This window comes from Chaetodon trifascialis, chromosome 4 (assembly GCF_039877785.1).
Source record: "Chaetodon trifascialis isolate fChaTrf1 chromosome 4, fChaTrf1.hap1, whole genome shotgun sequence".
Classification (NCBI taxonomy): Eukaryota; Metazoa; Chordata; class Actinopteri; order Chaetodontiformes; family Chaetodontidae; genus Chaetodon; species Chaetodon trifascialis.
In genome coordinates, this window is record NC_092059.1 from 17,749,273 (window position 1) to 17,862,671 (window position 113,399).

Sequence of the window (113,399 nt, forward strand, 5' to 3'; positions counted from 1 at the left end):
TGTGTTCAGCCTTTAAAACAAATAGTGCATGAAGGAATCCATGATATTATTTTTCAGGAGTCCCAATGACCATCCAGTATCTTTTCCTTGTCGTTGGGTTTTCCATTATTGCAAACATGTTTTTCATGTAGGAAGTTTGATTTTCCTTTGGACCATTGGCTGAGAGATGTTTTTTCCCAAAACACAGCAGCTATGTTTGGCATTGGGAAAGCAAAAGATAACATATTTTTTAGTTACATATGCCAAGTAAACATAGCTTTCCAACTATTTTCCTTGAAAAACAAATGAAATGAAGTCCTTTATACTTATTAATGTGTTAATGTCAGTGACAGACAACACACTGGTGTAAAACTGGGAATGCAGGATATGGACTTCAGTCATGGTCAGTTATACAGACAATCTTATATTTTTCTGTAACAGCTGAGCATCCGCTAGAGAAAACCATGAGATGTGGTTGAAAGCTCCTGGAAAATGTTATTGGACCTTATGTTAACATTTTTTAAACTCTTTCTAACATCAAGACTGTCCTTTCACTCTCTACAGAGTGATTCATCAGCTCATTAGATGATCTTTGGTGCCAGTTCTGTTGCCAAGGGGACCAGGGTGAAACTACAACACTGAGGTGGTGCATTGAGGTTTGATGCCATGGTGAGTATTGACTGGTGCATGTCTTGTTTACATTTTCAATCTAGTGAAATGATCATTATTTTTTTCTTTAATCTCGGAATGATGATGGTGGTCTAGTTATTAAACTTCAGGACTTAATGGAAATGTCTGACTGCTTACTCCTGTTTTTCTGCCCTCAGCCAAGATGCTTGTTGCATATCTGCACATCAAAATTAGGAGAAGTTCAATCTGAAACTAATCTGATTTCAACGCTTCCTCTGGTTTTGGAGTTGGATTCATTTTCCATGGCAGATTTACCAATTTCACTTTCCATTCCATTTTTTTAAAAAATGGATATCAAATCAATGTCCATTTCTAATCACAGTGTTTTCATTTCCCTTTTTAATGTTCCATGACCCGATTGACTGGAAGAGTTTAACAAATATCACCACTGTCTCTTTTAAGTGGATTTGTTCTCCATGAATGAGGTGAAAATCCTCTGTCCCAGTTTGGTGAGTACGTCTCATAATGGAAGCTCAGTTTGTCTGGAGTTTGCACATTTTAGCAAGACTTTACCTCCTATAACATTCAACACTCATTCTGTTTCACTCAATAATCATTCATAATGCAGTTTTGTGACTAGTGTGTATAATTTGACTGCACTTTTATGCAGGCGTATAACTATTGTATACTTCAAACACACTTCAAGCCACACTAATGTACATTAGACATCCTGTTTCCTCCTGGTGTTTCCTTAGGTTAATTTCCTCAGTACATAACATAACAAGCATGTGAGCATTGCAGGTGAATTGTCCTTTTAATGTGACAAACTAATGTGACAAGTTCGTGTTTGGTCTCCTCCTCTTTCATGTGATGTTTGCGCTCTGGCCATACACAGATACAGCAGTCAGTGAATTAATTTATTAAGATGAAGATTTAATAATGAATTAATATCCAAAAATATTTGGGGCCTAATATTTTGGAGCAATGGACCTTGTTTCCCTGATTACCAAACAGTACTGGCTTGCAAAGGGTTACAAAGACGGGGTATGTGCGTCACAGGTAGACACAGGCCCCATCTATCACTGCAAAGCTTGGTGTGGGAGGATCACATGATGGACCCTGTGATGTCAGATCTGTGGCGGAAATGGAGGTGGGGTTTGGGGGGTAAACCAACAGAGGAGAGATATTTTTGTCTGAGTATCATTGTAGAGACAGTGGGGGTGCCGAGCCTGTAGTCGAGAAAGAAAGGGCAGACGGCAGCTGGAAAAGGATGCAACACACACACAACACATTCATTCATTCTCCTTTCCCTTTAATTCATAACACACCGACACAGAATGTGAGCGACATACATTTACAAAGAGTTAAACAAGACACCTTTTTCATTCCTGACACTGACGTTTTGCTCCCTCTCATAATGACTGTGCAAATGAGTTTGATGTTGACATATAATTAAAATTAGGTCAAATCATTTCCCTATAATTGTGCAAGCACATACACAAGCATGTAGAAAAGACTTTGTCGCAGGGGTGAGTTTGAGTATCAGTATCGTGGACATTTTGATACTGGTTTTTAAATCATGAAAACTCTGGTTGATCAATCAGTATTAGATCCCATTGTTACCAACATCACACAGCTGCTGCAGTTTATGAAGAATGAAACTACACATTTTGACAGCTGCTTTTCAAGCCTACACAAAGTGAGACTTTGATACTTAAAGAAGCAGATTTTTGTTGGGGGATCACTTGAGAGTTGCATTATTGTTGTAATTCAGTTACACCAAGAGAACAAGGAGAAATCCTGCACTCTGTCATTGGCTTCATTAGACAGACTTTTCAGTCATGGGCCACTGCTAGCTATCAAATTCATAATGTATCCCAACAGTGTTTTTTTACTTGACGCACAATACAGAAGAAAAAATAACTAATGATCATTTCATTTTGCATTAATTACTTTTCATATACACCTGTATAGTACAGCAGATGTGCATTAGGCAACACTTAGAGTGAAAAGTGACCCAGACAGATATTCTAAAATCATTTGTGTGCATGATGTATGACAAAATGCAAATTCAAAATGTCAAAATCCAGTTCTGATTTCATGTTAAGAATACATAACTACACAAAATATGAAGGAAATTTAATGCATCGCGGCAGTAATAAAAAATTGAGATTGAGGTGATTCACACAAGTTCTGAGTACTGCTGAGTAAGTTTTCCAGCTACGACACTCTTAGTAAATAACCTTTAAGTGCATCATCATGTAATAGTGTGTCATATGTCGGCTCAATGTTTTAAATTCTTCAAAGACGAGTCAACATGAGCTGAGGTGTTAACTCGCATGATGCTTGCAGCAGTCATTTTTTATCAGTGACTGTGGGTCAATGCTGCAAGCCAAGGCAGAGCGGCGTGAGCTGTCAGGAATGCTGAGGATTGGCTTCCGCTGTGCCAGGGCCCAGCAGAGATCAGGGACATGTTGTATTATATTGAGCAACATGTGGTTGATGTGTGGTTTGTGCTTCAGGCAGAAGGGTCCTTTCAAGGCATTGAGAGAAATAGCATCCATCTTCTGCTGTGAGACAGAAACTTTAACGGTTGGCTTACTTTCACGCTCGCATCTATGAATTTCTCGTGAATCTTCTGTGGAGGCTGAAAGTTAATGAAGCTCAGCACACAAGTAAAGTGTTATATTGCTCTGCTGGGAACTGATCTGGCGAGCGCACATGGATGTAATTAAATATTGTGTGAGGTATTCTTTCAAAGTAGTTAACTCGATAAATGTCTGGTCTTGATCCGAGCCAACAATGTTACAGTGGCAGAACGGCAGGTATGTGATTTTGTGTGGGCATGTGTGCTCAAAAATAAAACAGATGTCAAACAGAACCTTATCTTAGATCTCATTTCCTTTTGCAGCACTTACGTTTCTTTCACATATGAACATTCAGGGTTTAGAGGAGTGTATTGTTTTATCTGCAGCTGTGGAGCCGTGACCTTGAACCTGGACACTTTTGGTTGTAACGTCGATGGTCGAGGTACCAAAGCTTCCACCACTGTTGTGGTCATTATGAATTATTATGTATTAAATGTTGTATGTATTTTTACAACAAGATTAATGTTATCATGTTATTTGAACCAATATCAGTTCTTCCAACAAGGGAGCCATAAGTAACATTCAATCACCATAAATATGTGGATATCTTAATTTAGGTGAAAATACAAATCACATCATGAAACACCTATTGTTAAATATAAAAGGGCTCAGTGTGCATGCATGGAGGGAGGGGTGTGTTGTGTCCTCACAGTATGTTTAGCACTACACAATTAGTGGTTAAATAAAGTAAATAACAATCCTGACAAGTACGGGTATACATGTATTTGCATGAGTCCTACTAACCTACTCCACTGAGCCGAATGACGTAGTTTCAAAGTGTAGGTGAAGTTCCACACATGTAGGCTGTAGGAACCCTAAGCACGAAGTGACAGTGTGTGTATGAGGACACGTGTGTGTGTGTGTGTGTGTGTGTGTGTTTGTGTGTGTGCAAACAGTTTACACACACTGACAATTTCACACACTTAACCACAAAACCTCATCTGGGCCTACACCTTTTCATGGCGAAACATGTGCTGTTGTAGAAACATAGACAAAGCATCTGATACTCGATTCATATCGTTTCCAGATCATGGTGCTGTTACAGCAGTGCATGTTTTTCTTGGACCATCGTGCCCTAGTATATGTGTGTGTGTGTGTGTGTGTGTGTGTGTGTGTGTATATATATATATATATAGAGAGAGAGAGAGAGAGAGACATATTTATAGTCTCTCTCTCTCTCTCTCTCTCTCTCTCTCTTTATATATATATATATATTTTTATTTATTTATTCATAGTCTTTATGACACATTCAAAAATGATTAGAATTTCATGTTTATGTATTTTAAACATTTTTCTCCTAGAGCACTCTTACAGTTGCACAGAATCAATACTATTTCATATTATTTTCCCAGCGTAAAACAATACTGATGGTAGTGACCTAAGTGTTGAGCAATGAGCCTTATTTACTTTAAATGGTGGTTTCCATCCATTTTCCAAGCAGACTGTGAAACAGAAAAATGCAAATTAGATTTTGTGGAAAAAAAAAAATGTCTTGCTGTCTGTCTGTCTTTAATTACACCCCTGAGGCTGAGTGATTTTATATTAAATGTTACCACAAATACATACTTTCAATTTTAAGAGTAGACAGGGTTGAACAGCTGCTGGTTCAGCCGTTAAGACATATATCTGGAATGTGTTAAAAGCTAATTAAAAGGGCCGCTGCTGGGCGGAACAATGGCTCAGTGGTTGATACTGCCACCCCAGAGCAAGAGAAGTGGGCTTGAATATCGCTTTTTGTCATTTCTCTGTTTTCTTTCTCCACATGTAGGGTGATGTATGGGTTTCCTCTGCATGCCCAGGTTTCCTCCCACAGTATAGAGTCAGATGACAGCAAGACTCTAAATTGCTTATAGGCTGGCATGTATGGATAACATGCAGATGTATGGTATGCTGTATCACATGTAATGTAGGATATTATACGCCAAAGGGAATGTGAAATGTTCAGTATTGTTTTCTGTGTAGATATCAGAGTCTTACTCATCAGTGCAGTGTGTACACGCTAAAGGCATTATCCACTGTCCTGCAGTATACAGTGATGTGCCCCAGGGATTAATGCTATTGAAGTCATTTCACTGGATCCATTCTTTGCACTCATTGTGTTGGATCTCTGAATATTGCAGGTTAAAATAAGACTTTATCTTCTTCAAGCACTATATAAAGTAATCAAACACCTTCACCAGCAGTAACAGAGTACATCAATGCATCAATAGTCCAATAGTTTAACAAAGATTATTCTGCAATAGTGCTATTAGTGTTCATACTTTAAAGATACTTTGAAGCTAATACTTTTCCTTTAAAAAAAAATGCAGGACTTGTGGGATTGCAATTTTTACATAAATAAAAGATATCAATACTTATTCCAGCACTGCTGCAGTTCATCAACAATGAGCTTCTTATAGTTTTATGGTGTCAGTAATTGCTTTCAGTCTGTGTCCTGTTGAAAGGGGGAAGAGTCATCTCTCAGGAATTAGTCGGAGCCATGCATGGATTTGGCTGGATGTTCATGGTCACACTCACATTCAGTCGTCTTTTATCTTAGTTCTAATTTAGCCCCTAATATCACAAAGTAACTTATATTCTGCGATACCAAAAATCAAGTTATTGATATTTTTCACATTATGGTATTTCAGGAACTGCCGGTCTGTGTCTCATGTCCAAGCAGCATTGCTTGTTTCCGTCACTGTATGCCTGTGAAACTAAAGCAGAGAGAATGGAAGGAATATAGGAGCCATAGGAACCTTACTTTGTCCAATGAAGATCCAGGAAATTTTAACCTCCCCATCTATGATTCCCTGGCATCACCCATGTGTTGCTCATTTCAAAGTACTGCTCACAAAAGCTTGACAGACCTTGTGATAAGGTGGCCTGGATGTGACCTTTATCATGGTAAATTCCTTATCTCGCCTTTTTTACCATATTCAATGCAACCACACAGCTGACTGAACATTAACCAGCATTTGTCAACATGAGTTTGGTTGTAGACTTTGTCTCTAACATCTGTTGAAGAGAATTACTCATCAAGATCAACATGTTACTGTTATCGGGATAATAAAAAATTAAAAGTGAAGTATGATATGATATGATATGATATGATATGATATGATATGATATGATATATAGGCCTGTATCAGATAACACAGTGAATTTTTGTCCACTTTGGAAAGAAGGCAAAGCATCAACACACTTATCAACATTGTAAACACACATTATATGGCCAAAGATAAGTCTGCAGATGCTTTGATTGATGCTTTGACCCAATCGCTTTGTACATTTTTATTGCTCCACTTTTTTTTTTTTTGCTTCCTTATGGGAGTTCTGCCTCCCACAGATAACACTATTTCCTGGTTTCAAAATGACCAGTCAGAAACCTGTGGGCGATGTCATGCTGACTTCCTTCACTGTTGTCTGTCCCTGGCTAAAATGCCCCTCAAGAAACACAGTGAACCTCAGTTCTGGCATTGCTGCACCTTTGGTGACTGTGACCACTGACCCCAGACCTCCCTGTGGAGGCTGAGTATGTGTGTGGAATCTGCCTTTGTTGATTAAAACAGTATCACAGATAAAACAGTTCAGATACTTAAACAACATTTTTCAAAACCTTCGCAAGTGCTGTCATCTCAATTCAAGGGGTAAAAATGTGCCTTGGAAGGAACAGCGTTTCTGTGAGATGAATGAAGAGAGAGAGAGAGAGAGAGATGCAGAGCGTGGGGGGAGATGTTTTCCTGGCAGGCTGGGATTAGATGCGGTTCCATAAATATGTTGGGCAGCTTGGTATACTTTGTGCCCAGTGGTAAAAATAGGCCTTCCTCCCAAGGGAAGTGATGACGTCTGCAGCTTGCCTGCATCATCAGCCGCAAGTCGGTTTCATCCTCATGCTGAAAGAGGCAGAGAGACAAAGTGTAGGGGGAGCATCAGTGATCGCCATGGCAACACATGCAGAGTGACGCAGGTAAAAGCAGTTGAAAGGAAGAGAGGTAGTGATTGGCTGGAGACTGTGGTGTTGTGTGGCTGTGTATGGAAGAGATGTGTGGGTGGTAAAGAAGAGGAGGAGAACTCAATAGCCCAGCACTGAGATTAGCACCCACACCCCCAACACACACACACACACACACACACACACACACACACACACACACACACACACACACACACACACACACACACACACACACACACACACACACACAGTCCAAGCCTTTTAGCATGGTTGACAATTCAGCCTAGCAATGAGATGATATGATTTAGCATGCTCCTTGAGCACTGACTTCAGAGGCGGTGGAAAATAGTGTTATTTTCCTCCCTCACAAATGCCATCTTGGTTATTATGCATGCATGCATGCATTTTGGGAGGAAAATATTCCCCACATTCCCCCCACATGAACTCAACATATCCTGCTGTTTCATTTCAGTGCCATTAAAATGGACCTTTTGGCAATTCAGTTGCTTTTGCAAAGCGTTCGTCTTGAATTTAATTAAATTTTAAAGGTTATTCTGCCCTCTAGTCTTCTTCTTTACTGCAGTTCTTCTTCCAGTTGTCATGTTCTATCTCTCCCAATCCCCTTTCCCAATGTTATCTTTTTTTTTCCTCTAAATTAACTGTACATATCCAGATTGGGTTTTTCAGCTATGATACAACACATCTAAACTACAGATTGAGTGAAGTTGTTTCATCTGGTCATTGTTGGCATACAGTGAAAATGTCATCCTGCAATCTGGTATAAATACATTTCAGATTTGTTCAACACTTGTCGTCAACAGCAGCGTGTCAACAGCACAGCTGCAGTGCTGCATCATTGTCTACACTGGTTGTGCTCAGCAACAGTACAGCACATGGGCAATGTGAGCATTCACAGTCCAATGCACAATCAATGTAGTTATGTGCATAAATCTAAGGAAATATAAGACAGCGTATTAGTGCCACTGTTGGGGATAAAAATTAAGTTGTTATATTCTGAGAAAAATGAGTAGTCTTGAACAAGTCGAGTACAGTTTTATAAGAAAAATTCAAAATCTGCAGTCAGTGAAAATGTGTATTATGTCATCTGCATGTGGGTATATGTGTGTCCTCATGTGTCCTGATAGTAGAGAATAAGATACAAACCAAAGAGGGACCCACTCATCAAAACATGGAGATGGAGTCTTAATGAAGACAATATGGGGGAGTAGGATGACAAAAAACATTCTTAACTTAGTCAACCGGAAAGCAAAAGATTGGCAACAATATTATCAGTCCAAACAAGTGGTCACTGGGGCTGTGAGGGCAGACGAGGCAGACTAATGGTTGGCTAACTGTGGATGTTTGGATGATGGCTGAGGCAGAAAAGCTCTCTAGTGACGCCTGCTGGACAGGTTGGAAATGGCAGGGTCTGGAATGACAGCACAGATTGAAGCCAAGGAAATGCCACTGAAGCAGTGTTTGGGGCTGGGGGCAGAAGATTAAGGGAGGAGGGTGGGTCAGCAGCACCCAGGATAAAATCATCCACGTCCAAAGAAGATCTATGGTTCACTTGTGTTTGGCCACACATTAGTGGGCCACTAGCCTGATGTCACAGGAGAGAAACAAGAAGTCATAACACTCTGAAATCACATTGAACAAAATGATCAAACAGCTGAAGGGATTGTGTGGAATGACTGCAGAGTTCATTTAATGTCTTCACTTTATCTGATTTATGTTTGTTTGTTCGGTCTGGTCTCATTTGAGGCTTAAGACTCATATCATGGCCTTAGTCTGTGACATCACCCGTGCGTGACTACAGGGAGGTTTGAAGGCCTGGACATGGATGTACTCCTCTAGCTTCAGAAGATACACCATCAGGAAATGTGAAGCAAGACAACTCTTTAAGCCTTTCAAGTCTTACAATGTTAATAATGAAACAACTTTTTTTTTAAGTGTCAATAATAATGTGTGTTGCAAGGTTCATAGTTCTACATCTGCAACCAGTAAACATTCTTATGCATGTTTGGGAGTAAAGGATTAATTACTAAATTTTGAAATGTTTATATCTGCATGAACTAATCAATAAATGATTTATGGATATTATGGTCAGTTTGTCTGTTCAGCTTTTCATAACTGTCTCAATCTTGTTCTTTTTACTGAGTGAGGAATGAGATTCTGATCATCCAGTTCAACCTTTCATCAGGTTTACTGGTTTATGTCATCGAACAATGTGTATGATTGATGCCACCAAAATAATTATTCATCTAATGTTGGTCCCATTCATATGAACTCCTTTATGTGAGCAAAGAACTGGTGATACTTTCATGAACTCTTCCATGAGATTTAACATTTGTCCTTATTAGACAGCATAGCGACCACAAGCACCTTTTCCCACTCATCCCAGTTGTGCTTTTTTGGCAACATAAAAGGAGCAAATCCTGGACATGAATCAATGATTATAATCTCTATGTAATTGAAGGGACACACTTAGTGCAGCAGCATTTGATTTCAGGTCTTTTTGACAAAGAGAGCAGCAGCATCTTTAGACAGGTGAACTGTTCAAAACAAACCTTTTAACAAAAGATGTTTTATTCTTGTGTAAATAAATTACAACACTGTCTTTTGTTACAAAAATAAAATGAAACCCAACCAGCAAGACAGACTAGGACTTATTCATGTCAGACTTAAAACGAGAAGCTTTTTTTTTTTTTTTCCCCTTGCTGGAAATCGTAATGATCATAATGTGTCATCTTACAAATGTACCAAAAGTGTTAGTTTTCAGAGCTGAATCCTCATCCCCCGACTTTACAGCTGTGATCAGCTGACAAAACGAAAAGGTTGCAAACCACAGAAAGTCACAGACATCACAAAAATAAAGAGCAAGTTCAAAAATATTCATGCAACAGAAGTTGGGGCAGGGCAGTCTCTTTATCATGAAAACTACCAGAGAAAGAGGGCAAACAAAAAGCTCATTCCAGTGTGATGATACACATTATAAACTGATACTAAAGACGAAATCTGTCAGCTGTGACTGATACACTGGTTTATAGTCATAATTACAAAAAGCAACCTACAAATGCTAAAAAAAACAAAATTCAGTGCAAAAGCACAGCTTCTCTTAACGTCTGTCAGTGTGATGGTCAGTCTTGACAAACATCAGCAGAAGAAAATACCAGAGAGTTAATTTTATCTTCATGTACTAGAGGAGTAATTGCTCTGAGTATGTGCTGTAGGTGATACGTTGTCTGTCAGTGCTGGTTCTTCATTCCCTGTGGTTTGCCCAGTTTCTTATCCTGTTGCTGCGTCTGCTGCGTCTGCTGCTGCTGTTGGCCCCGACCAGGGCCGGTCATTCCTCTGCCGCGGCCGCCAAACAGACCTGCAGCGAGAAATAACAAGAGAGCAGGAGGTGTATAAAAGGTATTATCACTTACAGTTTGCCACATTTTGTGAAATAAATAAATATAAAAAATATATAGTAAATAAATATTTTTATGACTTATAAATTACTCATACATTTATATGATATATAGATATTATATACAGTATATACATATTATTTTGCTTGTTACTGATGTGCCACTATTCTACTTTCCAACGACAAGAAGGTACAAATTTTCTTCTGACGGTTTCTTTGTGATGCATATACAAAGAAATGCAACAAAGCCAGCCTGTTAAACTAAGCCACCTTGTGCGCATTCAAAATACCCGCAGGAAATGAAACCTTGCTTAGTGACATTTTCAAAGCTTGACCTCTGCCTGCACTGTAACTTTTTCTTAGAACGGACGTTCCGAGACAAGCAAGTAAATTACATCAGGACTAAGCAATAGCCAATGTTTGGAGGTTGCGGTAGGAAAACATTTTTTTTAACATTTTCTTGAGGATTTTATTGGCTAAATATGTCTTTCACACAATCTTATCTAGTATAAAACTATTCTTCAATTTGACAGCCTCAAAATATGGAAGTAGAAAAGACGACAGACACCCACTGAGTGGAGATGCAGTCCAATGGGAAGTCCATCACTACTGTGATATAAAATAGCTCACATCTCCGACATCTCAGAAATGAAGAAAAATATCTTGTATCTCTGTCTTTATCTCTCTATGATTTGTTCTGAAACCTTTAAATGAGGATTCCTGGGTTAATTACATAGAAGATAATTCTTCAACTGCAGTTACAAATCTCCAGAGTTACATGGTTTACACCTTACATTGATGACAGAAATATAGGCATTTTAACATTTTATTTGGAAATGTTGTGTGCAAAAGCCTCAATGTTCCAAAGAGTATGTGGACTTTATCAGCAGAGAACTTAGAAAATGACCAACATTTGCCAGCATTCATGTTAAGACAGCAGTCTACAGTCCATCTGATCAGCAGGGAGTGTTTCAGCTCACCTCGCCCCGGTCCTCCTCTTCCTTTGCCCTGCTGCTTGTTCTGCTGAGTGCCTCCACGCCCACGGCCCTTTGACACCACCTCCTCCTTCACCATGTCGATGATCTCGTCTGGGATTCGCAGATACTTGATGGTGCTTCCTCTGATGTAGCACTCAGGCATCCTCCAGAACTTATCTCCATCCTGTTAGAAGGGACGGGGAGGGGCGTCAAAATTATGAGGTTCTTACAAATACAAATACTCACACATTAACACACCATTTAAAAACCAGACCAAGTTCTCAACTAACTGCTGGATTATTAAGTAATCAATGAACAGAGGTGTAAGTGATCACCGTTGCAAATCCAATGCAAAGGGACGCTATTTTTCAAATGTTTTGAACAGGAATACCTCTGGTCTGGACTTCAACATTTTGCAGACTCTGATTAATTAAGACAGCACATTAAAATTAGGTTTAAGTCAGAATAAAAATAATTGTTAGTTGCAGCCATAGCAGCATGTTCGCTAGTAAAGTGTTCAACTGTATTAAACGATGACACGGGAAATTAAGCACCGAGTGGCTGTATAAAACTAAGGAAAGTAAGTAGGTCAAAAAAGAAAAAACCAAAAAGTTCTGGACAAAAAAAAAGAAAGGAACACGCACGCACGCACGCACGCACGCACGCACGCACACACGCACACACGCACACACGCACACACGCACACACACACACACACACACACACACACACACACACACACACACACACACACACAATCTTAAACATGTGTGCTATGCAGAGATTGTTAAAAGCCTCTGTGCTTATTGGCCAGTCTTTTCTTGTTACATGTTACATTTTCAGAGTGATTCATCTTATCTACCAGCAGACTCTGCAGACAATACTGACACATATGACAGCTGAAGCCATGTGCTCGCACTGGGTTGTAGAGATGTCTACTTTTCCTTTCTCACTGCTGGAAGCACCGTATGTAAAGTATTAGTGACTGCAGAGAAATGAGAGCGCAGCTTAGCTTTACCCTTGAGGTGCAGATGACTTCTCTCAAGTTGATGTTCATCCAGTTGTCACAGCTGACCAAGTGGCCGTTGTATGTCTCTCCATTCTTCAGCTCCACCAGCTGAGGAGAGAAAGAGCACAACAAACAACCGACTGCTTTAGTGGACTGATGACACAACGCAAGATGGAAGGCTGAAAATAGAGCATACGTTTTCTCACAGTGTAACCCCCCCCAAAATCAAGACACTGCAATTACAGGCAACACAGATTGCAAGTGACAAAACAACCAGAAACAAAAACAAGATGATCAAGGTTGGATGTAGTTTATCCAAATATATTGGACTAATTTAACCTGAAAATAAAATAGCCAGTAGGAAACAGCAACCGCAGCACCACATAGACCATGATACAACAGACAGTACAGTGAAATGACAAAGGAAGCAGACCAAACCTGAGTCACTGCTTACAGGTCGTTCTTAAACTCCAAATTTATTGGGTGACAGACTAAAAACAGTACAAATATTTACATGTACTACTCACAGACTAAGTTATTTGCATTACAGAGTTTGACTGCTTTTAGTCTGTAAGCAATTTTACAAAATCATTTTCTGATCCGTCATCCTGAAATACACTTTACTAACAACACTGAACGGTTTAACAGCTGAAGTATCATTTTTTCATTAACCATTTAATGTACATATAATAGACATTAAAACACATCAAGTAGCTGCTCATCTACAGTGCTACTAATAACACAAGCTCTTTGGCAGCAGAAATGATCTCCTCACCATAGGATGGTTCTGGGCAGTCTTCAACAGAGATAGTGGAAGCTGTAAAATAAAGGAAAAACAGGTCACGCGTAGGAATTCACCTGCCATCAACATTATTTGGTTAAATTGGTAATCTTGACTGCCAGGACTGCGTGTGAGGAACGAAGTTATTAACATCCAATTGTCAGCTTCATAACTCCTATAGCAACGTTATGTATGTTCAAATATTTGAATTTCTTTTAGGTTTCTAGGTTTCTCCTTTGTAACGCTACTCATAGCGCCACGCTAACTATCCCTACTTGCCGCTATGCAAGGCAACGACAAGCTCCCAGTTTGAAGATAAATACAATACACACGATACTTGTATCACCACTTAAACACGACAGACAAGTTTTCTGTAGCTGCATGTTAGGCCTGCGTGCATTTCAAAATAACACTATGCGGCAAAGATGTTTAGTTTAGCGAAAACAGCTAACGCTAACTTAACTTAGCTAGCATAGCGAGCATCATTGTGACCAACACTACAGTGCGGCTAACGCACTTAGCAGGCGTGCTACCGAAAATCTAAGACAGCTGTCAGCGTTATCTCTGAACACTACAGTAAAATACGTACCATTGTGACAGTATCTCTTCTTGATATTGTGTCACACTTTCCGTCTTGACCCTTCACTGACACGATTCTTCTTCTTCTTCTTCTTCTTCTTCTTCTTCTTCTTCTTCTTCGTTGCGACGACTAATTATGGCTGCTTTCTAAGATGCTGCCATCTACAGTCAACAACACTCATTGTGAAACATTTCTATATAATATCCATCAATAAATACAATATAAATAAAAAAGGGAATACAGTATTTAATAAGGAAATAGATTATTACCACAATAAACAAAAACAATTTAATAAAGCAGAAAAAACTTGTACTGTCCTGTCATTTTTTCCCAATTGGCCATTTATTTTTTCCCAATTGGCCATTTATTTTTTAATTCATTTTTGGCGAAATTTAGATGTAGTTATCTATTTGAATATTTTTTATTTATTGTGCACTATACGTATTTAATCATTCGCTTATTATGTCGATTTTGAGGCCTCATGACAAATCAGCGCCTTTGCTGACGTAATCACGTCACGCCTCGGTGGAGCGTGCTGCGAGGAGGACCGGTTTTATCTGTGTCTGGCAGAAGGAGCCGTCAGCTGCGGAGTGTCCTGACTGACTTCACGGTCCTGGTTCAGAACTAAAGACCGGATAAAACAAACAAAAAAAAACAAAACAACGGGCCCTCAGTATTAGGACGGGAGATGGATAACAGTAAACGGACTGTGGTCGTTACAGGTTTGTCTTCTTTCTCCGACTATTGTTGTCGTTTCTTGTCGAGAGACTCAACAGCAGGGTGAAGTGTAGGAAAAGTTGTAGGGATGACAGCTGCTCTCACGTTAATGGCGTCGGGCTGTTAACTGCCTCTCACCGCCGCAGTCGCAGACAGCTGGAGGAAACGATTTGCTTGTAGTCATAATAATAACAACAACATGTAAGTCGTATGAAGTTATTCCTGATAGAATTTTAGGCTACTGACAAGCGAGGTGAAATGATCTTATTGTTGTCGTTTCCTGTCTGTCTTGAAAGGCCACACCGAACACTGTACGGTAAAGTAAGGTTATTTAAGCAAAAATAAATATCCAACATCACTCACTAGAAATATGATGTCTGCAGATTTTGCAGTCATGCTGTTCTCAATGATAAAGATGTGGTCTGCAATCATAGATGCAATAGACATTAGGTTATGGTTATTGTTATGTATTATTAATTATATAGTTGATATGTGTTGCAGACATAATAAACGGCACACAGAGCAACAGTAAATGACAGAGAACATGCCTCTCACATCTATGAAATTGGTATTTTGTAGGATGTGTGTAGAGTGATCTAGTCTGGGCTCTTGTGGTAACAGTGAAAACAGTTTCAACTTTTATTGTGAGTGTCACAACCTCTCTCCAGACATGGACCAGTCATTTCACAGAGCAAAGTAGCATGATAATCAATAACCAACCAGTGATTGTGTTCCAGTGTCGATATCATATTACAATTGCAGTGTTGAACCTTTAAATGTGTGGAGGTTAGCAGAAGCAGTGACTTGGTGTTTCCAGACACAAAGGGGTGCAGGAGCTCCCAGTCCCAGCTGATAGATGTGGAGATTGCCTGGGAACAGCGGCTTCACAATAGCGGCTGGCTGGCAGCTGCTGGCCCCTCACTCTGCTCCTTTTCAGCAGCCTGTCAGACAGACTGATCCCCCCTCCACCCAATCCCCAGGGACTCACTGACCCTTGGAAGGATGGTGGAAGGGGATCAGTTATAGATCCTTACATAAACAAGCCTGAGTGAATATCCATGGGCTGCTGTTGGGATGCATGGACAGATTTTTAGTGCCAGATTGATTTTACTTTGGTAATTCAAGGAGCCTGCTGCTTCTGAAGACCGAAAACCCAAAACAATCAGTTTGAACTGCAAGTCAAATGACACGGTAAGCGCTCATGTTCAAGCCAGAACACAAAGCAGGCCTTATTCATGCTTTATTACAACAGAAAGATCTCTAAAATCAAACATAGCCTTTTGGAAATTAAACTACAATCACATATGTGCTTCTGCAAATGCATTTACATTTGCTTTTTACATTTTTTTATTCAGAGAGTAATCCCACCAGAGGTAACATTGCATTCTGTCCATATTGGAAGAATAAACACAACATGGTTTCATCACTTCTGTTTGTGAAAATACAATGTTTAGCCACTCTATGAAGAAACCGAACAGACTCCATAAATGCTGACATAATGTAACGTTATATAGCAACCAAAATAACATGTATGTTTTGCAGGTTTTGGGCCATTTGGAGAGCACACGGTCAACGCTAGCTGGGTAGCAGTACAGGTGTGTTTTACCCCTCTACTGATGTTTTAATGCCCATATTCATTTCCTGTACCGGTGGTGTTAACATAAATCAAACAGAAACCAGCATGAGGATCTTAGATTAAGATAAGGCTGTTATAATTGATATGTTTTAATTAGATAAAATTTCAATTTCTTCAGTAAATATTTTCTGTCAACAAACAATTTCTAGCTCATGTTGACACTGTTCTTGTGGCGGTCACATGATGCTCTGATAGTTGCCGGCCAGCTTCCCACTGTGCAGTGGTGAGGCTGTCTGGGGACGCTGCATGTGGGGGATGACGCTGGTTGTCAGGGTGTCTAGACGGACTTGATAGGGATATTAAAAGCAAACAAAAGGTCGCTTTGTGGCGGGGTCACAGACGTGGTCAAGCAAGCCTCTTTTCAATACAAGTGGGGGTCAGTGTCCAGGGATATTTGTCCTGCAGGGAGACTGGGGGAGGTGTTGGTCCACTGGCAGCGACTCTGACACAGATTTGTCTTACTTACAATATGTATGATTGGATCTTTTGTTTCATGTTTTTTTTGTACTTGTTTTATTTATGAAGACGGTTGAATATTGCAGTCAAACTTCGTCATTTTAAAATAATGTATTTTTTGCTCTAGCACCCTAAAACTGACAAAGCCTTAGAGAATGTTTTGCCCAAAGATTTGCTGTCAGTGGGCGGTTAATATGACTTTACTCAACGTAAACCTGTAAGATGCTGTTTAAAGCACAAAAAAATCCAGAACGTGGACTCTTTGAGTTGAGATTATTGTCGCATACTGTATGGGTCTGTTTTCTTCAGCTAACTTGTTTTTGAGTACAGTGCTGCAGTCATTGTACCGCCTCTCTCCAGGATATCTTAAAAATATTTTGGGCTAAACCTTTTTTCTGATTTAGAAATGGTTGATTTTGGAGCTTGTCAGTGACGCGTGCTTGCCTATCAGACTCGCCTTAATTTCAGCTTAACAAACTGTATTCAGTGAGATTTTAGTTCCCACTGAGACCTCAGGCTCAAGCTGTGCTAGCCTTCATTAGTGTAACATGCTCAAGATAAAAGCATCTAGCAAATGGCAAATGCTATTTTAAAATGCAAATAAGGGTTTTAGCTTTAATGTTTTTGTTTGTCCTGACAGGAACTGAAGAAGCTCGGACTGGGCAGTGAAGTGGACTTGCATGTGTCCGAGGTTCCTGTAGAGTATCAGACGGTCCAGAGTTTGGTTCCTTCATTATGGAAGCAGTATCGTCCACTGGTAAGGGGAGAACATGGTGTATTTATCCATATTATTCTGCTTTTTTACAGAAACTCTTGTCTGCCTTAGTTTCAGGTTAGGCCTATTTGTACTGCTGCAGGTTTCAGTGTAAGTTCTAACTGGATCTGATATACAATGCTCTACCAAGCATTGCCACCCAAACAAAACATAATTCATACCCAAGAAATTATATGCGCATGTAACGAAAACACAAAAATAGCGCATGTCAGCGGTACCGCATCTGATGATTTCACCACTATACGCAAACCACAAAAGCCCGGTATCATATGAGAGCACAGAGTCTGATGATGACGAGGATGTCTGCCTCCTCACTGTGCGACGAAAACTCGGCGAGCTAACAGCCAAAGAGTAGCAGAAAAAAACTTCGCTTAATCATAAAGTATGTCTTACCTTTGCTGTTTTGTGGTCAAAAGTTGTTTTTCAGCCTGAAAAAAACACTGCTAATGTCTCCTCCTATGACTCTGTGTTAGTTTGAGATCAATCACGAAGGTCCTGCTTGTTTAAATAAAAAGGAGGGGGTTTCTAGAGTGGAGGGAGCGCTCTTCATGCAATAACCTATCTCTGGGGTTACTTTTTTCTGGATCGTCATTGGTGTTTCTATGGTGAATGTGGGCGGGTCGCTGAGCTATTGACCGGCGTAACCACGCAGTTAGTTTCACCGCTCCGTCTCATGAATGAGCAGAGGGCTCACAGAGGACTCTGCTGAGCAGCCCGAAGTGTTATTTCACTGTTTTATTTGCAGAACAATAGCAAGCAGAAAAAAGGCTGAAAAAGTGAGGAAGAGGAGTTTCTCCGTGTGCTTGGACGAGATAACGGTACTCTGCCCAGACGCGCCCATATGAGTGCCTGGACATACCTGTGTTAAAACATCTGTAAAACTGCTCAGGTTCATTTTTTAGCATGTAATTTTAGCACAGTCACCTTTTTCTCAAGTAAAAATTCAACCAGATACATTGAATGGAGTGGACTTCATTTTTGTTATGACGATGCTACAACTGTGTTAGGCCCTATAGACCTATATGTGCAGCATTTTTTTTTTTTTAATGACGGTAATGAAACTGATACCGTTGCTATTTTTAGATACCGCTGGATACCTTATTACCGGATTACCACCCAACCCTAGTACAGTTATACAAGTATGCAACTGATAACTGGCTTGAGTGCGCCTCTGGCACAAGCTCACAAGTGTTAAATATAAATGTCACAGTTCATTTTTAGACACCTCCGTTGAAACATGCACAGAAGCCAGAGAGAGCTGCTTGAGATGTGATTCTGACTTGTGCTTTTATTGTTTCCTCTCTTTGCCAGCTGGTAGTTCATGTTGGAGTGTCAGGTATGGCCACCACTGTCACGTTGGAAAAGTGTGGCAGAAATCACGGCTACAAGGGCTTGGACAACAGCAGCTTCTGTCCTGATTCGCAGTGTTGCATTGTGGGAGGCCCGGACTGTATTGACTCAGTTATTGACATGGAATCAGTCTGTAAGAGAGTGATGGGCTCGGGGCTGGGGGTAGCTGTGTCCGTCTCCAAGGATGCCGGAAGGTAATTACTTTCTTTTTCTTTTTCAGTCACCTTTCCCCTCTGGATCACATGCTTCAACTCCTCATGGACTGACACATGAAAACACATTCACATCACTCTGTTAAACATGTGAATCAGCTATATACAGTGTTTAATCTCTGCATGGAGGGATGCATTTAGTTTGAATGGATGACAGACAAAGTATGTAAAGTATGGAGTAGCATTTAGGTAGCATTTACTATGTGTTAATAGGAAGTCAGATCTCTTTAATCTTTGTAAATTTGAACAGAAGAGACAAGGTAGCAAACTGCCTTGTTTCAACGGTGACGGTGGCTACTCTCACATCATGCAGTGCTCCTCCTTGTTAACGATGCTTGACTAGAAACAGGTGACTCCGCGCATGCATCCACGAAGTCTTCAGTACACTCACATCTTGCATCTGCTGACGTGGTTCGGCACTTCTGAGAGTTTGTTGAAGTGATGAGCTCTTGCAAGCGCACTGCCTTTTCTCAGAGGGCCTGTTTGGCATGACTGTGTGTGTATCGCATTCAGGCCCTTCATTCGTTTGATGCTCTCTTTCCTGACAGATATCTCTGTGATTTCACCTACTACACATCTCTGTACCTGAGCCACGGTCGCTCTGCCTTCATCCACGTGCCTCCTCTTGGAAAGCCTTACAGCGGGGAAGACCTTGGGCGCGCGCTGCAGGCCATCGTCCGGGAGATGCTGGAGCTTCTGGACCAGGCCGAGGAGAAAATCCACTGCCAGCAGCACTTCCACTAAGTGACCTCCAGATGCCAACCAGCCTCTCCAGCCTTCACCACACAAAAGAAAATTGCACTTAACCACAAGTAGCCAAACTTCTTTTTTTTTAATTGTTGTCCTTACTTGGACAAATGAAAACTTTGGTATATTGGATCTTTTCAGTGTTTTTTTCTCTTGTCTTAGGTTTTTGCTTGATGTTTTGCTCGGCCTGATTCAGTTATGTTTTAATGTGAGAAGGTAAAATTAGGGTCTCTAGACGACCCTCCGTCACGCTGTAATATCCGTTTTTGTCCCACTTCCAAGGAACATAAAACATTGTGAATTTGCAGTTTGTGATACTGTCTGTGAAAAACTTTGTGTTCACTAAGAAAACACAGAAGCAAAGTGCAGCTCATATTTGTTCATATGCAGAGGGTCTGTAACGTGGCGTATTACAGCCTTGAACTCCACATGTGACTTCTATTCATGCACCTTATAGAGTTAGGGTTATTGAAGTGGTTATAGAAGTCGCATTTGGGGAAACTGTGAAAGTACTCTACAATTTTTTTTTTTTTCATTTCACTCTGTCACAGCATGTTTCAGTCAGTGGGTATTTGCACCTCAGTGTCTATAACTGATTGATTTACATGATACATTAAGGTTTAAGTAGAAATGTTTCTTAGTTAACTGTGTTTGCTGGTTTCTATTTCCTTTTAACTGTTCTGACTGTGCTGTTTCACACCTGATGTCGTATTGTTTCTTGAGTCCTTTTTCTTTATAAGAAGTTGTAAATTTGCCTTCTTTTACAAAGGTTATTTAAATCAGGGAACGGGTTGGTTCCAGCTCATATTCCCCCAGTTTGTCGGCCCAGTTCTGACAGAAAACCCCCAAATCCACCCCACTGAGATCTGGCCCCAGGCTGTGCAATGTTATTTTACAGATCTCAAGTCCACTGATTTAGTTTTAGGTCTGTTAGAATTCTATTATCGCTGCACAATTCTTTGAGAAAATATTGAATGATGCAGTTATTACGTCAGTTAGATTGCATTAAACTGAGTTTCATGTCGTGAATCATAATTGTATATCCGTTGATATTATTCTTAAATAACTGAACAAATAGAGCTTTCTCCCTTGTTCATTTAATATAATGAGTTACTCACTGTATTGTGGCAAGAAACTGACACTGCACAGGATTTCTGGATAGTTATTTCTTTTTATTACATTTTTATTACTGATTTTAGGCAGTAGTGTGTAAATATGGCTATTGGAACCTAACTTCACAAACTTTTTTAAATCTTAGACTGTGACCAAATTGCAGAATCTCAAGTTCTTTTCCTGCAGCCCTTGTTGTTACTTCTTGATTAAAGCTTTCCGTTGTTCCCTTCATTGAATCAGATATAGCTGCTTATTTTATCTGAGGATTTGATTTGATGAAGTTGGACTCTCAGTTCAGTCAGAGTTGGGCCTGGACTTTTATTTCTGTAGCACTTTCTCTTTTTTTTTAAATTTTTACTTAATCTGGAATATGGACAGCATTTTTAGCTATGTGAATGCTTGCATTTTGTATTTTTATTTTCAGTCACTTTAACATGAAATATGTAGCTTTCCAGAAATGCAAATATACATTTTGATCCCCCTGTAGTTATAATTATGTATGAGGTATGTTTTATAGGTAAGTAATGTTTTTTATAGGTAAGTAATGCTTTGGTTTGTTCTGACCTGTTAAAACAAACTACAGCAGGTTGTGTCACTGTGTTTGTGATGGTGCCACTCCCATGAGTGAATGTTCTGTTTTATGGCTTTTTTCTATTGGATTGTCTTCCCTTTCAGTGTGTACACCAGCGTTTCCCTGCTTCCGTGCTGCCTAGCGCAGCTTCAGCTTTAATCAGTTTTGGAAGAAATGTTTAACATTGACTGATCTATATTCTGTTTCAGCACCCTTTGTGTCAGAAGCACAACCATTTGTTTGTGGGAAACACGGTTTATAGATTTAATCTGTCATAGCTAGTCTTAGGAAACTAACTGAGCACTGTGCTTGGCGTTGCAGGAGTAGTGGTCTCATGGCCTTTTCATTCATTTTTTTTTCCACCTGAGTCAAACAACTTGAATTTGAGTAAATGTCCATTATATTTAGCAGTGTATGTCATTTTGGTTGCTTCTCAGTACCATGGTCTGTACCACAGAGTAGCATCCCGGAGCACTGAGGTGAACAGACAACTTCTCGGAAACCTAAATATTGCCTTAGTATTTGTCATTTGACTAGCATCTCAGTTGTGTGGTTTTAAAATCTCTCGTGGAATATGTTGAAATGATGGCCATGTTTTAGTTTGTAGGTGCTGATATTTTATCGTGTGGCTTTGTGAGTGCTGAGAAGTGAAAGGGTCATGGAGGAGCTGCCCCTAAAATGTCTGCTCATAAAAGTGAAAAGCCTCAAGTTTACATATGAGGTGACCTCTGACCCTGACTCTTTCCTGTGCCTTGCTGTTGTTTATGTATGTTTATGAAAAAGCCTTAAAAATGCTCAACGGGTCAGTTCAAAGATGTATTACTGATGCTGTCCAGTCAGATGTGTGGCTACCTCAACAGTACTTTTTTATCTCAGTGTGCTCTGTTGTACAATAACAGTATGGTTCTGTGATTTATTGTGAATTTAGGGAGAATCTTCTGAGGTCTTCTGCTTCTGACATTAACAAAGCACTGTTACAACAAGTAATCTTGGCTTTGTAAAAGGAAAGGCTTTGAAATAAAGAGAATTAAAGGATTACAGGTCGCATCTTCGTATTTATTATTACAACTCTGTTTTTTTTTTTTCCACTTCTTGCTAGTTATACCTATGAAAAGCATGTAATTGAACCGTCAGACACAATTGTGCTAATGTAAAGTTGGTTGCCTGCATAAAACGCCTATCAAAGATCATACATGTTACTATGAAGAACCACTGTGTCGTAAATAATTGTTCTAAAATTCGCACTCATGGTTAAGCACACAGAACGTGTCCCAACTCCATGCATGAACAGTATGTACTCATCTGCCTTCAAGTTACCATTAAGTACAGTGCACACAGCAGACTGCATATGCCACTTCTGTGTTTGAATAGTATTTAGCTTTTGGTGTTCATTTTTGTCAGTGTGTGGTAGTTTAATTTGAAAACAGCCTCTTCATGAATATATATCTTGTAACATAATGTAAAGCTCTTAAACCTAGATGACACAGGATCCCCACAGAGTCTTGAGATTAAGTTATAAAGCAGGCCCTGCCTTAGTTGATACTTTAGTGGCACAAAGTCATTAATTAATTTGTCGTTAATTACATTACCAAAAACCCAGTGACACCCACTTTTGTGCCCCGAGGCCCATTTTGCCTGGTTGTAATCCAGCTTTATGATAAGTACATTCAGAAAACATGGCTGGATTTACTTAAGTGTGAATGGACACACATACAAGCTTGGTAATAGCAATATTGTTATTCTTAAAATTCAGCTCACGTGAATGCTTTAGAAACACACAATTTGTATCTCGACCCTAAAAATACCTCATGAAGGTGCACAGGCTAATAGGCTATAGAGCATCTTTATTGTAGGGATTAAAATATTTGGTCTAAATAAATATCTGTTTTCAAGGTGGGGAATATCTGCAACAGTCTGTCAGCGTTATTTTCCTATTTCCCCTGCAGCGATCACGCTTCTGTTTTGATACCCAGAAATAAGATCAGAGTGGGAGCTCTTTCCATTGATTAGCTTTCTCTGCTATACGGCCTGCGTGTGCGGACGTCACACGTTGAGCAGCGCATGGAAGTTCGTCATCGTCGCTTTTGGACCTGCTGGAGCTTTAGAGGTTCTGGTCGGTTCCATTTTTGTTTGGGTTCAAATTGAGACCCTCGGCGTTGGCCTCCGAATCAGTTGTCGATAAACGAGTATCGTGAGGATTTTGTTCATCTTTAGACTAACACCGGAAACCGCTCAGTAAAGCGAAAGTTGAGAGTCGAGATGAGTGTGGAGGCGTACGGGCCGAGCTCCCAGACCCTCACCTTCCTGGACACCGAGGAAGCGGAGTTGCTCGGAGCGGACACACAGGGCTCCGAATACGACTTCACCGACTTTACCCTTCCCAGCCAGACGCAAACTCAAGGCCAGACCCAGAGCCAGCTGGACAACCAGGTCTGATGCTCTCAATTTTACAGGAACGCACAATAAAGCGCGGTTTACAGTCGTTAGCAGCAGTTAGCAAGCTGACCCAGCGTTGCGTGCTAGCCCGCTATTATTGGATCTAGCCTATCCTAGCTTTAGGTTAGCTAGCTGTTAGCTCACTGCTAGCTAGCCAGCCAGCCCATTAACTAAACTCTCAAAGTGATATTAGTTGTCTTAGAACGTTTGTTTTGAACTGTTTGAAACAAACCAGACTCATGTATCTAACTTCAGTGATCAAATGTAAGAGTCAAGACCATTGACAGTCTGCCAACTTCCATTTAACTGGCTTTTCCGCGCTGTGTCCCCTAGCCGTTAGCTGCTAATCGTTAGCATCCAGTTTGTTTGGTAAAGCTTGTGTTGTACTGCAGGTAAATGGTCCTGATGAAGGTCTTCACAACGGTGGAGTGGATGACTCCGTGGCTAAAGCCAGTCAGCTGTTGGCCGAGCTCAACTTTGAGGAGGATGAAGAAGACACATACTACACCAAAGACCTGCCCGTGCACGCGTGCAGGTACACTGACAGGAGCTACACCATATCAGGCTGTCAGTTCACTGTTGATCACGGAGGATGTAATTACAGTACATTTGTGGGATTTTATTTATTTAGTTATTTATTTGTGTATGGTGATTACACAGTGTTCTATTAATAATGCTTATGTTTGTGTCATCCATGCTGTTGCCTACCCTATACAGGGCAAAAGTCATTAATAATTATTATCTTAAATATCAGTTTTTCCAACTTTCTTCCAACTTTTCCGATAAGTGCAATATACTGTTAGTTTACTAGTTGTACACCTTCAAAATTTACGCATATCCCTATGGAAACACAACACACCAGTGCACTGTTGGAAGCACAATACTTGTGCAGATTCTATTTATCTTAAGTCACTGAACATCCAAAACTTGAATTACTGCTGGGAAAATATCAGTATTTTGCAACTGACCTTTAGTAATTTAGCTAGAAGTAAGAGTCCTGCATGTATTGAGAGAGCACGGTCCCATGAAATTTCAGTTTTCTGTTGAATTGCGCAAAATTATATATATTACAGGTGAGATACAATTTGCTAACCCCTCTGACACTTAATATCGTGTGTGTGCGCTTCCTCTGTAATTCAGCTGGTTGCCAGTTTAGCATGGCATGAAAATGTCCTGTAGTCTGAATACTGCAGTAATTCAGATGCTGTTTTTGATACCTCATTGTTTTCCAGCTACTGTGGTATCCATGATCCAGCGTGTGTGGTGTACTGCAATACCAGCAAGAAATGGTTCTGTAATGGACGTGGCAACACATCTGGCAGGTGTGTAGTCTACACATCTTCACCTTATTACCTCACATAGAAGCCTCAGAACATAACTCCACTTCAGTAGACCAATAAACGCCAACACCCCACTTAAAACTTTATATAATAATCAAAACAACAAACACTGCACTAAATATGGGTTATTCTGCTATTAATTTTTCAAAATGTTTTTGCCAGTTATCATCCACATCTCAATCAGCCAGACTTTTGTCACACAGATGATGATGAATGTGTGTGAAGAGAGATCTGTATGTAGTACATATAGACCTTTTCATCTGAGATGCATTGGTACGAGACAGTGTGCATCCAAGTTTATGCCTGTCAGCTGTTGACATTAAAAAGCAATGCAACAGGAAATATACATTTGTTTGAAACTGAAGTTGTCTGTAATGTCTGTCCTGTTTTGTACTCTGAGTCAATAATATTGACTCAATATAATATAATATTGACTATGTGTTATTGTGCAATTAATGAATAGATTTTTGCAGCAGTGCTACCTGGAAAAATGTGATGGAGATCAAAATGTTTATGATCATTTTTTCAATTCTTGGACTCCTGTTCTCTGACTTCCAGTCACATTGTGAACCACTTGGTGAGAGCCAAATGCAAAGAGGTGACACTGCATAAAGATGGGCCACTGGGCGAGACGGTGCTGGAGTGTTACAACTGTGGCTGTCGCAATGTCTTCCTCCTGGGCTTTATCCCGGCCAAGGCAGATTCTGTGGTGGTGCTACTTTGCAGGTAAGTGCCAGCAGGGCAGCACCTTGAACATAGGCAGACTAGTGCCTAGGAATCCAGTATGCTCTGTTGAGAGAGTCCTTGGGGACTGCATGGGACATCTGCAAGCTCAGTGATTATAAGATACTCTGAAACACAGCTGAAAGCCAAATATGCAAAGACTTGCATACAGGAAGTTTGTCTTGAGGTTTGTTTCTTATCAGTTGTTCAGTTCTCAGCCTTTTATGGCAGATGACTTGTCATACATCCTGAGGCTCAGGAAACTGATGTAGAGTCTCTGAAATGTCTGAAAAGTTATCCAGATCAAAGTTTGTGGCAACAAAACAAAAATTTCCCTCATTATCAATAGACAATCAAAACTTTGACAGGTTTATGAAGGCAGGTAAATGAATGTAACCTGAATAATCATTTATATTTAATACTAAATATTGAATATGTTTTCATGGTGGAGCGTGAATATTATTTGACTTAATACAGATAGTGATCCTTATCTGTAGGAGAACTTTGTTATACAAAAGAGATGCATGTGGATGCAGCTGGACATTTTGGAATTGAAAAGCAACATATCCACACTCTCTGATGTACAAACTATGTAAAGGGGACGCTGTTTCTAAATTTGTTCAAACACGTCTTTGGCATGTTTGTACTACAATTTCTCATTACCTTTGGCCGACATATTCACCACTATATCTGTGATAAACCAGTCAGAAGCGGAGAAGTTTGCTCTAATAAATATCAGATTCACTCCTTTCATTGTACAGCCTGGTATATTCTCCTAAACGGGACTTTTTCTGTCACACGGAAGTCAGCTATTTAGTCAGCAGGTGTTGCTTAGGGAAAACCCTGCTCATTTCCCCAGTGATCTCTGCTTTGGCATTTATTTTAACCATTTTTATGGTCGCATGTACATACAGCAAGAAGTACTGTGAGAAATAAACTTAAGGCAGGAACATAAAAAAACAATTTTACATTCTCTGCAATAGTTTGTTTACTGTGGAAGTCTACACATAGGCTAAGTGTCTGTCTGTCTGAACCTCGTATCTTCATGCAGGCAGCCCTGTGCTAGCCAGAGTAGCCTGAAGGACATCAACTGGGACAGCTCGCAGTGGCAGCCACTGATCCAGGACCGCTGCTTTCTGTCCTGGCTGGTGAAGATCCCATCAGAACAGGAGCAGCTTCGGGCCCGTCAGATCACCGCCCAGCAGATCAACAAGTTGGAGGAGCTCTGGAAGGTATGCAGTTGACAGGCTGGGAGGCTTTTTCTTCAGGCTTACATGTTTATACCAATTTTGTGACCAGAAAGTTGTAACCTTTAAGTGACAAGCACAGGCTGAAGATTTACAAATGACATCTGCTTACAGGGATTGGTATCCACCTGTGGCCGAACAGTTTTTTAAAAAGCATCTGTCACTATTTGTGCAAATAAGGAATAAGAGTTTTTGATATGATGTGTGATGCACTTTGTATTGACCGTTGCTTTGACATTGCTTCCTCTCAGGACAACCCCAGCGCCACCTTGGAAGACCTGGAGAAACCAGGAGTGGATGAGGAGCCCCAGCATGTGCTGCTGCGCTATGAGGATGCCTACCAGTACCAAAATATCTTTGGCCCTTTGGTCAAACTGGAGGCTGACTATGACAAGAAGCTCAAGGAGTCCCAGGTACCTGAACTTCACCACTAAGATGGAAATTTTGTGACTCAGAAACTTGAATGTCCGTGGTCATTTATTTGTAGATCAGTTTTCATGTGATGTAAAAACTTGCTGGGAGACCCAGTAATGCATTATATAGTTTCATATGATGTACATTGATGATTTTATTGTTATCCTTCAATCCCACTGCACATGGCCTTGGTGCTCATCCCCTCCTGCCACTGTGATTCAGACCACATTGAGACATGTTTTTGGCGCGAGGCATCTTGCCTTTGTTTTGTACTTTTTTAAATGGCATCTTAAGGGTTACAGGACTAATGTCACAGTGACGTGACCTTATACAGTATCTTTTATTGGTTGATTTTATGTTTATATGTTTTTTTTTTTCTATTTTCCTTTTGCAGACACAAGACAATATAACAGTCAGGTGGGACCTGGGGCTGAATAAAAAGCGGATTGCCTATTTCACGCTGCCCAAGACGGATTCAGGTGGTAATTCTCTGAGCTTGACTTCCTCCCAGTGGTTCTGTGGTGCAGATAGAACCCCTCCCCACCCCCCTTCAGTTCTCAGAATTGCACGCAACCTCCCCCAACCCTGCATCTTTTGGTGGCATGTGTGCTTGGTGTTGTTTTTGCCTTGTTTTAGTAGTGGGGTTATGTGCCATTCTGTACGTGCACGGTACTGTATCATGTGGTTTATGAATAAAATCCATCCTCTTTAGTTTACTAGTGGGTTGTTTTTAGCATAGAAATGGTTCTAACTCATGTTCTGATATCAATCCCAGATATGCGGCTGATGCAAGGTGACGAGATCTGTTTGCGGTACAAGGGAGATCTGGCCCCCCTGTGGAAAGGCATCGGCCATGTCATCAAAGTCCCTGACAGTATCCTTCACATTGTTTGCAGTTGCATATGCGTCATTCATTGCGTTACAGTGTCTCCAAGTCTGGCTGATTACACTGGCTTAGACAATGTAGGCCCACCCACTGCTTTCTACTAGAAAAAATTTGAGGATAATGCCGGATTTCCTTAACCGCCTGTGTTTAAAGACTATGGGGATGAAATTGCCATTGAGTTGCGGAGCAGTGTTGGAGCACCTGTGGAAATCCCCCACAACTTCCAGGTGGACTTTGTGTGGAAGTCCACTTCCTTTGACAGGTAGGCTGAAATTGTACACCCCTTCATTCTGAAAGTGATGGGAACATTTAATTTTACTGCGTTTAAGTCTCCATATTACCCAGCAGTGCACAGAACTAAATGTGCAGTGTTTGCAGGAGGTCATTTTGTGTATAACTACCATGTTTGGCATTTGTAAAGTAAAGATTTTGGTATGAAGTCACTGAATACAAATGATACATAAAATCGATAATGACTCTTATGTGTATATGTATACGTATATGTGATGCTGCAGGATGCAGAGCGCCCTGAAGACGTTTGCAGTGGACGAGACCTCCGTGTCTGGCTACATTTACCACAAACTGCTGGGCCACGAGGTCGAGGATGTCACCATTAAGTGCCAGCTGCCAAAGCGCTTCACTGCCCAGGGCCTGCCCGACCTCAATCACTCACAGGTCAGACCTCACTGTGATTCTTCTTATTGTTTTGTCATTCATTTCCCTCTTTCCCCTTAAAGAAATGGATGTCACTGCAGGACTTTTTCCTTATTAGTTGAGTCGTCTCATGTACTGTGATTTATCACCATGTACGTCAGGTGTTTTTAATAGATTTGAAAAACAAGGGATGCGTGTGAATTCCTTTAAGTAAGGCAAGCCGTTATTTAAGTGAGCCAAACATGTTATTTGTTTTGCTTTTAATGTGGGATTTGGATCTCACATTTTTATTATAGCAATTGGTTTCAAAAACGATTTGATGTGTGTATTTGCTACAGTTTACCCCAGCTGATTCCTGTTTCTTTGTTATTTTCATGTGCAGGTGTACGCTGTGAAGACTGTGCTGCAGAGGCCTCTCAGTCTGATCCAGGGTCCTCCTGGCACTGGGAAGACTGTCACTTCTGCCACTATTGTCTATCATCTTTCCCGACAAGGCAATGGGTAAGACTTTTCTTGTTAGCGTACATAAAAGAAAACTGCAATGTGTGTTATAAATTTTGTTTCTCCAGCAGCTGTATTTTTCATAATTGTTCCTGTCCTAACTCTCTCTCTGGTGTGTATGTGTGCACATTTGCAGGCCAGTTCTGGTGTGTGCTCCCAGTAACATTGCCGTAGATCAGTTGACTGAGAAGATTGACAAGACTGGACTGAAAGTGGTGAGGCTGTGTGCCAAGAGCCGAGAGGCCATCGAGTCACCAGTATCCTTCCTGGCTCTGCACAACCAGATCAGCAACATGGACAGGTCAGTGGCATGTAGGGAAATTTATTCTGCGCTCAAAAGTAATTGATACTTGATTGCTGCTTTGTGCACACGCCCATTTAAGTAATTGGCCACCCACCAGTGGTTTGGTACTTTGTTATTTTTCACACCTCCATATTCTTCCTCTTCTGTCCCTCAAATTTGACCAAGTTCTCTCACTCTTACTCACTCTCCTCTCAACATTCCTGGCACGTTTGTAGTACGTTGTTGAAGTGACAGGAGGCCAGGTGCAGTGCAGAATGAAATCTGAGGTCAAGCATAACAAATGTTTATGCAAACAAGGGCAACCAAACTTGTAAAATGGGTGACAGCACTCCCTGTTGGCTGGAGTATTAAGTAGCTGAGAATATTGAGTCCTGGTTTCTGTTTGGATCTGAATGTGAAGTCTTGCAAACACAAGCAAATTTCTCGTAATGTGAGGAGGCTGCCACCACTTGATGAATGTACTTCAGAGTCTCTAGATCAGATGTTTTCGAGAGCCATGGGGCAAAGATTCTGCGTGAGATGAGAGGGGCAGGTGCATACTGGTGGGACTATAACTAACTAGTACCTGTTCTCTGTAGTCACCCTGATATGTCTTTGTCTCCAAAGCATGCCAGAGCTTCAGAAACTGCAGCAGCTGAAGGATGAGACTGGTGAGCTGTCGTCTGCTGATGAGAAACGTTACAGGGCTTTGAAACGCACTGCTGAGAGGGAGCTGCTCATGGTGAGGAGAAGTTTCAGAGTGAAAAACAAAAATAGCTCAAGGTTGATACCCAAGAGTTTTTACAGTAAATGATTTACATACTGAGCGTTGTGATAACCAGGAAGCTTGTTGCTTATCTACTCCCTTTTTTCAATGTGAGAATTGTAAATTATCTTCCTATCTTTATCTATTATTTTTTGTCCAGAATGCTGATGTTATATGTTGTACCTGCGTTGGGGCTGGTGATCCTCGTCTGGCCAAGATGCAGTTCCGTTCCATCCTGATTGATGAGAGCACCCAGGCCACTGAGCCAGAGTGTATGGTGCCTGTGGTGCTGGGAGCCAAACAGGTACACATACATACATACATACATACATACATACATACATTCAGCTAAATAGCAACTATCTCCAGCCCTGCAGCTGGGAATATACTATGTAATAAAACAATGTTGCCCAGCACTAATGTGAGCCCCCAAAAAGGTTTGATTTTGTCTCATTATTTTGAGCAGTGAGTGAAAATTTTTTTTACACTGAAAGAACTTGAATACTTACTATTGAAATCAGTCCACTGATGCAGCAACAGAAAATTGAGAATAATAGCATGTAAATAAGAAAATAGAAAACTGTGCTACTGTCAATATTTACTGGATTTGTTATCAACGTGTCAAGGAAGTTGTTTGGCTTAACAATATGATTTATGTGTGTTGGCAAAATTATTTGTTCTGAACATCCACCAACAAAAATTTCTTACATTATGCAGTTATATTAACCCAATTACTCATCTTCCTCCTCCCAGCTCATTCTTGTGGGTGATCACTGCCAGTTGGGTCCTGTGGTAATGTGTAAGAAGGCAGCCAAGGCAGGTCTGTCCCAGTCCCTGTTTGAACGCTTGGTGGTTCTAGGGATCCGGCCAATCCGCCTGCAGGTCCAGTACCGCATGCACCCGGCTCTCAGTGCCTTCCCCTCCAACATCTTCTATGAGGGCTCCCTTCAGAATGGCGTCACTGCAGGTTTGTAGCAGTTCATTATGTGGTTTGATGGAGGGAGAAATTAATTTTCACTGGAGCTGGTACACTAGCGGGTAAAAGGATCTACAAAGTGCTTTCAAGACTGTAAGTATAATGAAGTCTTGTTGTGCTCGCCAGCTGACCGCATCAAGAAAGGCTTTGACTTCCAGTGGCCTCAGCCAGACAAGCCCATGTTCTTCTATGTGACTCAGGGTCAGGAGGAGATTGCAAGCTCTGGAACCTCCTACCTTAACAGGTAACATCACAGAATGTCCTTCATTACTTTGTGTAATTTACCTCAGCGCTCTAAATAATGCACAGAGCATCAATTCAGTGGTTGGGAAAGGGTAAGCTCACACTTGGGGGGTGCCCTCCCACTGCCTTCTCATTAACAGGCAGGTTGAAATAGTTGTTCTATATTAATGGCAGAGAAAGCGCCCCCCCTTGTCCATCCCAGTCAACAGGAATGCCAGGGTCACATTCATAAAACAAAGTTAAATGTTGAAGCCACCATTAGTCTCCACCCATTAACTTCAGATGTAACCCTCCCAGTGCTGAGCAGTACAATACTTAACTGATGCTGATGTCTTTAAGGACGGAGGCTGCCAATGTAGAGAAGATCACCACCAGGCTGCTGAAGGCTGGGGCCAAACCTGACCAGATCGGCATCATCACCCCATACGAGGGTCAGCGCTCCTACCTGGTCCAGTACATGCAGTTCAGTGGCTCCCTGCACACCAAACTCTATCAGGTAACTCACAAATGTAGCTTAATTTGATCTTTGGCATGACTTTTTTAATGGATTATTTTAAGCATTTTTAAATCTCAGTTATCATTACCGAGGTTACTCTCTGGTATTGTACAAAATCTGTGCCTCCTTTTCATACTATGTAACCTCCCCCTCATCCTGCTCTTGTCCTGTCCCATTGCAGCAAGTGGAAATTGCCAGTGTAGACGCCTTCCAGGGCAGAGAGAAGGACTTCATCATCCTGTCCTGCGTTCGTGCCAATGAGCACCAGGGCATCGGCTTCCTGAATGACCCACGTCGCCTGAACGTGGCGCTGACCAGAGCAAAGTAAAAACCTCAGTACAACTGTTAATACGCATAACAGTGAATGCAAATCAGACACTGTTGACAGCTTAACAGCTTTTTAAATTTTCATGGTGACATGCTGTAAAGTGAACTGGATTTAGATGAGACATGCCCCCTATTGATTGTATGTAGGTGTACGTAGTGGGGCTATTCAGACCGATGAACGATGCTGTCATTGCAATAGATTCTACAACAAAGTGATTTCAGTACAGAATTTCCACCCCATCCCTGAGCAGCAGTCTTGTGTGTGTTGTGAATTAAGGTACGGTGTGATCATTGTGGGGAACCCAAAGGCCCTCTCCAAGCAGCCACTGTGGAACAACCTGCTGAATAACTACAAGGAGCAGAAAGTCCTCGTGGAGGGACCCCTCAACAACCTGAGGGAGAGTCTCATGCAGTTCAGCAAGCCCCGCAAACTGGTCAACACCATCAACCCTGTGAGTAGATCATATAGTGCAAAAGTGCCAAAACTTCACTGGCTTGGTGTTCTCACGTAGGCATATTTGCTTGCTTTCTTTGTGCTCTGACAGTAAATTGAACGTTTTTGTGTTTCGGACAAGCAGCAGTATGCAACTGTGCAAAAATATGATTGTCTGGTCTTTTCCAGGGGGGGCGTTTTATGAGCACTGCAATGTACGATGCCCGTGAGGCGCTCATCCCTGGTTCCGCCTATGACCGCAGCAGTGCTGGTATTTATTTCATATATATTTTAAATCTTATGGTATGACTCAGGATAATTACCTATGACAAACCTTTTTCTTTTTTTTTTACCATCTAGGCTACATTACAGTTCAGCAAAAGAAAAAACTAAATAAAACCTTGAACCTTGTTCTGTGTTGTCTTTCAGCCGGACGTCCGTCCAACATGTACTTTCAAACTCATGACCAAATTGGAATGATTGGGGCAGGCCCTGGTCACATGGCTGCTATGAATATTCCCATACCTTTCAACCTGGTGATGCCACCAATGCCTCCGCCCAATTACCTGGGTCAGACCAACGGCCCTGCTGCAGGTACAGGACAGAACTGAGATCTCACACCCTGCCTTTATCGTCCATCAGCTGTAATGCCCAGTTTATCCCAGCCTTCACTTAGTGTGGATTTTCTAACATCTAGTGTTGCTGTTATTATTATTATTATTATGACCTTAGAGCGATGGTTGGTCATCATGTTTGTTTTGACTCTGGTCCTGATCTTCTTTTTCATCAAGGTCGTGGAGCTATGAAGGGTAAGCCTGGGCGTGGCGGGCGGCAGAGGGTCCGTGGCTCTGGAAACCAGGGTGCCAGTCAGGGTAATGGACCAAACAGCCAGGCCAGCCAGGATGGGGCCTCCCAGTCCTTCTCCCAGGGGCCACTGACACAGGGCTACATCTCTATGAGCCAGCCCTCTCAGATGAGCCAGCCTGGCCTCTCTCAGCCAGAGCTGTCCCAGGTAACACATCACTGTCACTCTGAGAGAAGATTTATCAAGTCGAATAGAGCTGTAATAGGGCATAAATCGAGTTTCCGGCCTTTTGTGGACAAGCATGTTGTATTGAATTTCATACTGAGTGATATAGTTTATTTACATCGGTCATATTGTTCATAATTTTAATTGAACAAATCTAGAAAAATAAAGGAGCAATAATATAATGTCTTCTGGCATATTGCTCACTGATTAAGCCCAAAAATGTGCCTGTAATGATGTTTCTCTCCTCCTGCTCTTCAGGACAGCTACCTGGGTGATGAGTTCAAGTCCCAGATCGATGTGGCTTTGTCCCAGGACTCGACTTACCAGGGTGAACGTGCATACCAGCATGGTGGGGTAACTGGACTGTCACAGTACTAGAGTGTAAGTACATGAAACACAGTCTTTGTAGCTACAATGAAAAGGTTAGGGAAGTAGTTCAGTCATGTTTCCTTACTGAAACAAATGTCACTCTTCTTGACGGATTGTGTGCAGGGCCACTGGCTCCACTTATATCTAAAGGATTATTGAATGTGTCCAGCCTTTTCAAGCGTCTGAGAATTCACATCTTAGATGAGTTTTGTTGCTTTCTTGCCTCTATAGAAATGATCTATGAGTGTCACAGTCTTATGACGTATTGTACCTGCACTTTGTGAGGTCTTTATCCTGCAACAAATGTAAAATTAGCCGTCTTTGATGAACGTGACTTTGTGACAGTGCCTTTGAAGTGATTTTGAGATTCATAAACACTGAGCAGACTTATTAAACTATTCAGTTGGACACATCTGATTCAAGACACGTTCAATGGGTAGTATTCTCTTTGAGGTAAAAAAAATGTTGCTTATTAAATTATCATGTTGCGGACAAAAGGTCCTAAACCTGTTTTTGTGTCTTGCAGGTCACTTGAAGAAGGGAGCTAGGCATCAGCTGAGCTTAGTTCATCAGCTTTTTAATCTGGGAAATAATAAAAACATAAAATGGATACCTGTTTTCCTCTGCTACAACCGAAGCACCACTGAGTGAAAGCGACGGGATAGCGAAACCAAACCAATGACCAGCGAGAGAAGTGAGAGGGTAGAAGACGAGAGCACGAACAGACGGGCAGGGAGATGGCAAGAGAGGCCAAGTGAACAAGCAAGAGGCAGGAGCCGATGTCCGTGCGAAATGAAGGAGGGAAGTCGGCAGCGTGTGGTCGAGCTGCTGAGGGAAACAGAGGGGAGGTCTCATGGGAATCCAAATGAGGCTCAACTCCCACCTTTACAATCCAGCCAACCCCTTAAACCCACAGCCTCCAGGACAGGAAGGAACGCTCTCTTGAGATGGGGATCGAAGCTTTCCAGCTGAATTTGAAGAACTCGTTCTCCGAACTTGCAGCGGACACGATTACAGAAAGCCATCGCACAGGCAACACAAAATCGCCACACTAAAAGCTGGTTGGTTGCTCAACCTGTATCTTTTGAATTTGGTTTGTCATGGGAGGAGAGCAGCAACAACAATCTTCTATTGGGCCCAAAAACCTCAGCAGCCTCTGAAGAAAACGGCGGTCGACACACCCTCTGAGAGGAAATAAAAACACGGTTTTTGTGCTTGAGTCTGAGATTTAAGAACCTTGAATTGAAATACCGTTCATTTGCCTTGAGAACCACTGGCTCACTCAAGAGGTCTTCGATTTGGTGGTTTCGACCACACGTCAGAGGTGGAGTGGCACGGGGATTTCAGACAGTTTTTTCAAGGCATGACGCGCGAATCCCACCGATATCGCGACCATCATGGGACAGTTTTTCTTCTCTGAAGTACCTTTCTTATCACAGAGCACAAAATTGCAAAAAAAAAAAAAAAAAGTCATTGAAACTATCAAACATGACCAGCATTGAATCTTCAACTCAATGTCATTTGATGTTTCAGCAAAGGCTTTTCCTTATTTTAACCTTTTGAAAGCAGGGGTTGTTGATGTCCCACCGTGCTTCATGACCAGATGTCTTTTTTTAAAACACTCTGTGCATGCTTAGATTGGCAAACGCTTGAATGCTTTGCATCGATTGAATCCTCAGGGGATTGTGGACTGTCCACACTCATCACACAAATCCCTGCTCGAGGAGAAAGAAACCAAACAAAAGGGGGATCGAAGGATGATAGTAGTCGAGGCTTACAGGCGATAGTGGCAATCAACCCACGACAGGCAAGGAGTAGAAAAGGAAGGTGGCTGAGCGAGAGAAGGATATGAGTTTCCACATCTGGAAAAATGAGTTCAGGTTATTGCCAGCGTTTAAGAACAATTTCGAGGGAAACGTGGCGTTAGGACTGTTCAGTCCCAACAGGTGACCACACGTGAGATGTAGTTGTAAACCCACGGCGTTTTGATTTTGTGAATAATGTTCACACGATAAGCAATATAGCCAGGCTGGCAGCCATATTGCTAAGCCACTCAAATCAAAAGATAATTAAGGGTTAAAAAATGAAGAGTTTCACAAAGAAACTATGTCTAAAATCTCCATTTAGCCTTTAACTCAAAAATGAGTGTAATTACAAAAGGTCTTCAGGTCTACTGTATTACAATATGTTGACACTTTACCAAACCCCTGTTACACACAGTGGAACTGATTAGATGATGGCGAGGAGATAAATGAACTGCGAATAAGAAACGTGAATCAGTGCCTATAACCAATCACCTTCAGATAAACAGCTGCAGCACAAGCATGAATGTAGTTACAATCAAACTACCAGCATAAAAAAACCTTCCAGACACCAGAGGGCTCAAGAAACCCACAAAAAGGACTTGTATTTTATTACTATTATTTTTTAATAAAATCAGGCCAGGTCATGACGAGGTCACAGAGGTTAGTAGCTGGGTTGTTTCTCGAGGGACGGGCGGATGAAAAAAGCCACCTTCCTTCTCTGTGGAGGCAAACAAACGAAGGCTGGTAGAATTTCTTTTCCCTTCTGTGGACTTTTAATTTGTGCAGAGCTGTTTTGGCTGCATTATTTATTCCTTGCAGTTCCTCTTGAGATTTCCGTGGATCCCGAACCCTTTTCCTGGAGAACTGTGTGAACCTGAACCTTGAGTTGATCCAAACTTTGCTTTCGTCACATGATTTGCTGCTTTAGCCATTTTGTGTAGTGTTACTCAAATCTGTTTTCGTAGCAACTTGCTGACAAGACGAATGAGGCGGACGCCGTTTCCTTTCTTCATTAGTTTTGTATCTTCTCCTCGAACTGTCCGAGGGATTGTAGTTTTTTAACTCTTCCAGGAAAGACGCTTTCTGAACACGGAGAGAATGTACTTCACCATCGTTTCTCATTTCAGCAGTCATGTGACAATCATGTTGCGAGTAGATGTCGCCATGTTTGACTTGTTCTGTTTCGTTGACATTGTGCTAACCTTTCATTTGTGCAATGGATTAGTTTCATATATCAACCCGCTCCACCGAAAGCCTAACATGTTATAGCTTTAAGAACCTGCTGCCGTAATATTATTGTATTGCTTTGGTGTTTTTTCCATCTTCTGAGCCACATTGACTTCCTACACGTGCAGTGATCATTGAAGAGTGATTCAGTTGTAGATTAGTTCTTGGAAACCTTTGCATCCAAACCTTTGATTCTCTACGTCACCAGGCAGATGAAAGAAATGGACTAGAGAGCTAAACGTGATGTACATACCCGTTTGAAACGATGAGTCTTATTTGCAGTGACGTTTCATCACAACATGGTGGTTCCTCATGAACTGAATCAATAAAGGCTGTCAACTTGAGTTGTTTTTATGGTATGAAATTCAGATTTATTGCAGATGCTCACAGATATGAAAATATTACACTTGTCGTATGTACATGGGTCACAGCGGTTTTCAGGCTGTAGCCTGTGCCGCCTTGTTCTTTTTCTTGTGTTTCCTCTTCATCGCCTTCTTTTTCAGCTGTCCGTGCTTCTGCCTCTGAATGCTCTCCTGGATCTTCTGTTTGAATTTCTTCTTCTGGCCCCTGATCTTCTCCAGCTCGGCCCTCCTCTTAGCCTCCAGGTCTGGATCCTGGAAGAGCAGATTGATCCCCAATCAACAACAGGCCATTTTAAATCATCCCAGCTGATTTCAAAACATGCACAGCAGGGCAGGAAGCATCTCAGATCAGAAGCCTTAAACCATTTTCATTTTTCAACATTGGGCTCTTTCACAGATGATAGTTTAATGTTTCAGTCTGTAAAGAGAAGAATTAATTCCTTCTTTCAAGTATTGATGAACAAATCAGATGTAGAGGGTGATTCAGATGTCTGGAACCAGCGTGACAATAGCCCTGCTGACTTCAATCTCACATTGACTAAAGAAGCAGATGAATTTCAGGTAAGGCTGTTTTTTTTTTTTTTACAAGTCTGTCATTTCCTTCTTGGGGGTTTGGAAAGAACCATTTACTGCTGACTGATGGGAAAACAAAGTCCTCGTTTGAGTTGAGTTTATAAGAAATTCTTGGTTTATAGAGAAATTTCTGTTCCAGGTAAACCCCAGTAAATCATTCATTTCTAATTAATTTATCATATGTCAGTTTTTTTTAATTCTCACATTTTTGAGTGTTCAGCTCACCTGCTGTGCACTGTGAACATACTTGGGGTTGGTTTTGGTGGCAAAGAATTGGAAAAACCCAGCATATTCCTTATAATTAGTACCACATCCTTTCCAAAAACCAGCATAAATTTACAGTCACATTGGTTTTGCTCTGGTAAATTACAGGAACTTGTAAATAAACTGTACTCGATCCTTTGTTGATTCGTCTTGGTCGTGTTCACACATTAAACTTGACTAATATTTAGTGGCTAAAAAAGAAAATCCTAAAAATGAACTTACCTTCCCCTCTAAGATCAGCTGTTTCCTCTTGTTGATCTCCTTTTTCTCATCAAAGTCTGTCGACTCGAGTCTCTACAGTGCAGAGAAGAGTTTACCATCAAACATTAAAAATTATTTTAATGAGAAAATCCAAGGAGACCATTTACCGTCCAAAACAAGTGGTGTCCAGTCTGAACATTATGAATTCTATGTTGTCATTGAGTCACAGAAAGGAAAATGTTTTTCAGACACAGTTTCAAATTCTTTAACAACTCCCATCATGAATATCCCAAAAAGATTCAAATAACACTAACAGTCTGCACTGGACTGAAAATAAAGAAAAGAGGGTCTCGTACTATTTCACACTCCCGTCTGGTCACGTTGACCTGAGTGAGGATCTTCAGCACTTCCTTCTCCTCCACAGGATATTCCTTCAGCTTCATCTCTGTAGAAACACGACACACCAGTTCGCTTTTACACACACTGCAGATGATAAACAGAATCTTTCCGGCTTCTTGGGGCTCCTTCTTTTGCACATATGAGGCGCTACTTGGCAGGCTGGCTGGAAACTTGAGCTCCGAAGATGCACGTCTTGCACACATGTAGCACCTTTTAATTCAGTCTTTATAACCGAGTAACTTACGAGTCTGCTCTTCGATGGAGTGGACCAGATGGATGTCGTACTGTGTCACCAGTGTGATGGACACACCATTCCTCCCTGCAGAGGAAGAAAACCTTGTCATGTTTGAGCTGCGTTTATTTTAGCCGTCGACGATCAAAAGTCAGACGTCACTCATGGAGGACGCTGGTGGTAAAAATGTGCCTAAGTTTACCTGCTCTTGCTGTTCGTCCAACTCTGTGGATGTAGATCTTGGGAAGGCCAGGGGTGTTGTGATTGATGACGACCTGGACGGTTGGAATATCCAAACCCCTGTGAAAGACCAGGAAGGATCAAAACAAGGAGCTTTTCTCCCGTCTACAGCCGTCTGTGTTAAATCTCTCAGTCTGAAACTTTAGGACGAATGGACAGCTGATTTTGTTAAAGACTAATTAAACTCACAAACCACCCCCCGCCGTCATTCCTGAGACATGCAGCAGCTCAGTGGAGCTTCTTACCTGGCAGCCACGTCTGTTGCAATCAGGATTTTGTACACGCTGGCCTTGAACTTGGCGAGGTTTGCGAATCGTTGTTTCTGGAGAAGATAAAAAGCAGTCGTCCATTCTGCAGGCCCATTCATCCGGTTTAATCTGCTTTAATGCCTTACACTGACAGGTTCTGTATTATCACAAGGGCTTTGTGCTCACTGAACATTTCTGTCTTTGTCCCTTTAATGAGACAAATATGATTTCCACATCCAACACAAGCTCATCGAGGAGCGTGGGGACTGCTGATAAGGGACATGTCACCATGCTCTCACCTTTCTCTCTCAAAGCAAAGTCACATTCTTTGTATGCGCAAACTTAATTGACCAGTAAAACGGACACAGACTATTCTTCAGCTGTCATTTACCAACATGGTGGCTGCTCCCTTCTCAGACGTCTTTCTGCAGGACGTCATTACTGACATGCTGATGTGATGTGTGTTAGTCTCACCTGTTTCATCATGGAGTGCAGGCAGATGGTGGGAAAGTTAAACGCCTGCAGCATCATGGTGAGAACTTGGCAGTTCCTGAGGAACAATTTAGAAACAATTTATTCTATGTGATTATGAACATGACCAGTTTCATAAAGGCTACAAGGTTCCCTTCAGAAAGCCAGGGTTAGTGGTCACTTCTGGGCTTCTTACTTGCACGTGTTGGTGAAGATGATGATGGACCAGTCGTCATGTTTGTCAGTAAATGTCTGGATCAGGTGGACCAGGTAGGCGTCCTTCACCTTCTCTGGAGTGAGGATGTACCTCTGGTCCAGCTCCTCCACCGTTCGTGTCCTGGGAACAGCAATAATGCGATATTTCAATGTTCCCTCCACATTTTCTGCTGCCAGAGAGGTCAGAGCACAGAACAGCAACCCTGGAGCTGGTGTGGATTCAGGCCAAGATCCACAACACGTTTGTGCAAGGAGGATTTGATCTTTACTTCAGCTTCTGTGACGATCAAATCGGAACACACAGCTACAGAAGATGAGGGGAAATCTGCTCGGCTGCATTCAAAAGCCTGCGTGCTGCAGTCACGTTCAGCTAAATTAGAGATAATTGTAAAACCCACAAAAGCCATAAATACACATCTAACAGGAGATGTAAACATGTAAAGATGAAAACAGGGAATGAACGACTGCAGTCACTGAAGCGCATCACATCATGAGATAAAGGGCAACACTTCAAGTCTGCGGTCACTGGCATTACATTTCCTGTTCCACATCACAGCCGTCTTTGAATACATCTGCATGAGTTTGCAGCTGCTCTTTGGAAATATCTGAACCCTGCAAGCAATCTGAGCGTTAAACCCAGCAGAATGCTCGTTCAACCACGCTTAACGTTCCTGCTCCCGCGATGTGCACGGCTCTCCCTTACATACAAAAGCATTTGTGCGAGAGATGCACATCAGCGATTAGTTGCACCTCAGATCAGATCAGATGAGAGGCAAACTGATGCACGAGGCTGGTGCTCCTGGTTTACACATGACACGCAAGGTTTCTCGCACAGAATGCGTCTGAAACGAGGCACAAAAACCTCAAGAAATCTGGCCCTGAGTGTTCCCTTCCACCTCGAAAAGAGCAGGTCCATACCTACAAATACACCAAATACTCCTCCTAACACACAGTGAGGATTTGCTAAATATTCCTGTAAAGAGCAGCAGGTTACTCACTCCGACTTGCTCTCCCAGAAGAAAGGTTTGTTCATGGCGATGTTCTTCAGCTCCTGCAGGGTGTCAGTGAGTGTGGCGCTGAACAGCAGTGTCTGTCGTTTAGCCGGTAACATCCCCATGATCGTCTCCAGGTCTGTGGTGAAGTCAGTGCAACCCTGCTCCAACAGCCGATCCGCCTCGTCCATGATCTGACGAAACGACAGAACCACAGACTGTATTGGTCTTTTCTTCTTTGACCTTCAAACATTACTAGTTTCCTCATGTTCATCTAAAACATAAGTCTTGTTGTTTTTCCAAGAGTCTACAGACATTCAAGGACCTGCACAAATCCTGCCAATTGAGCCGGGTCTAAACTCAGTCCTAACATAGCCAATCAGATCTTAGATGAATTGAGAGCTACAGCCTGGAGAAGCTTTGAGAACTTGTCCAAGTCAAAGTTCGTGGGTCTTCCGGAACTCACCAGAAACTGGATCTTGCTCATGCTGAAGGTGTTGGAGCTGCGAATGTGATCAGCCAGCCGGCCCGGCGTCGCTACGACCACATGTGGCTGGTTGGACAGCTCCAGGGCCTGGCTCACCATGTCTGTCAGTAACACAAGAGTGACGATGTCAGCACGGAGGAGAGGCTCCTGACTGGCAGGAGGATTTCATTTGAGTGTCTGCAGCAGCAGTTGAACACCAAGCCTTCACAATAAGAGCAGTACACACAACAGAGGTGTGGCTACACGAGATCACTGACATGAAATCTGATCTGTCACTGTGACCTGAGCGATATCTGCTGCTGAGGTTCAGTTTAAAGTTTTACAGTTTGTATCTGCTGCTGAACGAACAGACAGAAACGCTGCATGCAGTGATGCACTGTACCCATTCCACCGACGATGATGCAGTCTCTCAGACCCAGAGGCTTTCCCAGGACTCGAAACTGCTCTGCAATCTGATAGGCCAGCTCCCTGCATGACATCACACAACATCATCAGTTGGGAATATGGGATACTTTAAAACATATTTCTAGATATACACAGATATATAGAGTATGGTACACGTGCACTTATAGATGTGGAAGAAATGCAATTCCAAATCAAGTTTCCTATAACTGTACTTTAAAGTTATCAATGAAAGTCCTAAATGTACATTCTGTGGTTTGGAATAAGACTCTTTGTGTATCTTTCTTTTCATAAGATTATTCAGGATCTGAGGCTTAAGACAAAGAGCAACTGTGATTTTATTTTGAAAGACTCTCAACCTGTCCCTTACTACTGATGTTTTAGATCATTAAAACATTGACTCTTAACTCAGTCCATTGTGTCATTTCCAGGTATTCCCAGAGATGACACACTCTGACATGAGCAGTAATGAACAGGAGGAAGAGCCATCCAATAATCAACTAAATACATGAAGAAGCTCACATTAATTAACAACGAGCATTTTTTGTATAAAATCTACATTAAAACATTTATTTGGACCCATTTATGGATGTTTTTTTTTTTTTTCCCATAAATGGATCTTCCAGCTCTCTGACACTACACAGCACTGACCTGGTGGGAGTGAGCACCAAACAGAAGATGCCATATGGGTCCTCTGACAGTTTCTGCAGCACTGGCAGCACAAACGCTGCCGTCTTCCCACTTCCAGTCTTAGCACAGCCCAAACAGTCCCGGCCTGCAACACACACACACACACACACACACACACACACACACACACACACACACACACACACACACACACACACACACACACACACACACACACACACAAACACCTTCATTCACCTGCGATGAGATCTGACTTACCGACTTACATGTCATGTGGTGACTACAGAGGATCACACTTAATGTACTATAACGCTTTCTTCATCCGGTGAAACTAACAGCCGATCAGTACGTTTAATGTAGGTGCAGAAAATAATTATGTTTGCTAATTTAAAGCACTTGAGTTCTTGTCTTCGACTTTGCTCAAAAGCACTAAATCGATAGATTTTTCAATGAAGATCTGCATTGCTTGTCGGTACTGGGATAGATAGCTGACATGTTTTCAACCTGTAGATTTAAGAGACGCTGTCTTACCTTGCAGTATCGCTGGCATGCAGTTTTCCTGGACAGGAGTAGGTTTGTTGATCCCCAGCTGTTTACACTGTTGAACCAGCCAGTCTGAGAGACCCAGGGACGAAAAGTCGGCCATTTCGGATTTAACTCGTTCTCGCAGGTCAGATAGGTACTTCTGTTCACTTCATTTTACGAAAGAAATACTGAAATACTTTGTTTTAACGTAGAGTACAACATCCTCGTGTGTCGCAAATGTCGCTACGTGATTACGTGCAAATTCACGTGTCTGCTGCTTGTTCTTCGTCTTCTTCAGGTTACTGCAGACCGGATGCAGGGCTGGAGTCTTGCTGCCCTCTGCTGGCCAAATGTTGGTATTATTAAAAAACGAATCAGGAAATGATGGAATATCCAACCAGGTTTGTTCTCATGCCGGCCGTTTTTATCACGATTAATAGATTTTTAGTCCTGGGGAAATTTTGGATATTATTTGAACAAAAAAAATCTACATTTACTTTGGTGACATGCTTTAATGGTTGCTACCAAAAATGCTGACCTTAATTGATAAACCAGTCAACATTTCCCTCATACCGTCCAAGTGTATAGAGCCCTAACACCTCATCTGTAAATATTTAGTAAACTCACCAGTCTTTTTTCTATAGTTGACCCTTCAGCAGGGCAAAATGAGCTATGGTCCCCCTATTGACAACCCCACCAACATGTTTTTGTTTATGTGTATGTGTATATTCTGCACATTTAATCATACACAAACAGATTAATATAGGAATATGCACCACATGAGCACAACTAGTTTCAGAGGCCCAGGGCACAGGACAGTGTTGCAGGATTAGTTAATAATACAGGATCTGTAGACCCTTGTCATTTCAGCTGGTGTTGTAATTCAGTGGTGCATATTCACAAACAAACTTGCATTGAATCAAATGACCACAAACCATTCTATGACGATAGTTTCTGGGACTCTTGCCAGCTTTCTCCAGTCGGTAATCAAGCCTCGTTCAGCGTTGTGGAATCTCATGGGTCACATGTTTTGGTGTAACACCAAGCACCCTAACAAACCTCGACACTCCCGTTCATCTGAATCAGCCAAACTGTCAACACTTCTGGAGTTCTCAAGCTTCACTTTGTCCACCCTTCAATGCTACAGCACTATTTTCTTATGTGGTATAGAACCACAGATGCACAAAAATTACAAATCACAAATATTATACAAATTACATTTATTTATTATCTTAATACAATTTCAGTGTGAGTATTCCTTTTCTACTGTGGGCCTTAATTTTGCCTTGTCAAATTTTATATTTGCCTGAAAATGTTAGTGATCTTAATTCAGTAATTACCAGAAGGTGGCTCGTGGTTTACAGCCTCCTCTACGTCTCCTGCTGGTCTGACTGGATTTTGTTGATTTTGTTCCAGAACTAATCAGTCTTAACTGCCAGTCTGTGCTTTCCTGCTGCTCACACACTGATTTTTATGAAGCTGATTTTGCTGTGTTGGTTTGATGTTTGAGAGTTCAGAGGATCAGATTCACAAGTTATGAAACCCCAGAAGAAGAAGATCATCAACACACAAACATGTGGTTGTAAAAAGGATAAATGCTTTTTTTTATGTTAATAAAGTCCAGACAATGAGGATAAGTGCTGTCAAGTGCTCTTTGAAAACCGCATTTAAACTCGAATTCTCTGTCTAGACTTTATTTCTAGTGCAGATGATGTCTCGTTTGTCCCATTATGCCGATCTCTGTCTTTCTGTCATACCTGCCACAGTGAGTGTTAGGAAGACACCATGAGTTTGATTCAGCCGTTGCTTGACTGAAGGAGAGAAATCTTCAACAACAAGACCCATCTGTGTGCACATACTGGGCTGCCAGAGATGATTAATGCCCTGTGTGTTAAAGGCAGAGGCCTGGAGGTTCAGCTCTATCCTGCCCAATCTGTCCAGCTGTGCTGCAAACTGCCTGAGATCAGCTGAGTAGTGTCTTATAATGAACATGAGGGTTGTTTGCATGTAAGGCAGAGATCTGGTGCTCCCTGTTGCCTCCCTGCAGCACAGAGGAGCAGTCAGCTGTATCGCTGTAAAAGGCCACTGAGCAGCACGATTAGCGCACAGGAGCTGCTCCCATCACTCTTCCACTACATTTGATGCTCTGCTCTCCCGTGTTCAGCCCATATTCATGCAAATAAATGATTTATTTTAAACCAGCAGTGACGCCAAACCAACGCCTGTGTGAACTTTGAGTGTGATGATTTTCACAAGTTTCATGAGGACAACTGTGACATGTCATTTTTGTATAGGACCCCACTCTCCAGGACAGGGACATCAGATGTTGTACCTGGAGTCTGCTGGAAGTGTAGTACAGTCAGTTTAATGAGTTTATATTTTTGCAGTGCTACCAGCATCAAGATATTTAACATTTCCATGTGACTGTATTCATCACAGTGTTTGATCGGCTTTCCATATAGCTCCTTAATGAGATCTTTAAACTGAATATTTTCTGATTCAATGTGAGATCAACTCAGTAGGAACACGATTGTTGCTCCAACTGATTATTTGCTTAATTTTTTTTGTAAACAGCCATTTGACTTCTGTTCCTCCACCGGTTATTTCAGATGTTTCAAGCTTTAATTACGCTTTCAGGGCTGTCCGCAGGCCACACACCGGCATGTATTACATTCTGCATTCTGACATTTTAAGTGGGAGGTGGGGGTTAGGGGGGCAGATATGTGGTTTGCATTGTGGCCGTCAGATGGCGCTGAAGAGGCTCCACGGTCCCACCGAGGGAGTTGAATGGGATCCCTGTGTGATATGGCACAGAGGCGGGAGGGGAGCGCAGCACAAGTCCTGGGAGAGGCTTGAGTCAAAAGCACTCTGCTGTCCGACTTTCGTCGACATTCCTCCGTCTGTCCGGCCCGCACAGCTGGACCACACGGGTGACGGTGCGTAATTGCGCACAGGGACAGCAAATCCGCGCTGTTGCTCGCTGTGGTAACCCGCCGCGGACAAAGGAAGGCAGGCAGGCTGGAGTACAACTGACTTGCGAGGAGAGGAGTACTGTTGGAGGGGAAACGGGGGAATCTGGAATCGGAAGTGATTTCTCTTTTTTTCCTCTCTCAGAAATGTAACTTGCGTCCAGGATTTCAGGGGTAGAAGCGAATCAGTTTGGAAACCGAGGAGAAAAAGAACAAAAAGTGGAGCGGTGAGCGGAATCTGACCACAAGACAGCATCCAGATCCTCGGAGCATGGGGTAAGTTAGAGATATGTGTCTGAAATGTACAGCTCTGTCACTGCTGCTGCCTGGAAGTGATTCGTTCAGATGGCGAAATGCTTAAAAAGTGAACTTTGTGATGACTTGCGGGGATTTTCTGTGCACTGTTTGATCCGGTGTAACCGCACCATCTCTTTCTTCTAAAGCCCGTCGGAGCAATCGATCAGAATATCAACATGCTGTCTTTGTTTACACTCTGAGAGACATTATCGAGGAGATGAATCATTTTTTAGTGTTGACCCAGTTTCACCAGAGGTCTGATGTCCGTTTACACCCTGACAGCTGTGACCGCAAAGAAGGTCGAATTCACATATCAACTCTGGCTGATGCACGGGCTGTTTGCTTAAGACTGAGTCAGTGTGTGTGTGTGTGTGTGTGTGTGTGTGTGTGTGTGTGTGTGTGTGTGTTGAATTATACATGCAAGGCTTCAGCTTGGATCAAACACACCTGAACCCTGCTCACGTTACCGCGTCCATCCCGTCTGCCCTCTGGGTCCGTTTAGTGACACTTTGAGATGCTCCTTCAATGACTGAATGAGAGCCATATTGTCTTTGCTGTCTTTATCAGAAATGGACTGATATATTTTTGGAAGTACGTTATTTATTTATACTTTATTTGTGCAAAGATCATTATGTCTCATGTAGCCAATTTACACAGTACATTCTTCACTATCAGAAGGTGATGCATGCATTTTTCGCAAAATGTTGTTTTATTATGGTCTTCTCATGTATTTACTTGCAGCTTAAATGGCTTATGAAATAAAAAGTGGAATCCATGGGATCCCCAAATTCTTCAGACCAGTGAAACTGCCCAGTGATGCGGCATAATGTCAGCGCTCACTTGTTAATTAATATTAGAACAACAGCTGCATCCCAAATCCGCAACTGGATCCCTCTGAAGACATGAAAATGTGTCCTTCCAGTGTCCTTAAGACCAAGCTGAACCTGTACCCCCTCCTCAAAGGAGACAAACCAATGGTGCATTCAGGTAGACCTAACCTAAATTTCCAAGTGGAACTCCTGCAGGTTGAACTCAAAAAGCCAACAAAGTGATAACTGTTCAAGTTTACAGCATGAGTTAAGATGTCCCACCTCAATGCATGGTGACTAAACCCTGAGTGCAGAGACTGTCTCTCAGTCTTGGTCCGTATCCGAAGTGGACAGTGACTGAAGTGCTTTAAGACAAATGATCTGTGAGGTGACAGCACCCGGCACCCAGCTCTCACTGATTACCATTTTGTACAAAAGGGTCTCTGAGCGAGCTCTAACTTCGCTCACGGATCAATGTTTATTAATGTAACCCTCCGGGCCACATCCAGTATACCCAGTTACGTGTTCCATATGTATGCAGATGTGTAAATGAGGATGGGACAGACCGAGTGCTGTCAGCAAACACTACATCTCAGTCATGCAGACAGTAGAAACATCTGCAGTACAGTGGGGATGCTGGGCTTTTGACAGCAGCCTAGAAACAAACATCTGGTCTGATGGTCTGTGTTTGATGCATTTACTCTGTCAGAGCTCGGACTCAACATCCACCCTACATCGTCCCTGTGCGGTGACAGCCTGCAACTCTTCCCCCCTCTTGACAGAAGTGAGCGCCAGCAGGTGGAGAATCTGAAACAGCCGCTTCAGGTCCATAAACAAAATGAGCATTAGGTGCTGTCATGCTGTGTGCAGCTTGTCTTAAAGTACGCATCATCTGACCCATGTAGGCCCCCGTATAAATGGAATTTGTAATTTGATGGACGGACGGTCTCAACTTAATGGAGACCTTCTGTATGTCTGGAACAGGCTGCTGACATAAGCAAAGTGTAATTAGTATCTGGCTTCCATTATGTACTGCCTGCAGTGTCTTTTCCATTCATCAATTTTAGTGATATATTTTTCAGAAACTGATTAATCTCATGAAGACAAATACCTGGTAAACACACAGGGGCTACATCAGCTCTCTCACCACCTGAATGCACCATTAGATAGATAAATGAACACTGTGCAATTGATCAAAGGATGCTCAGAGCAGCACCACATTCACCAAAGTTGTCTCAAACTCTGTGCATAATAAAAGCCGTGTTTCTTGGTCATATTTAAGAAACCTTTGGACTCAGACAGACTTGTTGAGCAATTACTACATACAGCACTGGGTCTACAATGAGGCACTTTCAACAGCTTTTAGTGTGATTAGTGTTTTAAGGCTCCATTTTTTAAGGTTCTTCATGCAGGGTTTAGTGGCATCCTGTGGTGAGGTTGCAGATTGCAGCCAACTGAATACCCCCATCTCACCCTCCCTTACCAAGGAGAACCCACAGTGGTCATGAAACTCACCAAAAAAACTTAAAAGGCGCTCTCAAGATCCAGGACCTGCTCTCTCTGTAGATATAAAGAGTTCATTCTAAGGCAACAAAACAATGATTCTTATATTCAGGTGATTATATACTATTTCTGCAAATTGATCCCCCTAAAAACTGTACTCTGGTCCTCTTGGTGAACAGTGTTTTTCTTATTGAATTGTATTAACTTCTATTTGAATATAAATATGCAAATGTGTGTAAATATAATGTATTTGATAGTTTCCACCCTCAGTCTTCATCAGGTGAGATCCTGTGTAGCTGCACTGTTCACTTCACTGGGACGTCACTAAATGATACCTGACAAGCTTCACAGGTCGTTTTTTCACTGTGTAACTTGGATCCTCTTTCCTCTTATCCTGCTGCAGAGGAGTTGTCTGCGAGCTGTAAAATGTTCCCGTTACATCGAGAGAGGTACAAACACGTCATCTCTGTGTGTGTGTGTGTGTGTGTGTGTGTGTGTGTGTGTGTGTGTGTGTGTGTGTGTGTGTGGCTTTGCATTGGAGGGATGGGCTGCAACTCCAATTTAGTTTCTGATCTCCTCCCATAATACCGAGCATCAGATGACTGTTATTGATACCTTTACCTTCCATCAGCAAAAGCTGCTTAAGTACCTGCATAATTTATGACTGTGTGAATCGGGACATTATTTGTCTAAAAAACACAGGCAAGTGAAACATTTTGTAAATTTTATTGCAGCTTTTAATGGAAACGCCAACATTACATCATGAAATTGAGAGAAAGCTTTTGTGTATTCGTTGCTTTTGGCTCTGGTTTGATATTCGGATACAACATCAGGATCTGTACTTTTTATACGTGGGGGATCAATCCGCCCATCCCTTCTTCATCAAACATTTATTTGCCTCTGATCCACCCTCATCACATCTCCACAACGTGTATCCGCTCTCTTCAGTGTCTGTGGTTATTCTTCAGAGTGGAGCTTTCACGCTTGTCATCAGTGCGCAGATGTTGTCTCTTCCTCTTGCTGTGGTTGACTGGTGTCTCTTCCATTGTATCGTCCCTCTGTCAGTTTCTGCATATACTGTTGGATTGTTTTAACTCTTTAACAGCGCATCATATTTTCTGAGCTGTTACGTTTTGCTTGTCAGACCTCGATTTTCAAAGTCGCTACAGCTGTCAAAGCTACAGTGGTGTGAAAATACAGTGTTTTCCTCTGAGATGCAGTAGATTGAAAGTATAAAATCACAAAATGGAAATCCTCAAGAGACACAGCGTAGGTACAGCACGTCAGCTGACTCAAATCCAAGTTAACCACAACCCTGCACTGCAAAATAGATTTTATAGCCTCATTTTAAGCCATTCTGTGTTTGTTGAAATGCACTATTATATATTTTTCATGTATGAGGTATGTGGCAAGGTAGGTCACAGTATGATCATCTGTCTGCGTAATTACAGAGGAGTCATGTGAGAGGATGATGATTGCTGCCCCATATTATCTCTTTTATTGTTGACTGCAGCCTTAACGTCACCACGCAGCCTTCCTCCACAGCACAGAGGACGTCTAAACTTTGGTTTCAGCGGGAACATAATCAGTTAATCTGCAGCTTAATACCGTAAAAACTGTTCAGCGCCCGCGTCCTCCCACTGGCTGAGGAGAAACCGGCTGCTCCGTCGGGAGAAGAGCCTCTTAATTGCTGTTTTGAAGATGTCTGCAATTGTATGAATAAACAGTCATCTCGGCTCACTCCCTTTCTGTTCACTTCATTTCACCCTGTTTTACTGGCATGAAAGTGAATCGGAAAGTGAGGCTGGGGATGAGCGACCAGCTCTTTCTCTGCGTCTCTACCCCCTGACCTTCATATCCTGAAAGAGAAAACACTCTTTTGTCACCTTCACAATGTGAGATTGCAGTAAGTTATCAGTCAAACGTCTGCGAGAGGAGCTGACCTTCAGATAAATGAAGTGCCGTGCTGTCGTTGAACGCAGCCAGAGGTCACGTTTTGGGTATTTTTCCAAGTGTTTTGCCAGTTAAATACTTGTGGTCAAAAACTGACAACCACAATCATTGTTTCAATCAATCCAAGCCTTACTTTGCAGCAATGTAAATGTGTATATGTTGAGTTATGATTTGTTGACTTGTTGCAGCTCCAGCATGAGTTCGCGCCTGTGCTCGCCGTGCTGTTTTGGTACGCAGTTGTAGCGTGTCATTTTGCTGGACTGGCCCACACACTTTCGCTGGCTCAGGAATTTGAACACGAGGCTTACTTACTTACTCTCAGAGGTCAGAGGAAGTGGACCCTTAAAGGAGAAATGCTTTTAGAGGAACAAAGAGAAACTGCCAAAACGGAAAGCAGAAAAAGAAGTTTTCCCGTCTGTGAGAACCCTGAAGCCCCCAGAGGCTGAAAAAGCAGAGCAGAGCTCCAGTTTTTTGTGTCTTTAATGCGCAGATGGTGAAAAATGATGCTCTGCTGAATCACTCAGCTGACGCTCTCATTTAGACTGAATTTAACTCTTTTTTTCCAGGCCTATGGGTCAACACGTGTTATCTAACCTGACAGGCTGAGCGCGGCTGGCTGTGAACACTTCAGGATTACTGTAGAACTGTAAGATTTCTATAGCCAGCCTTGTAGTACTTGACTGCAGTTCTCGTCCACTCAGCTGTACATTTGGCTCTTCTTTTCTTGGAGAGCTACTTGAATCTGAATAATATAATGAAAATTGTTGCATAAACTGAAGTTACATCAGACCATCTGCAGCCCGCGCAATGTCTCCAGTGTAACCGCTATATTGCAAAGCTGACTGCTTAAAGCTGCACTTGCATGTCCATACATCCATTGCAAGTTTTTTCATTATAATTGAGCCTCTTGTCCAAAAAGGCCATGAAGAGATCTCTTCTTAAAGTCATTTTAATGTCAGCGATGGGGGACAAAATCCACAGTAAAACAGCATTGCAAAGCTCAGCCGAAGCATCAAATAGTTGTCTTGCAAAGCTTGTCTTTTTAGTGCAATATTCTCCCGTGTCATTGAGCAAAGAAAAAGTCTGTGGAAACACAGAGAGGAAATTTTGTCCTTAAACCTTGGAAGATACCCAATTGATGTGACTAAGTCTGACTGAAGCTTCACTTTGAAATCCATTTTTGCACAGAACAAGTTTTTTGTTTTGTCATCACTTTCATTAAAGTCTTGTTAGGAAGGGAGCGCAAAAGACTGCAAAGCCCCTTGAGGAAAAACTGTGATATTGGGCTAAATCAATAACCTGTCCCACAGTGGTATAATATAATCTAATATCATTTAATTTATATATAATTTAATTAATTATGTTTTTAGCAGGGAAGGAAGCGGGGGAAACAGCAAATCATCACACTTTTGAGAAGCTGGAATTATGCTTGCAAAGGGTCTGTATATTTTATTCACATACATTTTCCAAGATATGGTAAGGAATTTGGGGAATTTTCAACATTTATATTGATATTACACAATATTCAATATTAAAATCGCCAACATACAGCATATTAGCATATTAGCCACCTGGTGGAGGAGACTTTACAGATCTGAGGCGCTCTCCCCTGTTCCCTCCGTCCTCCAGATCCCACCAGCATCAGCTGCCTCTGAGTGCAGCTGGTTCCTGGTTGGAAACACTGACGCTGAGGCATGCGACAGGCCTTTTTGGAGAGAAGACTCTTTTTTTGGACAGGAGTCCTAGGGAGTGTTTTTCTTAATGAACGTTCAGTACAACGTTAAATGAATAATCTCATTTAAGTTCAGCTCAACTACATTTGAAACATTTATACTTATGTCTGTTTATGATATAGTAAAAGGTTATTTCTGTTTGAATGTGACATTGTAACTGCAGCCTGAGCGAATAACCCAGATAATTCCATGTTATTCCTGTTAATTCCCATGAAAAGCTTTCATGTTGAATATTCCTGGAATTTTTCAACTCTATCTGGAACCAGTGAAAGTTTGGCCTCTTTGCTCAATGAATGACCCAAATGATTAATTGATTAGCAAAACTGTTGTTGATTAAATTGATGTCATTTGATTAATGGATTCATAGACAAATTTCTTCAGCGTTATTGACATGATTTGTGAGGTCCCTCCTGAGCCTGGATTAACTGTATATTGACATCATGAGCGTCAAAAGTGAAATGTTTTTACCCTGAGGCAGTGATTAATGCTTTTTCCTGCTTCTCTGTCTCAGGGAATCATCAGCCAGTCATTATCAGTCGTTAGTTTTGTTTCGTCTAAGCAGACATAAATGTATGCTTACACAATGCACCAAACACACAGCATACGATATAGCAGTAATATTGTGTGACATCACAGATTTTGCTCCTGGATTCATGATCACTGATCATTTCTTCTTGCTGCTGTTATTTAATGAGATAAGATGAAAAACATTATTTTAGCATTTCTTGACTGGACTACCACAGAATCTCAGACTCGTCACAGCTGGATGTCCAGCTGCATGTCAGGCCACACAGACCCTGACTTCACCTCTTGGCTGTCTCCTCCCTCATCAGATCCCCTGCTAGCTTTCTGATTTGCTGTTTCAAGTATGAACCCTGGCTTTTAAGTACCAATAGGATTTTTGGCAGCAAGTTTTGCCCGCAGAGCTTATAGGCTCCAGTATCGGCAGTTTGGGGAGTGTTTTCTCAACTACAGAAGCGACTGGTCGGGTCTGACTGCAGGGCAGACAGGAGGGTGCAGCTTCTGTTTCAGAGATCAGAGATTCAGGGTGGAAGAGTTTAGAAGTTATTAAGAGGAGAGATGAAGAGAGCAGTAAGAGAGGATTAGAAAGTGATGACTTGGGGCAGCACAACCGTGTGTATGTGTGTGTGTTTGTGTGTGTGTGTAATAGAAGTAGACGCTGATTAAGAAATGCAGTACGTTTAGAAAATTCTTCAGCGAGGGCCACTGGGTATTTTCTTAATTGCTGCTGATAAATTTATCAGAAACGTAAATATCATCATGAAAGTATCAGAATATTAACATTCTGATGTGAGCATATTCGTCGTCCTTTTGAATTATTAAATCTTGTCTAATTTAACATGAGACATGAGCGACTGTCCTGTAGGAACTGAGGACATTGTGTGTTGCTCTCGTGCAGTCATGTTTGCAGGCTCTCTGTTTGACTTTTTGAGCTCTTGGTGAAACACGTTCTGTAAGTCTGCATCCTGACAGTGCTGCTGTGGCATTAAACCCAACAGTGACTGTGGAAGTCATTAGATTTTTCTTTCAATATAAACACATTTTGTTAATCAGCACTGTGTTTGTGCACCTTTTATGCCTCTGTGCCGGTTGCAGCCATGGCTGGAGGCATTGCATTTTTGGCTTGTCCGTCCATCTGTCCCATTCTCACAAACACGATATCTTAGGAATGCCCTGACTGAATTTCTGTCACATTTGGATTTGGACTCAAGGGTGAACGGAGTAAATTTTGGTTGTCAAATAAAGAAGTGATGACTTTTTATATTATATATTTTCTATTATTTATATTTTTATATTATTAAAAGATCAAAAGTCAGCTTCACTGTGACATCGTGATGTTCAGCAGAAACACCTTTCTGGTCATTATTCAACACCATAACTCAAGAACAGAAGGAGAGACTGTGACCATATTTCACATTTGGTCAGATTCTGAGTTGGTGACACTGATCTTGTTTGTCCACCTTCAAACTGTGCTGGTTGTTTAGATCTACGGTGCTGCCAGATTGAAGATGTGTGTAGACGTTTTAGTTTGTAGCGTCTTTGCCTCAACATCCATATTTGAAGTATTGTAGTCACCACAAGCTCATTGGTTCTGCTCATATTGAGCTTCAGGTGATTGTTGTTGCACCATGTGATGAAGCTCTCTATCAGTCCTCTGTCCTCCTGGAAAAACCGTCTCTAAGTGAAGACAGCATGTTTCTCACTGGACACTATTTTTTGGAATCATATATATCAGTATTGTGATCATTTAACACTTAGTAGCTTTTATTAGATCCTTCACTTCATGTGTTATATGAGTGTGGACAGACATGGATGTAATCTTGACGGTTGGCAGAGACAAAGAACCACAAGGTGCTAATTCTGGTTTGTCTTCTGATGATGACTTCAAAATATGTTGATTTGGCTCAACAGAACAGTTTTATTTATGAACATTGAGCAGAACACAAACACTCCAGCTCATTAAACTACATCCAGACTCAAACTTTCCTGCTCACAGACATGTCTTTGTTCAGGTGACGCGCGTTCACAATGTGCCGTCCCGTTTGTTGCACAGGGTTCAGAGCCCTCACCTGGATGCTGACACATAATCTGACAGTTCACTTGGTTCCTCTGTATTTCCTGGATTAGTAACTTGCTGGCAGACATCTAAATAAAGACAGGAAACAGTTCATTTATGATTTTTGATGGATCTTAGATTAGAGGTCTTTACAGAACCACTGTGGGAGACCGTATTTAGTTTAATCATGTCAGGAATGGTCCTGTTGTATTCTGATGGGTCTGCGTACACAAGTGGATTCAAGCTTTATTAGCTCTGATAACATGTTGTGTCATAATCATCAAGAAGGAAATGTGTTGCAGAAAGTATGAATCACATTTTTTGATCACATTGGAGTCATCAAACGGGTCAAAGCTATTCTGCTCTGGTCGCCCACATTTTGGATCACATCCAATTATCCCCGGATCTGTTCCCACCTGGTCCATGTGTCCCTGTCAGTGGGCTCAGGGAGGTTTTTCAGGGGGCCCCTTTAAGAGCAGGTCCAACATTTTGAATTCTAGACTGGCAACAGCGAGTTGAATAATTCATAGTTAGACTGACAGTGGCAACTGTTTTTAATATAATCGTGAGTAAACATGCTGAACCTTCCCCAGTTCCAGCTTCTGGATTTGCTGCTGTTCTCTGTTTCACATCACAGCAAATTCAGTATTTTGGGATTTTGGTCTATTGAAAAGCAATCTGAGGATGTCACTGCGGGCATTAGGAAACTGACGGATATTTTTTCTGAGTAACTGATCAATTGAGAAAATACTGGTCATGTTAAATGATAATGAAAATTATTTTTAGTTGCACCTCTGATAGTAACCCATAGCTTATATCATTAATTTCCATTTTTTCAGTATTTCCCACTTTGTTGGCTCATTCATGAGTCTTCCACTCCTAATGTCTGATATTTCCAACTCGACTTGAAGGCAGCATAACTTAAGAAAGACCCTTGTGTAGCTGTCCATTTGAACCAGCTGTCTTCATGTTGTTGAACTCATGTCTTTCCTCCACCGATGTCAGTTTGCCTTTAGATGAGATGTGATTTCTGTTCTACAGGAGGTAATGAACTGCTATTGAAGATGTCTGAGCAGAAATGTCAAACTGAGCATGGAGGCCTGCAGTGAAAGCAGCCACGTAGGTCAGAGGAAGTGTATTAGGGCCTCCTTGTTCTCTGATGGCTCCCTGCAGAAAACTCAGCCCTCATACTGTCTGTCTTCCAGCTCGTCCAGATGGAGCTATCATACAAGTCTCTCTGCTTATGGCCTTTGCTGCAGGCAGTAGCCAAGTACCTTTGTAATATTTTCCTGTCCCTGAGAGGAATTATTTCATCTGTATGAACGAGAAGCTGAGAGAGCGCCTGCATGCTCAGCAGAAGCCTCTCCAGGAGACGGACTGGAGGAGGAGAAGGGCTGCTTGTTTGGCTCAGTCCGACATTTCGTCAGATCTCTCATCCTGCATGTTCACCCATAACCTCGAATTCATCCGAATGCACCATGGTGATTAATTTATCATGAGGGTGGAGTGTATTTGAAGGCCTCAGGGCTGCATGCCCCCTCCTCTGTGTGGTGTCGTTGCTGTGCCTGTGTGGGGAATGAAGAGGAGGGTTAGTGGATTAAAGCTTCAGCCATCAGCTCAGGCTCAGCTGCTTTACTCTCCAATACTCTGACAATGGCAGGATATCAATTCAAGGTTTTCTTAAGGCAAACTTTCCGAAGTTCCTTTGAGGCAAACGTTTTTTGAAATCCGTCAGTTGGCACCGCGTCAGAATCGTCAGATGATCCAGCGGTGACAGCACCTCTGCGAGAGGCCGCTGCAGACTTGTGTGGTGCATGAATACAGACGTGCACAAGTGAAGATAAAATGTCCTGGAGAGGCATGGAAAGTGGTTGTGCCCATAGAGGTTTGAACCACACTTGAGGATTCAGGCCCAGTCCCCCGCTGGCCTGCCTGCCTGCCTGCCTGCCTGCCTGCCTGCCTGCCTGCCTGCCTGCCTGCCTGCCTGCCTGCCTGCCTGCCTGGGCTCAGATCCCAGCAGAGCTTTCTCTCCTGTGTCTCCCAGGTTCTGTCTGCCTGTCTTTTTCAATCTCCTCTGCTCCAACCCTGAATACAAACAAACATAAAAATCCCAAGGAGAGAGTACTGGCTGTTCTCCTTAAATGAAAAAGTGTTTTTTATAACGAGCTGTCCAAACAAAAGCAGCTCTCAAAAGCCTCTCAGGTAACTGAAGTTTCATTTAGTACATTTCTACTTCAGACACTATTGACACTAAATAATGAAAATTACAGCAGGAACACAAACATTTTTTAGTTGCATCTTCTCGGTTGTAAGGTTTTGCTTCTTCTCTTCATTCAAATGTGAAGTGATTAACTGGTGTCTTTGGATTGTTGGTTGGACAAAACAAGCGATTTGAAGACATCACCTTGGCCTCTGAGAAACTGTGACGAACATTTTTCACTATTTTCTGACATTTGACAGACCGAAGGATTGATTCATATATTAAGAAATAATTATCGCTGTAATAAATAGAGAAACTGATCCTCACCTGAAGCTCTTGTTCTCATGTTAAACAACAAGATGTTTTTTTGTTTTTTTTTTACAAAGTTCTGGCATGTTTTTGCCCTCACAATGCTTTAGTAGTCCTGTTAATCTGTTTGTTTGGTCGACAGGTTCCATACGAATTATTATACTGCAATTATCTTGGCTGCAGTTATCTAAAATGAAAAGAAAATCTGCTCTCAGCCTTTGAACATAAATAACAATAAAACATTTTTAGCAGATTTTTAAACCTCAATTTTAAACTTCACGAGCCTCCTCTTTACGCATGTAGAGGCTTCAGTAACACACTATGAGACATACAAACACAGCGTAGTTTCGATTCTCAATCCTGAAATCAGTTTACGCCTCCAAAAACATGTTGTCGTGTTTTTGACCCCCTTAATCACTCAGCTGTAATCTGAAATCCGCTCTCCCTTCACCCATGCGTGGATGCGTCGCAGTGAGCGTGTACTGTGTGATGGAGGGGGATGGATGGGCGGATGTATATCTGACCTGGAATAGATTAACAATAATTGATCCAGATGACCCCCTCGTTGAATTCAGGCCTCTGGCTCACACCGGGAGGTGGGGACCCTCAGCACACTCACAAAGCAGGAAAATCACAGCTGTATGAGGATTTAAACTACATTTACAAGTACGACACTTGAGTATAATTTAGAGGTATTTGTACTTCACTTGAGTATTTCCATATATACTCACACTACATTTCAGAATGGGCATGTTCAGGAATGATCCAGCAACATCACTGTATGAGGTTTTCTTATATTTAGAACTGTTGATCTGTATTATTGATGTGTATTTCTGTACTTTAGGTTGTATAAAATGTAATTGAGCATGTTTACACGGTGGTATTGCTACATTACTTAAGTTAATATCTTGTCTTTTATTAGACATAAATAGCGCCTTGTCTTCCAGTGGGGTTAAAGATAAGTTGTTTCTTTAGCTCAGTGTTTCACCTGTCTACGCTCAGCTCCTCAGGGAGGCAGATATGAACAACTGTCTCCTTCTCCACGCTGGGCTTCACCCTCCCGACACCTGATTTAATTAAGAGCTGCACAGTCTCATGTTAATTGGATCAGGTGTGTGTGACGAACGAGACTTTCGGTCTCTCCTGCGCCACACTACTCTAGACGAGGCTTCTGTGACTGCCGAGCTGTTGCGCCGTGTTTGCTCTCTTTCACCTCGGGAGGAGTTTAATCCAGTTTTAATCTGCTCATATCATCAAACCTCCATGTGATGCATCCTGTCTGAGCTGATTAGCTTGATGGGCTTTTCGCAGGGCAAAGGCAGGACGAGCCAAATGAATGAGGGGACATTAATTTCTGTGTGATCTGCTGTGACGGCTGGGAGCTGATGAGCAGTCAGTCATCGTTTCTCATTAAGATGAGAATTATGACTGAAGCTGTTTAGCTTTGATGTTACTTCTTATTTATTTTGGCTTGTTGGCTTATTGCCTTTAACATCCTGGTTATCAGTTACGCAGCCACATAATTAGTTTTATTGAGTGTAAGTACTTTCATGGTGCTTGATGTTGTCTGATGTTTTGAACAGGATTTCACCTCCTGACAGTGAGGTTTACCAGAAACCTCTGCTCCCTGAAAAGCTCTCAGGCAGTATCTTTCCGAAACTTTAGAAAAACGGCTTTGCTGCTTGCAAAGAATTACACACATTCAAGGTTATATAACAGGCTCTTTACTGTTGGCCACACCTTAATTTCACTTGATAAATTGTTGCTAAAATGGCCTTGCTCAAGGGCAGTTGCGCAGTGGCTGTTAAAGGTGATTGAGATGATAACTCACGCACGTAAATGCTCAAGCAGGGGAATTTGATGCATTGATCGAATGCTTGGAAGCAACATTCATGTTGCCCTACAGATGCCCTGTTTGGTTGTTGCCTTTGTCAGGATGCAGATAGAAGCTGAAGGTTTCAAGTAGAAAAAAATGTCTGTTTTTCTGGGTATTTGTGACTTTTGAACCTTCCGCGTTTTTATTTCTTATACACGACTGAAGGCAGTTCTGCAGAGGCCACGTTTTCCTTGGAGAGTAAATGAATAATCCAAAAGCATTTCAGCCACAAGTTTGTAAAGCTGCAATATTTTCAATGTGAAAGCATTTAGCATAGCGTCATGCACACAACACTTTTTAGCAGCATTTTTTGGTTGATGTTTCAGGTACAAAACCAATATATACACAGTGAAAACCCAATAAGCAGCAGTGACCTCTCAACTCCAGTCACTTACACTCATCAGTGCAATAAAAATGTTGCATGCAAGATTTACTTAAAGAGGACACACAGCTGTATTATTTTGCTGCTATAAGGCATTGCATCAGCAGGACATTAATTACAGCACCATTAATGTTTAGAAGAACAGTTTGGCAGCATTGAACACCTCCCTGTTGGTGGTTTTTCTAGTTGCTGATTGTTTTCAACTTTTTATTGGCAGATATTTTGGCTTGTTACAGACGGAAAAGGTGTAAATATAAAGTTTCATGGCTTCATTCCATTGAAGTGTCCTAGTTAGGATGTCAGAGAGCTGGTATACCCAGCAGTGGGACACTGGAACTGATGATATTTATTGCAACCTTTCCTGATAAACATGTCAAAATATCTACTGTGAAAAAGGTCCATGGAAAGAGCCTGCATGGTTAAAAGTGACTTTCTAAGCAACAAGTAACTTGCTTGTGAAACACTTGACAGCGCTGAACTAATTAGGCTGATGCTCGGTGAAGTAGGGTAAAACTAAATGCTGTAGTTTCCAAGTCAAAGCCATCGTAAACCAAGCTTGTTAGCTACAGGCCTGCTAGTCTCACAACATCATTAACTTGATTATGAATGAATGCAAAAATATGTTTTACTTTGAGTTTCTTTTCCTGTACACGTTTTAGATTTGCCTGCACCCAAAAACCATTACAGTTAATTTAACAGATCAGTTTATTTCTGCCCTCTCGGAAATGTGTGTGAAAGAAAACTGTGCTTCTAGCAGTCAAGCCACAGAGCTAAACTGCCTTGGACGTAAAGGTCGGAAGAATTGTATGAAATAAATCCCTGTGTGCTCTGATTTAACCTCATCTAAAAATCAAACTTCATGCTATCTGTGTGTGTCCGAGTCCTTGACCAGCTGTCATGTAAATCCAATTTATGTGGAGCTAACCAAACGACAGTACGTCTCTACTGGAAGGTGGATATCAGAACATTTGAACTGAAACAAAACCAATGAGTCAAATCTGCCAAAGTGCCAAATGTATCACAAATGAAAGGTTTAATAATTTGCTCTGCATCATTTTTGCCCAGTGACTCCTTGTCATTCAGTAACTTTGAGCCATTTCTGCATCATCAATCAGTGATATTTATTGTTCGTCTGGCTGCTGCCATCCTGAGCTGAATCTGCTTCTTGGCCGCGCTGCTGTTGTTTATTGTCAGTTGTAGCCTCAGTAATCTCTGCTGGAACAATAACTACTATTGTTTGTATGCAAATGTGAAGTAATTCCAACCAAATCCAGTGGGAACAATGCTTCATATAGCCAGCGCTGACCTATATAAATGGTTATTTCCCTTGCATAGACAAAGAACAGAGCCTCCTCCCGGCACACATTATCCTCATTAATGTCAGTGTATAATTGACTTCCGATGGGAATGGCTCATTGAATGCATTAACATTATGCAAACTCTATTAGCCGTGTAATGTTGCATGAATTCACCAAAGTGCCTGCATAGTCCCTCATTGTCCTGTGAGCCTCTATCCACTGTTGGTCCCCGCAGTGAGTGCATAGTTCATCAAAGAGAGCAGGATGGCTAATTGGACTGCTAGCAGTTAGCAAGTCTTCAGCTTCATTTGCACCAATAGCCTCATTACATCAGGAGAGCATCAGTGACCTCGAGGTCCTTGAAAAACACAATTGCATTTGGAAATTGGGAGTATTTTTGTGTCTATTTATAGCTTTTCCACCATCAGTGCACGCTCAGTGGAACAGTGGGGTCCCTGAGCGCCAACAAGCTCATGATTTGGACTTAGATAGATGAAGAAAATAAAATTATAATGATATTCAGTTCATTTTAATGAAGAGTACAGATGTTTTAGCCTTTTGGCTTTGATCAGTGTACTAATGCGTGTGATATTTCCACTTTTTCATAAGGATAACTGTGAGAGCATTTTAAAGTAGCACATGAAAGCTCCTTAACTGAAATGTATTAGAAATGATACCATCGAAAAATAATGCTTATAGTTACACTTCTAGGCATGTTGTATATAAAACAAGCAACATCATGCAGGTGAAATGACAACAAAGGACAAACTCTGAGAGCTTCTCACTCAAAGATTCATAAGAGCAGAATCAGATGGTTTGGTTTTATTTGTCAAGGTTTCCAGATATCTGCTGACACCACCACAAAAAATAGAGATAAATGGAGGTTGTGGTGCTCAGAGCATTAAAAAACACATTTCAACAATGTCCCAGTAATTCAGAATTATCCACAAATTGGCTGTGAACAGTTTTTAGTTCTAGAAACAAGCCATGAAAATGGCAAATTATCACAGTAACTGCAGATTTTCTGGGAGATACCGCGACGTCATTGCTGGAAAGAGACGTCGCTGGTGTCATTCTGCTCTTTGAGCTCCACGGACAGATTTCCACCTGCTTATGTTATGGCGTGATAACATACAGTAAATTTCAGTGGCAGATGTCTCAAAATCCCTGCAAGTGAAACCGCAATGATCAAAACTAGAGGTAAAAGAGAAATATGTTATTTTGTAGGTTGAACTATCCCTTCCAGATGAGTGTATAATAATAATAATAATGGGTAGAGTTTGCACTATAATCAGAAACCAGCTTCATATTCAGAGTCCCTTTTCCTTTTAGGCCTGATTGAAGTTCACTTACATCTGTTCTTCACTACAAAACAAAGGTAGAAATTGTCATTGGAAACTGTTACTCAAGCAAGTTTCAGTTAAAAGGATGGCATGTTATATTTATAGGGAAGTCATCAGCTGGGAGATTACTACTGCACCAGTGCCAGCAGGTGGACGGTAAAAGCACAAACTAATGGAAAACAACAGCTCTGAATGCAATAATGCTTTGCGGCTTGTCCTGTAAACATATTTTGGAATTTGCTGGCATGCTGAAAATATCAAAAAGTATCTAAAAAAATATGACTAATTTCTGTGTTTTTTTTCCTGACTTTTACATAACAGGAAATTACTGCTAAATTACGTTTCAACAGCACATCACATCATTTTTTTAAATGTCAAATCTCAGTTAAAGATTAGAGACATGGCCATTCTGGACAGAAGAAGTACCTGAATGCATACCAAGACATTTGTAATAACCTTAACAAGAATGAACATTATTATTCTTTAGTGTTTTCCCTTCTAGGCCTAAACCTTCTTCACGTTGTTATTATTGCTTTTAGTGTTATTTCTCTTTTCCTCTAATGTGGCTTCACTTGTGAACACACATGGCATAGTGCTGCCTGGTTGTGCCTCTGCCTGCAGTCACGTGGGCTCGCTGCTGGAGAGAGTGCCGTAACAGCCACAGGTTGAGGGCCAGTTCATTTTCTTCCCTGGTGTTTCATCTCTGCAGCCTTGGGTTGAGAATCTAATTTTAGATGTGTTTTCTTAATAGCTTTAGTAGTTTAGATACTGTCGAACACATAATTAATGCAGCAGTGGCAGCTTCAGCAAAGATAACTAATAAACCCCTTTTCCTCTACAGAGTAACACATGGAGACCTGCCTGCCTGGATATGTAGATATACTGTGAATCATCACTGTGAAGTTAATATGTTCTGTTTTATTGTTGTGTGTTTGAAAGGGAGCAGCCCATCTTCAGCGCCAGAGCTCATGTCTTTCAAATCGACCCAGCCACCAAACGCAACTGGCTGCCAGCCAGCAAGCACGCCGTCACTGTGTCCTTCTTCTACGATGCCAGCCGCAGCGTCTACCGCATCATCAGCGTGGGCGGCACTAAGGTGGGCGCCCACCTTAGCATGTTTTCAATGGATGGATGTGCAGGCCAGAGGCTCTGCGTGTTGTTTGAGGCCACAGGAGTCAAAGAAAGGTCACAAAAGGGCCAGTGGGTGTCAAAGGTCGTGGGGCTGCAAGTGTTACATCACACTTTCTTCACATAATGTTTTTTGTAATCATTTTCAGGCAAAGATGCAGAAAACAAGTAATTCTGCAGAGAGTATTTTAAGGGGAGAAATGTAAAAAAGGTGGCCAATAAACAGTTCTTTTAGATCAGATAAAATAATGCTTTATTAATCACCGGGAGGGGAAATTAGGATGTTAAACCACATTTTTCAAAAATCTTTCCCAGCATTGATTGATTTTGGAGTGGCCTATTTAACAAATTAGATTTTTCTTGTATTGATTATTGTATTTCTGTCCGATAAAGCGAGCACCAGATGCAGTGGGACTGCGAAAAATCAAATCAACCTTTTGTTGCAGAGACATGCTGCACCTTGTGGCAGTCTGTAGTGAGTTAACAGTATTTTCTCATACTGTCTTAGTATTATATTGGTGAAGAGACACTTATTTTGTATTGTATCATATCCTCCAGCTTGCGTTTTATTTAGCCCACTGTGTTCACCCTCTGTTGTGCCGCATCCACAACAACCGCAAAGCACCTGGGAGTCCCAGCGCGAACAGCAGATCTTGTTAGCACCTTCGTGAAACTCAGAGAGAAACTATGCTTTGTAGTTATCAGCATTAGTGCCAATTTACCACCATGAGACTCGAGGCTTTTGGAGAGGAGACCAAAGAAGTCTTCATTTAACAACAAATCCTCCTTATGAAGCTTTTCACTCCAGAGTATCACTGAACAGATCATCACAGCAAGCTTTTCCACTCTGGCCTGGTTGTTAGATATTTTGTCCTAATTTTCACACACATGCTGTCCAGCAGAGGCTTCATAATGTTCTTTTAGCTGTAAATGACACGACTGCAAAGGCTCCAGATTCTGACTTAACTTGTTGGTACTAACGTTCCCATGTTAGTTATTATTGCTAATGAGCATAAAGAAAATCACTGAGCTTCGAGCCGACAGCAGCCTGCGTGCTAACGAGCTGCTGCACAGTGAATTGTCGGAGGAAATCATCATATTTGCTGGTCAAGCACTTACAAATGAAAAATAGCAATGAGTCGTGATGAATTTGGCATTTAAAGGTGACAGAAATGATTAATGTTCTTCTTGCTGGTTGTGGTTGTGAATTCTTTGTCCTTGAAAGTGACCTTCATGCTCTTGAAGCACGGACAGTCGCTCGGTGTGCGTGCAGGTGCAGCACTCCACAGGACTGAAGCTGAAACAGCTTCATAGCAGCTGCTCTCAGTCTGGATTTTCTTTAAAATTCAAATCATGAGGAAATTTGTGAAATTAAAATATGGTTGTCAATGCAGCAATAAGTTTGTCTTAATAGCAAAAATGTAGAATATATAAAACATAAAATTGAAATGATATGTTAGTTGAGCCTCAGTAGACAGTGCACATATTTAATACAACTTGTTCGTATCTGTCTCTGTTCTTGCTCTGCTTTTATATATATCCTGTGTTTCTGTGCAGGACTGTGTTATTTATCACAACAATGCCCCACTTTTCCTACTGGATCATTTATCAGGTGTATTGTTCTAGTTATTTATCACCTCTTTTATTCTCTGTGGGGCCAGGCCATCATTAACAGCACCATCACCCCCAACATGACCTTCACCAAAACCTCCCAGAAGTTTGGCCAGTGGGCAGACAGCCGGGCCAACACCGTCTATGGCCTGGGCTTCTCCACGGAGCTGCAGCTGCAGCAGGTAAGCACCACGCTCACACACACACACACACACACACACACACACACACACACACACACACACACACACACACACACACCTCGGCAACATTCAAACATACATAATGAAAGAGTCTTTCATTCGTTAGGTGTGACACAGAGAGGGTGTGGGGGGAAAGCGGGGCTGTGTAAGCAGGAGAGGACAGTGATGTGATGATCAAGGACCCATTTTCTATTCATATTAACACGTCTCTTATCCAGATTCTGTCACTGTTTGATGCAGCTGGAGTTTATTTACGCACATGAAACGTCTCCAGCGTACATGTGTCTTTTTCTTCCCATGATGCAGGTTGTCATACGTTCCCTCTCATGATGTTTATTCATCTCCAAGATATTTAATTTTGCTGTGAGAGAACATGACCTTCAGAGAACATCTGTCACACATTTTATTTTTATTTTTACATGTGACTTCAAGACGCGCTCCAATGAAAATCAAGTTTTTAACCTTGTTAACATGATCATGGGATGTTTATTTATACCATTCTGACACACTGACTTTGTTCAGCTGCTTCTTCTTCTTTTTCTTATTCTTCCCCCCCTCCTTCTTCTTCTTCTTCCTCTTCACCCATCCTCCTCCTTTTTCTTCTTCTTTTCCCCTCCTTGTACTTCCTCTTCTCCCCCTCCTCCTACTCCTTCTTCTTCCTTTCCTCCTTCTCCTTCTTTTTCTTCCTCTTCTCCCTCTCCTCGTCATTCTTCTTCTTCTCCCCCCCCCTCCTCCTCCTTCTTCTTCTCCCCCTCCTCCTCCACCTTCTCTCCCCTCCATTGTCTTCTACCCCTCCTCCTCCTCCTCCTTCTTCTTCTTCTTCTTCTTCTAAGGATGCAGTAGGTATGGTGTGTTTGACTGTGACTTCTGGCTCTTCTCTCCCTCCTCCTGCAGTTTGCGGATCAGTTTAAGGAGGTGAAGGAGGCCGCCCGTCTAGCCAGAGAGAAGTCTCAGGAGAGGTTTGAACTGGCCAACCCTGCACTCAACATTGCAGCTCCAGAGGTAAAGCACTGCTCTACTTTCTTAAAACTCTTAAAACACACGTTTTCTTAGTTATTTTGCCTCATCAGAGTATTTCCCAGGTAGAAAAGGGAAACTCCATTTACTCAAACACACTCAAAATAATCAAAGTCATAAGTTGTCCCATCATAAGAGATCTGACAGACATATCAAAGCGGCCAATCAGTCGACGCCAAGAGACAATCAGTCAAAATAAGCGAATGATCAGGTAACACTTACACTGTAACAAAGGTGTTTTAGCTATGATAATTTTATGATTTTATAATTGTATTATTTTTATAATTTTTTATATCATGAAAGCTTTTCCATTTGCCAATCTCAAAATTCATGTGAACGCACCCTCAAGTCGGAAAAACTTTGAATGTTGATAAAAATGTTGGCACATGGCTTACTGACTTTGACGTCATGTACACAGAAACATGGCGGGCAAAAGTAAATGTTTTGTTTTCAAGTCACATATTGCTTATCAGTTGTAGGTTCACATATGATTTGTAGTGTGGTATTGACCTAGATTAGTTCAAACGTTCAAATACAAGACAGCTTCTTTCCACATTATGACTAAAAGCTCATGAACACACAGAAGTTAAAAGAGCAACTTCCCAACTCATGAAATGGGACCATCTGATTAGTACATGAATGCACAGTGGTAGACCTTCTGCATGGACATGGCCTTTATAAGTGACATGATGGCCTCTGTAACCCCCAGGCCAATGCAGACACAGAGCTGAGCAGTAATATCCCGCTGAACTCAGTGCCTTTGTTTCTATTTTAAACATATACAGAATCATGAGGGATTAGATGGATCCCCATCTGGCCGCTCCATTATTCTGTCATTGGTTAACTCCATTAAAAGATTTCATGCATGACAAATGGAGATGGGAAGCAGAAAGAGACGCCGGCACTGAAGGTGTTTGGAGGGGCAGTAATGGCCAGGACTGAAAGAAAGAAGAATGAGGGATCAGGAGAATGGAGAGGGGAGATGGAGGGAGGTAGGGAGGGAAGGAATGGAGCTGAATCATCTATAATTGAAGGGAATCTGGCTGCTGCTGAAAGGACAATGGCCAGCTTTTATCCTACCAGTGTCACTGATTTCCTGGTGGACTTGATAACTGTGCAGGTCAGTTCAAGAAGTGAAAGTTGCAGGGGAAACTTTCTGTTCTTCACCTTTAGAGGAGTGTGTTTGCTAGTTGTAGAGATGGGGGTTCAGCGTGCACTTCGGTCTGCTTCGGTCTGCTTCAGTTTGCAGTCCTAACAAAGAGCCACTCAGCAGGTCAGAGAGACTGCAGAGGCACAAAGCTGACCTCGAGCTCAGCTCTGAGAGGCTCAGATAAGAACCAATGGTTTGTCTTGTCTGTTTATTTAGCGAGGCAAGGAGAAAAAAAATCACAGCATAAATATCAAGAAGCAGAAGACGTCTGGTGCACAGTTTGAACAATGTCCCATCAAACTAGCTGACATTTAGCTGCAGGGTTGTAGTAAATCTTTCTGAATGCCTCCGTGTGTTTGACATTGAACTGTGACCCTCTCTTTTGATCACTGTAATATCTGTAGAGCTTTCTTTTTTCTAAAAAATACTGTAGTGCAGACTGAATTCACACTTTTTAGACTGCACGTCAATGACGGAAGCTCAGTTTGACATGTAAATGTCCGGTAATTAGTAAAGAAAAAAATAATTTATTTATTTTGCTGTGGCCATCAGCCATGAGGAAACCCCACTTAGGTGTATTTGTCAAACACTTTGGAAATTCACATTATAACAAAGTGCTTTACCATGAAAGAAATATATTAATGCAAATGTACCAACAATAAAAAAACAGAAGAAAAACAAACTAGAAAAGACATAAAGGCTAAAAAAGAAGACTGTTTTCCTCTGAAAGCTGTAAAGAATGGATTCAGAAGCAAATGATCCTGTTTCGCACATGTGCTGTGTGTTGATATTGAAATTCTTGCCAGCTCTACACGTGTGTGAAATGAATTTATTGGCCCTGCATGCCTCTGCTTTGGCAGGCGAGGGTTTCTGCTGGATGTAACAGCATGTGCGGTATGGAAATGATTGAATACATTTATCCACCGCGGTGAGGAAATTAAGTATGAAACAGGTGGATTCATGCCCTCAGAATGAAATCTAGAGTCAAACTGCACACACAGAGGTCAGAGGTTAGGGTCAGTGACAGAACAGCAAGCTGAGGTGTTACATCCTGTTACTATGGCAAGACCTCTGCCCCTTGGGTAGTGCTTTGAAAAAACAAATTTTCTCCCACCTCACACACAGATACGTGAAAATGCATATCACTCATGTTAAACAATCACACACACACACACACACACACACACACACACACACACACACACACACACACACACACACACACACAAAGAAGCATCTTCTGGATAGAGCTGCAAGGTCAGACGCAGGCGAGCATCCTGCACTGATTTCTGGGTAAGACAGCAGTCATTGATTTTGTGTCAGGCAGTAAACACGGAGGTGTTGTGGAGGTGTTGTGTTGTATCACATCGTCTGCCTCACCGCTGCACGACGTAAAACACCATACTGCTGACTGTCTGAACCTGTGTAATATAGAAATAATACCCAATCAAAGCTGTTATAGAGAGGTTATTGTGTGAATGAACCGCAGCCAAGTATTGATGGCAGCCCCAGTGTGGCTATAATGCCAGTTAAGAGCTCCATTAAGGCTTTTATATAGCACAGCGTGTGTGCTGTTAAAAGCTTTCCACAAACATTGGGACATATTGTGTCATAAAGAGAGCAAAAACAATAAAGATCACAGATTGGACTTTTAAGTATAGAAGTATTAATGAAAGTAACTGCAGGGTGTTTCTAGCTACAGCATGTCAGACTGGAGCCCAGTCAAAAAGCCAAGAAGTCGAAGGAGAGGAAGGTGATGTTGCACTGGAAGCAAACATACAGCACACACTGATGAACCCACTGTAAATGTTGGTTTATACAACACTGGAGGAAGCTGCAGTGTTTGTTTTCCTCTTCATCCAGTGTATCAGTAGGTTTTGCATCACATTCAGCTGGTCAGTAACCATCTACAGTATTTTGCAGAGCTGTATCCATGCAGCCTCGGGCTTTACAGAGCACATATTCTGCCTCTGATATGTGGATGGCAGCAGGGGATCTGCATGCAGTAAAGCTTCAGCTTTCAGGCTTATTTGCAGAGAGCTCAGAGATAAGATGCAGGAGGAGATGGTGAAGTTCACTGAGATAAAAATGATAAACACAGTTATATAGACAATATTATAAAACTGGCAAGCATAAATACAATAAACATTTTTATACAATAAAATGATGTTTATAGAATATTTTTATTTTCAGTCGATGCTTCATTCGAGGGTTTTAGTATTGGTGCCTCAGAAGGAATTGACCCCTATCCATGGCCCTGTTTATGTCATGTGTTGTGCAGTAGAAAAAGTATTCCCAACAGTAAAGAGGATAAATGGAGTCATAAAATGTAAATGGCATTGCTGAAATACACCCACCAGGCCATTACAGGCAAGTAGGAATTTGTTTGAAAGGTCCCAAATACTAAAAATGCATATTTCCCCTTTATTTCATCTATCACAATGCCTTTTTTTTTTTTGTTTTTTCGAGAAAATGTCGAAGATATTGTCTTCAACACCTTGTGTTTGAGGGTGCTCAATAAAAGTTTAGCTCCATCCAATAAAATGTGGTTACAGATTTTAATGTGACCCAGCCAACCAAGCTGAACTCTGAGGGTCCTGTCTGTTGCTGAAAGCGAAGGTGTTTTAAGAAACAGTCAATTCTACATCTTTCAGGAGCGAAAAACCTTAAAAATGTTTTCATTTAAATGATGGCATCTTCTCTTCACTCGTCTCCTGCATAACCACTGTGGAGGAAGAGCATAACAGTCATGTCCAGGGTTCAGATCATGTTGCATCGCTCTCCACTGGTACTCCTGGAGACACTACTGCAGCTCTCAGATATTAAAGGCTAACTAATCACGACGCGCCTCCTCCCAACCTGAGTCAGTTGCAACATGTTTTAACCATTTTGAGAAGCATGCTTATCCGCTTTCTTACAGAGAGTTGGATGAGAAAATCAATACCACTCTCATATCTGTTCATTTGGCTGTTTTTCACAGGCTCATGTGCTGGACTATTGTTTGGCCAGAGGCAGTTTACAGAAGTTACTGGTTCCAGCCAAGAAATAGCAAAAGGAAACTGGCATGTTCATGCTCTGGTTTTTGTGCAGATTAAACAAACAAGATATAAGGGGTGTGTGTGTGTGTGTGTGTGTGTGTGTGTGTGTGTGTGTGTGCTGCAACTGAGCTTTCGAGCTGCTGGTAGGCAGATTTTGTGACTGCTGGCCAACACCATGCATTCAGTCTTTATGCTAACTGGCTGCTAGCCGTAGATTCATATTTACCGCACAGACATGGAGTTTCACACTTCACATCTGATGCATAGCAAGAAAGCAAAGAGGCATATTTCCAAAAATGTCAAACTAGTATTCCTTTAACACCAGGTTCTGCACTGAGAAGTGAGAGGTCAGATCACTTAAGATAATGGATAAAAGGTGAAATGTCCAGCCTCTGCCTGTCCATGTGGTAGCTGTAGAAATAGCAACCTTTTGCTTTTGAAAACAAAGGAGGAAAAAGAGACAGCCGCCTAAACATCAACAGATCGAGGATTAACAAATTATTGTAACAAAAAAAGCTTTTAAGCTGTGAATAGTGTTAAAAACGTCCATTTTCGAATCAGACATATGATGAAGAGGTACTGGAGCTCATCTTGGTTTTTGTCAGAGAGGAAAACCCTCTGAGCTGCACACTAAAGATGAATAAATGCCAAAAAGGGTGTTAGAAGAAATACTCTCTCTGTCCATAAATCACCTGAACAGTAGTATAAACACAGCAGGGTACAGAAGCTGTTTCCCTCCTCAGACGGGTAACAGCTGTCATTTGTTTGCTCCTGCTGACTGGGGCTTTTTTCCTCTGCGATCTCCTCCCATACATACAGTACATTGTATCCATGCAGAGGCAGACAGAGAGGCAAGCAGAAATGCCAGTCATCAATATTTTAAAGCACAGACTTGGCATTAAAACCGGCTAAAAAGAAGTGTGTGTTTTGGGGTGTGTGTGTTGTTAAGTCAGGGGGACAGGTGCTTCAGGGGAAGCCTAAGCATGTGCCTCTGATGCATGGACACATGAATAAATAAAGCAGGTTTGTGGTCTCAATGAAACAAGGGGTGCAGAAACAGGAGCTTTAGAAAGCTGAGGGAGCCAATGGACTGATTCTCAGATAAATAAGTAAACAGTGTAGATGTACTTAAGACAAACAGCGGTGCAGAGACGTCATGATGAAAGCTCTCAGGAAAGCCCTTTAATATTTAAAGTATCTGGGATTCCATCGATTACAAAGCAAGCCTCCTCTCAGGACCCCCAAAAGTTGAAAATGGTGAATGGTAAAGCTTTCATGAACAGGCCACAGGATGGATGGCTGCTCAGTCAAAATCAAAGTGCTTACCACATTCATTTTAATCATCCACTAACTAATTTTTCTGTTTCTCCTCATTTGCTCCTTCGCTCTCCCTGATGCATCGTGGGATGTTTTCATCTAACAGCTCTCACAGGTGCGTGAAAACACACACTCCACCCCACAATCCAAAAAAAAAAAAAAAAAGCAATACAAAGGCAACCATCTTCTTTTGTCTAAGGGACTGCGGTGTTCATGCATCTTAGCGTTGCATGGACTATCGTGCTCAATAATTAATCTGGAATCTGATCAAAGTTGACTTCAGAGCAAATTTAGCTTCGGCGCGCAGCTGGCGCTCACTACAAGAGAGTAGAAGCTTTGTTAAAGCAGCGTTCGTACATTTTATCTAAGGTGTGCACAATGTGGCATGAGGTACGTTCATCAGCTGTTCATCCAGACTGTGCATTGATATCATGAAACACCCCTGAGAACAGGCAGCACGCAGATATGTGTATTAAAAGTGTAGATTCCTTGCAGGACCTTTGAACTCTGGCTAATTAGTCATTGATCGTGTGCTGGCCTGTGCTCTTGTGTGCCCGCCTTGTTTCCACTCGGACTGTTAGCCAACAACTTACAGAAAAACTGCTGTAAATTTATAATTCCATTTATGACTTAAACATGATCCACAGCATGAATTATTCAGGGATACGCACAGCCGATCCGTTGGCTTTTGGGCCGGACTGGAGTTGTCTTAGCTTTGATTTCTCCTGCTCTCGGGTTCCTTCCTTTGGACACGGTGTTCATCCACATGCGTCAGCTGTGCGTTTTATTTCCATATCCTTCCATAAGGACAGAGAGAGAGCTGCTGAGCTGTAGATAATAAACCACCGTCCTCAGGGGAATACAGTCAGGCTTGTTTAAATTAATAATACAAGCTTTTTCTACAGTAAGTGCTGGGTTGTAATTCTCCAGTGAGGCACTGGGTCGTTGACAAGTTCAGGTTTAGGTTTCCACTCAGAAAGAAGACAGAAGGCGATGGGGGGTGCAGAAATGTGCCCAAGCTAATTCATCTGCATGCTTTTAGAAAGGAGACTGAGCGGTTTTTTAGCCCTCGGCCTGAAACTGAGGAAAATGGTTCAAAACTGTGTGACAGGAAGCTTGAACCCATTTCTGGGCAGTAGGGAAGGAAAATATCAAAGCAGATTGGTTAGACGTGACTGTGCCAGGCTGGAGTCGAGCCATCTGCATGCTGTAATGTCATATCCAAAGTCTCTGTCTGACGTGAGAGGCAGATAAATGGCTCTTCTTGTTCTGCATCACCATTCAGTCTATTTAACCTTTATTTTATACTGTAGGCTACTCCTAATGAGGTAAGAAAGCAAAGGCAAAAACTTCTGACCTCCATGAATGAGTATAATTTGCAACTGTTCACTAATAACCAGGCTGTTAACAACAGGCTGAACATGAATCCAGTGTTTTAATTGAAGGTCACTCGTGATAAGTTTAGATTTTTTTGTCAAATATATGTCGGCTTGCTTGTATGTAGCCATAATCTCTGCTCCACAACACTGATTTCAGATAGATAGATAGATAGATAGATAGATAGATAGATAGATAGATAGATAGAGAGATAGATAGATAGATAGATAGATAGATAGATAGATAGATAGATAGATAGATAGATAGATAGATAGATAGATAGATAGATAGATAGATAGATAGATAGATTCACAGCTAACTGTAAGAAAAGAAAATAAAGAATCGGTCAGATGGATGGATCACTAATCATTTATTTAGTTCCCAGCAAAAACAGGTTTTACATTTACATCTCTGTATATTACTATATTATTGTATTATCATTAAATGCATCATCAAGTTATTTTATGAGGAACTCATGGAATTGTACTTCAGTTATTTCCTGTTGAATACAAACAAACTTCTGAGGCTGAATGAAAACCAGGCAGCCAGGCTGTTTACAGGATCCCAGGTGGGACATATCAAGCAGTGACAGGTTGGGCTCTGTCCTGTCCTGCTGCCTGTTCATTTTGTTCTGATGACAGGTCTGGATGTAGAGACCGTAATGGACCTGTCAGCAGCTCAAACCTGAACTCTGAGCCGCAGTCGACTTCATGGTGCTTCATCTTGTATCAACATCCACAATCAGGAATGTATGGATCTGCTGGCATGTTGGCACATTCATTGTCATTTAGAACATCCACTGAAATCATGTTATGACAAAATGTGAAGTGCCCTCATCCTCAAAACAGACACTTTCTATGAAAAGACTCCTAATAGGAGAACTGCAGTATCATTAATTAGGATTTATGTTCCAATCCCAAACAACTCCAGGAAGCATCTGTTTAACACAGAAGCTGCTGGTGCATCTGACTCTTTCTTTGGTGTCCTAGTAGCAGGATAAGTGCCGGTACAGAATGAAGCTAATTCCATTCCAGTTCCTAACAGAGATGCTGCTGGTTTCATTCAGCTTCATAACGGAGCTCATGTCCTGTTTGTGCCGTCACATCTGTCTGTCCAGGAGTTGTCGGAGGGACGCCATTCTCCACCGCTGCTCACAGTCAACGGGCCGGGCGAGGAAAAACTGTTTCGCAGCAAGAGTGCCGAAGTGGAGCTGACAGCAGAGAAGGAGAGGGTCAAAAAGATGCTGTCTGAAGGGTAATGTTTGTTTCTACTTCCATAGAAAGTCAGTATCTAAAGCCTCATGTTGTGAAAGCTTAACGGCTTTTAGTTACTTTAAGACAAACAATGATAAACTCTTCTTATACTTTACATTCATTTTTACATTTGAGTGTATTTTTACATTTTTCAGTTTGGGTTTGCTAGTTTTTAAGTGGTTTTAGTTTAGTTTTTGTTCTCTTTAAAGTTGAATAGTTTGCATTAATAACCAAAAAGCTGCAATGATCAGACCATGTGGTCAGACTTACAGCACTATTTATTTTATTTGCTGTGTTGCACATGTGTCCATTCTGCTGGCATGCAGCCATACTTCAGATAATCCATTGTTTCTCAATTCCGGTCCTTGGGCCCCACTGCACCTGATACAAATGAGTGGCTCGTCATCAGGCTCTGCAGTGGCCTGATAACGAGCCACTCATTTGAATCAGGTGTGTTGGAGCAGGAAACATCTAAAACATGCAGGGCAGTGGGGCCTGAGGACCGGAATTGAGAAACACTGAGATAATCCAAATGTTAATTTGCGTCACAAAACATCAAGGTGTCCCTCGAGTGATTGTAGCAGGTCATGAGAAAACAGCAACAATGTCCATTCTGGATACAGTTAATTGTAAAAATCATATAAATGTCAAAAAATAGAAGAAAAATCACTCTTCACTTTTGAAAGCTGTTCACGGGTTTTTAGAGATCCCCTCTAGCAAACAAAACTGAAAACAGTTTTAAAGTGACAGTATGTGCTGTTTGTGGATGTATTCTACAAACTGCACATACTGTTATGCATCCTGAGAGCCAACCTGGTACCCACACTACAATGAGGCCTTTCTCTCTGAAACGAGAGCTGCTGTTTGATACATTACCAAGGAACTGACAGCAGAAATGGAAAAACATTTTGTAAACTGCAAAGATTTGTGCCTCAGTAAGATGTGGCTCCAGCAGAGAGGAGCATCACGTCCTCACAGCATGAGACTCTTAACATTCAGGTGCCCACATTAATTGAAATGTAAAGTAGCCATACTCAATATTTTTAATATTTCAGGTGTATGAACAACAGTATGAAACTGGTCACCTGCAGGGTAAAAGCCCAGTGTACACTACCTGCTCAGCACCAAACAGCACACTCACACAGTCCGCAACTAGCTGGTCAACATAGTGGAGCATTTAGCTTTATTGTTTTTTAGATTTTTATAAATTCAGCATTTTTTTTATTTTACCAGGCAAGACATTACGCACAATTTCTTATTTGCAACAACAGCCTGGCCAGACGACAGGGTGAAGATAAGTATTTTACATTCACAACTTATTTCTGCTGCCTCTAAATGGCCAAAAAAAATCACTTATCGCAAGTTAAAAGGGGTGCAGCAGTTAATTGCTGCACTTTTACAAAGAAGAACAGACTCACAAGAGACAAATTAAAGGCATATTCCACCAATTTTACACATGACGATCAGCTTACTTGCCATGAGTACTGTGGCCAAAGGAAAATACCAAACATAAGACAACTGAGAGACCCGGAGGAACCAAAGTCTATGTTGAAGCTGGAAGGTGATTTAGTCACTGGTAAGACAGTGGTTTTAAATGTGAGACCAGCAGCATCTCCTCCTTATCACCCTCTGAAGTGAGCTGCTGACTCTCCAAGCTCTCAGTAGTCATTAATTTGGCATTTTCCCTGCGCCATAGAGTACTGCCTGCCTGTAAAATAAGTTATACTGTCTTCTGTGGCTCTGGGCTGACTTTCATTAAGTCTCAGAAAATAACCGTGATGATGTCAGCGGGAGACAACAGATGAGGACATTTACCAGGCAGGTAGGGTCTAACAAGGGATGTGAATCAAGTGTAGAACCCAGACCTGAAGCCTGGCATATTTTCCATGTTCGGGTGCAGTCAGACTGGAATTCAACAGGCAAACTGACTTAGTAGGGCAGTAGTGTATCTCAACCGTGTGTGTGTGTGTGTGCGTGCGTGTGCCTGCGTGTGCCTGCGTGTGTGTGTGTGTGTGTGTGTGTGTGTGCCTGCGTGTGTGCGTGCCTGTGCGAATTTAGCAGCTCATAATTACCATCATCATGGTGCACATTATTGATCACTCAACCTTTGCTGTGAGACCACGGAGCAGATAACCACTCCCACTGTGCTGCTTTACAGCCCATTGTCCCAGAGCTTCACTCTGTGATTGTTATAAGCCAAGGCAAGCGTTTTTTCTCGCGTTGCTATGGTGAGTAGTTTTATGGTTGCCAAGCAGATCGTTTGGTCGTCATGGCAAAGACTCCGTTTCCTAAAATCCGTCTTCTCACTGAATCCTGACCTTTTAGCAGCACATCTTCCCCACATGCTAAAGAAGGAGAAGACGTCAAACCTCTCAAAGACATGAAAGACAAAGGAGGGATAGAATGTTAAATGATAATAATAAGAGAAAAATTGGAAAAACGGTAATAAAAAGTCACATTTAAGGGTAATTTACACGTCTTATTGCAGTGAGTCATCGCGCTCTATCTCAGACTCCTCTGGAAACATTAAAGCTCATGAACTCAATGCCCCTTAAAATCAAATGGATGTCCTTCAAATTCCTCCAAACAGCTGCTGCAGCATAATGTAAAGGTTTCACTTCATTACCTCATTATCTTTTGCTTTCTCCTCACCAGCAGTGCTTCTTTCTGACAGCAAAAGCCAACCAGCATTAGGTCCTTATAGCTGCACCAATCAATATTAATCATCACCTGTCTCTGCAGTCCCTCTGAGCTCTGCAGAGCGTTTTACCGTCTTTCGGCTCATTGTTTCGCTTTTATTCTCGCTGCTCTCATCAGCGTTGTTTTCGGCCGCAGCAGGCAGCAAAAAAGCTCTGATAGACCTACTGCACACTGCCTGCTCAGCACCAAATGAAAATAATTTGTGTCTTTCTGTGACCTCTCCTCAGGTCCATGTGTGAGATGAACCTGGAGGCTGAACTCTTCACGCTGCAGGACAGTAACGCCAAGCTGGTGGCAGCACTGCAGGAAGCCAACAGCAGCGTGGAGCAGTGGAAGAAACAGCTTGCTGAGTACCAGGAGGAGACCGATCGCCTCAGAGACCAGGTGACGTACAGGCGGTGATGTCTGGAGGGTGGACAGAGAAACACCTCATAATACAAGATCCCTGCAGCTAATAGCAGTGCAGTGCAGCCCATAATGTGAAGGCTGGGACTGTCGAGGTGTTCATGGTCGTTTAAAGTGTTGTTTAGCAAGTATTCAGCTTGTGACTGCTCTTTGGTGTGTTTACAGTTTTGAGATCTTGTTCTTGCCTTATCACATCTTTTTTTTTTTCAGTGTTTGCAACTGAGTTCAGGTCACAATAAGCCTCATAAACAATGAGACACAAGGAGGATAATTAGTCTTATTTCAGGACACTTCAAAGTGTTTTATCAAACCATGGCCACTAACCAAAGGAAAAGGAGGCAATGTTTCAATTTTTAGTGCAAGAATTTTTTTGTTGTTTTATTTTTCTGAAAAGATGTGTGAGGGTCTAAAGGACACAGATTATGAGGACTGCAGGAAGCATTTCAAGAAAGACAGAGTGGAGAGAAAATCTCTACCTGGTCTAAAAAAATACAGTCGAGTGTAAACTATTAACTCAAAAAAGCTGCTGTATCTACTGTGCCATAAATATTAACACCCGCAGTTAGTAATTTAAACTCAGAGATAAAATCATGAGGACAGGATAGTGCACAGACCTTTTATTTCGTTGTGCTGAATGTTTTCATGTCAGTGCAGCTTCACGTGATGCTCTGCTTCCTGTCAGTCACTTCACACCCAGAGGAGGAAATTTGTCCTCCAGCAAGTTTCTCCAAAACAAGTCGCTCCATAAACTATTATGTCACATGTTTGTCTGTTATTTAGGGCATCTTCATCATGTGCACAGGGTAGTTTAGATATATATATATATATATATATATATTTTTTTTTTTTTTTTTAACTAAACTTAACTTAAAACATTCCTTGACATCACTGTCACTGTCATGTAAAAAAAAAAAAGAAAGAAAGAAATGGTGACACTTGATCTTAACGTCCACATATTCACCATTAAGTAGCTGCTTATGAGCTGCATATTGGCTATTTATTAGTCCTGATAAACATTTATTAGTGCCTTATTCTGCATGACCATAATGTACAACTGCTCGCCCATTAACTAAGAGTTTCCCCTCAATAACTTCCTTATTACTGCTTATTGACAGCGAGTAAGGAAGTTGTTGTACATGAATTATGATCATAAGACCTAATTCTTAATAACTCTAACCCTCAGAATAAGGCATTAAGAAGTGCTGTATAATGACTAATAAAGAGCAATAGGCTACTAATATACATGCTGATAAACAACTGGTTACGGTCAATGTGTTATTATTAGTGCTGTCAATCGATTAAAATATTTAATCACGATTAATCTCATGAATGTCATAGTTAACTCGCGATTAATCGCAAATTAATCGCATATTTTCATCTATTCTAAATGTCCCTTGAATTATCATTTTAATACTGTTATCAACATGGAAAAGTGGATAGGCTCGCTTAGTGCAAATGTTTTCATTGAAAACAGCAACATATAGTGTTTTATTTCACACTAACATTCTCACTTTGAGCAGTCATTCACATTTGAATGAATCAAATCTCACACAATTTAACACTGTCAAACAGATAATAAATAAGTAAATAAATAAATAAATAAATAAAAAAGCCCCTTCAACAACCCTTTCTAAGGGATCAAAACAGGGTGATCCAAAATTAATTTACAAAGTGTACATCATTGTAAACTAGGACTCAACCTATAGTGCTGTTTCCTTTGAACATCATATCCATATGCCTCTGTCGAAAGCCATCCATTGTTGCGCCGTTTTGACTGGGGGGGGCGGAGAATTCGCATTCGCCGTGTGTTGAAACTAAACTTTCCACTCAGAATCTTGTTCGCATCCAATTCGGTGTTTCGCGCTTGACATCCACACAAACCGGTAGCCTACTTAGCCTCTACAGCTAGCCAGCAGGCAAGACCAAACAGGTGCGTGGGGCGTGCCTATTGTTTTGTTTCCAGTTTACAACCCAATCCTGTAGTTTTCTTTACGTTACTAGCAGTGGCCACAGCTTATAAAAAAACCACAAGTTCACTAGGTCACTAAGAGCGTTAATCTCGTGATAAAAAAATTACGCCATTATAATTGATTTGCGTTAATAACGCAATATTTTTGACAGCACTAGTTATGCATAATAATTCAATAGAAAGTGTGACCAAAGGAATAATTGTCGGTATACATTACTGCAGAAATTCAAAATTAGATTTGCAATACATAATAGTAAATTAAATTTAACTTGTGTTATCATTTTATTAATAGTTAATGAAGTATGATTGGGTTGTAATTTAGATCATATCTGCCTGTGTCTGCATGTGGTTCAACATTGCAAGTCAACAGAAATACCACATATGATTTGGTTTTTCAAGCACTTAACTGTTAGCTATGTTACGTGTGACAGATAGCAACTGATTTTTTTTATTCTACATCTATAACTGTCGCACTAAAATCCTCACGCAGACTGCAGATGCATTTTTCATCCAGCTCCCCCTCCTTCAGATATTTCTGTTGACAGGCTCCCATGATAATAACGCAGACATTTCATCTTTAATTTAGACGGAGTAAAGTTCTGCCCTCGGTCAAGCTTAACAAGGCAATGCGACAGAATTAAGTGCTGCCGCAACCAACCTGCAGTGGAGCGATTACCACCAGTGTCAGAAAACTGGCCCTTTTATTTTTAGCCCACATTGTGGTTTCATCTAGCTCTATGAGTCCAGGTGAGGGTAGCCCCCCAAACACGCACATGCACACACACATACATACATGCACACACACACACACACACACACACACACACACACTCTGCAGCAAAGTCAACCAGGTGGCTGGAAGTGGAGCAAGCCTCCAGGGTTTGGCAAAGGGGTGTTGAGGGGGGCAGGGATGTTTTTTTTTTCTTCTTCTCCTTCTTTTTGGGACAGGACACCCTATACTGCCCACCCCCTCCCCCTTCTCTGCCCCAGTTAGAGGAAGAAGATAAATCATGGTAGGAGCAGAAGGAGAGAGGTTGGCTTGCTTTCTCTTCCAGCCGTGTGTGTGTGTGTGTGTGTGTGTGTGTGTGTGTGTGTGAGTGTGTGTGTGTGTGTGTGTGTGTGTGTGTGTGTGTGTGGTTGGGGGTATTATTTCTGGGTTGATTCTGACCCCAGCTCAGTTTTAATGAGAATCGGTGACACGTGGAGAGCGATACTTTGGCTACTTAATGTATTTGAGTGTAGGATACTTGAATAGGTTTTCGTGTACAGTATACATGTTTGCTATTTCTGTTAGTTGAAGTCAGTGAGGTTTTGCTCATATCATTTGTTTTGCTACATTTGGACATATGAATTATATCTGTTGTCTATATGGAGTTATGATGCATGAAAACAGCAGCAACCTAAACTAGAACCTCAACAATATGTGACAAAGAGTGAAAATATGAAATTTAGAGAAATCTGATTTGCATCCAAAACCACAGTTTCATTGTGATTGTGTTGTTTACCTTTACGTTTGTGTATCTGTGTATGTTTTGGCAGCTGTGATTTTTGGATGTAAATCACATTTCGAGATCCTGAACAAAATTGATTCCATAGATGCCATTTTGGCGGCTCTCCAGCTCTTGTCGCTAACTGTCTAAAGATAGTGAGTTGATAGTGAGTGCAGATATCCATCAATGCAGCACAATTGTGGAATGTTGAGTTCTAATAGTACCAAATGTACAGAGACAGAATGGTTCTGATCAATAGAGGAGCAGAAGGCAGGTAGTCTTAGGGACAGCAGTATTAGTATGTATTGTGAGACTTTAATAAACTGTCTGGAGAATCTATTACAGAATGTGTTCAAGAAAGTCTATTTTATCTACTCCAACATTTTAAATATCCAACAAATCAATCTAAATGATGCAAAAATCATACCAAACACAGTATTACCATAATGTAGTCCTGTTCATTGATCTGCAACATTGCGTCCAATTATCCAGTACAACCAGATATATTAAGGGATGGATACAAACAATTGTCTTCATTGCTGATTAGTTACTAATTATCTCCTCCATTAATTAATTAGTCATTCAGTCTATGAAATGTGAAGAAATAGTGAAAAAAGCCCACTGTGACGTTTTGTGACTGTCATATACATCCTCACATCTGAAATACCTGCCACTTCATTTTCTGTCGATTGAACAGTGGACTAACAGTATTGCAAAATATCTCTGAAAGAAGGCAGATGTATATTTTTTAATGGTATATATTGTCTTATCACCCCAGTGTAAAAGTGTATTGATCCAAAAATATGAATGTTTGGATGTAGTCGTCATTGGACTCAGTTGTACCTGCCATGATTCCAAAGTGAACATAAAGCAGATATGCAGAATATAGTGAGTAACATAATGCTGATAATGAACTGACAAGCTGCTGTTCGACATTCACCATCTGTTTTTTTTTGTTTTTTGTTTTTTTTTTTGTGTCTGCATTGATATCTTATTCAGCTCCTGGACGTATATACACTACACAACAAAACTGGTTTTTCAATCTCCTCTCAATCTATACGATCAGAGCATTCCTTGGAACATTCACTTAGAAACCAAGCAGTTTTCCCAGGTTTCTATCTTCATGTATTTGTGTGGCGTTCAAAGACATGGAGCTGGTGCCTCCTGGGACGGTGGCTGTCACATACAGAGTGGATATGAAGGGGTTGAGTCTACTGGGATTGTGTGGACCCCACCCCCCTTTCAACCTTCAGTGCTTTTCTGAAGCTTGGGTAGTGTGGAATCTATTAAGAGCCACTTTAAAATTTCCTGTGAAAATGCAGAGGAGATACTAAAGGGAGGGAAAGGGAAATATTGACATGGGAGCAGGGGATCCTCACTCCCCTAGCACATGTTTACATTTCAGACATTCAGTGAGTTGAAATGCAAACAATAGGCAATAACAAGCATTCTGATGATTCCTACGGCACAAACATTAAGATAAGCAAAGCTAAGAAGGTCAGGAGTTAAAGCAATCTTTGTTCAGATTCTCCTGTTTTCCTGTAAAACAAACCTGTTTTTTTTACAGTCATAAATTGTCATTACAAGGACACAGAGCAGTCCTTACCTAAACAAAAACTCCTCACAGTTGAATATTTGGCTGGCAGTTGAGAAAGTAAAAATTATTCTGGTTATTAAAAGTAACTGTGTGTAAAAGATGACCAGCAATTGTAAATTAACCCAAATGTCTCACCTGTCAGCTGTGATCATGTCTAAAGTTTCATCCACAGCAGCTGACAGTGGTGAGTGTGCACTGTCGGGCAAATTTGATCCATTTAATCCAATTAACGCTCAAAATACTCCCACTGCCATGTAAACTTTTTTATCTAATTATCTTAATGAGCATCAGGTTAGACCCAACTCCCACTAACACACAGACTTCTGAACAACACGTCCATGCTTTAGGCCATACAGACACATTATCAGGATTTTGTCTTATAAACTGTGCAGAGGTCAGTGGAGCTAATGTCAGACTTAGAAAACAAACATGATATAATATGAGCCTCATCACTTTTTAAGTGACTCTGTCTAAAGCTTATTAGCAAATCCTGTTAGTTCAAACTGGAAACACTCACAGTTAGGTGACTGTCTTCATCTGTTGCTCCCAGAGCATGCACACATTATAGCATGCTGTTTTTCTTTTCTTGGAGCGAAGACCAAGCGGGAATTGAACCCCTAACCATTGCAGTTTGAGTGCCTTGCTCTGGCTGTGGAGCTACAAAGCACACATTTTAAATCATGTCACGTGTAGACTTCAGAGGCTGCACAGTTTGCCCGTGTTTAGTCAAACTGTCACTCACCATCTTTGGCTTTTCTGTTAATATGTTAACACAGAGAAGTGGGTCAGATTGGGAAAATATTTTACATGATTTTCCACAAGGTCACATCCCTCTGGCAATTAAAAAGAAAGTCTCTGAGGCGAGAGAGTTCAGTACTGTGACCACTGGCAGAAAAGCTTTTCTCTACAAAGGTGGTGTGTGTGTGTGTGTGTGTGTGTGTGTGTGTGTGTGTGTGTGTGTGTGTGTGTGTGTGTGTGTCTGTGTGTGTCTGTGTGTGTCTGTGTGTGTGGACATGTATTACTCATGTTGTGGGGACATAAATCTGTTTACATTGTGGGGACTCACCTTCCTTAAGGGGACAAAACATAATATAAAAGCTTAGGATAAGGTTGGGTTTAGGGTCAGGCTCCAGGAAATGAATGCAAGCTTATGTAATGTCCCCAAAAATGATGGAAACATGACTGTATGTGTGAGTGTGTGTGTGTAGGCAGATATGTGTAGGCGATGACCCTCTGTTCATTTTCCACATTTCCATCAATAATAGTCCTGAGTGTCTGTGTGTGTCTGTATGTGCATGACTGATATTATTGTGTTTGTACACTGCAGCCATCATCAAAACCTTTTAATGCTAATTTTATTTATTTCTGTGTTTTCTTTTGGAGGGTGACGGGTCATGTGTTGTTCTCTGGATGTAGAAAAGTACACCACACATTAGGTTTCTACAACCTTTTCACAGCGCCTTCATTGGATAACCTCTGAAATGAGATCCCGGCGTTCTCGTCATTGCAATGGATTTCTGTTTACCCTTTCTAGAGTCTTGTTTCTCGTGTTTGTCCTTCAGCAGATTATGGAAAAACCTAATTGCTGTGTATTCCCTTGAAACCTGGACTGATCAGATTCAGACAAAGGGCTAAAAGGATTAGATTATGAAACTAAATCAGAGACTTTCCAACTCCTGAGGTGATTCTTGCAGACTTGGGATCAATTCAAACAGAGAGAGGACCTCTGTGCTCGAGCGCAACTACTGTATGTTGTTCACAAAGGAGACATATTTCACTCATTCATTCACCTCTATTTATTTTTTTTAATATAATATGTACATTCTTTTTAGTAGTATTTTGTATTATGTTGCATCTGCCTCAGAGACCACATCACCTATATTATAATAATTAATAAAAACGGCAGATAAAAACAAAAACAAATAAAAACAACACAGGGATCATAAAACACTGGGGGGACAAAATAAAGGAATAAAAAGGAAAATGGCAAGAACGGGATGATAACACCCAGCAACATATTAAATATTCATAAATGCTTTCCTATAAAAAAAATTTAAGAAGGGACTTATTGTATGCTAATTATGTAGCATGCGTGATCTCAACAGGCAGAGCGTTCCACAGTCTGGAGGCTCAAACAGCAAAGGCACACTCGAGCCGGGATCTACATATAAGAGACCCCCCACCCTTCTAACATTCAAAAGATCTATGTAAACCAGTCTGTAACATTGTTTCAGTGTATTGGATCTTGTCAGCGGCTCTCTTTTTAACCAGGCTTGCAGTGTTGCTCTAGGGATGGAAGCGCAAGTCTGTCAGTTGGTCCTCCATGTTGATTCAGACTGAACTATTTTAGCAGCTCTTGGATGGATTCCCATGAAATTTTGTTCAGACACTCATGGATCCCTCCTGACTTTGGTGATCCCCTGACTTCTCCTCTAGCACCACCATGAGGTTGATGTTTGTGGCTTTTTGTGCAATGTAACAATTTTAATTTGTCCAGTACTGTGGACGCCAGCGTCTTCATCGTGAACATGTTAGCATACTGTTAGCATTGGTTTAAATCATCGCTGTACCTAAATGAAAAGTGCTATATAAATGAGTTTTATTATTAAATGTGTTTTATTTGTGTGTTCCAGGTGGCAGAGCTTGAGGCCCAGCTGGGGCATCCTGCTGCTGGTCAGACTGGTGGAGAGGAGCTCAGTCAGTCACTGGAGGAGCTGGAAGCCCTGCTTAGCGCCAAAGACCAGGCAAGACACCAGTTCACTCGCTGCATCACACGCTCCAGATCCAGCACTCGTACAGTGATGAATTGCCAGTATTTCACTGGATATGTTTGTTTTCAGTTTGTGAAAACAGAGCTTCAATCTCCATCTGATGAAAGAAAAAACCCTGGAAACATTCAGTTATTTAGTGAATGTATTAACAAGAAAGTTCAGCTGCCAGTTTGAGTGTCTGTTCTCTGAATCATATTTAATGAAATCTTTCTCGTTCAATGATCTTGTTTTTGTTTTGACCAAAACATAATCACTAAATAACATGTTCAGAAATCCAAGTGGACAGAAATGAAGAGTATGTGTCTCTTGGCTTTTACTTATGCTCCTCTAGTTTCTCTTTCTGCAGAGTCCCTAATTTATCTTCCAGGCACTTTAATTTTCCTGGATGATTCACGGGTTTGGTCAGACAAAGAGAGCTTTGATAAAATACCACGGCCTTACAAAACGCAAAAATGAATGCTGCAGATGTCCAGAGCTGCCACCTACATGTTAAGTGAAATCAGGACTCTCTGACTCACCTTCAAAACTTTTTCCAGGCCTGCTTTAATATGATTTTTATGATGCCAAAGTAACACCTCATGAATATTTTGTGCCTGCATGAGCCCAGTCAATGTCCATCAAATGCATGCTGGGCACGCTCAGCCAAAACCTCTTTCCCTGGATAAATAAAACAGATATTAAAGAGGAATATTCCTTGAGAGCAGCTTGCTGCTGTCCTGCAGCCTCATTAACATAACCACCTCTGTCCTGTCATCTAAACAAGTTCCACTTGTGGCAACAGGATTTGTGGCAAGGTCACGGTATGTTTCCCCTGAGGGGGGGCTGAATCCCCCTCCCACCTCCCTGACAAACATCAGAGGGTAACACATTTCATCACCAACCAGGTTCATGATTAATGATGCTTCTTTTAATAGCTCATGAAATGTTTTGGTTCTGATAAACAGGGATGGTGGATGTGTGGGAAGGCAGTGTGAACGTGTTGTTGTGACAGTTTGAAATTATTATGTTTTCAGGAAATTCACAATCTACAGAGCAAGAAAACAGATGTGGGTGAGCTGGAGAAGGAGAGAGAGGAGGCCATGCAGAGACTCCAGGTAAGTTTCTCTCTGCTGTAAAATGTATGCTGGACTGCTCAGACTGATGCAGCCAGACTTGCGCTGCTTTTCCCAGAAAAATAAAATATACTTGAGTTACATTTGGAGAACATACTGCAAACTGAATACATGATTCAAAAGTTTGACATTACAAGACTATTCAATGAAACAGAAATAATGATACATAAATGATACAACAAATAAATAAGAACAGGGGACAGTATTTGTTAGCTTAAGCTGCCCATTTCTTTTTATATTCATGGAGTGAAGACGCCCCAAAGAGTTGAGAATTTCTTCACTGAAAGGGGACATTTTCCTTTCTGTGTATGTGTTTGGTCTGTCTGTTTGTTCTTGAGGAGATACATATCTCAAGAAATTCTGCCACTTTTGAGACGGACCGTTTTCAAGGCTAAAAGCTCTTATGAGACATGATGAATGGGACTGGTTGGTGGCACTGGTGGATTAATGCAATCCTGAGTTTTTTCTCTTATTAACATGCAGTAATCGTACTAAATTTGTTCTGCACAAATTGGTTCTCCTCACCTGCATTTTCACTGTTGCTTAACCTGGCGGAGCTTCTGGGAAATAAAAGCAATTCATCAACACAGGCATTCATCTATTTCATTGCCATTGATGCTTGTGATTCAGTTGTGAAGAGGTCACATTTGTTTTTAAAGGATTCTCTTTTCACGTCTTATACTGCTGTGTTTTTGTTGTCTTCAACATATTACAGTTTTTTTCATTTTCCCATCATGTTATACTCTCAGTTGGTTTGATATGTGTAAACTAGATGCTTCCTCAGTAAGAAACACAGTAGTCTTAGTTCTGCAGACTGCTGACTGCCTTACATGCTCTATTCTGTTGTTCTCCAAACCAACACAGAGCCGCTCAGTCAACTAATGGAAAATCAAAGCACTGATACTGCACCGACAGAAGAGGCAGCTCAGTTCAGACCTGCAGCAGAGACTCAAGGAGAAAACAAATTGTATTGAATTTCCAATGCTAATGCAGGAGATTATGCCTGATGCATACTGCATAGCTTTTATTAGGTCTTCTGTCATTTTTAGTAGTAGTGTCATTTGTGAATTATGTTTATTCATATTTGACCTTTGCTGTCCTTGTGCTCGTTCCATATTCTATTCATTGCTGTGTTTGGCATATCCTGTTACCTCATAAAGTGCTAAATTGCACATTTAAATTTGCTGCATAAAAAGTTTAAGCTTTAAGTTAAGCAAATGAGCCTGGGAGGACATTCTCTCCATTGCAGTCAGCAGCCACTCAAGGCAGAAACATTTACAGGCATTTAAGACAAAGCTGAACTGGTTCTTGTTCAAACCTGCAAATGTTAAGTGTATCTGCCATCGACTTCTAGTGAGCTACAGTGCCACTGTTAAAGATGTATTCCACAAAAAAAGTAAAAAATACAAAGAACATGTGCAACTTGGACAGTCCATGCAGAAAATATCCAGATGAGGAAACTGTATCAACAGCAGTTTATGTCTGCAGGACGTGGAGAGACGAAACACCGAGTTGGAGGATGAGGTTCAGAATGCTGAAAAGACGCTGGCCTCCAGCCGGAAGGAGCAGGAGCAGGCGGAGGTGGAGGTGCGACGCATCATCCAGGTTCTGGACGTCAAGATCTGTGACCTGAACGACCTGAGACAGAGTCTGGCAAAGCTCATCGACAAATAGCCACAGCAGCAGTTTGGCTGCATCTCCACAGTGTGTCACTGGAGTATCAGCGGAGCAACAATCAAAGCAATATGGAGGAAAATGTGCATGTGTTTACCTCCATGGATCTGTTTTTTAAGATCAGTGCAGGTAAACAGCAAGTATCCTCTTAAAGGTGCTATGTGCAAAGTAAATCACCTGTACTGTGCATCATTGTCACGTTAATACTGCAACCTTGGTATGATCACCATAAACAGTTGGCAGTACAGTCTAACTGGCTACTACGACTTGGTTTTCCATATCATAGTTCCCAGCAGCTGCATGTCCATTTTTTTTAAACATGAGGTTTTCACTCTTTCCTCCATCTGCCATCACTGAAAACTCTGAAAGCGTTGAATCCATTTGCTCTGGAAGAACAGCGCCACCCTCCTCTTTTCGGTGCCATAGCAATCCAGCGTCTGATGTCAAAATCTGACGCAGTGGTTTGCAGTGTAAAATGCTAGTGGTTGCTGAAAGCCGACAGCCTTTTCAGTGATGTCCGCCATTGTTTATGGTGATTTTACTGATGTCTCAAAAGGACTGAAGTAATGATTTATTGATTGCAATTAATACACAAAGTACCTTTAAAAGAAGCTTTGCACAAAAACTGATTTTAAGTTTGTTATTTTGCAAAAGTAGACATTTCCAGTAAGTATCAGAGGGTTTTCTACTCATTTATTTTTGTGTGACGTATCGTTATTTAATACAGAGTGGTCAATCCACACGTATTGGTGTATGTAGAGTTGCAGTAATAATTGGAAAGAATTAAAACATCTGACTGTTGAATGAAAGTCAGTGGTGCTCTGTTTTCCTGCAGAGCTGGAGGTCTCAACCATTCAACCGTGCCTGAGCACAGACAGTAAAACTGCAGTGCTGTAACATCAGGACTTGACATGGTTGAAAATAAAGTTTTATGGATAGTTACATTTTTACAAGACTTTGACACATTAAACTAATAGGCTGAGGCCTACATGTAATAGTTGTGTATAATAAGGCTTTAAGATATGCATTTTGTCATAATGTTGTCGGTAGATCTCAGAAGTCACCAGAGAACTGAGAAAAATCAAGACAAACAGGTGAAATGTCTGCTTTTACACAGTAACAGCCTTTAGTTCATGCTGGTCATCCTTTCATGAACACTATGGAGATGCACACAGTGGGAGTTTGGTTGGGGTAAGGACACATGGAGGCAAAGACCCTGAAAAAAGTCTGCTCCGGTTCACCAACAGCAGCCTGGACTGGCCTCACCAGCTGAACATCAACAACCCAGAGATGCAACAACCTGCTTACATTCAGGCCTCTGAAGATCCCAGCGTACAAATATTTTTGTTCATGTTTTATAAGAACTGCTCTTTCTCACCACTTATTCTATTATTCATGTTCATTGATGGGTTACTCACAGTCAGGGTGGGATGGGAAATCAGAGATGGCTACCGGCCTAATTGCTGCTAAATTCAAGCTGCGGCAGGCAGGTTTGTCCTCAGGCCTCTTTGACAGGTAGAGCAGCATGTGAGGGAAAGGTCCTGATGTGTCGCCATGGCGTTGCCTGTGGACAGAGCACTGCTTTCCCGCCCTGATGCTGTTGAGCTTAACCTGAGGTTGCACTTGATGTTTGTGCCAAGTTTTACTTTGTTTACATTTGTCAGCATTCACAAAGTGATCCACTTCTACCTAATGTATTTTTTTTCTATGTTGCACAACACTACCATTTACCATATAGTAATAATAACCCCAGAGAAAGGCTCAGCAGAGCTGCAGAGCATAGATCACTATGAGAGCACTGCATGAGCTCTGCAGAAGCCCCAAACCTACCAGGGAATGTGAAGCTGTGTGTGTGCGTGCACAATACTTAGCAGTGTGCAAATGAAGACTGCTCGAGTTAAAAAAGCACAACTGCAGTAGTTTTAGTAAGTGGGTACTTAATTGTCAGCTTTATATGTGAACTGATGCACAGTATCTATCTATCTATCTTTGCTTCTCGCCCCCTGATGAATTGTTAATTTCTTCATATGACAGTTATATAGGTACAAATAAGATGCAGTGTTTTGCAGCTGATGATGCAGTAACTGCCAGGATCATAATGACGTCAAAATGTGATTTAAACAAGACAGAAAGGAATCTCGTAATGTAATAAGATACCAGATAATGTACTAGCACCCGTTATTACAATGATTTGCCATTATTTGTTATATTTTACAAGTACCTTTACAGTTTAACAAACCAGTACAGTAGTCATAGTTTTAATGTAATGTTGCTACATTATGTTGATCACATTAAGAGGTGTTACTGTACCTTCAGTCCAATAAAATGATGGTTCAGCATTTTGACAACACTATCTGGGAGTTCTGGCATCAGCTGCTACGTACAAGCATCACTGAATTAGCAATAACGTTTCTAGCATAGATGCCTGTTCATAGTTAATACAAGTAATCTGTAGGTAATGAGAGCTCTGTAAAGTCTCTTCTCGTCTATCCTAACATCATCAGTGCTTTTTTTTTTTTCAGAACTGTGGTCTTTTTTTTTCATGGCTTCACCAGAGTTTGACTGATTAGTACCAGCCTTTTATCAAGCATGAAGAAAATGCATCAGAGGCCATTGGCTCCTCAGCACGAGCTCCTCACAGTTGATTTCAGAAACGCTTTGCTTCACAACAGCCTTATTCCAGTGTATCGCTAATGCACAGCTACACTGTGTAAATGCACTAGGAGCTCCTGTGTACACAGAGAGGGGGGCAGGAACGCTGTCCTCTAACTGTAAGACCAAGCCCCCCCGGGTCTGATCACTGACCTCTCTATTGAGACTTTGTGGGGACAACAAAGAGGTCTTGATTTTAAAAGGTGGGTCCAAGTGCATTCTGGGAAATGTTGGAAATTGCTAGCTGAAGCATAAAAAGCAGAGGCAGGTTGATGGATACTGTGTATTAAATACACTGGAATAAGGCCTTATAAAACATCTGTTGCCAGCTGCAAGAGACAGTGCAGTACCAAAGATGCACCACTGTCGTGTTGAAGCCACATCAACTGGAATAAACACACAGCCTCAGTGTGATGCCGAAGTTCATCTCATCCACATTTTTAAATATAACTTAAGTTTGACCTTTCAGAATGACTCAAAATACCTCAGAATATTTTAGTTTCATTTGGTAAAATAAGAGGAAAATGGTCGACTGGTGTTGGTCAGTTCAAGGCTACGACTTTGTTTCATAAGAATTACTGGATTGAGAGCAGGCGTTTGTATGGAATTGACAGTGTGAGATGAGTTCCTTATATTTGTACAGAACTGTTTAACATTAAAGCTCAGTCATGCAGTCACTGCTGTGGTCTTTGTGTGATGGGAGGGTAAGAAACTCTCGGTTGTGATGTGCCATTCATCATTCCTACATCTTACACTTCCACATGATTACATTTTTTTTGGACTAGTATTTCGGTTTGTTCTCACTAAACTGAAAGATTTCGATGTTCCACCTCAATTGATAATGAAATGTCAGTCAGCTTGGATTAACTCAATTCATCACACTTTGAGCAGTGGCTGCAATGCAATTGGTCACAGTGCTTGCTATTTAACAGCAAGGATGGGGAAACCTCTTTAAAAGGAGTGCAGGAAGCATGCGAGGTGGCAGGTATGACACTGAATTTTTGATCAGCTGACAGCAGCTGGTGTTTGAAATGCTGTGATAAACTCATCTCAGCTTTTCAGTGTTGGCAAAGACAGAACAGTATATGAAATGTGTTACATCGGTCTGTACCGCTTATAATGCAGTTTGGACATGTGGCATTTTGTTTGTGCTGCACAGTCCTGTCAGTTCAGACTGACACATACAGCATGTGCTGCTTCTGTGTGCCAAACTGAAATAAAGTGGAAACAGCCAACCGGTTCATACCCGCACTGTTCCTGTCGTTTCAGTGAGCACCCTCAGTTAGTCTCAGTCAGTGCCAGTTCTAAGCAGCAGGTTTACTGAATTACCCAGTGAACAGGCCTCTGACCTAAACTACTTGCCAATCTCATCTTGATTATCTTTTAACTTGGGAAGATTTGGCAAATATGACTGTGACTTGGTTGCACCAGCTTCATCTGGTTTCCCTCAGCCACATAACCATATACTGTACACTTTAATTCAAATTAAGCCAAAATCATCTTCCCACATTCCTTAATCATACAAATCAGACAAGCAACACTGTTTTCTTAATTTATTTTAACACAAAATGGCACAGAAAGCCAATTCAGTCAAAATGTCTACTTCAGCTTCTTCTTGGGGCGAAGGTTGTTGGTGTGTCCACACTTCTTCTTACGGCAGTTGACAGCACGGGGGTGCAGACGGGCATAGCACCTGCAAAACAAACCATCTGTGGTCAACTAAGGAAAATCTCCTGAACCAACATGAAAATTCAAACTGTCAAAACGTCTTAACACAGCGTTAGGGACACCAGAAGATCTATTTATGGTGCTAACAACTTTAGGAAATCATGTGCCACATTTGTGGAAACAATCCCACAGAAATCAGTTTAAACAAGGAGATAAAATCAAAACAGACCGCTTCAGTGATTGTCAAAACTTACTTGCGGCAGATCATCTTGTCGCAGTTGTACTTCTGGGCCAGCTGTCTGAGTGAAGGCTCGATGATGCCACCACGCAGACGCAGAACCAGATGCAGAGTGGACTCTGGAGGGCAGTTCAGATACTTGACGTCAATCTCAACTTCAGTCACATCCATAATCAGCATAACAGAAAGAATTCTCTCTCTATAACATTTTATCTTAACCAGGTACGCTGTGAAATCTTACCGCTATGGGCTCTTAAGAGCGGAGCAACACACATACACTTGGTGTGTATCATCAGGCCAATTTTAGTTGCTCCATCGGCCTTAACATTTCTGGGAGACTCCTGTTGCAATTTACTTAAATCTTCTGCCGTTTACACTTTGTTTCATAATAAAAAGCTTATCTATAGTTTACTGTAACCACTGACACGTCAGCACATCTAGCTTTGTTTTCGATGAGCTCTTACCTTTCTGGATGTTGTAGTCAGACAGTGTGCGTCCATCCTCCAGCTGTTTGCCAGCGAAGATCAGACGCTGCTGATCAGGGGGGATTCCTGCAAACACAACAACACTTATTCAGACTGCTTTTACATCTAACTGAGAACTTATGTTCATGCACAAAAGGCAGTGGCTAAGTGGCTGATGAATGACCATAATTCAAAACATAAAACATATCAAACATTAAACTTAGAAGGTTGCTTACGAACGTGTTTCTGCTTCACAATCACAATATCAAAATTCCCGTGGATGTCAGACCAAATCTACTGGCTTGCACTAAAGCAAATTACCTTTTAACAGTTCAAGGTACACACACACACTTCCGCAACATTTGGTATTATTTATAAATATGTGGGTTAAAAAAAAAAAAAAAAAAAAGCTCTCAAAAACCATACTTGTAAACGATGAATTGGAAGCTGCTTGCTAAAGAGCTGTCAAGACTCCAACTACTTTCAGCGTGAAGTTACGTGTGACGGCTCACCTTCCTTGTCCTGGATCTTTGCCTTGACATTTTCGATAGTGTCGCTGGGCTCAACCTCGAGGGTGATGGTCTTCCCCGTCAACGTCTTCACGAAAATCTGCATGTTTGCAGGCTGAGAGAGAAAACTGCGGTTAGCTCTGAGTTTAGCTAACTCGGAATGAACACGGCAAGTGACACCATCTTTCACTAAACGTCAACCACACACACACCTGACATACACATTCATTATATGTGAAATTGCATTACAGTCATCGCTTCTAAACCAATATGTCAACCGTGAAAGTTTTGCTGGCTTTTGATGAGCAGGGAGCGACATGTTAGCTAATGCTAGCGACTCGGTACGGGCCCTCGCCACATGCGTACCGTTAGCGTGGAGCTCAGTTACAACTTTCTCTTTGAGCCTTCGAGTTGAGCCACTGATACCTACTACACAAACTATATCGACAAAAGACGAAATATATATCGTTTCAATCGAACTCAACAACTTAACAGTCTCAAAAAAACGATAAATGTGTACTGGACAAAACGTGTACCCACCCGGCCGCTAGCTGAGCCTCAACGAAAAGAGAGCGGAAGAGGTTGACGCTGGAACACGTCACTTCCCGTTTTCCTTTGACATTAAACGAGGTGAGGGTATTTATATTTAAGTTGTTGTTTTTTTTTTTTTAAAGACTTTTAACGATACATCAAATTTACTCTTTTGAGAAAAAATGCCACTCGTTTAGCCCCGATTCATGTCGAAATTCTAATGAGACGTTTAAAGTTAAAATGTACACGTTTCTGCCGCTAAGACGCATTTTTAACAACCACAGAAGCAGCTCATGCCAGATATATCCATATATATCCATACATACACATTGCTATACATTTTTTTTATTTATTTGTTTATTTGTTTATTTATTTGTTTAATTGTTTGTTTGTGTTACAGAATTTTATTACACAAAAATAGACCGAGGAGGGCGATAGCGAGCAATGTGATGCGCTTCAGAAGTTATCAGTTCATTGAAAAAATGCAACACACTATAATTATTGATTGAGAGTGTTGAGTCACATTTTCAGTTTCGAGCACCTGAAATGATTCGCCTTGTATTTTTGAAAAGCAGTGCGCTGTGGACATCTGCTCTTCTAATTACGCTGTTGAGCCACATTGTGAACATGCATGAACAAGGCAGCATAATGTGTGAATCTGTGCAATTATAATAAGCAAATACACCGTATCATTATTCACACATATATGCATCTTGCACTCAAATGCAGGTCAGTCTTGCTATGCTGCAAGTTGGTATTGTAAGTTCTACAGTTTTGCTGAATTACACATAAGACTCTTGAAAAGGAGTTATGTCCATTCCAAATATTTTGTAGGTTCTTCTAGGTGAGGACACTTGTGCCAACCTGCCCTTTTGGTGTGTGTGTGTGTGTGTGTGTGTGTGTGTGTGTGTGTGTGTGTGTGTGTGTGTGTGTGTGTGTGTGTGTGTGTGTCCTTGTTGTAGAATAAAATATTACAGCTGAATAGTTTTCTGTGTCCAGTCCACTCAGTGCACCTGTGCAGGTAATAGGACACCACAGCATTGTTTCTCTGCAGGAGCGGCAACAGTCACGACATCATCATGTTGCACAGCACAGAGGTTTCCATGGTGGTGCATTTTTCACTCGCCTCAGAAGATGTCTAACTTATCCAAAGAGTGACACTAATGTAAGAACACTAATGGTATCCCATATGACGCCAGTGGTAAAAACACTGATCCAAGGCCGTCCTGTGGGCAGAGAGTTTCTCCGGTCTACAAACATCCCATTTCTGGACAGCAGTCCAGACTCATTCTCAACCAGTTTCCAAGAGGACTTCCAGCCTTTTTCCTCCGAGAAGGCAGAATCTAGTCAACCCACCCAAGCTCACGTGGACCTCAAGGACTTGAAACACATCGATGAGTATCTGACAGAGGCAATGGTGTCCTACCAACATCACCCATTGCCACAGATGACCCGCATCCCATGCTGGACCAAGCTTTCCACCAACTTCAAGATGCAAACTGACCCTCGGGAGGTTGCTTTCCACACCACCCACTTCCAGAATTTCCAGCCCCAGCCTTTCCAGCCTTTCCAGCCCCTGCCTGCTCCTATTAGACAAACACTGGACATCGAGAAGATTCAGCAAGTGGAAAAGCTCCCAGAAAGCACCAGCAATGCCTCCTTCATCCCACACCGTGGCTTTCCTGTTGCAAAAGCCACGGTCAAACATCTAGGTTAGTGACAGCATTCTTCATATTATTGTGACTCTTTCTCTAAGTAAAACAATGAATCCATATTAATGATTAATGATTGATGTGAACATTCATCAAATTTGATTAGGAATGAACTCCTGAAGGGTGAACATTCAAACACCGTCAACCTTTCAACATCATCTTATAATGAATAACAGTGAAGCAATCTGTGTGAGGGTTCGTCTTTGAAATAAAGAATTTGTGTAATAAAGAATTTTAAATTTCTCTAGAAGAGGGCTTTCCCACAATCAAAGGGGACGGGCAGCATCGCAGTTTTGTCTCCCAGTACAGCAACACTGTCCAGGGAGCCTGGAGTAGCGCTGCTCAGTCTGTGGAAAAGGTAAAAGAGCAGCAGCAGCAGCTGTTGGCCATGAGCTATTAGGATCAAAGACGGGTTTTATTCCAACCAAACACTACATGGCTTGAATGAAAACCTGCAGACTCTTGAGGAAAACTGTTTCCATCTGACTTATACACTGATTTATCCGGTGGAAAAAAGAAAAAACTGATTCTCACAATACTACACTGTTCATTACTGAGTACTGGAAGGCATTTCAACCTCATGTCTCTGCCTTAGCTCAGATATAAGAATAACTGTGAGCCTGAAACTGCACCAGAAAGTCTAAACGTACTGAACAGTGGAGAAAAGCATCTAAGTACATTTACTCACATGCTGTGCTGAAGGTAATTATTCAGATAATTGTACTTTAGCTCTCCACTACATTTCAGGGGGAAATGCTGCACTCTTTACTCCACTTCAGCTACAGTGTAGTAAGATTTTACATTCAAAATATCATCAATTTTTATAGATTCAGCTACACAGGAGTATACAACTATACAGCAAGCTGAAGTCAACTTGGGTCAACCTGAAAAAAGAGAAATGCTGGACCAACTTAAACAAAACTTCAGTTGGTCACACACATACACACAAACACAAAGGAGTATATTTAGGAAAATCTGTTTTAAAAGCTAAAGTTCAACTGTCTTCCATCAACATTTCCAGAGAAGGCATTTTCTTCTCCATAGACAGACTCAGTTTAAACTAGAATGCAAGTTGAAGCAATGCTCAGCTGACCTGGAGTACCAGCACCGTCAGCTTTAAGTAGACACAAGAGTAACAGGGGTAATGACCTTTTAATGAAGCTTCACGTGACCATTACTGTTTTCATCATCTCTCTACAGCACACCTCCTCGGTGGCTATGGGTGATCCCGAGAAGATTATAGAAAGAGAGACGACTAGCGCTTCGTCATTCAAGTGGCCCACTGTCTGCAGGTCTGCAGCTTTTCTGCTGAGCCTGGACTCCTTTCAGATCTCTTTTCAGATGTGTTAGATCACTGCATGTTATGACTTCATATGTCAGGAGGTATAAGGTGTCTTGGATGCAAAAGCTGGCATTTGATTCAAAGGCCTCAAAAAAGTTGTCCTAAATATTATATTTCAGAAATCTTATTTGTCACTCTTTAAAAAGTCAGATTATCTGGTGTTGAGTTTATCCCTGCACTAATATAATCAAGGCACTATCTGTGGTTTTCATGCAGGCCATCTGTGCTGAAAGAGCACCTGAAGCTCAACCTTGGGAATTTCTGTGAGGAGTCATGGTCATCCACATCCAGACAAGCCTTTTGTAATCACAAGCTGGGTGAGTGTTATCTGTGTCACTGTCCAGAAAGGCTTTTGCCCAAGTTTTCATTCTTGCTAACTAACAATTAAAATCTAATACTTAGATATGCCACAGTGAAGATGTCTTCATTTAGTAGCAGCACATAGTATAAGCAAACTAAGCAGCTGCTTAGGGCATCACATACCAAGCAGGGAAAGTGCAAATGTGAAATTCTTTGTTAGCTTTCTGTCATCTTTTGTTTATCCTGTCAGTCTGGATCTGTCTATGCGGTTTATTTCCCAGGAGGTCCAGTTGTTCTGACAAGGAGGAACCCGAATTCCAGTTCCTTACCCAAGGGGGACACTGATAGGAAACGCAACAAAGAGAGGATGTCGGTCACCACCAACAGAATCTCCTTCTCTGATGTGAGATAACAGACCTCCTACATAGTTGATTTTTTTTTTTTTTTTTTTTTTTTTTTTTAATAATATTACTGCTATTTTAAGTTGACAAAAGTTAACATTATCCACTTCAGGTGAATTTATGACCTTTAGTTATGTTAAAAGATCTTACTGTGTCATATCACAGCTGAACCACACAGAACATCCTGTGTATGTGCCCAATCCTGAGCTGATCACCAAGAGCCATGTCCAGTTCAGCCCATCCTGTCTGTCAGGCCTGTACTACACAACCACAGCCAAGGAGCACTACAGCAAACAGGACGGAGAGCCAGCCAGACCGGCCATGCAGCTGCCGAGCAACATACTGAGTGGACCAGGTGATGGTTTGGTCTTGTTTTTGTGTATAAAGGGAGGTGCATGTAGACGTTAAACATGTTTCATCTGTTTGGCAGAACACGGGCTGAGCCTCAGCACCACCAAGACTGACTACATCCCTTTGAAGACCTGCAGACAGACAGCTTCTCTGGTACAGCAGAGGGTGAGGGATCATGAACATAAATCAAAAATCTTGCCACCCATCTGTAAAATCCAAGGTGGAGTCAATATAGCCCTGATGCAGTACCGGGATAATTTTGAACAATCTACAGCAAACCAGCTGACAGTAGGATTGATTTGACCAGTAATACAACAGTAATACAAAAATAACACCAACACCAAACAGAAACACCCCAGAGGTACTGGGTCAAGGTAACCCACTATTAGGTCGGTGCTATATTCGCACCACATTGGGTAAAAATTTGAACCCAGTGTATTTTTTTGTGTGTGTAAGACAATATTGTCTGCCTCTCTTTCTGTTAATCGACCAGAGCAACGTCAGGTTTCCTCTGGTCCATCAGCACTTCAGCACCACCCACAGTGAAGACTACACCGCCAAACCTTTGATCATGCAGCGTCCCTGCCACAGCCAGCTCTGCACTCATTTTGTCATGCAGTGACTGAGAAACACAACTTGGTCACTTGCTCTTGTGTTCTTTTCCAGCTCCAAATAAATGATATAGTCAACTCAAGAGCAGTTCTATGGACTTACTGATATGTTGCAGCATATTCCACATATTTGACTCTTAGTTCTGGATCTTTTGTGTGTGATAGGAATGTAATGTATAGTGAACTCATTGAACTCCAAGTTGAGCTAAATGTTTCCTACATTTCCCAGCCTTACATCTTTTCAACAACCCCGACAAAAGAGGTGTGATGTTGTTCCATTCATGTCAGAAATTTAACCCTGATCCTCGGTCTGCCAGCTCTTACAGTTCCTCAACTTTCAAGAATGCATCCAAAGCCACTCTATAACATCATCCCTCAGTGCAGAGTGTTTTTCATGTGCTGTGTAAGAATTCTCATTATCTTTCTGGGCTGACAAATAAATAAATGTTTACCCAGATCAGTACAGGGGCTATCAGAGCGTGAAATGTTGAAGCAGTGTGCAAGTGCAGCTTTAGCAGTTAGGTGGCTTAAACATGAACCATAGCCTCGTCAGTCATATTTAGGCCAAGGAGGGAAGAAGCCCTTAAGGCTTAACTGTTTTGCTTCCACCCTGTGTTTACAGTGTCAACACTAACAGTTAAGAAGAAGGTTAGCATCCCCTCCTTCAAGCATGATTGACCACAAAACTCTGTAAAAACAATCTATGTTGTAGCAATAACACAGCCTTGACCCAATACATAGGCTCTGCTGATTAAAGAAAAAAAAAAAAAAAAAAAGCTGGCAGGCAGCAGATGTAAATAAACTGAATCTGGAGTTCACCAACCAGGCAAAAAGCCAGAAGTCCAGGTATGGACTGGAATGTCAGCTGGCCAACAAGTTCAGTTCAGGTCCAAGGGCTAGAAGAACATGGTTTAGAGTAAGCTCCAGAATAGACAGATAGATAAACAGATCTTGTTGCACCACAACACGTGCCAAACACGGGTTAATTTTCAGCCTGAGTTTTTCAATACCGTGGAATGTATGAAACATTCAGAAAAATGTACATAATTCATCGTCTTTTCGTGCACCTGGTCATTTAAAAACAATCAATATGAAAAAGTGAGTATTAAAGAACACTTCTAGATTACAACTTGCTCATTGAATGATATTGTTATAGGCATTTGAACACAATACTATACAAGACCACTGTAGGATATGAGTGATACGATCTGATAAGAAATGCAAAGTTTATTTCTGACTCAATTCTCCAGCGCTTTGATTTATTCACCATATGGACTTTGACTCTATACATTGGTAAACTCCTGTGGGCGAAAAAAAAAAGTTTTACAAAGATAACTGCTTCAGTGATGTGATCATGTCATAAATGGTCAGCCAACATGTGACATGACGATCATGTGACGACCCTTTGACTTGTGAGGGCACATGACACAAAATATCCACACAGAGAGAAACCAGGTTTTACTGAGGTGATCCAGAATTCTCTTCAAAAATCAAAAATGCATTTGATCAGTTTTCATTTTAATTTACTTGTTGTTACTACTTTCTACTTTCTGAATTCTATTTTTACATTATACCTCACCATATTTGTATATTCTGTACCTGTTCTTTTTCTTTCTGACATAGACTAAGGAACGTGATGAAGTGATCTAAAAAGCATTGGCAGATTTAAGCTGAAAACACACGATGCCTTCAAAATAAAAGCCTACGTTCAACTTCGAAAAAAATCGAGTCAACGGTCAAATTCAAGTATTTCATGCGTCCTCGTGTCGGGCGTCCTTCTTCAATGAAGCATTTTTTTTATATTCTGTTCACACAAAGGTCTACACATAAACAATGAACAAACTGAGAAGTGAAACAGGGTACACGCCGTTTGATTTTGAAAGGTACAGTCGGAAATGCCTTTGTTGTTCTGCGTCACTTGACGCTGTCATCTGCCTCCTCCTTCACCCTGTTAAAGTGGGCGGGCGTGACTCGCATGTGCTCCTTATCATTGGTGTAATACAGAGAGCTGCTGTGTTTCTGGGCGTTGAGAGCTGCCACCGTTTATAAAGTCTCTGCTTCTATTGAACGTCCAGTCGTAATAAATACACAGTCCGGCTCCTTCACCGCAAACTTCATCTTTGAGAAGTCCACTGCTTCGCTCCTGGCCTGCCGGTGAGTTTGACACCTTTAAACATGAGCTCAACACTCACAGCTGTATTTATAAAAGGAACTGCCGGTTCTCTATCCTGATTGGCTGAGACCCGCTCATGAAATTCACCATAGGCAAGCAGAAAAATATCAGTACAGAAATTAACCACCAAGCACAGCTACTGTTACAATATTACTTACACGATGTAGACTGAAGGCAAAATGTCAGTTATTTGCTGTTATTTGACGTCACGTCTGTATAAATATTTGGCCTGTGCTTTAAGATATTCTTTACACTTACACAGAGTGTGTTTAAGGACCATGGAAAGATGAAAAATGTGTAATTTCTATGAATTGGTGAAAGTTTGTCTGAATATTCAAATCATACAAAACAGGGTAGGATGCACTGGAATTCTTCAGTAACCAGTGTGTTTAACAGTGTTAAAGCTCCAACCAGATGGAAATTTTATGATATGATGTTATTTAACATTTTCCAAAAACGTGTTTAAAAACAAAAATAGGCTACAGAGCAGTGAGGACTTGAAGGACTGGCCCTGGCATGTCAGGGACCCTAAAGACAACCACCCAACCCCACCCTGAAAATAAGATGTCTAAGAGAAATTAGTCAAATCCAGTATTAAATTCTGTTTATTGGAAGTGCATATTTAAAACCACCCCATAAGCAGTGCATGATATTATTGAAAAAGTGAATACAGGACTTGACATGTATAATTGACTTAATTTGTGGTCCCCTCCTCCATGCGTCCAACTGGCTCTGGTTATTTGCAGTTTGTTTTTTACAGCACCTGAAAACCAGTTCTGCACACACTTCTAACATTACTGTAAACCATGGTTTAGTGTTTAGCCCTTAGCGTTGTCAAAATGTGTGTTTTCATTTACTTTTTTACTGTCTTCACTCACAGCGATGACGGTGAGCCCCATAAAGTGTTTCACGCTGGAGCTGGATGGTCCGGCTGATGCAGCGTTCATCGGAGGGGAGGTGGTGTCCGGTCAGGTGGTGCTGGAGCTCCGGAGGGACACCAGAGTGCACTCTATGAAGGTGCAGGGCAGAGGGGTGGCCACAGCACACTGGCTGGAGAACCGGGGCATGAACTCCGTCTATAACGACTACACCTCCAAGATCACATACTTCAGGAAGAGACAGCATCTGATCCGAGGTCAGTGGTGAAAGCTTCAGAGGGTCTTAGTTCCCTGAATGGTTAATATTCAGTATATGGGTTGTAGCATAATCACAGGTAAACCCCAGGTGAGTTATAGCTCACTGCTGTCTTGTTTCCATTTTAAATGTATCATTTGATTTGTTTTCATGGTTTTGTTGTTGAAATACACAATGATTCTGCATAATAAAATATCCATATAATGTTTTGCATGTAATATGTCATTTATTTTCCACCCTAAACTATGTTGGTAATAATTTAGCAACATAAATGCATTTTAATTGTACCTGTTCAGGGAAGAGAGCCAAACAAGGCAGGTGAAAGAGTTCAGTTGTGATGATCAGACTGGACTTATGGGGGGGGGGGGGCACATTTACGTCATTTGTGCTAACTTTGTTGCAGTTTTTGCATTTTCTCTTATCCCCTAGTGTATCTGTATAATATCCTCGTAAGATACCATCCATCATTTGTAGCTCTGCTGTGATATACATAGTAACTGTATTTTCAGCATGTATTGCAGCTGTAGCAGCTATAGTCTGAATAATGTGCTATTGAAACTGCTGTCACGTGCCAGCTGGTGGCCACTGTGTCTTGTAGTTGCTGCATTTTGCTAAATGAAGCCACCTGGGCCAAATGTGTTGCATGGAAACCAGAGAGAGAGGTCGACGCCAGCTTGTCCAGATACATCTGCCAGATAACATAATCCTAACATTAAACACAAATCCATTAGTGCCGCGTCCAAATAAACACAACTGGTTTACTGAGTCCTAAGTTGTACTGGAAATAACGCTGTACAGTGTGAAAATTCCCCCCGGTGTGAAAGGCACCAGGCAGCTTAAAAATCAGAAAGGCAAAGAATATAGGCCATAGTGACTAAGTAAATAAACAGTGGTTAATGTTTCATTGACTTCTTTGTAAACTGTATTTGGTTTGACCGTCTGGGCAGATAAATATGGATGGACACGAGAAGCAGACTCTCAAATAGGAGCAGAGTTTGTGTTGTTGCTTTGGAGGCCAAACAAGTTGAATGTAGGATACCAATACAAACGGTTTGTCATTTCCAGGTCATTTGCTGCTACAGCCGCTGCATCGTGTGTTCGCTGTGGTTAAACGTGCACTAGGCAGGTTTTGTATGTTAATATCTTGCCTAAATCATACACTGTGACAAAGGTAACACATTACCCTTTAACTGAGCTGCAGTGCTAATGTTCTGCAGCTGACGAATACTTGAATTATCCATCAGTTTTTTGTATGAATTATTTAGTGTAAAATATTAAAAATGTCATTTACCATCAGTGACCAGAGCTGAAAGTGATATCTTCAAACTGGTAACCTGCTCAGACCAGCAGTGAAAAACTATGAACATTAATCAGATAATGAAGCAGGAAAATATGCAAAACTAAAAATAAATACTCTGTAAAAAGCAAATAAAGTCCCTAACTAACTGCTGTACAAATACCAAATTTTGGTATTTGTACAGCAGTTAGTTAGCGACTGAACAATATTCTAATCAACTAAATGTTCAAGCATTATTGGTGCTCAATCCTCCTCTGCCAAATAAAATCTGGTTTTGATGTGGTCACTGGTGAGAAGATTTGCTCACATGAGGTGACTCGAAATCAAAAGTGAAACACAAACTGGGCCGTCTGGACTAGTTTATCTGAGTTCACATGCTTCACATTCAGCTGCAGGCTGTTTCCTGAGCACCTCTCATCCTTTAGAAATAAAGCATAAAGGAGGCCAATATGACAGATATATACTATAAGATTATATCAATTTGTTATCTATTAGAAATTTCCCTACACCACGACCTGTATCCCTTTAATACTCTGCTATCCAAACACTAAAACCATAAGTAACAATAAAAAACAAAACTGAAGCTAAAAATGTATAATGAAATGCGTAGAGTTATATAAAATCACATCGGAAACAAAATCAAACTGCTTGGTATAACAATATATTTCAGTTTTTAAAGAATATCATGTTACATGACAGATTTTAAGGAATTCTCCTAAGAGCAGATCCGTTTTGTGGACCTGGTGTGCACTTTCAAACGAACAGTAGGTATAAATGTGAAAAAGTAGAAATAAGGTGGTTGCGTTTGGTTCTGTTTACTTGGGACAAGAAATGAGGAGAAAGTGACAAAGGAGGAAGGAAGGAGGAAGGGGTGGGGGCTGTTTGAAAAATGCAGCCTGTGGTTGCCGCGGCAACCAGGAAAACACCACGTGGCTCCCCTGCTGCCCGCCCTCATCCACCACCACATAGTATGCTGCTGCTGCTCTCCATTCATTTTTCCAACATGGTGTTGGCTCATTTATCTCTTAGTTTTCCATAAAAAAATATTTTGCTGGGTGATTGTTTTTGCCTTAAAGGCAGAAATGCATCTGTGAGGTTCAGTGGAGAGGAGCTGTTCTAGTTTTAGGGGTTCGAAAGCTTTTGAAAAGGTGTTCTTCCTCTTGCAAACACCACTGAAGATACACTTTCTAAAGCAGCAGTCCAAAACCTTTTTTGTGCCAGGGACCGGTTTCACATAAAACAATAACTTGCCGGACCGGCATAGAAACAAATAAAAATGACTTATTAAAAATACAACTCACTATTACCCTGAACGTAGCTGTTGTAATTAGTGGGGGCCCTGCGCTTGTTTCTCTTCAACGAGAAGGCTTCATTGCCTCATTTGCGAGCCTGTCACCACATATTACGCAGAGTGGGCTTGGTGCGCGAGAATCACCTGAAGCGACAAACCCGTATTTTAAGTAGGGCTGCTGATATTGTCTCTTAAATGCAGCTTTCTTTTTCTTGGAAGTTGTAGGCTCTTCTTCTTCTTCTGTCTCATCATTTGTCCTTTTCCCCTTTCTGAGGAAGTTCTCCAAAGACGTTTGTTTTTTACTAGTTTCCACTAGCTTGTGGGCTTACTTTTCTTACTATCGTATCACGTAACCAAGACAAGCGGTTTGACGTGTACAGAGGCACAGACGGAACTTCTTCAAAACTTCTTTCAGACTCTGATGATCAATAAATTATTTTTTTGTTCAGTCTCTCTGTGCGATCCTGTACCAAATGGCCCATGGATCGGTACCAGTGGTTGGGGACCGCTGTTCTAAAGGCCCTCTTTGCTCAAAGGCATGCGAGCCTTCACTGTAAATATTTTTTCTGCAGTGTTGTGCACTCAGCAGCTCTTTGGGTAAACAAAGAAAAAAACTCACAACTATAAATATTTGCTTTAGTCTGCTGCAGCAGTAAACATGTTGGCAGGCATGAGGGTTTATCAGGCCCATCGTTCTGTGCAGGGAAGCCCGCGTCCAGCTTATCAGCACCGGCGCAGGGAGCCTAGTTAGAGCCGGGCTGCTGCTCCTGGTCACCAGCAGGTGGCGTGCTGGGCCTAATGTCACACCAGGCCAGAGCTTCCTGGATGCATGTTGAGCAAAAACTGCTAAATTGTCTCCCAAATGTGTCAGAGTTCTGCTGCCAATCAGGACTTTTCACTTTTTCTTTTGACTACTTAACTAATTATACTGGAAGAAAGATGCCATGAAACCTACGTGTACTTTCTGCCTTTATCTTAAGCTGCAAGGAGCAACAGAGAGGGAAGACCCAGTTGGAAAGCCCCTCCTGAAGCCCACTTATACTTTATTATTCTGGGAGCACCATCTACCCACACTGCTACAACTTTTCCCAGACATGTTCTGTCCAGTTCAGGCTGTGTAGAAGCATCCCGGTCGTCTTGCAGATGTGCACACAGCCTCCACATCGCCAGTCGGTGGCACTGGAGAGCTAACTACTCTTCCCAGGGAACAAAGGCGTAAACAACTTTGTTTTTGTCAGACCAGACTTGATTTTTGCCTGAGAGCTTTGTATTGAATGAAGAGACTAACACAGCTAATGAAGCAGTTTTTGTTTAGTTTGTTGACTGCTACTGAGTTCAGTAGAAAAGTCAATTCTGCTCAGTTTGCTTTGTTTGCACATGTTGGAAGTGGATTTGGTGTGTTAGGAAAAGGCTGCATGTGTGCCATATTTCATGCATGTGACCTAGTTGGTGCAAGTCTTCTACAGTCGGGAACATGAAGTTTTCCTGTGTGCTGTCTCTTTATTATCGAAGGTTGAACGGCTGCTGTTGTTTTTCATAGGGGGATTTGGTGGCATAAGCTGCATGCTTTTGTGCATAGCTGTGTGTTTTCCATGTGTGCAGCAGCCCAGGCTGTGTTACAGTATGTTCAAAGCAACATGGAAGAAGTGAAGTAAACAGCTTTGGTCCAGAGTCAAACGACTTCCCTCTGAGCTGCGCAGGGCGGATCTCTGCCAGACGGAGGCATGCTCAGTAAGCCTGTTTTCTTCTAAGAACCTGTAACCATCAATCATCGCAGGCCCTGTTTTCCTCACTGCTGCTGCTGCCTCCACACCCAGTGTGCATGTTTGTTATGTTGCCTTCATTGTAAGTCCGGAAATATGGCCGTTGTGAAAAGAGCTGCACTGAGTGAAGTTTTCATGACATCCGAAAATTGTCAAGACGTGGTTCTCAGCTGTGTGGCTGTCAGGGAATTGTGAAGAAACTTTATGGTGGTTATCATTTTTGGTAATGCTGGCATCACAAGGTGGTTTTGTTCTCAGTCTTTGTACAGACTTGTTCTGATGGTTTTGGAGCTGTTGACAAGAGGAGAGCAACCTAAACGTACAGAATGATTCTTGGCTTGTTAATGGTGTCAAACTGAGTGTTTGTTTGTTGTGAACGTGAAAACTCTTCTTCTGCTCACCGTCTGAAACTTTCTGAATAAGTTTTATTTTCATTTTGATCCACTGAGGCAGTAAAATGTCTCATTTACAACTGGAGTACTGATAAGTCGGTGCCAAGGAGGAGCACCTGAAGGCAGCAGCACCAGCCCTCAGCCCTCTCCAGAGCCTTTACATAATAAATTCAGAAATCCCGCCCACTTTCTCAGCCTCCATAAAGCCTCAGTCCTGCTAGGTTCAACAGTTTGATCTCTAAACAAGTGAACAAAAGACATCCGAAGATCCTCTCCAGCAAACTTCACATCGTGCAGAGCATCAGTAGAGGAAACGCTATTTTTCAGGGGACTCGCACAACCTGCAAACAAAATGATTTTCGACAAGTTAAAAAAGTTTGACATCGTCTTCGACTCTCCGGAGGTGGACTGTCCTCCGGTGTTCAGCAGTGGGGACGTGGTGTCCGGCCGGGTGGTGGTGGACCTGTCCGGGGAGAGTCGGGTGGACTCCCTGAAGCTCCACGCCGAGGGATTCGCTAAAGTGCACTGGACCGAGTCCCGGTCCGCCGGCTCCAGCACCGCATACACCCAGAACTACAGCGACGAGGTGGAGTACCTGAACCGGAGAGAGGTGCTGCTGCAGGCAGGTCAGTCCGCTGTGCAGGCTCGGTGATGGGGGAGAAAGCAGAGGGTGCAGCCTGTGTGAAAACTTGTCTAAATGATCTAGTTGCGTGGACTCATTGAGCAGATGCCCAGCGCATGCAACAATAATGAAAGTGGTTTATGTGTCTGGGGACACTGAGCTGGTTGTTTGTTTGCAAACTGGGAACACTGTTGTTTTCATAATCTAGTTAAAAGCTTTTCTGGTTGTATTAATGTCCCGTAACCTGGTTGTGAGAGTTGTTTTGTTTCTTGATTTATCCACTTGCTACTGGAAATGCAAAGTTGCTTGAATGATCTGAGGATGAAACAAATGTCAAACTCAAGATTACAATTGTTAACTTCCTTAAACGTGTCAAACTGAACGTTCAGAACCAGGCAGCTCAAAACAAGCACTCAGGGATCCAGTCATTCAGTGACAAAAGCTCTCCCAGGGCCCTGTTTTTATTTCCTCTGCCACATGACAAATTTGTTGTCTGTATAGAAGTATACAAAGCCTTGCTGTATAGGAAGAGAGCAAAACATGCTGCAACATGTGTCTCTGCACTCCTTTCTCATTGTGAAAACATCTGTTGAAAGGAACAGTGCTGACATCAGACTTTTCCTCATTCGAAGAAAGCCTGGGTTGTTTTTCTCCTGGGCTGCGTGGGAGAGCCTCGGGTTTCTCTCTCCATTCATTGGACACCGACTTGTTTTGGTTTTAAGTGTAGACAGGAAATTCACAGCCAGGCCTTCAGCAGTTTTATGACGTTTTCCTGCAGAGTTCAGTCTCACTGCTCGACTGTGTGTTTTACAGAATTTGGTGCAGTTTGTATGGCTTTTTTGCACATACGGCAGAAAGCCCACAGCAACCCACTTTACCCATTAAGAGCATTTGACAGTGACAGTATTGTTATTTAAATCAAGCTGGAGCTTCCAGCTAACAAAGGGACACAAAACACATCGAGGCAGTTAAACGCAAACACGTGTTTTTGGACCTGTGCAGCAAGAGGGGGGGAAACCGAGCAGCTGAGACGGGCTGTGTAATACAGCTTGAGGAAAACATGTTCTCAGGCAGCACAATGGAGCAGGAACCACCCTTCTGAGCAGGCTCAGAAGCCATGTGATTGCAGAGAAAGACAGAGAGATTTCTATTTCAGCAAGAGTCATGCTGAAAAGATCTGTCCACCCTCTCACTAAGTCAACTTTATTTATCTGGATTTCCAAAGAACTCTTGTGGTTGTTTGTTTTTTCATAGTTTGAACTAATTGTGCAGGTTCAGTGCAGTTTTATCTTCTTTTGCTTCTTCTTCTGAAGTAATTTGCTGCCATTCATTCTTGTGTTAATCACCTTACACACAATCAGATGATCACTAGCAGTAAATATTAAGAAATGTTTATTATGTCACTGTGCTGAATTGTTTTATATATATTATATATATTTAAGTGTTATATATTACTTTATGGCGCTCTTGTCGATGATCACCTTGCAGGCTGGTAGAAACAGGTCATTAAAGTTCCTTTCACTGCCCTGAACTCTTGAAGTGACTGAGCTTTAACCTCCTCTCCTCAGATAATGGTGAAGTGACCGTCCTTCCTGCTGGCAGACATGAATTTCCATTCAGCTTCCAGCTGCCTGAGGAGACACTGGTCACCTCCTTCGAGGGGAAACACGGCAGCATCCGTTACTGGGTCAAAGTGAAGCTACACAGACCGTGGGCCACCGTCAAGAAGATCAAGAAAGAGTTTACAGTCATCGAGCCCATCGACATCAACACGCCGGCCTTACTGGTGAGCATCTGGGCCCTCACATTTCATGATTGTGTCCTGACGGGCTCCATGATTTTCTGGGAGTTTTGAGGCACTTTGCTCATTTGGTTTCATCACTCTCAGGCGCCACAGGCTGGAACGAAGGACAAGATGGCACGGGCGTGGTACCGCAACTTTGGACAGGTGTCTGTAACCGCAAAGATCGACCGCAAAGGCTACACACCAGGTGAGAGCTCATGCCTGAAACAACTCCTCCTAAAAACAGTGTTCATAGCCCAGTTTAGAAGCGTCTGTAATTGCTAACGCACTTTCCCTTTCTGCAGGTGAGGTGATACCTGTCTTTGCGGAGTTCGACAACTCTACCTCCAGATCAGTGGTGCCCAAAGCCTACATCATTCAGACACAGACGTTCATCGCCCGCGGCACCATGAAGCAGAAGCGCTCGGTGGTGGGCACGCTTTCTGGCGACATTGTGGGCGCCAGATGCAGGGAGACGTGGCACGGTCGAGCCATCAAGATCCCACCTGTGGGTCCCTCCATCCTGCAGTGCCGCATCATCAAAGTGGAGTACATGCTCAAGGTGAGCTCAGCCAGCAGCTGCTTTATTTCTTAGAAATTCAAATGCCACTTTCCATGCGCGTTGCTGCTGCTGCAGCTTTTCAGTTGAGATGTCACTCACTGGTTCTCCTCTTTTCCTTCCACCAGGTTTGTGTCGATGTTCCTGGAACATCCAAGCTGTGTCTTGAGCTGCCGCTGGTCATAGGCACCATCCCCCTCCATCCCTTCGGCAGCCGGACCTCCAGCGTCAGCAGCCAGTACAGCGTCAACCTGGAGTGGCTGCGCATGGCCATCCCCGAGCAGCCTGAGCGTAAGTGTCCTCTAGTACTGCAGTGAGTGACAGAGAGAGGTGCTGGTCTGGATTTGGACAGATAATCATTAAAACATGGACACAGAAAACCTTTTCCGCATACCCAGTCGAACATAGCCGGTGTTTAAGGATGTCTGCGCTCTTGTTCCAAACCTTGCCAGTGATCTTGATTCATAGGACCAGAGAAGTAGTTGAGCATACTGAGAAACAGGTTCCAGAGGCTTTACAGGTTAAACAGCTGAATTCCTTCATAGAGTCATTGTCACTTGTTGTCACTAAATATTGATCAATTGCTTTCAAAGAGCCGCTTTAACCTCTTTCAACTCATGGGCCTGTTCTCTCTTCCACGATCGCTGTCTGGCAAAATATCACTGGGTCAGAAGCCAACACATATAAACAAAAGAGAGGCTTTGTTTCAGCAGGGATTCATGTTGGATCAAGTCAGTGTTTGTTAGTGCGAAAGGCAGTAAATGTTATGGGTTTTTTTGAGAGTTTTAACTGCAGTGATGACTCAGCAGCTTAGTGTTTGGACCTGTGCTGTTCTGTTGAGTCAGACCTGTGGACTTATCCCGCCTCTCTCCCTGCAGCTCCTCCAGATTACAGCTCTGTGGTGACGGAGGAGGAGGCCGAGCAGCGCAACAACGCGGTGGTCCTGCAACCCACCGAAGATCTGAGTGGAATCCAGGAGCGCCCACTCATGGCTTTTGTCCAAGAGTTTCGCTTCCGACCTCCGCCGGTATACAGCGAGGTGAGTCACCAAATGCTGGAAACTACACCCACTTGCTCCCACTGTTTGGTTAGTTTGATTGGCATGTCTAAAGGTTTGGGGAGAGGGTTTTTTGTTTTTTTTTGAATAGATGGATTTTAAAATTTCTTTCCTGCCAAAGAAACTCTTGAGAACACAGCTGAATTGTCTCACAGTAACCACATGAAAACAAATCAGTGGGTGTAAACTCAGTTTATCATAGCACTGGATGTTTTGCTCGGAGAAAGATGAAAATATCTTCTCGCTTAACCCTCATCCTCTATTTCCATTTCCTGCCTACAGATTGACCCCAACCCTCAGCCCTTCAACATGAGACCTCGCTGCATGACGTGTTGAACCATGAGCCCCGCCTGAGCGTCAAGCAACTTAAATTAATGAAACAAATCAAGAGATTTGTCTTCTCCTGGATTACTCTGAGAAATGGTGCCTGGTCCCACCAAATGTCGTGGAGGGGGACTGGAGCGCCACGGAGAGGTCAGGAGACGGAGCTCACAGGAACTAGATGTCACTGGAGGCCACTTCGTTTCCAGTCCATAAAACAAAGTGGACGCTTTCCTGTTCTGTTGTGAGGAAAGTCACTTTTCCCCATCAGTTCCTGTCCTCCCCAAGTGATCTTTGGCTCGTGGTGACACGAGCTACAAATACCTCCCAGTCAAGGATTCCCTCATGTGAAGCAAAGGTTGAGTTTAAAGGAGTTTGGGACATATTGGGGGGGGGGGGGTCACTCGATATTTGTCAGGTGGAGAGTCGGAGTTGCACCTGGTGGTCTGATATTTGAAAAAAACAGCAACGCTCTTGATAAGTTGACACATGTTTAGAAGTACTTTGTCATCTTTGAGTGGCGTAAAGACAGAAGTGCAATTATATTCAGTTTCCAGCTCCCCCTGTACTAGCAACACAGTAGATTTTAACAACCTACATTGCTATGCATAATGTGCCTGTGATGATTTCTACTGTTACTTAAGCACATACTGTATCTGAAAGTGTGACGGTGGAGCAGACAGGTCAAGTAAGCCGATGTAGATGTATTGTATGCATGCAGGTCACAATATGTAAAAGGGAAAAATATGTATGCCTTATTTATGCCGTTGAAGATTGCATGAGAGTTTCAGGGAGTCGTTCTCTCATAGAGATGAATGTATTCTGAAGGAACCTTAGAACAAGAACGGTTGAATTGTATGTGGGTGTATTCCAAGAGAGGGGTTGTGTTAATGCAAGGCTTAAGGCACCGAAGTGTCGGATAGCTGTGGTTGTTGATCTTAGCGCAGTGGTTAAACAGGATGAGCAGTTTGCGTATAAAGCTGCACGAGGCTCGTAGATTAGTTCTCCCAGCTGCTAAACAAAAGGAGTAGGAAGAGGAGGAGGAGAAGTCTGAGCCATGTGGCCTGAAGCTTTTGATGGGAGCCAGATGCCCCGATGCTGTGGGGCGCTTTGTGAAGGTCAACCCGAACACGCTGCTCAGCGTTCAAGCCGAGCCTCGAGCTGGAGGTGCCACTGAAATACACGGAAGAAAAAACATTCCAAATAACGGACTC

The 113,399-nt window shown here is 41.8% G+C and overlaps 7 protein-coding genes across 9 annotated transcripts in view; 4 read left to right on the top strand and 3 right to left on the bottom strand.

The window, feature by feature from the left end:
- Positions 1–9,910: 9,910 nt before the first annotated feature.
- On the bottom strand, positions 9,911–14,103 carry lsm4 (LSM4 homolog, U6 small nuclear RNA and mRNA degradation associated). The gene is made up of 5 exons (XM_070961000.1): positions 13,966–14,103; positions 13,371–13,412; positions 12,605–12,703; positions 11,590–11,770; positions 9,911–10,570 (listed from the first exon to the last, which is right to left on the bottom strand). The coding sequence occupies exons 1-5, from the start codon at positions 13,966–13,968 to the stop codon at positions 10,443–10,445; spliced, it is 453 nt and encodes a 150-aa protein (XP_070817101.1). The 5' UTR covers positions 13,969–14,103; the 3' UTR covers positions 9,911–10,442.
- Positions 14,104–14,498: 395 nt separating this feature from the next.
- LOC139330771 (pyroglutamyl-peptidase 1-like) lies at positions 14,499–22,570 on the top strand. The gene is made up of 5 exons (XM_070961886.1): positions 14,499–14,678; positions 16,216–16,268; positions 17,406–17,522; positions 18,852–19,084; positions 19,651–22,570. Exons 1-5 carry the CDS (start codon positions 14,645–14,647, stop codon positions 19,844–19,846), a joined length of 633 nt encoding a protein of 210 aa, XP_070817987.1. The 5' UTR covers positions 14,499–14,644; the 3' UTR covers positions 19,847–22,570.
- Positions 22,571–23,565: 995 nt separating this feature from the next.
- Positions 23,566–36,144, top strand: LOC139329859 (regulator of nonsense transcripts 1). Of its 2 annotated transcripts, none has more exons than XM_070960440.1 (24): positions 23,566–23,963; positions 24,362–24,504; positions 25,202–25,291; positions 25,868–26,035; positions 27,084–27,264; positions 27,531–27,692; positions 28,088–28,172; positions 28,469–28,567; positions 28,733–28,841; positions 29,095–29,254; positions 29,616–29,734; positions 29,871–30,035; positions 30,645–30,759; positions 30,944–31,087; positions 31,537–31,750; positions 31,886–32,003; positions 32,342–32,498; positions 32,680–32,822; positions 33,103–33,277; positions 33,448–33,529; positions 33,688–33,852; positions 34,050–34,270; positions 34,547–34,669; positions 35,184–36,144. In XM_070960440.1, the coding sequence occupies exons 1-23, from the start codon at positions 23,793–23,795 to the stop codon at positions 34,664–34,666; spliced, it is 3,306 nt and encodes a 1,101-aa protein (XP_070816541.1). In that variant the 5' UTR covers positions 23,566–23,792; the 3' UTR covers positions 34,667–34,669; positions 35,184–36,144. The 2 variants fall into 2 exon arrangements, with proteins under 2 accessions (XP_070816541.1, XP_070816540.1); XM_070960439.1 differs by having other exon boundaries at positions 23,603–23,963; positions 28,088–28,175.
- Positions 36,145–38,034: 1,890 nt separating this feature from the next.
- ddx49 (DEAD (Asp-Glu-Ala-Asp) box polypeptide 49) lies at positions 38,035–44,256 on the bottom strand. The gene is made up of 13 exons (XM_070960448.1): positions 43,959–44,256; positions 43,428–43,551; positions 42,757–42,842; positions 42,354–42,475; positions 41,894–42,081; positions 40,876–41,016; positions 40,683–40,758; positions 40,206–40,282; positions 39,923–40,020; positions 39,733–39,807; positions 39,446–39,534; positions 39,111–39,182; positions 38,035–38,303 (listed from the first exon to the last, which is right to left on the bottom strand). Exons 1-13 carry the CDS (start codon positions 44,071–44,073, stop codon positions 38,127–38,129), a joined length of 1,440 nt encoding a protein of 479 aa, XP_070816549.1. The 5' UTR covers positions 44,074–44,256; the 3' UTR covers positions 38,035–38,126.
- Positions 44,257–46,614: 2,358 nt separating this feature from the next.
- On the top strand, positions 46,615–92,343 carry LOC139330100 (homer protein homolog 3-like). Its single transcript, XM_070960834.1, is given in 11 exon segments — positions 46,615–46,864; positions 47,062–47,197; positions 64,142–64,298; positions 65,992–66,123; positions 67,039–67,146; positions 72,773–72,781; positions 75,161–75,297; positions 78,224–78,380; positions 86,091–86,201; positions 87,242–87,322; positions 88,829–92,343. Coding segments are annotated over 11 exon segments (1,464 nt in total). The 3' UTR covers positions 89,015–92,343.
- An 864-nt stretch (positions 92,344–93,207) lies between these two features.
- Positions 93,208–95,151, bottom strand: LOC139329967 (ubiquitin-ribosomal protein eL40 fusion protein). Its single transcript, XM_070960643.1, has 5 exons — positions 95,086–95,151; positions 94,549–94,660; positions 94,037–94,123; positions 93,589–93,691; positions 93,208–93,359 (listed from the first exon to the last, which is right to left on the bottom strand). Exons 2-5 carry the CDS (start codon positions 94,649–94,651, stop codon positions 93,266–93,268), a joined length of 387 nt encoding a protein of 128 aa, XP_070816744.1. The 5' UTR covers positions 94,652–94,660; positions 95,086–95,151; the 3' UTR covers positions 93,208–93,265.
- Positions 95,152–101,779: 6,628 nt separating this feature from the next.
- The window catches only part of arrdc2 (arrestin domain containing 2), an 11,810-nt gene continuing 190 nt past the window's right edge, over positions 101,780–113,399 (top strand). The window contains exons 1-8 of one of the 2 annotated variants that reach the window (XM_070961329.1): positions 101,780–101,947; positions 102,847–103,101; positions 110,034–110,251; positions 110,354–110,456; positions 110,554–110,810; positions 110,936–111,098; positions 111,686–111,846; positions 112,147–113,399. The exon at positions 112,147–113,399 is cut by the window's right edge and continues 190 nt beyond it. In XM_070961329.1, coding sequence (XP_070817430.1) covers positions 102,849–103,101; positions 110,034–110,251; positions 110,354–110,456; positions 110,554–110,810; positions 110,936–111,098; positions 111,686–111,846; positions 112,147–112,200 — 1,209 coding nt within the window. In that variant the 5' untranslated portion in view covers positions 101,780–101,947; positions 102,847–102,848 and the 3' untranslated portion in view covers positions 112,201–113,399. Of the gene's footprint in view, positions 101,948–102,846; positions 103,102–108,036; positions 108,470–110,033; positions 110,252–110,353; positions 110,457–110,553; positions 110,811–110,935; positions 111,099–111,685; positions 111,847–112,146 lie in introns of those variants that run through there. The other variant, XM_070961328.1, reaches the window with a different exon arrangement.

Bases quoted from the DNA above. Each gene is read 5' to 3' on its own strand.
- LOC139330771 (XM_070961886.1), top strand. From the start codon at position 14,645: ATGGATAACAGTAAACGGACTGTGGTCGTTACAG. The intron at 14,679-16,215 runs GTTTGTCTTCTT...TATGTTTTGCAG, and splicing joins ACGGACTGTGGTCGTTACAG to GTTTTGGGCCATTTGGAGAG. The intron at 16,269-17,405 runs GTGTGTTTTACC...TTGTCCTGACAG, and splicing joins CTAGCTGGGTAGCAGTACAG to GAACTGAAGAAGCTCGGACT.
- LOC139329859 (XM_070960439.1), top strand. From the start codon at position 23,793: ATGAGTGTGGAGGCGTACGGGCCGAGCTCCCAGACCCTCACCTTCCTG. The intron at 27,265-27,530 runs GTATGCAGTTGA...GCTTCCTCTCAG, and splicing joins AGTTGGAGGAGCTCTGGAAG to GACAACCCCAGCGCCACCTT. The intron at 27,693-28,087 runs GTACCTGAACTT...TTCCTTTTGCAG, and splicing joins AGAAGCTCAAGGAGTCCCAG to ACACAAGACAATATAACAGT.
- ddx49 (XM_070960448.1), bottom strand. From the start codon at position 44,073: ATGGCCGACTTTTCGTCCCTGGGTCTCTCAGACTGGCTGGTTCAACAG. The intron at 42,082-42,353 runs GTGAGTTCCGGA...TCGTTTCGTCAG, and splicing joins TGAGCAAGATCCAGTTTCTG to ATCATGGACGAGGCGGATCG. The intron at 39,183-39,445 runs GTACGAGACCCT...TCTGCACTGTAG, and splicing joins CCAGACGGGAGTGTGAAATA to AGACTCGAGTCGACAGACTT.
- LOC139329967 (XM_070960643.1), bottom strand. From the start codon at position 94,651: ATGCAGATTTTCGTGAAGACGTTGACGGGGAAGACCATCACCCTCGAG. The intron at 94,124-94,548 runs GTGAGCCGTCAC...TTGTGTTTGCAG, and splicing joins AAAGATCCAGGACAAGGAAG to GAATCCCCCCTGATCAGCAG. The intron at 93,692-94,036 runs GTAAGAGCTCAT...ACTGCCCTCCAG, and splicing joins TGACTACAACATCCAGAAAG to AGTCCACTCTGCATCTGGTT.
- lsm4 (XM_070961000.1), bottom strand. The intron at 12,704-13,370 runs GTGAGGAGATCA...TTCTCTCCTCAG, and splicing joins CTGCCCAGAACCATCCTATG to CTGGTGGAGCTGAAGAATGG. The intron at 10,571-11,589 runs GTGAGCTGAAAC...TTCTCGCTGCAG, and splicing joins AAGAGGAGGACCGGGGCGAG to GTCTGTTTGGCGGCCGCGGC.